At 44.2% G+C, this 117303-nt stretch overlaps 6 protein-coding genes and 1 long non-coding RNA gene across 8 annotated transcripts; 4 read left to right on the top strand and 3 right to left on the bottom strand.

Moving 5' to 3' along the window:
• Positions 1–2253: 2253 nt before the first annotated feature.
• Positions 2254–30421, top strand: PANX1 (pannexin 1). Its single transcript, XM_061457881.1, has 5 exons — positions 2254–2546; positions 15584–15723; positions 26196–26419; positions 27445–28115; positions 30098–30421. The coding sequence occupies exons 1-5, from the start codon at positions 2366–2368 to the stop codon at positions 30181–30183; spliced, it is 1302 nt and encodes a 433-aa protein (XP_061313865.1). The 5' UTR covers positions 2254–2365; the 3' UTR covers positions 30184–30421.
• A 19622-nt stretch (positions 30422–50043) lies between these two features.
• On the bottom strand, positions 50044–53937 carry GPR83 (G protein-coupled receptor 83). The gene is made up of 4 exons (XM_061457880.1): positions 53424–53937; positions 52600–52725; positions 51571–51704; positions 50044–50785 (listed from the first exon to the last, which is right to left on the bottom strand). Exons 1-4 carry the CDS (start codon positions 53808–53810, stop codon positions 50161–50163), a joined length of 1272 nt encoding a protein of 423 aa, XP_061313864.1. The 5' UTR covers positions 53811–53937; the 3' UTR covers positions 50044–50160.
• Positions 53938–57024: 3087 nt separating this feature from the next.
• MRE11 (MRE11 homolog, double strand break repair nuclease) lies at positions 57025–79122 on the bottom strand. Of its 2 annotated transcripts, none has more exons than XM_061457876.1 (20): positions 79104–79122; positions 78528–78642; positions 77927–78059; positions 75300–75460; positions 74593–74680; positions 73722–73863; positions 72279–72393; positions 71089–71274; positions 70441–70612; positions 69642–69722; positions 68976–69102; positions 65427–65527; positions 63602–63775; positions 62378–62440; positions 61234–61486; positions 60214–60297; positions 59145–59197; positions 58486–58553; positions 58011–58089; positions 57025–57406 (listed from the first exon to the last, which is right to left on the bottom strand). In XM_061457876.1, the coding sequence occupies exons 2-20, from the start codon at positions 78566–78568 to the stop codon at positions 57359–57361; spliced, it is 2169 nt and encodes a 722-aa protein (XP_061313860.1). In that variant the 5' UTR covers positions 78569–78642; positions 79104–79122; the 3' UTR covers positions 57025–57358. The 2 variants fall into 2 exon arrangements, with proteins under 2 accessions (XP_061313860.1, XP_061313861.1); XM_061457877.1 differs by having other exon boundaries at positions 75300–75441.
• A 392-nt stretch (positions 79123–79514) lies between these two features.
• Positions 79515–82271, top strand: ANKRD49 (ankyrin repeat domain 49). The gene is made up of 2 exons (XM_061457879.1): positions 79515–80130; positions 81306–82271. The coding sequence occupies exons 1-2, from the start codon at positions 79876–79878 to the stop codon at positions 81762–81764; spliced, it is 714 nt and encodes a 237-aa protein (XP_061313863.1). The 5' UTR covers positions 79515–79875; the 3' UTR covers positions 81765–82271.
• A 2007-nt stretch (positions 82272–84278) lies between these two features.
• Positions 84279–88354, top strand: CUNH11orf97 (chromosome unknown C11orf97 homolog). Its single transcript, XM_061457875.1, has 4 exons — positions 84279–84421; positions 84950–85054; positions 85898–86023; positions 87962–88354. Exons 1-4 carry the CDS (start codon positions 84334–84336, stop codon positions 87967–87969), a joined length of 327 nt encoding a protein of 108 aa, XP_061313859.1. The 5' UTR covers positions 84279–84333; the 3' UTR covers positions 87970–88354.
• An 11683-nt stretch (positions 88355–100037) lies between these two features.
• FUT4 (fucosyltransferase 4) lies at positions 100038–104574 on the top strand. Its single transcript, XM_061457874.1, has one exon. The coding sequence runs from the start codon at positions 100053–100055 to the stop codon at positions 101133–101135; it is 1083 nt and encodes a 360-aa protein (XP_061313858.1). The 5' UTR covers positions 100038–100052; the 3' UTR covers positions 101136–104574.
• A 2420-nt stretch (positions 104575–106994) lies between these two features.
• Positions 106995–114643, bottom strand: LOC133271612 (uncharacterized). The gene is made up of 4 exons (XR_009744199.1): positions 113696–114643; positions 113479–113572; positions 110585–110764; positions 106995–108029 (listed from the first exon to the last, which is right to left on the bottom strand). It is a non-coding gene; the product is annotated as an uncharacterized LOC133271612 (long non-coding RNA).
• Between the last annotated feature and the right edge of the window lie 2660 nt (positions 114644–117303).

Below are 117303 nucleotides of genomic sequence, written 5' to 3'. Positions count from 1 at the left end.
CAGCCAAAGTAAGTACAATGATGATAAAACCACGATCATTTGTATGAGCCTTCTGGCACAACTCGCTTCATCTGACACGTTCTCAGCTGGGTGGTGGCTGTGAAACAAGAATGAAGAGTCCAAAGGTCTTCAGAGCCTTGGGACATCACTGCTGCTTGCCCAGGTGACACAGCATGCCACAGAGTCTGAAGTATCAGGAAAGCATAAAGCATTGAGTTCACCATTGCTTGCCTGGCAATGCTGTGTGGCAATGCTGTGCCAATGCAAGGTGTGTAGCAATGCATGACACCTGCATTGAGGGACAGCATCTGTGTGAGGCTGAAGCACTGGCAGGAACAGAGTAAAGCATCGAAAGAACAAACCAAACAAGTCACCAGGGCAGGCAGTTCTCTGCAGAGTGCTGTAAGCCCTCAAGTATGAAACGTCTGGATTGGAAACTTGGGTTGCAGTTGGAAACTGTCCTAGCACCAAAGGGAAGATGACCAATGCAAGATCAACCTTTAAAAACCTTCCAGAGGAATAAGGAGCCCTGACATCCACACAATGCAAGCTGTCTGAACCCATTCCCCAAAAAAGAACAGGAAAGTGGTCAAAGGAACAAAACAGATCATGGAAGAGTTGATACTTTCAATTTTCTTATAGAGAATTGTGCCTCAGTGAGAGTTTTGAAGGACTAAAGGTATAGGTAAGAAACCTGGATGAATGTAGCCTGCTCACGTTTCATAGAATCATAGAATGGTTTGGGTTGGAGAGCGCCCTAAGATCATCCAGTTCCAACCCCCTGCCATGGGCAAGGGCACATTCCACTAGACCATGTTACCCAAGGCTCTGTCCAACCTGGCCTTGAACACTGCCAAGGATGAAGCATTCACAACTTCTTTGGACAACCTGTTCCAGTGCCTCACCACCCTCAAAGTAAAGAACTTCTTCCTTACATCTAATCTCATCTTCCCCAGTTTAAGTTTAAATCCATTATCCTTTGTCCTATTGCTACAGTACCTTATGAAGAGTCCCCCTCCAACAACCAACACATAAGGAATTTGAGAAAGTCCTTAGTAAAAGCTTCCCAAGGAAATGACATCACCTTGGGATGAGGGAAAGGGTCCATGGAGGTTAAATACCTGGTTAAAGCCAGATTTCACGTTGGTGCTGCACTCATGGGGTGCTGCAAGGACCGTTGCTCTTCACCATTGTCTGTAAGTGGTGTGAAAATGGGTGACCAAGGTGAGTGACAATCACAAGTAAATGTAGCATGAAAAATCAGTCAAAAAATATTAAATTTAGCGGTACTTACTTAAATTTACAGTAGTACTTGTTGAAAGAAACAATCCTGACCCTCTGCATCAAACTGCCTAAGCACCTCGGAAATGGGGATTTATTTCAAATAGTTTAATGACAGTGTTAGCCCCAGTGCTTTTTAGTGGGCAGAAAGACAAGTGAATACTAGGAATCAGTAGGAATTAAGAACAGAACAATCCAGAAAACAGCTTAGTACCATTATATAAATGTCTGGAGCACAACCCCTGGCCCCATCCAGGAGAGACCCAAGAGCAGCACAGAAAGAAGGAAGGGAATCAGGGCAGCAGAACAGTTTCCATATGAGGAATTATTTCCTTGGATTATGGCTTGGAAAAATAGAAATGACAATTGAAAGCAGATAGGATGTAGTTTTATAAAGGGAAAGTTGATTGGAGATGGGAACGATTTCTCCCCTTTGGCAGAGGCAGCATGAGCCAGGAAGTGCTAGATCCAAAGCAGAGCACAGGAGGTGGCGCTTTCCGGGATGGGAAGCCAAAAGCTGCTGGGAGGAGGATGAGGATGCTCCAAGCCTACAGAGGTTCAGAAAACAACTGGAAAAATATAAAGGGGGCAAATGAATTAAGGGTTATCAAAGGTGAAGGCACCCCATAAAAAGCAACTAAAGATGTGGCGGTGGTGAGCGAACACTGTGTGGGGACACATGCGGCAGCACAAGGTGCTAGGTAGGGTGAGGGCTTGGAGCATCTGGCTGAGGAGGGGTTCGCTGGGGGTGCCGGAGCCTGGAGAAGAGGCTGCTCGGGGGGACCTGCCGAGGGTATGCAGCGCAGACGGAGCCTGACTCTTCCCAGCGGTGCCCAGCTGGAGGGCAGGATGCGGTGGGCACAAAGCGCAGCGCGAGAAGCCCCCATCTATTGGGACACAAGGTGCACAAACCCCTCGGCTCCTCCATCCCGTCCCGGTCCAGGCACTGAGGCCCAGCCCCGTGGTACAGCCCCTCCGCCGGGCGGGGCGGAGCCGAGCCAAGCCGAGCCACGCCGGGCGGAGCCGAAGCGTGCCGGGCCGTGCATGGCCGTACCGGGCCGAGGCGACCCGCGCCGTGCCCGCCATGGCCATCGCGCACATCGCCACCGAGTACGTCTTCTCCGACTTCTTGCTGAAGGAGCCGCCGGAGACGCGGTACAAAGGGCTGCGGCTGGAGCTGGCGCTGGATAAGATCGTCACCTGCATCGCCGTGGGGCTGCCGCTGCTCCTCATCTCCCTCGCCTTCGCCCAGGAGATCTCCATCGGTAACCGGCCTCCCCGACAGCCCCTCCGCGGCGGACAAAGGGCCCGGTTGGGCGGTGAGCAGAGCAGCTCTCCGAGGGTGGGTGGGGGGCTGCCGGGGGGCGCTTCCCCTCATGGGTAGGGTGCAAGGCGGCTTTAGGCCGTGGGGAGCGGGCCATGGGCAGAGCAGCCCTCCTGGAGAGCATCCCTGGCAGCGGTGCCTCAACCTCTCCCCGGTACCTGGGCGTCCCGGATGGCTTTTCCCGCCCTTCCCATGCCCTCCTCCTCCTTGGCACATTCCTTTACCGCTGGGATTCCCTCCCGAGTAAGGCTCCCGCGGCGGTGCTGTGCGGGGGGCGATGGAGCCCTGCCGCCCTTTGTTCCCCAGCGCTGCTCAGCCCGGGCTGTGAGCGGCCTCCCGAGCCGTGCCGAGCAGTGCCGTGCCCTGGCTCTGCGCCTGAGCTGCGGTGCTGCGGGATCTCGCCGTCATTCGGCAGCTGTCAGGGACGGGTGCCAAGGAGCAGCGGTCTCGGACCTCGGTGTTTGGAATTCGGGGAGCTCCGCTGTGGACCGAGGCTGCTCCTCGGATCCAGGGCAGGGTGGGCACTGGGAGTGCTCTCCGAGGCTTTCACCTGCTCTGCTGTGCTTCTGCTGCTGTTCCAGCTGTGCTCTGCGGGAGAAGGGACAACTTTCCTCATTATTTTCCTATCTTTCCCCTATCCCGAGTTACAGAAGTGCTTGTGCAGCAGCCAATTAGCCACCCCTTTCCTGAGTGTGATGAGGAGACTTTTAAATCCAAAGGTCAAGCACTTGTAACTTAGAATCATGGAATAGTTTAGGTTGGAAGGGACCTTCGGAGGTCATTTAGTCCAATCCCCCTGCAATGAGCAGGGACGTCTAGATGATCAACTCGATCAGGTTGCTCAGAATCACATCCAGCCTGGCCTTGAATGTCTCCAGGGGTGATGCATCCACCACCGCTCTGGGCAACCTATTCCAGTGTTTTACTACCCTCATTGTAAAGAATTTCTTCCCCACATACAGCCTGAATCTCCCCTCTTTCAGTTAAAAGCCATCACCCCTCCTCCTATCACAACAGGCCCTGCTAAAAATCTCTCCCCATTTTTCTCACAGGACCCTTTTAAGTACTGAAAGGCCACAATAAGGTCTCCCTGGAGTCTTCTTTTGGGTGCTCACTTATAAAATCTATTTGTTTATAAGAGCAGGTCAGCATTTAAATAGCATTATATGAATGAAGATTTTAAAGGTGGATAAGCAGAACTGACCATTTTGATACAGGGTGAATCATAGGTCTTCCACCCTTTCAGAAATAGTTTCATTTACTGCATGTACCTGTTTATTGGCATTCAGGGTTGTGTATCTGAAATACACTATCTGAAAGTTTGAGCCAAGCTAATGTCAAGAGAGTGGAAGCTGGAACGGGACCATGAATTAGTGGTGAATCTGGGCAAAACCATCATGTATAGCATTAATTAGATACCAGGCTGCTTAAGAATAAAGATGCCCCAAACTGCTGTATTTGCATCTAGCTACACACCTGTCACAACAGATGTGGGTATGACCCAAATCACTGTGGCCTGCAATAGCCACGCAGAGGAGTCAAAGACAACCAGGCTGGGAATGTCAAGACCAGACTGTAGCCTCTGGTCAGTCAGAGACAGGATAGATACAGCATTATTTCTGCAATCTAACCTGCTGCTTTTAGTTTTAGATCTGCTACTGATACCTGCACATTTCTTCCTCTTAAAGCATTGAAGTAATGAAAGAGGTTTTTGCATTTCCTTCTACTAGCTTGTGTATGGGCCCCATAGTTCGTCCTCCTGCTTCTCCTTTAAAAGTGCTGGATTCAGGTTAAAACAGTGCCTGTGTATGCAAGGTATCTTTTATGAACTCTACGGAAGTATTTATTTCATTTTCCTTCCTCATGTAAAACTCCAAAATGCAGTTGAATTGCAGTTTGGTGAAGTGGGCCTTTCTTTCAGATGAGTAAAGTTCTCATCTTCACTAGTCAAACATTTGGGCCTCAGTGCATTCTATATATTTCCATATCCAACTAATTCAGTTTGAATCTGTGAAGTGCAGTAGATTCATAAAGCAAGAACTAAAATGTGTGCTACATCTTGCGCGTGCTTTATTTTGCTTATAAGCCTGTGAACCCATTAGGAGGGTTTAAAACTGAGCTCTTCCATTTGAAAGGTAAATATGAAAATAAGGAAATAAGCCAGGCCCACGGCGTCAGTGAAACTGCACCACGTGGTTTCCATACAGAAAGTGATACTATATCAGCTGTGCTGCTATTACGACTGTCGCCTATTTCACACACAGTCCTTGCAGGCTGGCTGCTTATGGGAGATCTCAAAGCTGCTTCCACTAAGGTTTTTTTTGGGGATAGAGAGGTTCTCAGGGCCTGGATATACCTGGTTATGTGATCACTAGTGTTCAACCAGTGATAAAATAGAAAGCAAGGATTGGTTTCAAATGCTTCTGGATGTAATTGCCCTTTGAGAAAGCTCAGGAGTGTTAAACTGAGAGAAAATGTTAGGGTCCATTTTAGGTCAAGGAGAGCAACTCAGAATCCGAGGGGTTGTGAAAGCGGTGAGTGCATGGACGTATTTCTGCCTCCAAGTGCAAAAATTGAACACCCTTTCCAAAAATGAATGTTCAGATCCTATTTCTGTTGGGATAATTGCATTCTTCCCACCTAAAATTCTCCTGGCATCTTGAGCTGTCACCTTCCCTTCCCACTTGATTTCCTGTTTTGTTGTGGTGCTGTGTAAGGCAACTGCAATTTTCCTCCTACATGTGGTTGCTGTTTATTGTGAAGAATGGTTAAAATGTTTAAAAAGCCATGGAGGTTTTCTGAAACCACCAAGTAACTTCTAATTTTGACAGAAGTTTGGGGAAATAAACGAGATTCCAGTTGGGTATCACAGAGGATTTCTTTGCTGGAGGCATGGAAAACCCAACCAGCAAGCACTGCCGAAAGTCCTGGGGTGCCAGCACCATAGAATCACAGAATAGTTTGGGTTGGAAAGGACCTGAAGATCATCTAGTTCCAAACCTCACACTAAATCATGTTGTGCAAGACTCCGTCCAGCCTGGCCTTGAACACTGCCAGGGATGGAGCATTCACAACTTCTTTGGGCAACCCATTCCAGTGCCTCACAGTAAAGAACTTCTTCCTTACATCTAACCTAAACTTCCCCTGTTTAAGTTTGAGCCCATTACCCCTTGTCCTATCACTACAGTCCCTGATGAAGAGTCCCTCCCCTTCAGATACTGGAAGGCTGCTATGAGGTCTCCACGCAGCCTTCTCTTCTCCAGGATGAACAGCCCCAACTTTCTCAGCCTATCTTCATATGGGAGGTGCTCCAGTCCCCTGATCATCCTCATGACCTCTTCTGGACTTGCTCCAATGGCTTCATGTCTTTCTCATGTTGAGGACACCAGAACTGTGCACAGAACCATGCTTCAGTATCCTTCAGGGGCAGGAGGAGAACTAACTTTATTCCTGATTATGTTTTAGAAACCTATGGTCAACTGCAGGCCTGTGATGATTTTAAGCTGGTTCTGGCAGTGTTTAGCTGTGATTGAGCTGTTTTTTGTCAACCCTAGAAAGCTTTGTTGCTTGAAAGCCTGCACCTGTTACCGCTTTACAGGTAGAGCTTGTTTTATACAATTCTATACAATTATGTGTAATTTTATATAATCACATTCTGGGAACTTGAAAATGGGAATAACAATAGTATTGTGAGGGTTGTGTTGTGTATGCTTTTATTCTTTATGTCGTTTATGGCCTTTATATAGCATTATTTCCTTATATTTATATATAAGGAATATATGAGATATATCTATAAGGAATATATAATATTTATATAAGAAATTTATATGATAATGCCTATTTATATGGTATTATTTCCTTATATTATTTGGCAGTCCTTAGGGTGAATATACTACAGATGATCAGTTAGTCTGGTAATAGGAGCCATAGAAATGTGGCTAAACCACCAATCCCTCTTGTAAAGGAAAAAATAAAAAAAGATAAGGGCGCCTTCAGTAATGGATGAGCCACAAATTAATATAATTTTGTCTGTGTAATTTTTCTATGACTCTGATTTTCATAGAACCAGATAATCACAGAATGGTTTGGGTTGGAAAGGACCTTAAAGCTCATCCAGTTCCAACCCCTTGCCACAGGCAGGGACGCCTTCCGCTAGAGCAGGTTGCTCCAAGCCCTGTCCAACCTGGCCTTGAACACTGTCAGGGCTGGGGCAGCCACAGCTTCTCTGGGCACCCTGTGCCAGCGCCTCAGCACCCTCACAGGAAAGAACTTATCTCTAATGTCTTGTCCTGTCACTACATGCCCTTGTAAAAATGGTTTTAATAAGAGCAGCTTTGAACCAGGATCGAGATTCCAGTTTTTAAGCTGTGTGCATATATTGTGGGATGTGCTTTCTTGCTGTCAACAACTTAGCTGAAAACAGAGATCTTTATTACCAAGGCACTGCCTGTAGCAGGATACTGCAACCCTAAGCAGGCACATTCAGTTGAGCAGAGAGGAAATTGAAACAAGCTGCTTAATTTTGGCAGAGGCCTGTTTCCAGGTTAGTTTGGGGAAAAATATTAACGGCTGGCTTGGGCTGCAGCCAAAAGAAAAGCAGATGTGAGAGCTGTCCACTTGGCATCAAATATTTGGCTGAGAAAGTTGGGGCTGTTCAGCCTGGAGAAGAGAAGGCTGCGTGGAGACCTCATAGCAGCCTTCCAGTATCTGAAGGGGGCCTGGAAGGATGCGGTGGAGGGACTCTTGATTAGGGACTGTAGTGATAGGACAAAGGGTAATGGGTTAAAACTTAAACAGGGGAAGTTTAGATTGGATATAAGGAAGAAGTTCTTTACTATTAGGGTGGTGAGGCACTGGAATGGGTTGCCCAGGGAAATTGTGAATGCTCCATCCCTGGCAGTGTTCAAGGCCAGGTTGGACACAGCCTTGGGTGACATGGTTTAGTGTGAGGTTTGGAACTAGATGATCTTCAGGTCTTTTCCAACCCTAACTATTCTATGATTCTGTTTGCATCTTTTCCTGTAAGAAAGCAATTGGGAATTGCTCAGATGTGCTTAAGCCCAGCAGCTGCTTGTCACCAAACAGTGTTGTTTGACCTTCTGCATAAGCAGCCTGTGCTGGCCACATTCCCTGCAGCTTCATGTGGGAGGGGATGGCTGGGAACGGAGATGAGGAAGCAAAGCAAGGGGAAAGCTAGACAGGGGAAAAAAAGGGAATCTTGTGGTGGCCACCACCAGTTCTTACTACATGTTCAGTTTGGGTGTTGGTTGTACATGGCTCATACATAGCTGGTATGAGTAATCCTCTTGGTTTAGCATCTCTGTTTGTTTTAAAATATAAGAAAACCCCTTGGAAGCCTTCCCAGGAAACCATCACGTGTTGTGTAAAAACACTGAAGAAACCTGGGTATAATCAGCATGAAGGCTTGGGTAGTGCTGCTGGCTTGTCAGCTGTGGCAGGACACTGGGTTAGCAAGTACCTGGCCATGGTCCAGCCCACAGCATCTGCAGGAATCAAAATGAACATCTGCTGCACTAAAAAGTTTTATTTCCCTCTGATGTTCTCTGATGCATCTTACCATGTTGGAGGGTACTCAAAAGTGGGAGAGTGGAGTCTTGTCCTGTACTCTACACAGCATGGGGTTAATGTCCCCATCGACCACTTTGGGCTTTCTCAGTGGTGCCAATCCCTGCTTGCCCCACTCAATTTCCACCCAGTTTCTGGGAAGCTTTTTTCCCATTATTTGTTTGATTTCGGTCCCATCCCCCCAGTTGGCTGTTTGTGCGGTTTAAGGTGCTTTGGCCAGCAGAAAACACAGGGTGAGCGTTGTTAGTGATAACTCTGGGTGCTGCATCCCAACAGATTTGGTGAGTGCCATGGGCGCAGCAGCGCCTATCTGCAGCATCCCTTATTGCATGTCCAGCTGAGCCTGTGTCAATATACAGGTTAATCAGCTTTCTCAAATAGTCACAAGAATCAAATGTATAGGAAGTAAAACCCCCAAAGCAACCCAATTGTGAGACTAAATCACAAAAATGCACAAAATAATAGTCCTAACTCTTGCATTATGCTCCTTCCCCCTCCTGCTGCCTCCTTGCTGGCCCTCCCTGCTGGTGTCCCTCTCCCTTCACGTTCACAAGTTGTTTGGGAGGCTTTTGGGTAATAGTCCTATCTTGTGATTCCCGTAAGAACTGGGAGCTGAAGTGAAGTTGAGTGCAATTAGGCCAAAGACTATTACTGTGACAGCTGGTGGCTAAGAGCTTGCAAAACATCTCCCGGTGCTGCTGAAGCAGGCTGTATAGTTGGCATTTGCACCCCTTGCATTTGGTTCAGCAGGATGCTCTGAAGCCTGGGGTATTAATGACAGGACTGAGTCAACAAGTGTGTGAGTAGCATCAGTCTGGGGCTTCCAGACAAACTGAACTCCAAAGCATCTTCCATCAGAGATGCAGAGAACAGCAGCACACACTGTGCTGCTCTTTGGCATACAAGGAGTGCTCGGTAAAGAGCAGAAGTCACCAGCATTAGGGACAGGCCTTCCTGGATGCCAGAAGAAGCTTGTAAAAACATTTACTTTAATGTCAAGTCTGAATTGTCTTTGTGTGAACATGTGCAGCTGTTGGTGAGGAAACTCTTTTCTGTTTAACTTCTACAGAGCCAGGATGTATTCCCAATGGAAGTGATGGTAAGCTGCTTTGGTGCCTGAATTCATTTGGAAAGCATCATGGCCCTCTGGTGTTGCCTGTGATTTGGGGTACCACCAGTGCTGGCAGTGGAACTGGATGGTCATTGTCGCTGTTTTGAGATGTTTCTCCTTCGGAGGAAGGGAATTTTTTGTTTGTTTTCCTTAAATTTCACTGGTGGAAATTTCATGCTCAAGTTTTTTCCCATGAATCAAAAAACCAATCTCTGAGGGCAATGAATTATAAAACCTATTGCTCTGAAGGCAATGCTTGATAAACACCCAGCTCTTTCCCCACTACATGATTTTGAGACTTAGCTGAGGCATAACTTGCAGCCTTATGGAGAGGGAAAGATACTTGTTGGCTCCTCTGACCCCCTCCACTTAAACAATCCATCAGCTGAGCTTTACATTATGCTACTACTCCATTGCCAAAGCAAAGCTAAGGGAACAGGTTCTTTTCCCAAGTGCACCCGTTTGTGTTTCTCCATATTTCCTTTTTAAACATAGTGTCTGTTCTCTTCCACCCAACCTGCCCCTTTGGTCCGTGAGAAGCATCGATAAATCTAATAAAATCATCCCTTCTGGTCTGCTCTTAATGCTTGTGTGTACCCTGGACATACATTTGCTTATTTTTTGGCATGCATTGGTCATCTTCTCTCATATTTTGAAATGGTTTTGATGTTGGGGTGGAGGATGTGTGTTGGATGGTGCCTGGCAGTCTGTGCGTTGTGAATGTGTCCCTTGATTTTCTTGTTTGTGGGTTTTACTTTAGTGGCTGCTAAAGCATGTAATTCTTGCTAGATAACATCAGGTGTTTGGTTATCATGGCTGGTTCATTTTGCCTTGTGGGAAACTGTGGCAGTAATTAATGGCTAGGTTTTCATCCAAGCTTATGCAAATCTTTTCGCAGTGATTGCAGTGTATTAGAAATCAAATCATTACTTAGTGAAGGTTTAATGCCATCAACTACAACAACCTGATCCTGGTTCAGGAAAGGTATTCCAGCATATGATTAACACCGATTCTTGGAAGTACTCTCTGTTAGCTGGAGTTTCTTAATTAGATGCTTAGATCAGAAGGGGGTGTTGAGCCACTGGGGAGGAAACCGGTTCGGCTCGCTGGGCGAAGGATGCAGGCAGAAGATGCTGAGCCCTCTGCAGCCCAGCAAGGCAGTCAGGCATTGAACAGGAACTCTACTTCAGATCTGAGATTTCCCTTGGGATTCTAAGAGTTTCTTTTTGTGGGTATGTTTCTTTTTGGAAAGCACCTACATGGGCATCAGGAATCACAGAAGTGACTGTATCCTGCTCATTGGGCATCGATAGCGGATGGGACTGGGACATCATCAGACACCTTATGACAGATCCTGCCCAAATGAGCTTGCAAGACTTAGGCAAAGGGAATGAAAAGGTTTTACCAGGGCCAGGACCTCTTCTGTAACCCATGCTGGCTTTCACAGTGTGCTGCAGAGGAGCCAGATGCAGAGGAAAAGGGTTCTTCTGGTGCAGACACGGAGGAAATGGATGGTTCTTACTGGAAGATCACCCATGAAGGCATGCCATGGCTGGGTGGGGTGACAGCTTGGCCTTGCTGCCTGCTGGCTGCGGTGACTCAGGCTCGTACTCTGCTCTCTGTTGCATGCCTGCAAGTAATTCCTGCCATCAACGACCAGCTCCATCTGATAATCTCAGCACACTTGTAAAAGTGACATCACACATGGCTGCACACCTCTTGCTGCCTTAAGTTCCCGTAGCTCTTTTGGGTGGTCTCTCTTCAGGGCCACCATAGAAGTGGCATTTTTAAATCTTCCTTTATTTGCAAAAGTATAAATCAAATCCCATCACAGCCTCTCCAAAGCTAATTTAGTACCAGGGAATGCTTACAAAAATAGTGTGTTGCCAAGTGTAATGGTAACTTGGGTGAAGACTGTTGTGGCAACTGCTTAACAATTGCAGTCATTTGTTATCCCTCATCCTTTTCCCTGGACTTTTAATCTCCCTGTTGCTGTTATGGGCTTGTCTGCTGCTTTTCTTTTCGCTCTTCTATTACTTGTGGGAGGGAAGAACAGGGAATGGTTTCATGTCACCAGGAGGCTGTTACTTTGATAGCAGAGGGCTACTAAATGCCTTTCATAAACTAGCCCTGAGCATGTGTGTGCACAGTGGGTCTGTGAATGGTGTTTGGCCCTTTTCCTGATTTCTTCTCTAACACGAACTGCAAGTTTTCACTTCCTCCAGAACAGCCCAACATAAAGTAAATCATCTTTATAGATTTATTGCTATTACTCCTTTGGAGGGGAGAAGGAAGGAAGGAAAAAGATGGGAAATTGTGACCGTTTTTGGAGGCATTTAGTGTTCTGTGTTCTGCCTAGATTATGCACTAGAAACAAACTCTCTGTCTTAACGTTACCACTGTTAATGCAAAGCTGTAATTTACACTAAGTGTTTAGAACCAGGACCGCAATAACTTAATTAAAAGTCAGTGTGGTAACCAGAGTGTCCCCAGCTTCTGCGTGGTGTCGAGCTCTATCTGCTTGGCTCCCAAGCCAAGTTGCCAAAGGTTTCCAGTGTTCCTGCTGAAACCCTGGGGATGGGAAGAGTGAGGCTCACTGCTCTGCTGAGCGCTGGCATCCCTGTAGCTATTGTAGTCTGCAACTGTACACACAGCTCTTTGGAGAAGGAGGCTGGCTGCCTTTTTCCTCACCAATTTAGACACTCCGTCATTTTCAGTGGTTTCCCACCCGCTAACGAGAATGAACACATGGAATGTGTTTCTTGTTGCAGATACAGACATGAATAAGATAAAGCATCTTTCTGGACACTCATTGCTCTCCCTTTGAAAGGGTCACTTGTTTGCTGCTTCACACCGGGCACAACCAGCAGCAGGAGGTTGAAGTGGTGAGAACAGGGCATGAATGGTCCCTATCAGGGGAGAGTAGACACTCCAATTATCATAGACTCCTAGAATGGTTTGGGTTGGAAAAAAACCTTAAAATAATCTAGTTCCAACTCCCCTGCTTCTCTTTTTTCCCCCCTTTGTCTGCAGGGGGGGGAAATTATCATTTCTTGATCTTCCACAGCTAATGGAAATCCTCTGGAAAGCAGAAACTCCCAAAGCTTTGGGAGAGGTCAAGTGCTTGCCTGATGCCAACTAGGCTAAATCACATGAGCCCTGCTCTGATAAACAGTAACTTGTTTTCCATAAGGAAGGCTTGTGACAGGTCAGACCATGTCCTTATGATACTGCAGCCTTAGAAATAATTCTAATAGTGACTCATAAGGAAAGCCTTTTATTCATAATGCTCCTTGACTATACTACATTGTAAAGAGGCTGTACAAGTTACAAGGCGAATGCAGTCAGCTCCTGTTAAGAAGTTCTTACCCTCTAAAAGCCAAACTAGCAAAAAAAGCCCAATGAATGAGATGATCTTACATGATATTCCCATAAAGCACACAGCAATGCCACCAGCACTAACTTTGATGACTATATTAAGGGGAAAAAAAGGAGCAATACTCCCTCCTGTTGGTCTTTTGATACTGATGGTGTGTTGGAGGAAGTGTTTGAGGTTTGTCTTGGAAGGGGGATGTTCATGGAAGAGCCAGTCCAGTTTGTGTAATCAGCTGGTGAAATGGTTATCCTGTTTCAACATTTATGAAAGCCTCCTGGAAATGTGTGCAGTGTTTTTGCTTTCACTGTCAAAACTTCATTAAGAAAATCAGAACCCTCATCCTGTTTTACCAGCTTTATTGGAGGAGCCACTGGTACTCCAGTATCCAATAACCACTCTTCCTCATTGAGATACAGTGTGGGAAGACACAGAGTTTGTCCCTAAGGCTGAGGCTGGCTAAATAGAATCATAAAATGGTTAGGGATGGAAAGGACCTTAAGATCATCTAGTTCCATGGGCAGGGACACCTCACACTAAACCATGCCACCCAAGGCTCTGTCCAACCTGGCCTTGAACACCGCCAGGGATGGAGCATTCACAACTTCGCTGGGCAACCCGTTCCAGTGCCTCACCACCCTTACTAGCTGCTCTTGCTGTCATATTAGTGGCCTGATCTTAATCTGAAGCTCCCAAGCAGCTGGAGAGGCTCTGGGAATGAGTGGGGATAATGATGATAGAATCATAGAGTCATAGAATCGTTAGGGTTGGAAAGGACCTTAAGATCATCCAGTTCCAATCCCTCTGCCATGGGCAGGGACACCTTACGCTAAATCATATCACCCAAGGCCTCGTCCAACCTGGCCTTGAACACTGCCAGGGATGGAGCATTCACTACTTCTTTGGGCAACCCATTCCAGTGCCTCACCACCCTAACAGGAAAGAATTTCCTTCTTATATCCAACCTAAACTTCCCCTATTTAAGTTTTAACCCATTACCCCTTGTCCTATCACTACAGTCCCTAATGAAGAGTCCCTCCCCAGCATCCCTATAGGCCCCCTTCAGATACTGGAAGGCTGCTATGAGGTCTCCACGCAGCCTTCTCTTCTCCAGGCTCAACAGCCCCAACTTTCTCAGCCTGTCTTCATACAGGAGGTGCTCCAGTCCCCTGATCATCCTCGTGGCCCTTCTCTGGACTTGTTCCAACAGTTCCATGTCCTTTTTATGTTGAGGACACCAGAACTGCACACAATACTCCAGGTGAGGTCTCAGGAGAGCAGAGTAGAGGGGCAGGATCACCTCCTTCGACCTGCTGGTCACGCTCCTTTTGATGCAGCCCAGGATACAGTTGGCTTTCTGGGCTGCAAGCACACACTGCTGGCCCATGTTCAAAACCCCCAAGTCCTTCTCCACGGGGCTGCTCTGAATCTCTTCTCTGCCCAGCCTGTAGCTGTGCCTGGGATTGCTCCGACCCAGGTGTAGGACCTTGCACTTGGCTTGGTTAAACTTCATGAGGTTGGCATCATCCCACCTCACAAGCATGTCAAGGTCCCTCTGGATGGCATTCCTTCCCTCCAGGGTATCAACCGAACCACACAGCTTGGTGTCATCAGCAAACTTGCTGAGGGTGCACTCAATCCCACTGTCCATGTCAGCGATGAAGATGTTGAACAAGACCGGTCCCAACACCGATCCCTGAGGGACACCACTCGTTACTGGTCTCCAGCTGGACATTGAGCCATTGACCACAACTCTTTGTGTGCTGCCATCCAGCCGGTTCTTTATCCACCAAGTGGTCCATCCATCAAATTGATGTCTCTCCAATTCAGAGACAAGGATGTCCTGTGGGACAGTGTCGAATGTTTTGCACAAGTCCAGGTAGATGACATCAACTGTTCTACCCCTGTCCATCAGTTCTGTAGACCCATCATAGAAGGCCACCAAATTGGTCAGGCAGGATTTCCCCTTAGTGAAGCCATGCTGGCTGTCACCAAGCACCTCGTTGATTTTCATGTGCCTTAGCACAGCTTCCAGGAGAATCTGCTCCAAGATTTTGCCAGGCACAGAGGTGAGACTGACTGGTCTGTAATTCCCTGGGTCATCCGTTTTCCCCTTCTTGAAAATGGAGGTTATATTTCCCTTTTTCCAGTCATCGGGAACTTCACCTGATGATGATGATGGTGGTTGTGGTGTGCCTGATCCTGGGCACAGCATGTCACTGTGCTGGTGAGGAAGGGTCTGGTGCCCTTTGGAGGTGTCTGGGGCCGCTACTGCTCTGCCAGAAGTTACAAGAGGTTACAAGAGAATCCTTGTTTTCACATGGGTGACTTGAACCCCTCAAAACTCGTGCTGAGCCTCAGAGACAGAAAAAGTGGCAGCAGCCTGAGCTGGACTTGCTCTTGCATCACTGCAGGGGCTGCCAGGCTCTGAGAGTGGTGCTTGAGGTCTTGTTTCAGTAAATGTGTAAGCTGCAGGTTGTGCATTTGGGAAATACAGTGGCATGATGGCATGTGGTGGTTTCCTTGAGAAACCAGCCCTATCTGGTGACACTTCATATCTGCTGGCTCCTCTTTGGTGCACCTGAGTCAAGTGCAAGTGAGCCAGGCCTTGGAGGCCACATTCTCCGCCAAATTTATGAAAACATATCTAAAAGACAAGTGCTTCCAATACGCAGTCTCAAACCTTAGGAGACGTCAGAGAGTCCCTATGGGTGTTTAACCCATTGGGTGCCATGGGAACTTGGTGAATCTCCTTCCTGCGCAGCTGCTGTGTTTCATTCCATCACTGAAGGTAACAGCTTTGCATACCATAAAATCTCCAGTGTGAGATTTTCTTCCTAAATTTGACTTCTTTTTGGTTATATTTTAACCTTCTGAGGCTGTGATGACTTCTGCTTTGTTTTCCCAGGTGCTCAGATAAGCTGCTTTGCACCCAGCTCCTTCTCCTGGCGACAGGCTGCTTATGTGGACTCCTACTGCTGGGCAGCTGTGCAGCAGAAGCAACCATCCCAGAACAACTTAGAAAACATCCCTCTGTGGCTGCATAAAGTATGTACAGATCTCCTTTTCCTGGAAAAGTTGTCCTGCTTAGAAACCTGCCTTTGCCTCACTTCCTCCTCTGCTCTGATACAGTCCTTGGCTTTGACTTCATTTTTAAAGAGAATGTTTTCTTTCCCTTACTTCCAAAGAGGGTAGTGCTAGAGGAGGTATTTTCTGCCTTTAAATAAAGGGTCACCAGTTATCTGACACAAGAGTAATGTGAGTGTTGCTCTGTTGCCCTGGAGCTGAGTTCCTCACCTGGCTTTAAGCATGAGCTGTTTTAAAACCAGGAGAAAGGATGAAACAACTGCCCTAATGCTTTATCAAAAGCTTATTTAGGAAAAGGGGGTAGTAAAAACATACTGTATTTTTATTGTGTTATTCTTGGCCAGTTGTTCATTCAGAGAATGAATTGTTCATTCTCTTTTGGGAGAGATGAAATACATCACTGGTACCAACAGGCTTAACTCCTGTCTTCAGTGTGCTCTTCCTCAGGCTGTTCCCTTGCAAACCATGAGTCTGGCTGCTTTCACTGATCCAGGTGAAGCAGCATCATACTGAATGCACAGTAAGAGGCTTATTTTATGGGTAAAAAGTGCAATAGATATCAAGATACTTGAGTGAGCTCAAAGATGACCTTTGGCAGGAGCTACAAACTGAGTAAGTGCCATGCCAGTGCCTGGAGCTGACTCATTGTAGGAGGCAGCGTCACCCTGCTTGGGCAGTGCTGATGCCAGAGTAAGAAATGCTGTTGGAGCTCTGCAGATGTGGGGTGTTGTGCCTGCCTTCCCCAGCCCTTTTATTACCTGCTCCTTCTATCACCTGGGAGCAGAGGAGAAGTTAGAGGGATCTGAAGCCTGGGACCTGCAGCACCTGTATTTCTGGGTTTTGCTGGTGTATGCTGTACCTCAGCTTATATTATCCAGTCAGCTCTGCTGAAAGACTATTCAGGACTGTATCCAATTCATTTCCTGACTCAAATCACTAACAGTAATGATTCACTACTACCTACTCACAGCCTTGACCCCGTGGTCTTGTGTTTCATGAATGTTAAAGCCAGTCTGTTGGTATCTAGCCTCCTCCAGCGCTCGCTTCAGCCAGAGCTTCTACAGAGGCCAGTTGAAGCTGCTGGGACATGTCACAATGCATGGGTGAAAATTCCACTTGCAAACCTGGATACTTTGCTGCCCCTTTCTCTTGAGGGAATGAGTTCTTGTTACCCCATCTCCTTATCTTGATTTTTATGCCATAGTCACCTGCTGGTAGCTGAAGTCTCCTCATTTGCTGGCCATGACTAATAGCTTAAGCAGTCGGACTTTATTATGCAACCCGTGTTAACTTGCTGACCAGCAAATCTCAGGAACTGATGCAGGGCCCTTCTTCCCACAGTTCCTCCATGATAGCTTAATGGTGTGTGATGTTTCCTTGTAAATACCCTGCAGACTGGCTGCAAGAAGCATGTCTGAGCAGCTGAGTCAGAAGCTGGGTGCCACATCTTAACCTCCTAAACCCATGCTTAGCCACTTATCCCTCTGAGCCGGGCACTGGGAGCTGCAAATGGTGTTTAGTGGCCAGTATTAATTAATATCCTTCTACTGACTGTTCATCAGCTTCCACACAGGAGCAGTGGTACAGCTACTAACACTGATGTTTGGTTCCCACTGTGGTATCTGAAGGAGTTTGGCTGTTGTTTGCCTGCAGGGCCAGCAGCAGCCTGCTGTACTGCTGGGAGGCTGCCATGGGGCTGATAACCCCTGCAGGAAGGCAGGACTGGGGTTGTCTCCCCAGCCTTGCACTGTAAGGGATGCACAAGCTCATTGTTGTGCAGATTTTGGCAGAGCCCATTTGAGGGAGCACAGTGATGTTGGTGGGAAAAAGGAACCTTCCTAAGCTTGGGTGAGAGAAGGCTTGGCTCTGCAGTGCAAGGCAGGGATGCACATACAAGGACAGGGGGATAATTAGGAATTAGGCCCAGTTTTAATTAAGACAGCACCTAAAGCTTTTTTTCTGCTTGCTGGGCAGCAGTGCAAAGCATCTCAGGTTCTTTCCAATACTCTGACTCATTTACCATCTCACTGCATCGGCATGCTGGAAGGCTCCTTAAAAATCCACTTACAGAGGCGTTATATTACAGTCTGGAGGGAATGAGATTGTAGGCCCCAGTGTGATTGAAATGCATCAATTTCCTTCTGGCACACTCTCTGTGCTGTCGGAAGTGCTGTCAAAAGTTTTGTCCTAGAACAGTACTCAGTATAGTACAGAGAGAAAGTAGGACCCTGAGCTCTTTGGTGAAGAAGCTAACTTGCAGCAACTTGCCCTGCTTTTGTTCTAGGCATGTGGTTGCTTTGAAGGATTAACAAAACCAGGCTGCATTACAGAAAACTTTAAACCTTCCCATTTCCTTCCTGTTTCAGAGTAGAAGTTTGCACTGTATTCTTCATCAGTAAAATGTATGCTTCAGTTTGGGGCAATCCCTGAAGCTCGGGTGCCTTTACCTGCTGTCGCTTCTGCTCTGGGAGATCTCTCCCAGCAATTGAATTTATCAGTTTGGAAGCTTGTTTTGGAGCGGAGAGGAGGAGCATACTACAACTTTCTGGCTTACCTGACTCTAGTGCACTCCTCGAGGGTGCCCAGCGCCTCTCTCCTTGGAGAGCAGCAGTTCTGAAATGTCCAGTGATGCTGGAATAACTTCACACTGGACAATCCTTAGCAGGAAGCAAAATGAGTTGGGTACTCAATTGCTGAGTACACAATTGCTGAAACAAACAAGTCTGTTTCCTGGTAGAAACAGACTGTCTACAGGTAAATAAGGGGAAAGAAGAGACTATGGCGTGTCCTTGTCTATATTCTTAGTTTAATGCCAAGGCTTCCTCCTCTTCATCAGTGAGGAAGCCGATATATAATCATTTCTTCTGGGGTTTTCCATTAAGGCTTAATTCCCTCAAGAAGATTCTTGTGTGTATCTAAAGTGTTGGAACAGAGATACTGATTCCTGAACGGGTGGTGAAGAGGGGCAGACAGTGGTGATGTGGCTGGAAGAGCTATGTGTTCGCTCAATCTGTGCAGATCGTTTGCTTTTTGTCTCTAAAGGTGAGTGCTCCACCTGACAGCTGGCTTTGATAAAACTTAGCTTGATCATTAAGTGGAGTGAAGTAAGCTTTTGTCCATCGTGAGAGGGCCATCCCAGTCCTTGCAGTCTAATGGAGGAGGAGACTGCACTGTGCCACCTTTTTAATCCATACATAGTGCACAGAGAAGTTTATACAAACACAAGCAGAAGAACAGTGAGCATCATCTACTGGCTCTTGGTAGCTGCCAGACAAGATAGCAACCAAGCAAGCTGAGGGGTAGCTGGGCATTGAGTGATGGCCTCTCTCTAGCCCTGAAATCTGGATTGCTAGAGTGGAGCTGCCTCTGATCAAGAGATTTCTAGGGATTTTGTTTTAAGTCCTCTATTTCCTAGTATTATTATTAATTGGTGAGAATCAAGGAGGAAGATAAAAGTAAGAAAGGTGAAGGGAGTAGATGGTTCTTCAGAAGAAGGTGGATTCATACCAGTGTGAAACACAGGGAAATGGTTCATGTGACTGACACAAAGAAGAAAAGAAGAGGGCTTTGCACATGGCCCAGCCAGGAGAGGTCAGTTGACTGGCTCAGACCTTTGTAAAAGTGCAGGGCAAGTGCTGCAGGACCTGTTCAAAACACTGCATACAAGGAGTGGGTCTGAAGTCTTTGTATGCATGAAGTGAAACTTATCTTGTTGACAATACTCACTGTTTGTAACAGAAGTAAGATTTAGCATGTGGGTTGTTCTTTGAATTGCTTGTCTGTAAATGCACCAACCCCTGCCTTGCCCATGAGGTTCTCTGTTATGTTGATGTCATGGCTATAATCATAATTGTTATCTGGTTCTTGTTACTCACTTTTTGTGATTTAAACAACTTAGTTTGCTGAGGATTCCTCAGTTTTCTCTTAGAAAACCCATCCTGGAGGGATTAGGGGCTGGCAGATCAAGGAAACCTGAATGCAGATGCATTTGTAAACTGTTCTTAGAGTGTAGCATTAGAGCTACTTCAGTCACATTAGTCTTACTAACTGAAACTGGAGAAATACAGCTTTTAAGCTGCATCAAAACAGAAAGTAAGTAACAGGTGGGGTAAAAATGGTCATGTATGGTTTGAGATCCACTTGAAATTCTGACTGTATCTCAACCAGAATGATGAGTCATTTATAGCTCATGTTTCTGCCCTGAATACCAATGAAACATCTCCCATTGACTCAAACAGGAATGAGGTCATATCCAGAGGGAGCTTAATTCCTTTGCTTCTGGAAACATGTCATTGCTGACATTAGCCTGTTTTGGGGCTGGTGCCTTTGCTTAGGCTCTGTCCGGTGGCAAATAGAAATGTGAAAGTGAAGGAGCAGACACCTCACCAGGATCTTATATTTTAATGAGAAATATTTTCATCTGAAGAGAGTGAGAACAGTTCAGTGCTTCCTTCTTTGTGGAGTACTGCACGCATTTTCTCAAGGCTGTAAGTCAGACCTGTGCAACTTAACAGCTTTGTGCTGTTGGACTTTAAGTTACTGTTTCACCACTATTAGGTATGGTAGAAATCAGAATGCTTGCAGGCACTTTAGTAGTATTTGCCCAGGGGAAATAAGGACTGAAGGTTAGAAAACTGTTGTTTTCTAAATGCCGCTAAAGTGGTTCTCATCTATCAGCCACCTTTATCCAGACCTTGGCAAGCTTTCTGTAGATTAGGTCCTTGAAAACGCCTTTTGCGTCACACCACTCTTAGTAGCTATATGTTCTTTGGGTGATAAAAACATATTTGAGCTTATAAATAAGTTTTTTAAATGCCCTCTTCATCTGCTGTGTATTTACTGTACCTTAGCGCAGTTAAGGCTGGGGATGTTACATATAGACCGTTCTGTGGTTTATTCTTACTTTTCCTTTCACCTTCAGGAAAGTGTGATGGTAATGCTTCCACTGTCTTACGTGCTTATGCAAACAGATTACTCAAACCCTTCTTCTACACACGTGCGTAAGTTCTGGTTGAACAGTTAGCTGAATTCTAACAAATTAAATGGACTGAGGTCTTCAAAGCTTATTTCCCTGGCTTCCCAATCAAAGGTGAAAAAAATCATGTCATGGGAATATCAGAAATTCACTTGTAATATTTGTAATGTTAGCATTGTATGTGCCTTTATCTGTGAAAGGCTGTGAGTGTGTACTGAAATGTAGTGAACATGATTCATGTCTTTCTGAATATTTATCTGAATGTAGATAATTCTGGGAAGACAGAGTTGTTTGGGAAAATATACATTGAGTTTGTGTAGATGATCTTCATGAGAGGAGCTGATGCAGGTGCTTGAATAAATGGTCATGACTTTAGAAGAGTTCAATGTGTTAAATAGGTAAGAGATTTCTAGGGTTCAGACTGCAGGTTATTTTTCTTCTCCATTCATAGTATTTGTTGATGTAAATTTGCACAACCTGTTTATGGTCAGTGATGTGAGGAAACAGCACACATCCATGAAGTGTAAGTGTTTTGATGTGCACAAATTATTTGCTTTGATGATAACCTTTATAGCTGCTTTTGCAAGTGCAGAGAACATGACTGGAAACAATGTGATGTGCTGAGATGGGGGATCAGGGCTCTGCATCATAACACTACTGGAGATCCTATTTCCTGAGCTCTCACTGTCCAGAAAGATCATGCTTTCTCTATTGCAGGGCTTGGTGGAGTGTTGTGGCACAGGCTAACCAGCAGCCAGCATCAGATCTGGTCCTGTTTTTGTCTTTGACTGCCATGTGGGATGTGTTACTCTCAAGAGTACAGCTGTGAGATAGAAAGGCACTAATTCTGCAGCTCCTGTTTCGGTTTCTTGTTGAAAAGCAGTGACACTGAGCACAAACATCTTTAGCCTGGAGGGAGGAATCCTTCTCTGCACAGATTTCTGCTCAGATAAGGCTTGAATTTCAGGGCCTCACCAGTAAACTGGTTTAACACAGGATTCGGGGGTTTCTGGTGTTGAGTTATCAGATGTATCTTGCTGAGGTATGAGGTACTCTTGGCTTTCAGGAGGAGTGAGGGTATAGCCTGTAATGCATCCAGAGCTCAAAGGTTTGTCGAGTGAAATGAACTGCAGCAGTGTAGAATGAGGGCAGTTGGTCTCTTGGCTTCCTATTGCTCTGCTTCCTCGGGAGCTTGCTGTCCCACCCAGTGTGCCATCACACAAAGGGACAAGCAGATCAGGTGAACCTGTTCCCATCACCTTTAGCTTTAAGAAGCTCAGCAGTTCTTAGCAGGAAACATACAGGGGACTCTATTTTGAGTCCCTGGTGCATGTGCTACTTGTTTTGTCTATCTCATGCTGAATACTAATCATAATTGCCCATGCCTAGTACCTTCCAGGAGCTTGGATTAGCCTGGCTGAAACTCTGCTACTCTGTGTTGGAATGCCAAATTCAATGGGCTTTTGCCTGTCCCTTTCTCCTTGCAGCTGGGAGGAAAGGAAGACTCAGTGCAGGTTGGAGCACAGTGTTGTAGCCCTCAATGCACTTTCACGAATGAAGTTCAGAAAGGAGCATTTTGAATTATAGGATGTTTTATCCATTATAACGTTCTTGTTCTAATCTCTTTCAGAGGATCTTTCCTCAGTTGCACAATCTCATACTGTCTTACATCCAACATTGTGAGCTTGCCATTGAAAAGGAACTTGATAACTGGATAGGAAAGGAAAAATTGAGTTGTACTTTTAGGCAAATATCTTTCTATGGCGTATGTTTGACCATACAGTTCTTGAGGTCAGTGACACTTCCCATCTAGCTTAAATACTACAGACGATCCAAAACTGAAGTAGCGTTTCCTCCTTGTGTACCTGGTGCCTTGGATGTAAATGCATAAACCATAAAAGACATATGGCACATGCTCATCTGTGTATGAATACCAGAGAGTCTTCTTCTTAAAAGTGGCAGTCATTATGTGTGACTGTAAAATGTAGTCAGATGAGTTGGATAATCCAGATCTGTTGGTCTGAAGCCTTGGACTCGGGCCAGATGACTCTGCATTTTCACTTCTGCCTGTCGGTCCAAGGCCTTAAATTTTAATGGTTCAAAGCAATTCGCTAGTGATCTAAGCCTGCTGTTAACAAATAGAACAGGCATATCTTTCATTTTTTAACCAGCCAGAGTCCAATAAGGATGTAGTCATGCAGCAAGTGCTGTGGAAGGGCTAACAAACAGGGCCTTTTGTTTCCAAACAAAGTGAGCTGGTCTAATGGTCACACTGCTGCTCTGGTTTTGAGACCATTCAGAAAAGAGCTGCATAGTGTTTCTCATGCTGCCTTAAGCTACAGCTGTGGGAGTGATGAGAGCCCAGTAAACATGTGGCAAATCTGCCTTTGTCCCAGTGGTGTGATGCTACTAGGAGAAGAGGCAGTGGTGAAGGAGTTGGTGAGAGGAGGAAGGGCAAGGGAAGAAGGCATTACACGCAACAGTCTGTAATGAGGCAGACATTGGGGGGCATTGGAGGAGATCTGGGCCAGAGCAACAGGACTGATGCTAATGCACTGCACAAGTGCAGTATGTGCCCACAGAGTCTTTTTCTAGGTATAAAGGAAGAGGTAGGGACTGGGACAATGGAGGTTTTGGGCTGTGACTTCAGTGTGTCAACTGTCTAGTCTCTTGCTGCACATCCTGTAGGCCTCAGGGTAAAGAGATCATAAGGATTAATTGGATACTGCTGGTTGCTTTTCCAGTTTTGGGGGTCAGAAAGGGAATTCATAAACCCCTTGACGCCTGTAAAATTCCAATAGAGGGAGTGCCATTCCAAATGGCACAAAGCAACCTAAGAAGCTTTGGTTGTTCCTTACTAAATCAGATGTTTCTTTATTTATTCTTTCCCCGGCTGGCAGCAGGTGCTGTGTGTGACACAGACGTAAGTAAAGACAAACAGGCCTTGCAGCAATCTTATACAAGCTGGCATTTGTTAAGGGTATGGAAGAGGCATTCCAGCAGCTTAGAGAAGCTTAGATAAATTTAAGCTGTGTTTGTAGATGGATTATTTCTATTTCTACTTCTACATAATACAGAATTTAGAGGACTGAAAGAGCTTGGACATGAAACCATAAAGCTTTGGGTAGACCAAGACATCCAGGGCTTAGACCTGTGAGACCTAGTAGCATTATCCACCATATGCCCTTCCATATGAAGGGCAGAATCTGGAGCTGTTTGTCGGGTTTGAGTTGACAAGATGCCTACAAAAACAAATTGGACATGCCTGAGCTTTACATCTCATTTGGGAAGGATAGACCTGGGAGAAAGCAGACGGTCTGAGGTTATCTGCTGTGTGCAAAGAGGGAAGAGAGGCGTTAGTGAGGGCAGAGCTCCGGAGGGAAGAAATTCCTGGTGATGACCGCCGATAATCCACTTGCGAGCATGGTTGAGTGGTGCAGATGATAGTATGGGTTCAGTGGGAGTGCTGGGCAGATCAGCAGTGCCCTGCAATTCCAGATGTCAGAAGGAACCCTCGAAGTCCCTCTGGCCTGTGAGGTGAGAGGGGACAGACCACAGCCTATGATACAGCAGTACAGGATTCATGCTTGCTCCTTGATGGTGAGGAATAGCTACCTCTAGTGGGACGCACGGCATAATTACAGTCAACACTGCTTGAAGCAACCTTGTTAGTGGGTTACCCCATCCCTGCAGTGTTTCCGCTTCAGTTTTAGAGGTGAGCCTTTCTTGAAGTGTTCTTTCTCAAGGGCTTACCTAGAGACTGAAGAAGCAGTTTTTTTCCAAGTTCAGTTATGTTGCTACTGAGCAGAAACGGTTAAAGTACGACTTTATAGGGTTTGCAAAGGAAAGCTGACCTTTAAATACAGCATCCTCCGTTTTCTGTGGCTATTTTGAGCTTTTCATGGCTTTGTCTTACTGTGTGTCAAAAATTTCCAGTCTGACTCCTGTGGAGAGAATGCACATATCCAGAATGATGGTTCATATTATAAATACAGTCGCTGATGCAGTACCTTTAAGCAGTCAGGTTTTATTTAGGTGCTAATACATCTTATGCATTCCTAGTATTAATAGTAACATAGGATTTTGCTTTAATGGTAGATGATATTAAAAGTATCTTTCCTTGATAACATCAATAATATCAACTATTCAGTAACATCAATATTGTATGTATAATATATATATGATGTTCAATAACATCAAAACGCATACAGAACTTTCAAGTTACCTATTAATCCAAGGTCCAGATTCTCATCTGGATATGAGAACATCTCATATGTTAAATATTTACATATATAAGTAGGGCTGCTCCACTTCAGTCCAAGTTTCCTCTAGAATTCTCCACCGGCTTTTCCAATGTATGTGCGTGTGTGCATGGCCATAACACTTAAGATGCCTTAAATCTGTCTCAAGTTTGTTCACCGTAACTGATTTAAGATTCCTTAGGAACTGATGCTGGGTTTGACTTAAATCTGCTTATCGAAAGTTGAATGGAATAAATTAGAGATTAGCCAAGTTTGCAGTATATTTTGTTAAGTAACTGCTTGTCTAACTAAATCTTACATCATGTCTCTGTAAGGGTAAGCTGTGCATGAATGTACTCCTTAAATATAACATCACAGCAGATAGAAAATAAAACACCATCTATCCAGCAGCTGAAGGGAATTAGAGATTAAATCTCATAGTGGAAAACTCCTACTTGTTGATGACTAGAAGAAAGATGGAAAGACTTCAAGTTGTCTTTTATACCTGCTTCAAGCCCTTCCCTAAGCAATGGGGACTGTGTAAGGGCTGACATCTCAGCGCTGAAATTAGCAGCAGACCATTCTGATGTTGTGTGTTGGTTTCCACTTTGGAGTTACCTAGAAATATTTAAATTCCCTTAAATATTGCAACAGCATTTGCATCCTTTACAGTCACTGTCTGTCATGCACTCTGAACAAACATCTGTGTTTGCAGGCAGATGCAGCACTATAAAGGGCCTGTTCACTAACCTGCTGGCAGCTAATGGAGAGCAGGAGAGATGCTGCTGGTGTCTGGAGCATTTTAATTGCTATGAACAGTGATGATGTGCCTTGTGTGACACTGTCCTCTTCTTTCCGTCAGCCTCTCTGGCAGCTGCCTTTGCTGTTTGTTGTTGCTTAGGTTAATGCTGCCTCTCAATTTCAGGCTCCAGCAATGCAGTTCTGAATAGATAAAGAAAATGTTATCAGGACCATGGTAACTTTATTCTGCCTTTTTCAGCTTTCAGCAAAGCTCTAAGCAGCAACAAGGTTACCGGAGCTCTCTGAAAAGAGATTTTGCTACCCTGCATACCCCAAATAACCACAGAAGTGGGTTTTAATAAAAGCATTTAAATACAATTATAGGGAATTTAATAGACTTACAGGAAATGATGGTGACTGGCCAACTTCTTTTACATCCAGATTGAGCCTAATCTGATGTTTTTTCCTCCCTTCAGTTCTTCCCATACATCCTTCTGCTCGTCGCTATCCTGCTGTATCTCCCATGTTTGTTCTGGCGCTTCACTGCAGCACCTCACCTTTCTTCAGACCTCAAATTCATTATGGAAGAACTTGACAAAGCCTATAACAGGGCAATCAAAGCTGCTAATAGCATCCGCAGCGGAGACCCCAGGGACCCTGCTGACTTGGTTCCAGCTGTTAATGAGAACTTAACACAGAGGTAAGGTGCTGGGGCTTGGCTTCTTTGCTCTTTTCCTTAAGCTTTTAACAGATGCGACACTTGCACTCGCTTAGAAATTTATTGCAGAGGTCTGAATGGTGACCTGACACCCTTTTAATCTTGGTTATAAAAAGGAAGACATCTGAAATCACTGTTTGGGTTGAGCTGGAACGTGCAACTTTCTGTTTTCAAAGGCAGTATTTGACAAGCTCTTCAGATCATGTCCTGATTTCTTCAGCTGTAGTAGGTGTTAATTAGTTTTACCCACCACAGCAGAAGAAAATGGGGATGGCTGCAGTACTCAGTTCTCAGTGATCCTGACAGTTGCTTGCATGCTGTGAGCAAAGCCTGTTATTGTCATCTCCTGTCCTTTCTGAACTAGGTCTGCAAGGCTTCAAAATATAAAGCCCCAAAACCAAACCCAACAAAAGCAAAACCCCCCTCTCTGATCAGACTGGTGCACAGTTCTAACCAGATTCAGTTGCTGCTTCATCCTAGGTCAGGGTACCCATTTCTCTTTGCATGTACAAAGCAGTACAAAGCAGAGGCCCAACCAGTGCAACGGGGACTTAGGTCTGTTCTTTAAAATGTAGAGTTATGTCGTGACAATTAATAAGCCTTCCATCGTGCTATTATCAAGCAAGTGCTTGGGAATTCTGCTTTGCCTCATGGCTTTGCTTTTATACCTCTTTTGTACTGGAAAAGAACAAAAATATTTTTTTGCTTCAAAGCAGTATTTTTTCCCTTCTTCCAGTGTTTTGAGCTCTTTTGTCTCTTAATTGCGCTTTCTTTGAGTGTTGTTTTTCTGTATTAGAGTGCTACTTTTCTGTAGTTAGTGACATTTATCTGCTCTTCTGTTGTTTTTCTATTGACTTCAGTAAGATTACCCTTAATGTACCCCAGTAAGATGTATTCCAATCATGTGTCTGTTTTAGAGTACCAGGTTTCTTGGAAATTTGAGGTAGGTGAATGCTGCAGCATCTGATCTATGTGATTTGGGTTTTTTTCCTTCCTCTCTTTTTCAGTTTGTGGGAAATATCCGAAAGCCACTTTAAATACCCGATTGTGGAGCAGTACCTGAAAACAAAGAAGAATTCCAAATGCTTAATAATTAAATACATTACCTGCCGTTTACTCACGCTAATAATTATCTTCATTGCATGCCTCTACCTGGGCTATTACATTAGCCTGTCCTCTTTGAGTGATGAGTTCCTCTGCACTATCAAAACTGGGATCTTAAAGAATGACACAGCTGTTCCAGACGTGGTTCAGTGCAAGCTTATTGCTGTCGGTGTCTTCAAGGTACTCAGCTATATTAACCTGATAATCTACCTTCTAGTGATGCCACTGGTAGTGTATGCAATGTTTGTTCCGTGGAGGTGGAATTCAGGCATTCTCAAAGTGTATGAAATCCTGCCAACTTTCGATGTTCTGAAGCTGAAGTCAAAGTGTTTCGATGACTTAAGCCTTTACCTCCTCTTTCTTGAGGAGAATGTGAGCGAACTTAAATCATTTAAATGCCTCAAAGTGCTGGAGAACATTGCAGTTTCGGAGAAGTTTGATGTCATGCAACTTTTGGTAAACCTCGGCACTATTAAGACAGATACCATAGATGGGAAGCCAGGGACAGCCGTGTTGGAGAAGCCTGAAGAAACAGCTACAGAAGAGCTGGGAAAAAATGCAACAGAGCTACAAGGTAAGGTGCCCTGCTATTCCTTCAAAAAGAAAAACCAAGGAAAGAAACACCACAAAAGCACCACATCCAAACCTTCTGGATAAGGAATCCAGTAAACCAAATATTCAATCATGCAAAACAAAGCAGGTTTCATCTAGATGGGTATTCCTACCAAAACCATTTTAATATCTTCTGTGAGAAAATGGACCTGCTATGTTGTCTGCAGTGTAACTGCTGCAACTTCATGCATGTGCCAGAAGTCAGGGACACAGGCTAGATGCTGAAGTGTCTGTGAAGTTGGTGGTCCTTGCTGCAGTCTCTCCTCTAGCAGTAAAAGGTTTCAGCTATCTGAACTTGAACTCCTTGAGATCACCTGAACAGTAGAAGAGCTCTACATTTGTCACAGTAGGTTGCACTTGAAGAAGCTCCAGTGGTAGAACTGGTAGTTTCATGGACATTTGTTTTTCAGAGATTAGCTCAAAAGAGCAGTAACTGCTGCTTCTGCTTTTCATTCAGGCTTTGGTAGAAATCTCCGCTGGATATAAAATAAGACTGATGCACAGAAATGCCGCTGAGGGAGGAACAGAAAGTGGCAAAGGAAAGGAAGTGGGACTGTGGCCAATGAACATACACCCGTTCCTTCTTACAAAGATTGACTGTGAACTGGATTTTGCCACAATGGTCTGAGTCAGTCTGGGTTGGTGTTCTCTGAATATTCTCACCAGTTCCCAGACGTGATTGACTCTGAGCAATCTCTATATGAGATGTAGTGTTAGGTATCCTGCTAAAAATGTGGCATACCTTAAATGTGATTCCAGTTCCCCCAAGTGCAGAATTAGAGAAGCCAGATACCCAGGGAGAGGCATAAGGGGATGGTAGAGCCTTCTTCCCATTTGTTGTGAGCATGGGCGCTGTTGTGGCTGTCCCCAAAGAGGCAGCAGGATGCCAGTGCTACATCCCCTGGTGGAAGTAGCTTTGACTCTGTGGGCTGCCTCTTCACAACATCTGTCACTCGCTGAAGATCATAGAAGCATAGAATCACAGAATGGTTTGGGTTGGAAAGGACCTTAAGATCATCTAGTTGCAACCCACGTGCCGTGGGCAGGGACACCTCACACTAAACCATGCCACCCAAAAGATGCTTTAAAACTTCCAGCAGCTGACCTGAGTATGTGAGCGGAGTGCTGAGGGCAAGTTAAGGAGCTGCTTCAAAGACAAGAAACAATTAAAGCTGCTTTCTCTTCAGAAAGCTATGCCTTATGCTTTATAAAAGAAGCAGCAGCAGCGCCCAGAGGGTTACTGTTCCTCCATACTTTGCAGCTCCATACAAGCAGCTCTGGTAGGTGTTTGGAGGAGAAGGCAATTTATAAAACAGGGGAATTCAGGACAAGCTAACAGAATTATTTTCAAGCCAGAAGAAGCACTTCTGGCAACAAGCTTTAGTACAGCAATTTGGAGAAACTGACAGAAAGTGGTTTTCATTCTGAATATGACCCTTTCTGAAATGGCAGATGGGTGGGTTTGGTAGGAGGTTTTAAGAGCTTAAAGTGGACATCTCTGCTCAAGGAGCTGAAAAAGCTCATAGAAAATCTGACTCACTTTTACCTGAAAGCAGAAATTCTGAGACAGTTTTCATCTCACAAAACACTTCAGAAACTTGTTTTCCTTCAGAGCAGGACAAACTCGTATTTGGAGCTTTCCCAAAATGCATTGCAGAAAGAAGCTGCTATTTCATGACCAGCTCTGGCTCTTCCTGCCTGGGTACAGCTGCAGACTTCATCACCCATCAGCATACCTTTGCCTGTGGCTCATTGTCTTTTCTTCTGTCATTAGTGGCATCAGCATGGTTTAATTCATAACTGTGTTAACAAACCAGTGCTCTACAGCTCCAGCGCAGTGCAGGACAGCTCACGACACTGTCCTGGTGATAGTTCCTTTGTAAATGAGGATATGTTGAGTGCTTTGATGGCCCTTTCCCTTCTAAAGGTTCCCTTTCTCTCTAGTTTTGACAGACCATGATGCAAGTGCAAACACCAGTCCCAGGGAAGGTAAAAAGCTTCGCCAAAGACTCTTAGACTCTTCATGCTGACTCTTCCCCACCGCAGCAGGCAGGAGCTCCATGCTGCAGGAGTGCTTGTCCTCCACCTGCGCTGTGCTGAACACAAGGTGCTGCTCTTTGGATGCAGCCCTCTCCATGGCCTCACAGTTCCACAGGGGCCAAACTGGTTTACAGACTACTTACGTAATAATCAGCAATCACGCACCTGAAAAAGCATGGTGTGGACTTTCACTGCTTATTGAAAGAAACCAGCCACGAAACACACAACAAGAAATGTCTGTCATGAGAAACAAGTCACATGCATTGAATGCAATCGAAGCTGGCAGCAGGAAAGAGCTAGCACTATACTGTAAGGGAACAGGGACGCGTAACCCTGTAGGTAACAACATGAGATGGCCACTTTGCCTTCTGAAGTGTTGCTCTGCTGGGAGCGACCATCTCAGTTATGGGGTGTAAGTGAAGCATCTTGAGGCTCCCTGCCCTGGATAAGGGGTTTCTTTGTTGGTTTTTAATGACTATGGTTGACCGGTACCAGGTGGTGGCTGGCCTCTGATACTGGCTCTGTCCTCACAGGAGAAATAGACATAGCTCAGTTCAGTCAGATGTCTTGGTTAGCTCAAGTGATGTGTGGGGCTAATTACTTGGCTCTGATAGGAAAGAAACTACAACCAGGGTTAGTATAAGGGGGCACTGTAAATGTTGGTGATTTTGAATTTTTTATGGATTCGTAAATTAATGATGTCTTAACACTTTAATTTTCACAAAATGGAATGATACTTAAGCTAAATGTTTCATTTCTATTTCTCAATTATTTTGGTCTTAGTGGCTAAAATAATCCGCCTTGGAGTTCAAACTGAAGATCAGTGAAGTTGGTTCCATTTTGTGATGGTTTGCACAAGTTTTGTAGCGTTTGTACCTGTGGAATTTGTTTCCATGTGTTTTTAGTATCAAATGCAATATTAGTTACGCTGTTTTCCAAACCCCACTCAAGAAGACAGTCATTTGTATTACAGTAGCACCCGAGTGCCTCAGCAGAGCCAAAATGAGGTAGATGTAAATATGACAAAAGGGTGTTCTCCCCACACGTCCTGTGACTTGATTTTAATCAAGATGCTGAAGTGGATTGGAATGGACAATAGAATGGGAAGCATTGGAAAACTGTCCTGGTTTGCTGTTGGACAGTTCTGGGAGAGCAGCATTCAGTTTTCATGTCTTCCCTCTGCCCAGGATCTCTACCTTCAGTGAACAGTAAAATGAGCTTTGTCTTGACTTTTGGATACAAAGGTGGGGATGGGGGTTCTGTATTGTCCATGTAATGTTTTACCTGCCACCTCTTCAGAGTTGTCTTTTTAGACACACTAGCCCCTCTTTTATAGCTAGGTAGGAGCTCCATTTTCTGGTTCATCTGTGTCACCTGCTGTTGTGTTCTCAACTGTCAACATCCTCCATATGGCTGAGGATGAGGGGGGGAAAGAAGTAATTGGTGCTACCATCTCTGCACAGAAGTGTTTATGTGCTGCAGCAGATTTCAAAGAGGTAGTGTACCTACTTGGATTTGGCAGCCACTGTTAAAGTGGATCCCAAAGTGCTGTCATACCGTAGCTTCAGTGAGCGTTACAAGAACTCTTCAGTTATTATATGGCTTTCAAATAAGACAAACCTTACTTAAAAGAGAGCCTTAAAAGCCATAGTATTACGCTACCTCTGCACAGGACAGTAGCAGAGCTGCAGTCCTGATGTCTGTTGCATTACCAGCAAGAAACAGGGCTTGTGTTGGACACTGGTGGTCCAAAGGGCTCAATTTTACTGCCATATTTCTCCCAGCAAAGCTTCAACCCCTCTGACCTTTACTAGGTTGTTTCTGCCTGGCTGTGCTGTGATGCTGATGGTCCTCTATATGTGGGTAATGCAGATGCATGTTGTGCACTGTGTGTTTTGAACAAGGAGCTATAGTGCAATACTAGGGGGTTGTGATGTGGATGTGTTAGAAGGGTTTGATGTAAGCAGAGTTCTCAGTCTCTAAACCTCAAAATTCCTGAAGGCAACGTGTTCATCTTTGCTGTTGGATATGAGCCTAACTTTTTACTGATTTCCCTTTTGTATTTAAAGATATGACTTGCTGCAGTGAATCTCTTGTTGTCTTGTAAAGCACTCAATAAAATTTGTATCCATTCTTCTTGGTTATTTAAATAAAGTCAATTTTGTGAACTACAGCAGTGTGACTGAAGGTTACAAGAACAGTTGCAAGTTGCTATCTGAAAACCCATCATGCAATACCTGTGATCTGATGCTAAACCCTGAGCAAGCTTTTTGGACAGTTATAATGTTTTCTTTTAATTTTTGCTCTCATAAAATTGTCAGAGCACCATGAATTGGTTCAAAATCTATTCAGCCTTTAAAAACTGTTGAGAAAACATCAGCATGTGGTAAATAGACCATCCAGTGTGTGAATTACTGTCTATAAATAGGCCACAGTCTCAGCATGATTGAGCTTTTCATCTGTATCTTGGTAGTTTAAGATGTGTTTTCGCACCTGCCCAGCTCAGTTCTACTTAGATTTTAGTGACACTGCTCCCAAACCTAGAGCCCCATTTAATGACCCTGCAAGCAAAGGATGTCCTGGCTGCTCTTTGAGAACATGAAGATAGAGATCAGGTCATGAGTGGTTTTCTGAAGGTGGAGGTGTGTCATGTTAAAAGGGGGCTTCCTCAAACCCTTTTTATTTGATCAGCATGTCAGTGTCCCAGGGAAGACCCTTGTGTCCAACCAGCCTGTGTCCCATTGTGGGAACCCTACTGCACAGCCCACTGTAGCAGAGGGTGATTTGACGAACCCATTCAGCCTGGTGAACCATGGTGTGGTAGCTTCCATGCATGGAGGTACCAACTGCATTTCACACTGAAAAGGTTTCCTTAGTGCTACGACGTCTATTAGGCCCCAGTTTTCTCTAATTTCCCCTTCATCCCCAGTGATCTTCCTGCAGAGGTGGGAAAACTTCCACACTTATGATTCCTTCCCTGCCCAACTTAGACTCCTCAGGCTTCAAAACCTGAATTGTGTAAATCCTTGTAAGGGATCCAAAGGGGCCATGTATCACATATTCTAATGATGCTAAAGAAAACTCTGCACTGTGCATAAAAAACAGATGTCTCCATTGAATGGCTTCTGCTATATGAAATGCACTATATCTGCTACGGTACTGAAGGAAATTAGGAGTAGTTTGGACTTTACATTTTTTCTGCACCAAGGCTTGTACTGTAGACTTGCTTTCAAAGGCTCACAGGAGCAGCCTTGTTTCTAACCTATGGATCAAAGCAGTTATTGTATTTCAAAAAGTGGGTGAAGTGTTCTGTCTTCTTAAGGAAGTTTGCAATTCCACTTTAATGAAGTTTAGACTATCTTCACCTCAGTAAGTGGCTGTCATCACTACACAGGTGTTTTCATGCTGCTGTGACATTGCCCCAAGAGCTGGATCAGTACAAACAGGACAAGAACGGATGAAACAACTCAACAGTGATTACTTCCAATGTCTGTGTTGTGCTTAATGCCTCCAGTAAGGCTCTTACTGATGTGCCTGATGTTTACTCCTAGCATAAAACAGCATGCTAGGAGCACAAGGTAACCCTCACACTGTGAAGTACACCAAAGAATTAGGCTCTGATTCAGGAATACTCTTTGTTCTCAAGAGCTTTGAAAGGGTCTAGGGTTTGTGGGTTTCTTATTGGTGGTACCAAGGAGATGAGGAAACAAAGGAACACAGCTTCCTGCTCAGGACCAAGAAACACTACAGAGGGGACCTGCCAGATGAACACACCAAAACCACTTCTTGCCTTGTAAAAAGACTGTAAAGAATGATCTGTTGGGAGACCTTATGTAGCCTGTTTGGTCAATGGCCCACTCAGGAGACTTCTTGCCTCAGGGTGATGGGGTAGGGTCACCTAAGTGATGAATAAAGCAAAATCCTGGTGGAAATCAGTAGGGCGATGGCTGAAGCAGCAGAAGTGCCCTGGAAAGGACAACACTGGGGCAGAGGGGACAGAGCTTTCGTGGTGGCAGAATGTCCTACATGTGTGCAATTAGCAAAAGTACTGGTCTATCAAATGGCCTAATGTAGAATAAGACATGAAGACGCTGTTGTTCAGAAGTGCAGCCAGCACAAAGTAAATATCCACATTAAAAACAAGGCAAACAACACCTCCATGGTGCTTTTCATTCACCACTAAAGACCCTTTTGTCCACAAACCCCACAGTCTTGCAGAACAGCATACCCTTAACTGAGGCATTTCCAGATGCAATGGGACCTCAGACAGGAGCTACTTCCAGAGGAGTCTCACGTGAGTACTTTTACCAACCACAGTTCCTACAGCACATGTTCCAGCAAACAGGACTTACAGAAGATATCCTAAGGACAGTCAGGTTGACAATCCATCTATCCTGATATCTTGTCTTTCAGCGCGGTCAACAGTAGCTACCTAGGGGACAAGAGTAGGTATAGGTAAAGCAGTGGTAGCTAATGGCCAAGCATATAGCCGTTCTTTCCCAGAATAGTGCCACCACTACTATTAAACTTTCATATATGATAGTTGCTGGTAGGTTTTACTTCCAGAAATTTCACCACTTCCTTTGGGAAACCATGAAAACTTTCAAGACCCATAATTCCTAAAAGCAAGGAACTCCACAGCTTGATTAAATGTCATGCAAAGAACTATTTCCTTGGGTGTTTCCCGATCAGTTAACACCTCGCTGGCCTGAACTAAACTCCATTTCTACCAATTCAAATCAGCAGCACCAAGAAAATCAGCTGAGGTGACCCTTTCCCCATGCTTTAGTGTCCTAGAACACGCTATTCAGATACTGCGGGTACTTTCCACCAGTGAGAGTCTCTTACACCTTTACTAAGCCCACTCAGCACCAATCTGCCGGGTTCTTGCTTTGTGAAGGTTTAATTAAAGCTCACTGGAATGCCCTCAGCAGGAATTTCTAATAACTCAAAGTCAACATTTCTGCAGCGCTGTTACTGAATCTATCAATGGAATTTTATGAAGGATCCACCTGTTTCCAAAGGCTGTTAAATTAAAGCTGAAATTAAAAAGATTGTTTGTCCTTCATTCTAGCCAGCAGGGAAATAGAGTCAGAAATCAGAGCCTTGCAGCGCTCTTTTAGCTTGAAGTCCTGTGAATGCTCACACTGAAGCGCCAGCCTTCCCTGAAAACAATGAGGACTTCATCACTACTTGGAGAGGAGCTCTGCTTCACTGGTACTCTTGTTTTCATTTATTAACTCTTCAGGGCTCCTCAGAACAACTGCCACAGTCAGAGCAGTCTGTCTGAGCCACAAAGAAAGGGGCAAGTTCTGTTCAGACTGAAGTTCCTCTTCCGTACACAGCATCCTCCAGAGACAACTTCCTGAAGAGAGAGATTTCCCTCCTTCCACTGGAGGAAAAGCCTTTCTCTAGGGGAGAGAGAATAAACCCCTGCTTTCATACCCTGGCATTGAGCTGCATCTCAGCATGAATTTCCAGACCCTTGGCTCATGGGAGTGATGAGAAGCTGGAATCCAGGCACAGTAACACCCTCAGGGTTTTGATACTCCCATAGCAGCAGCAACAGTTTTCCAGCTTTAGCTACTTCCTTAGACCCACCACTTCCTGCTGAAGCGTGTTTCCTCACACGCTGTTACTACATACAAAGACAGATGAACTCTTGACATCTCAGAGCTGCTGCCCACATCAGCAGTTCTCACCTCTTCCTCTTCACACATCAGACAGTGAACTGCCACAAAAATGGGCTTCTCCCATTCAAGGGAAGGAGCGCTGCTCCCATATTCTGAATGAAATATCTGTGTCTTTAGAACTGCGTCAAAAGGTGGGGAGAAAGGAAATGTAAAAGGTGTGTGCCAGGGATACTATCTGGCATTGCAACCAAGGTAGCTGTCCTGAGCTACAGCACTATGCTCCTTAGGGTTTAAGCACAGATGAGTTTAAAATTCAAGGATAAGGTATGAGATGTTCTGAAATACCTTCATTGAAATGCCGAGCTGTTTCTTTCCTCCTCCTCTTCCTCCCCATTACACCTTCTCCTCTCCCAAAGCTTGTTGCAGGAGGCTGAGTGGTAGATGGACACTGATGTCCTTCCAGACCTCAGCAGCTTCCCAAGCTTCAGCCATCATCTCTGTGCTTTCAAGACTTCTCAGAGAAGCCAGTAATAAGGCAGCCATGATCTGACAGCACTTGAATTCAGCACTGAGCACCTCAGGGGGTAAGGAAGAGTGCGTTCTCCTGGTTCTCAGATAGTGTAACAGCAAAGCAAGAGGTGGAGGTTGCTGGAGCATTGCTGGTAGCAAGTTTGCTGAAGATAGTGAAGACAAACTCCTCAGAGTTTTCTTCTGGGGGCTTCATAGAATCATAGAATTGTTAGGGTTGGAAAGGACCTTAAGATCATCCAGTTCCAAGCCCCCTGCCGTGGGCAGGGACACCTCATGCTAAATCATATCACCCAGGGCCTCGTCCAACCTGGCCTTGAACACTGCCAGGGATGGAGCATTCACAACCTCCCTGGGCAACCCATTCCAGTGCCTCACCACCCTTACAGTAAAGGATTTCCTCCTTATATCCAACCTAAACTTCCCCTGTTTAAGTTTTAACCCGTTACCCCTTGTCCTATCACTACAATCCCTAATGAAGAGTCCCTCCCCAGCATCCCTATAGGCCCCCTTCAGATACTGGAAGGCTGCTATGAGGTCTCCACGCAGCCTTCTCTTCTCCAGGCTCAACAGCCCCAACTTTCTCAGCCTGTCTTCATACAGGAGGTGCTCCAGTCCCCTGATCATCCTTGTGGCCTCCTCTGGCCTTGTTCCAACAGTTCCATGTCCTTTTTATGTTGAGGACACCAGAACTGCACACAATACTCCAGGTGAGGTCTCACAAGAGCAGAGCAAAGGGGCAGGATCACCTCCTTCGACCTGCTGGTCACGTTCCTTTTGATGCAGCACAGGATACGGTTGGCTTTCTGGGCTGCAAGCACACACTGAAGCCGGCTCATGTTCATTTTCTCATCAACCAGCACCCCCAAGTCCTTCTCCACAGGGCTGCTCTGAATCTCTTCTCTGCCCAACCTGTAGCTGTGCCTGGGATTGCTCCAACCCAGGTGTAGGAGCTTGCACATGGCATGGTTAAACTTCATGAGGTTGGCATCAGCCCACCTCACAAGTGTGTCAAGGTCCCTCTGGATGGCATCCCTTATTCATATGACCTTGCAGTTCACAAATGACATATTTGAAGTGACAGCAGGCCAGAGACAGCAGGATGCCACTAGAAACTCATCTTAATTATTCCACTACAACCTAAAAAGAGCCATGAACTAAAACAATAAGGAGGAGACAGCCTGAGTCAGCAGATCAGGTGGAACCAGCCATCAGTGACTGCTTGACTTCAGCTCTTCTTGTCTGAGTGAGAACAACCTCACTTAGGTTGACTGAGAGGTTGGCTGGGACATCCGGTACAGCAGGGGAGGGACTGACAGCTTACAGACAGGTAAACCCCCCCCAGGGAACGTAGTGCAATTGTCTGTCATTTAGGAGCAGCTGAACATAAAAAGGACATGGAACTGCTGGAACAAGTCCAGAGGAGGGCCCCGAGGATGATCAGGGGACTGGAGCACCTCCTGTATGAAGACAGGCTGAGGAAGTTGAGGTTGTTCAGCCTGGAGAGGAGAAGGCTGCGTGGAGACCTCATAGCAGCCTTCCAGTATCTGAAGGGGGCCTATAGGGATGCTGGAGAGGGACTCTTCATTAGGGACTGTAGTGACAGGACAAGGGGTAACGGGTTAAAACTTAAACAGGGGAAGTTTAGATTGGATATAAGGAGGAAATTCTTTACTGTAAGGGTGCTGAGGCACTGGAATGGGTTGCCCAGGGAGGCTGTGAATGCTCCATCCCTGGCAGTGTTCAAGGCCAGGTTGGACAGAGCCTTGGGTGGCATGGTTTAGTGTGAGGTGTCCCTGCCCATGGCAGGGGGGTTGGAACTTGATGATCTTAAGGTCCTTTCCAACCCTAGCTCTTTTATGATTCTATTCTATGATTCTATGATTAGAAGAGGGGATTATAATGACTCAATGGTTCCAGCCTTTCTCAGCATATATCCAGGCATCAATAAAATGACAAACAAAAGAACTGTTAACTTTTTTCTGTGCCTGGTTTTGACCTGTGTTGCTCTGAGATTCTCAATTCCAGGTATCCTAAATAGAAGATGCTCTTCTCTTTCTGTCTCAGTTCTTGTTTTATACAATAGGGGTGATAACACCACTTCATCAAATGAAGCATCCTGAATAAATGTGAGGTGCCAGAATGGGCAAATGTCTCCTCAATGTCAGTAAGTGCTACAAAAACTACTCTGAATGAAGTGCTCTGAAGAAATGAATTCTTTATTCAGAGAAGGGTTTGAGGACGACACACACCCATGGTCAATAAGGGAAAGAAAATAGTGAATAACTGGTTTTGATCACTATCCTTCTGTAAACTAGATGAGGCAGAGCATCATGGAAAACTAACATGTGATTCCATCCCTGAAAGTTGCGTCATTCATGTGCACAATTAGGAAGCGAAATCAGGAGTGAAACGGTAGTTTCACTCTGCAATATTATTGTTCTTTTAAAAGCTGTGTTCATGATGTTACACAGTGAGGTTCACCAGCCAGCGTGGGCTATGAAGTGCTGCAGACACAGAAAAGCAAACAAAGAGCTTATGAAGTCATTACAGTCAATATTTTACTGATTCTGTTCCCACTGTTTTATGCTACACACACCTTTCTCCAGCTTGTCAGCTTAGAGGTACCAAACTGCATTGATTGGTACCAGCCGCACAAGGCAAGGTTGTGGGTTTGGAGGGGGCAAACACTGTGTATGCACTAGTGGTGACAAGCAGACCCCTTTCCATGCAGTCTGGCTCTCCTGCAGGACAGTTGCCTTGGAAGTCATGGTGCTGAGGCTTTCCAAAGTGAAGGGAAGAAAAGGGCTGGGCGCAGACCATTCAGAACAGTACCTCAGCCCTCCAGATGTGCTTTCCTTCCTGCATCTGGATGCTTCTGGGGAGCACTGGTCTGCTCTAAGCTGCTTAAAATAATACAGTGAAGCATAAAACTCAGTCTGGTTCCTCCGGGAACATCTGCAGCGTCATGGTTTTCACATTGCATGTAAAATCCTGGTGTTTGTTTAACTATTATTTCCTAAGGGATTTCTTGATGTGTTGTGAGGATTGTTATCCTTGCACATAATTCATTTCCTTATTGTTTTATCGTTGCCCTGTGAAGTGACTGGCACTTGGTCACCTCTTGGGAGATTAACTGGTTTGGCAAGTCTGCAGCCGGTAGGGTTATTTGATCCAGGTAGGACAATGAGGAATTACCAAGACTATAGCATCTGGATTTGCAATTGATGGTTATAAAGCTGTCCAAAGAGTAGTTATTTGTCTCAAATTTCCTCTAAAGGGAGATGCTCTTTGCTAAAGAACTGAGCAGGTCTGGGGGTGAAGAAGAATCTGGGAAACAAAATGCACTCTTTAGAGAAATATACAGTGAATATGGTACTAGATAGCTTGAGGAAGCAGATTTTTTTGGACATCATTGCAATTGAAAGGTGGTCACAGTCACCTGGGTGGCTGTGAGACAAGATTGGAATTTGGGTGTTTTTTCCTCATATTTGAATATTGATTATTATTATTATACTAAATTAATAAATTATTATACTAAATTACTATATTATAATATTAAATCATTAGTATCATTTCTAAAAGTAGCAACTCTACTAAACACTAAAAATACGTGTTTCTGAAGTGACACAATGTAATGAAAAGAATAAATCTATTATAGCTTTGGATCATCCAATATTCACACATCCACTCGCTTCAAAACCTTTTCATGTTATCAGCCCTCCCCTGAAGGGCTGTGACACAGAACTCACATTACAGCACTTGTTATAAAACTCTTTGTTTCTTCAGATTTCTGGATGTGCATTGCCTCACCTGTTTACAGACTTTTTATATCATTGAGATTAACCAAACACCTTCATGCAAACAGAATTCCTTGCCTATGGATGAATTCCCACCCAACACAGGTCCCTGCTGGATTACTCCTCTGAAGTCAGAGCCTTGCTTCCACACATAGTCCAGAGAAAGCAGCAGGTGCTTTTGGAGGCATTTGAATGGGTCATCAGTACAGGGATGAAAATCGCCTGAACTCACCGTGTTCATGCTACATTTTTAATGGCTTTGGCTCTTGCACACTTAAAAATTGAAACTCTCTCAACCAGCAACAAAAGAACGGGTTTCTTTTTGTTTCCTTTTCCCTCTTACTTGTTCTAAATTGGGATGAGAGGATTACGTGATGCTGCACAGTTCAGAACAACGCCTCTGTGCTGGGAGTCTGAGATACAGGGTAAGAAACAGACCCAAAGGCTGCTTGTCTGTTTGGCACCTAGGAATGTGCTTGCACTGCCAAACAGGAGTGCCAGGGACCCCACTGAAGGGTTTGGTCCCTGCTCTCCTCTTTGTTCAAATGTTAGCTCATTCTTGAGCCCTGTCTTGAACTTCTGGGAATGGTTGACTTCAAGAGCACTTCCAAAAGGCAGAAGGGATGAGACCATACTGATCTGGTTCCCACCACCCTAGAAGTCCCTCCAACATATCCCATCCAGTTTGGTACCTTCAGAGACCCTGATGGCTTTACGACATCCAATACATGTCCTTAGCTTTGTGTTATTACAAACTATTCTAGTGGCCTCTAGCAAACCCATCACATTTGAGTGCTCTCAACTGAAAAACATCTCCAGAAATGTAATTATGTCTAAATATCCCCATATCCCTGTGACCCTAGGAGCTCAGAGTCAAGGACTGCATACAATGACATAGCTGGTCTGCTCTAGAAAGAGCTACAGACTATGGAAACAAGTGAGTTGACACCTTAGAGCCAGGAATCACTTGTAGACCTTCAGTTATTTAGTTGTATGGGAACACCTGCCTCATCCTAAAACGCCGTGCTTGCTATATAAGATGTGACTCAGAGACTGACCTGAAGGAGGTGGAGATCTCCATGCAATTGTTTTGGAGATAAAGTCAATTTTATTTCTGGACAGGATATTGCGGTGATGACTGGATTCATCCATTTCTAAGTATCATTGAAAGGCTTTGAGCATAAAGGGTGGGAGGTCTGACCCCACTGTGACTCATGGTGGCTCACAGAAATCCCTTCAAGCCAGACTGCTGGAGACATGGTTCCTGGAAGCAGAAAGGATAGGCCAAAGAATTCCCCTCTTTCTGTTTCTCTAATGACAGCCAAAATCTGCTCCCCAGCCTACAGTGCTGACCTGGGGAAGGAGCAGACGTTGCCCTTCTGCTGGGCTGTGCAATGGGGAAAGCAGGGGAGAATCCCATCCTCATCCTTTTTGGTGGTGTAAGGAAGATGAAGGATAAGAAGAGCAAAGCACCGAGCCGTGTACCAGACCCAGAGGCTGCGGAAGGCACGTGCATCCTCACCCAAGCCCCTAAGAGCTGCGTCATGCAGGAGCCTCCGTGGGTGGACAGTCACAACCTGGTGGCTTCAACACAGGGCCATCAGACTGCAGCAGCAGCAGCACAGGCTGCGCTCTCCCACCAGCATCCAAGAGATCTGTGAACAAGGCTGTCATGAATAATAGTTATTCTCAGTCTCCTGGGAAACTGCAATGCTACAGCTCTGCCTCTGGGTCCACACCCAGGTTCTAGGTCAGGGATTTCAAGGCATCTCTGAAGCTCCTGAAACACTTTTCTGCTACCTGACACTTTACAGGAGCTGATCTTTGCTTCTTTTTATGTCCTTGAAGGTCTAATTTTAGTGGGAATACCTGGCCCATGGCCCTTGCATGGCTGTGCTTGCAGCACACAAATACAGACAGCAGAGCTGAGACTCAGCTCTAAGTCTACACAGCTCAGCACTGTGTGAATGAACCTACTCATGTTCAAAAGCTGTGCAGCTTTATCCAAGTGTTGTTGAGCTCAGCGTGAGCTCCCAGATCAGTAGCTTCACTGCACAAATGTAGCCTGCACCCTGGGAAGTCTCTGATTTCACAGAGCAGGTAAGTCTGTAACTGGCAAAGATGTTAGGGTTCCACACAGAGGTCCACTGATGACTTCTATGAAGCACTTAGCCAGGCTGTTTTGATTATGGTCTACCCAGAATGCATCAAAAACCACCTTGAAGTTTCACATTCAGTATGCAAATGTCGAAGACTCAGTAACTGAGTGATGCAGTGAGTAACTGCTCTCTCTTTGTGGCACCAAAATGTGTACAATGGTACCAACCTTTGTCAAGCACTTTGAGCTCCAGAGGAAAACAAAAAAGCCACGTTTGTATTAGCTCATATTTAACTGGTAGTGTCCAGTTAAATAATTCATCGAGGAAATTAGGAGGAGATTTATACTTATCAGAGAACTGTGATTTTGAAATCTCTGGAACCTCACAGTTTTCCCCGTAAGACGTGGAAGTGAGGTTAGTTTGGAGAAGGTGCCTGGTACACTTGGAAAATGCATGTGAGAGAATAGCATTCAAGTTCCTGAAATTGCTTTATTTTTAGTATCCCTCTTCTCAACCCCACCAACTAAGAGGAGAATGTATTCACCTCATGCTGACACGAGAAGGGGTAGGCTCCCTTGTAAGCAGAGACAATACCAGCCAAATCTGAGGTTTATTTCTTCTGTGCAGGAGAAATCTGTCATCCTTTCCTTGGGTCATCATCTCAGCATGCTTCAAGGAGCCTTGGCTTATTTTTACCTATTGTATAGCGGGAGGCTTTAACTATGCTATGCGCTGTCAGTTTATGAAATATCCCTCTAATGGATGCAGGCACAATGCTTCAGCTGTGCATTGCTTTCTGTTGGATGAGGCAGTCTCTGACTTGGCTTACTGCTACTTACGGCAGGCATAACAAAGCATGTGTGAAGAGAAAACCTCCATTTATATCCACTAAGGAGCTGGCCCTGGCCTTTTTTTTGGTCTGCAGCATAAATTCCTCTGTCATGAAAACCCCCATGTAGTGGAATAAAGAAAGTTGTGGAGTTTTCCTGCTGAGCACGACGATGTCTGATGGTCGTGGCAGCTCGTGCTTTACTGCTAAAGACTTTGAGAGTGGCACAGAACTGGCCTGTTTCCCATGTGGCTATTGCTAGTTAAATACTATGATGTTAACTATTAACATCATTAACTAATAGTTAACTATTGCATGCTAAATACTATGATGAAGAGTCTGGAGAAGGTTTGAATGGAAGGGTTTAATTGGCAAGACACTGTGAGTGGGGCCCCGCAGGCTTGCCTCTGCTCACTACTGAACTGACGGCCTATGGAGCACAAGTCATTTGAGAGATGGCCTGAACTCAAATAAGTGAAATTAGATTAAAACAAATGTAAAATAACATCTACACTTAGGAGGGAGAAACTAAATGGTGAATAGTCAGCTGGGCATTAGGAGGAGATTTAAACTCAACAAGTTATCATCTGTGAAACTTCAGCAATAAAACCTCCCAACTCCCCTATCTAAATCCTCCCATCTCTCTGGACTACCACAGGAGGAATACCAGGTGTAAGGCACAGGAGATGGCCCTCCTGTTCCACTTGAGGTGGGTAGGAATTACCTAAAATGCTCTGTTTTCAGCATCATTTTTTCAGGAAAATGAGTGCAGAAAGCAGAATCACAGTATTGTGGAACAGTCTGAGTTGGAATGGACCTTGAAGCTCAACTAGTTCATTTGCAAAAGTGATGATTGAACTTAAATGCTTAGAAAAGGCTTTACTTACAAAGCTGCAAAGCCCTGGGCTAAGACTACATTTTATCTTCACAGCACTGGTCTAGGAAGTGTCACAATGCCAGTAGTGATGCCATGGACCACAGGCCTAGGGGCAAGAGCCTGGAGTGAGTGAATGAGAGATGGAAGTTGAAAACCTCATCTGACATTCACAAGTGCAAGAAAGGCTTCAAGGATTTGTTCTCCCCTGCATGCTATTCAGAATGACACAAGCTGCTGACTACAACCTGTCATAGTCTTTGTTCCCTTCAAGGTATGCTTAATTCTACATGGAGAAAATAAATAAGCCATTAGGACCATTGTTAGAAACACCAAATGTTCATTATTTTCTAGAACTTGGATGTTTATTTTCATGGACCTGTTACAATATTTTCCAAGAGAACAGAAAAATAAGGAACCAGTATTGTCAACACAGATATTTTCACTTTTTGAATAGAAAAACCAGTACTCTTCAAATCATGAAAGCTGCAGAGCCAAACACTCAAGGTTTTGGAGATGCCAGTAGTAACTTCAGCTATGTGACCTTACTTGAGTTCTCTTATTCGTATGCCAGATGATGTATTTCTAAGTGCAATTCATTGTTACACCAAGCTCCTGAGCTCAGGCTTTGTATTCCATCCTTGCAAGCAGCTCAGTACCTGCACACTCTTTGCTATCCAGTAGACATTGCTGTGCTGTGTTCTGCTGCTGGGGCACGTGTGTGAATCCTCCAGAGGAAACAACTGAGACAGGTTTAAAGGAATGCCCTGCACTCATAACAAGGATGTGACCGGTAGCAGTCAAACTGGTGAACCTGGGGAATGCACAACCCCAGGGTAAAGCTGTAAGCAGACCCGTGGTGTGATGACAGGAGGATGGCCGCAAGGTCACAGAACATCATCTGCACCATTGCTATTTCTTCATCCCAACAGGAGGACAGTCTGTATCTATAAAGACACTGAAAATGAGAGGTAAAAAACCCCAGCAGGCCTTGGCTGAGATTTATGGAAGCAGAAGCAGGCAAGATTTTGAGGGAAAATACAACAGTAACTGTTGACTCTAACATATAACATATGTAACACCCATCCAAAATCTAGTTCATTGTTGCCAACAAAAAGGAGCCCAAGAGGCATAAAGAGGAGTCAGTAGCCTGCATCCTTTGGGCTCCTTGTCGCACAGGAGTTAGCCTAGCTGGACACACACACATGGGTCTTGGTGCTTCTGAGGATGTGGGTATGAGGTTGGGAGTGGGGAGAGTCAGATAAAACAAAATAACCCCTTTCATAATACCTCAGATTTATATTCACTATATTCCCAGATGGGAAATAAAATCCTCCCAACAGCATGATCCTTACCATGCTCCAGAGCAACCAGCCCCTTCTCACACCAAAGGCCTCCCCAGGCTTCTTCTTGGAGATCTGTGCTTCTAAGGCTAGCTACTAAATTGACTGTTCCAAAGCACTGCACAAGACCAGAACTCCAAAGGTAGCAAAAAGCCCAGCTGCATTAGGCAAACACACACATAAGGGAAAATGAAAGAAGATGATCTCCACTGGGCACATGTGTCTCATTTTATCATCACTCAGACCATCCCTTCACACTCTCAGAGGTGGCCTCTCATTGCAGTTTATGCTCCATTGCCTGTATTCACATTCTAAAAGGACTCCCTGGTCTGAAACAGAGCTGTGGTATAGTATAGACATACCCATGGCACTGTATGCCCAGTTTAAACTGCCCAGGATGTGTATTTGTGTCATACTGCTCAGTGTGTGCTCAGAGCACACCCCTCACTGATTGCAGCGAATGCAAAATGGTTCTTCAGAATCCCAAATCACATCTGCAGAACATGAAAAATAGCTAATTAGGAAACACTCATCAGACATTGCCCTGTGCCATGGCACGTACTACGGAGCACACTGTATTTCATACAGTTTTCAAGGATGCTCTTTCTAGTGCTTTAACTGTATCCTTCTCCTGCACGCTTCTGTCCTGTTGTCTCTAAAACTTGTATCTCTGCTGGGCACTGGCCACGAGTTCGACCCTGGACAGGCTGTTAAGGCTCATTGTCCAACCTGCCTCTTCTTTTCTTTGTACCAGGTCCATCTCCCCTGTTCTCTATAACTAAATTACAGGCTTCAGCACTTCTTACACCCCCTCTGTGCCTAGGATCAGGGAGAGCCTGCAAGAGGAAGGCTTTCCACCCAGTGCAGGGGTGCAGGATCCAGAGCTGTAACTGCAGGACCCCTGCTCAGACTCACCTGGAGCATTTGATCAGGCATTTGAGGCTTTGGGGGCATTAGAGTTACAGCAAGGTTCTACATACGTAGCTGTTTTAAGGATGGTAACTGTGCCCAAAGATGGAGAATCTTAGGATATTGCCTTTAGCTTCAGAAACATCTTACCTGTAATATATGTATGTCCTTGAAAACATTCACTGAAAGGGAAAAAAACATTCACTAATGTAATATACAGCCCAGTCCAAATGGCTCTGGTTTGCAAATCTGTGTTAAAGCGTTGGGTAGACAGAGCATCACCTCTCGTAAGGCTCACCTCTGCTGTCAGTCTGTCCATCAGCTCCAACTGATCATCAACCTGCAACCTCTGTCACACCAAAAGCTCCCTCAGATGGAACTCCCAGTACCTGCACCCGTCACAGTGATTTTCCAGAATGGTGGGATGATGGCTGATGCATGAGCTGTCGTGGCAACACGTCCTGCTCCAACAGTGAAACTGTTTGCTCCCAAAGTTTTAGGCCCTTCAGTGCCTGATGTCTTGTGCCTGAGGGATTGCAGAGTGCAAGCTCCCACCTGTGTCTGATGATGAGTATCGCAAATCAAAGACACCATTCAGACAAAGCTCTGAAAATGCTCTGAAATCAATGATTTATGGGCAAGAAAGAAACTTTGAACATCTAACACAACTGAGCTGTCAGCAGATGGCAAGCAGAATAATCACAACTGAAGTATTTGTTCTTGAGTCTTCTAAGCTACAGATACACAGGAAAAGAAGAAAAAAAAGGACACAACAGAAAAAGGTAAAGCATTAAACAGAAAAAGATGAACTCGAAATGAAAAGGAATTTTTTTCCCACTTTGAATCATACTTTGAAGATGCCTTGCTTTAGTTTCCTGAGGAGAGTGGCCCAGCTGGCAGGTGATGCTGACAGGACAAAGCCACAGCAGTTCTGGCCTGGCAGAAGCCATGAGAGATGAAGATTTGAAACATTGCATGTCCCGAAAGGGAGACCTCTAGATAAAACCCCAAAACTTGAGTAGACAAAGTTTTTAATTCCTGAAGCCACATGACTCTATAGGTAAATGCAACCATAATGAGGACCATTTGTTTCACTGAGTGAACCAAAGATGCTTTTGGGAAGGGTCTCTTGATCTCTCTTCTCCTTTTGCCTTAGACAGGGAAGCTCTTCTGTTCATTACTAGCTTAAGCTGAGTAAAATCACTCCAGAAATCTCAGTAAAGGATTTATTAATGAATACAAAACACCAAATGTGTAGCCTTCAAAATGGTTTAGTTCAACATTTGCACAACTTGTGATGAAATTAAGGTGGGAAGAAGATGGCATTGGCTTCCTGTACCTCCTTTCCTCATGCTATCCCCTCCCTTTGTGTCTTCTCTCTGAGTCTCTTCTTCCTCCTGCTGTCACCACATGCTTCCTCCCCTCTCAGCTTCTTCCTCACCCCCCTTCTCCCTCCTCTTTGCTACCAGTGGGTGAACACTTGCTGCTAGAAACCACATGTAAATCCAAAGTGTTTTTCTTTTGACTGAGGAAAGCAAATGTAGCATCCAGTTTGTGGCTTTATCCCTTACTCATATGTGCACACACTCGTTTTTCCTCTCCTCAGGAAATGTTTCAGTGTTTAAACAATGTTTTAATATTTAAATAATTAAAAAGAGATAAGGATGACTACAAAGGGTTATGAGGGACTCCGAATTTAAATTGGAACTGTGTGATTACAACGAAGGAAGATGCAAAGGGAAAAATGAAGGAATAATGTCCACTGAACAGACCTTGGGAGAGAAGGGCTAGCTTCCCAAACTCTCATGCAGAGGGTTTTCCAAGACTACCAGACCCCTCTCTCTTGTAGAGCAAAAATAGGCTGAGGTTCCTGGTTCTCTCATATGCTTTGGCGTGTTATCTTATGTATCTTCTCATACAGAACATATAGGTCAGATCTTGTGCAACTGAAATCAGGGAATGGGTCTGATTTAATCTGAATGGGTTCAGAATATGTCCCAGGTTACTGTGGCTCTCAAACCATCCCATCACCACTTCCCTCTTTTAAGTGCACAGTATTAGATTTTTAGGTATTCAGCATTCCTGAAGGTTTATTTGTTGGTAGAGAGTTGAGATCTGCTCTCACTGGACAAGGGCACAGTGCAGAGGCTCTGCATGTTTGAGATCTCTAGTAGAATAGACTAGACTAGGACACTTCAGTTGGAAGGGATCTACATCTGTCCAACTGCCCGACCACTTCAGGGGTGATGTGTTGCAAAGGTTATAGGAGGAAGTGGGACTTTCCTTAGGGGGTCAAAGCAGTATCTGCATATCAGTGATACAAATACTGCGACTTATGAAGCCTTGATAAAGGGTAGTAAACCAGCACTGGATTCAAAGTGAGACACTGTTAACACCTTGTGAAAGAGCAGGCGAGCTACATGGCGAGGTAGTCATTTCAGTCTTTTTACTCAGCTGTGAAAGACCTGCACAAGGCATAGAATTATTTCTAAGTTTATACTAAGACATTGGGAAAAACTGGTTTTCTTTTTCCTCTTTTCCATTTATAAAAGGAACATTTTTCTCGCTTCACAGCTGGCTGCTCCAAGTTGAATATGGAACGAGGCACACTGGTGTGGCATTCAAGCTAATTTCCAAAGCACAAGGAGAGTTATTGCTCTCCTGTGCCATAAAAGGTACAGCTTTTGAAATGCCCTTTTTTTGTGTTGTTTTGTTATTCAAAATCTTTTCCTGCTAAGAACATTAAGTTCTGCAAACTACTCCAGACGGCTGCAGTCACATGAATTTTCTTTGCCACCTCAAGAAGGACACATCTCATTCGTCTTTAAATGCACCAAAATTGTGCAATCACCAGAGGATATCTTACAGAGAAATGTTCCACTTTTATTACTTGCTATCAGAGATATCTGTTCTCCCAAAGCAGTTCATTTATGAACTAATTCCACAGAATGAGCATCTTATCTGGGATGAAATATCCCAAATGACTGATCTGAGAGATATCTGGGTATTTACATGATAAAAGAACAACATTCAAAGGCAAATTTAAAAGCCAAAATGTGGGATCCTTTAGCTGCCATTTGACAATAATGTAAAGGTGCATTGATCATAGTCCAAACTTAGTGTTTAACTACATGTTGTCTAACTGTGGATGGGATGTCCAGCATTCTCCAAAGTGGCTTTTTGGGGCTTAGTTCTCTATATGAGAAAAAGCTCTCTGAATTCTATGTGATATAGCACTGGTGGCAGATGCTGAGCTAACAGGTTGGTGTTTGCTATCTAATTATGCAAAGAACAGGCATCCAGTTTTCTTCAACTTTACCTTAGAAAAAAGCTCCTGTGTATTAAGAAAGTTCTCTATTTAGCAATGTCTACCTTACTCTCCACTTCTCTGAGGGTATCTTCACAAAACCATGGATTTATGAAATACATCTGTTCATTCATTCTGAGCAGATCATGACTTTCCAGACCCCAGTTCAGAAGGGATGCCTTCCTATCCAGCTGTCCTGGTTAAACCACGACGCCAGTTGCATGGATCTAAGCCACCAACATAAAAGTCTACATCTTGACCACTTCCATGTTGCTATGAAGAGACAGAAAAGAAGGAGAAAGGACTGATGTGAATAGACTGTTGCTTTAGTGTTTAAGTACCAGGAGAACACACACACAGCCCCAGTGGTAAAAAGGCGCAGTCACACAGATAACAGTGACATACATGCAGAGAATCCCATCCTGCAAGCCAACCCAAAGTCAACTTGACAAAGAGAGTTCCTTCCTGGGAAGAGTTTGCTTTCTCTCCTTTAGGGGTTTCACACCATGATCATCAGCCTGCACTACCAGAACCTCCTCTGTAGTTTTATCACCTGTGGTTGCACACTCCCTAAGTAGGCCAGGGCTTCACATCTTCCCACCATTTCAGCTCTAGCTATATCTATGTGCCGTGCAGGCTCACTGTTTAACTCACAGCTACAATCGGCTCAACTGCAGAGATGTCTGTCTTTCCTGACTGGATGTTGGAAGCTGACGAAATGACACGGGAGGCCTGCAACCTCTTGAAGTTGCTGTTTTCTGGCCAAGCCAGTCGGTAGGATGGGGCTGTGGAGGGAAGCCTCTGTTCTGCGGGCCTGGGAGGCTTTCTGCACATGCTGAGCAAAGCTTTGAGTTCTGATCGGAAGCTGTCATTGAGCCAGCAGTAGATGAAAGGGTTGTAGCAGGTGCTGCTCATTGCGAACCAGTGAAAGGCAAAGTACAGGGCGTTGTTAGTGTGTATGGTCTGGCTGGAGAGGAGGAGGACGTAGCAATTCAAGGGGAACCAGCAGACTGCGAAGAGGATGACAACAAGCATCAGCATCTTTATGGTCTTCTTATTCTTCTTGCGAAGGGCAAAGTACTGCTCAGTGGTGACATCACCAATGACATTGCGCAGCCAGAGCTTCTTAGCCACTGTCACGTAGGCAGCAGAGATGATCAGAAGGGGCAGGACGTAGAGCAGAATGAAGGTTGTTAAGTCGAGGTACTTCCAAAAGAGGTCAGCAGGCTCAGGAAAATCTGGCAGGCACAGACACCGGGTAACCTCCTCACTGCAAGTGGAGACACCAGACAGGGGTGAGAGCACATACTGCCTGACAACTGTGAGAAGAGTACATCAGAAACAAGGAGGAAGGTAGGAGAAGGCTCCTGCCATAAAGCCTGGAGGCAGACCCTTTGTTTACCCACGTGTCACAGATAAACCAAGCTCTGCTGTCCAGGATTTGAGCCATGGAGTAGCCTGTGAGCAACAAGGTGATAATTTCCCATGGGCATTCATGACCTTATAATTATTTTATGAATTCCATCAATTACAAGATTTCCAGCTGCACAGAAGCAGGTTTTTATTTTCTGTCCTTTGGCAAACAGAAAATCAGTCTCTGCACTTATTAAAAGACCTCATCCTCATTAAAGCCTTTTCCAAATACCAGTGTTCATGACAGCATTTTATGGAGCAGGGAGCTGAGGCAGGTTTTTTGCACTTTCCCAGGGCTGATGAGCAGATTAAAAGCTGTCAGCATTTATTTTTTTCCTCATTTCTGGTCAGATTGGTACATTGTGTAAAACATCAGTGTACAGAGATAAAGGGTGCAGGCCAGATCCTCTAACTTCCTTGCCTATTTCATGTGATTAGTGTGAAAGAATAAAGATAATATGATTAAAAATAGAAACAAAGACAGGACATAAGCCATTGCAAAGGCATCTGATGAAAATTACAGACTAGATATTTGGCTGACCTCAGCATAAGCTCAGGGCTTTCAGTGGAAGATGCCAAAGTACAACCACTGAGAGTTTCGCCTCTTGGGAGACTGTGGAAGAAAGCAAAGCACATCCTTACCTGTACTCAAAGGTGAAGAGTTTTTGGTAGATAGCATGTGGTAGAGAAAAACAGGTTGCCATGATCCAGATTACAGAGATGTAAATAACACCTTTTGCAGTAGATATGCGAGGTTTCAATGGATGCATTATAACCTGTGCAAAATAAACCAGTATTCAGTCTTATGATATTTCAGGAAATAATGACATCAATTTCTCATATGATCTTCTGGCCTTAAATCTATTACTTCGTGTGGAAATGTAGCATGCCAGCAGTACAGTCTTCACCCAGCTCCCATTGATTACAAGCTCTACATGAAAGCCCAAACTTTTCTCCATGGAAATGAATAAAGTCACATCCCAGTCCTGCCCTCACTTTTCAGTATTTGTGCCTAGGTGGGAAAAACTGGGTACCAGGGAGTCTCAACACACGTTTTAAGCAGACCTGCCTGTGGATGCTTCTGAGAGCCAGTGCATTTCCTGGAAACGAGAAGCTTTGTAATAGAAAATGTCAAATGTCAACTTTTTGTGTGGTTGTTGAGTGCTTGCAAACCAATAATGCCTGACTCACCCCAGTTCTGAGCCCATTATCAAAAGCAAGCCACAGCTCTGCTTGTGACAAAGACCAGTGTGCAACAGTCATCTTCTGGTGTTTAGGGTATCTTAAAGGGAGGCAGAACTGTGGAAGCTGTCTCGGATGTCCCTGCATCCATGGTGCTGGACAAACCACCCCAGAAGAGAGCTGCCCACATGAATTCCTGTCAGGCTCTTGGACTTTCTTCTCATTTGAGACCTATTGGATTATCTACTGCAGAAAAGCTCCCATTCCCTAGCTGGAAGTAATTGCAAGGTGATGGACAACTCCCGTCTTCCACCTTGCTGCAGGCTTGAAACTGTTCTATCTGACAGCAAGAACTGCTTCCCCACCCTGTGAGCTCCTCAGGCATCTTAGATTAATCTGGGAGCTGAGAAGGAAAGGCCATGGGAATCCTTTCTCATTTTAAATATGTTTTCCCAAGCTTTCCATCTGTCTGCTTCAGAGAGCTCTCACCTGGTGCCTGTCCACGGCAATGGCTGTGAGGGTCAATGCAGAGACATGGAGAGAGCAGTACTGTGCAAACCTACTGACATGGCACATCCCTTTTCCGAATATCCAGGTACTGTTCACAAAACGAGCCTAAAACCAGAACACCATTAGCTTTGTGCACCCACACACACACCTCCACATGCACCTCTGAGACACCCCTTGCACATCATTCTTTGTGCTATGGAAAATGTATTTTGTAAAACTGCAGGTTCTTTATATAATCATATCATTTTCTGGCTTCTGAAACCTGAAGAGTTCAGTGCTGCTCAGTGGCCCAGCAGTATCCTCCAGGACAATACTGCAGCACAGTACTAAAGATGTTTGTTCTGTTTTATCCACAGTGCAGCCTATTGAATCAATACATTTCCTCCTTTCTGCTTACAGAATAGGGCTGACCTATACATTTTACCTTACTTCAAAGCAAAGCTTTTCAACACAGCTTGTAGAACTAATCTTTTATTTTTCATCAAGAGGTTCATAGTATTACCTTGGAAATACTTCAGAAAAGGGAAGGGGAAATAAGACCAGATACTATAAAGTACTCAGTAATCACTGTGACGTTATTACTGTTCAGGTACTAGCGGGGCCACTTTTAACAAATGGATAATCTCAGAACTTCAACTAGATAACAGGAATTAAGAGAAGAAAAAGACTGATGGAGTTTTCCAAGCATAACTCCAATCACTTTAATTCGAACTGGACAGAACAGCACTGCCTACAGTAGCATAAAGAAGAAAAGGCCACCAAGTACCTGTGATGTCTTTATGGCATCTCTGCCCCAGTCTTACCAGTGTAAAAGGTGTGTTGAGGAGCGTGATCATGATATCAGCTACAGCCAGGTTCACAATGAACAAGCTGGTGGCGGAGCGCATGCGCTTGGTCTTGATGACAACGTGACAGACCAGGACATTGCCGAAGAGGGAGAAGACAATGATGACAGAGTACGCTGCGACGAGCAGGGCTTTCACAGTGATGCTCTGCGACTCCGCTCCATACCGGCTCCTGCCCACAAAGCTCTGCCACTCAGCCAGGCTGTCGTTATCCCAGGAAAAGAAACCCGAGATGTTCTGGATCACGAAAGTCCTCTCCAGGCTCCCATTGGGGGACAACTTTCCTGGGGTTACAAAGCTGTTAACCAGGTGGGGGAGGCAGAGCCAGATGAAACAGGACAACATCTCTGAAACGCAGCTCTGCTCCTCAGAATTGGAGATAGCTCACTTGCAAGACAGCAGAGCTCGCCGGTGTGCCAGCAGAGCTGTCCTCCCCTCGCTCAGCCCAGGCGCGCTCAGCATCAGGAGCAGGATGTTCTGGATTCTCTCCCGCTCAGCTTGCTGCTACTTTTGCTCCTTCAGCCAGCTTTATAGCCCGAGGCGAGCTCCGCGCCGGGATCTAGTGCAGCCATTGGGCTGCATGACATTATTTGCGCTCTGACGCGCTGCTTTTCCATGCAGTCACACTCCCCCAAGCGCTACCCCAAGATAAGCACATCAGAGAGAAAGGCAAATCAACTGTCAGCATCCTTTTTCTCTCCCGGCAGCCAGGCTCACGCAAATCCCGTCCTGCTTATAAACCAGCAGTGCGTGCGGCAGCTCTGCTGTCTTCCAGGACACAATTCCAATTTAAGTTCAGTTTTAAAGGTCTGGAAGGCAGGCTGCAGCTTATTTCACAGCATGACACTCACTAACTAGCATAGAATAAGGGGCAACAGATAAACTGTGAGTAACAAGCCAGCTTACTTTACTCATTTTTCCAAAGATCTTTTTCACCTCAGAGATGGAGAAATACTTAGACTTCCCCTTTGAAGAGATTTCCTCTTGGCTAAGGGAATAAGTTTGATGTGAAACTCTGCTTTCTAGTGTTTATAGAAATACACAGGTAGTTACAAAGTGATAATGTGGGATAGAAGATGGGATGTCCCAGCCCAGTGAATTCAGTATCGAAAGAAACAGGCTGTATACTGGACAAGCATTGAGGAGAGGGCAGCATGCTGTGACAGTGTGCTATCCCCAACCACACCTTCACTTCCCATAACCCTGCTCAAGTGGCAACCAGTCATGGTCCTAATGTTGCATCTGGTGATGACATCTTCATCTAGGTCAACATGGATTGGGGGGAGACAGATAACAACACAATAACCAAGGGCTAACTGGTAAGTGGTTAACTTGCTAAACTTTGGATTCTTAGCTAAGTGATGTAAAGGATTGATTGTGCACATATAATCCTTTAGACATAAAACACTGACCCCATCTGGGACTAAGTCGGGATCCAGCTGCACCTAGACTCCTCTCTGAGTTCAGAGTACAAGAGAGTCCTTTCTGAACCTCATGACTGATAATTTTGTTTGACCCTGTCCTCTATGCAGTAAATGCTCAAGTGCATCTTGTCACCCAGTCTTGTTAACCCACTGTCCCATTCACTAACAGACTTTGTTAAATCACTGGTTTACATCAGTAAACATACTGTTACTTCTTGCTTAGGAGTGAGGTGTGTTATTCCCTGTGCCTTCCCCCCAAAACACAGTAGTAAACCTAAAATCAGCATCAGACCAAATCCCATACAGCACAGAAAGACATGTTTCTTCATGCCTACATGTGTAAGGTGCTGCCCACCTGCTGGGGACAGATCTGCTTGTGTGGTGTCAACTAACCCCAGCCAGGGCAGGCTTTTACATAGGAGGCTTTATTTAACTATCAATTAAAAGACCATTACCTGAAAAGCTTGTATTAAAAGCTGGTCACTCACTGGTGAAAATAACACTTCCAGAAGATGCTTGTGACTCCCCCAGTGACCCACTCAGGCTACTTTCTCCTCAGTACAGCCGGCCCACAGCGCTCCTCTGCAAACTGCTATCAGCATCCATGTCTTCCACAAAATTGTCCAATTTAAGCTCTTTTGGATTTGGTCCATCTTGGAAGGAGCTTTCCAGAGAACCTGCTGGAACTGCTAAGGTAGCAGTCAACTGTGACCTTTCAGAGAGAAGAAATCTGTGTCCAGCCTGGAAGCAGCTGACCAGTGAGGTGCCCCTGATTTGATGCTGCCAGGAAAAACAGTCTCACAATGTAACATAAAAGTTGGGAAAAATGGGAGGAAGTGGGATAGGGCAGTGTTCTGGTGCAGGTTTGGGATGAGAAGAGAGTAGGCAGAGGCACCTGTCTCTTCCCACTGGGCTGCTCCAGCAGCTCCCAGGCCTCTTCCTTTTCAGGGCTCCTGACCAGTGCATAAGGGTATTCCATCCTCTGACATTCAAATTCTACTTGTTACTCTTCCACATCTAATCAGATCCTGCCCCCTGTACTGTAATGCATATACTGGCAAAACCCATTAGTTCTGTGTATTTACTCCCCCAGTCTGATTCTTCGTTTCTAGCAAGATACCCTGGCATATGCAGCCAAAGCCACCGCTGCCTTTGAAGACCAGGTGTGTTCCAGGAGAGCAGGCAACGTTCTCCTCACCTCCTCAGCCAGGCTGCTGGGGAGAGAATGGGAATCTCCTCCCATGAAGCCCAAGCCCATGCTCCTCGGAGCTAGGCTGAGTGTCTTGTGATCCAGAGGAGGTAGGGTCCCACCACACACAGGGCAGGCCCACCTCAAAAACCCCCAAAGGGTCATGGAAAAAAAACAGAGGAAGGTCCCTGGGTTATGTCTCTCCCATGTCACCCATGTGCTCTCACCACCACCATTCTGCTTCTGTTTGTATTTAAACATACCCCAGTATGAACAGGCTGTAATGGATTCGTCAGCTCAGTACCTACTAACTTCACCCTTACTCCACCATTCCCAGCACCCACTGGCAGCAAAGGAAGCAGCTGCATCAGAATGTCAGGATTCGGTAATTGTATCTGGTACTTCTGTAAAAGGTATTTGTGAAATGAGGTAATTTATAAAGTGGAAAGTATTTAGAAAATGTTTGAGATAAAGGTATATGGCTCATGAATTCAGGTCATCAAAAAGTCAAAACCATCCTTGCAATAACACCCTTAACAAAATAACTAGAAAACAGACCTGGTGAAAACAAAGGTGTAAGAAGAATATAAGTCACCCAGACACACTATAAAAATGAAGTCTGAAGCACTGCAACAGGCTGTAATCACAAACAGAGTACCCTTTGATACTTCTTTAATTCTAAAGTAGCATTCATTTCCATATACTGTGACATTTCGCAACAGTGGGCTTGGTTTTCCTCATAGAACTGAAAGTATTAAAATATCTTCCAGCTTCAATACTGAAAACTGTATTTTTAGGTCAAAGTGTTACTCTTCAGAGTTTACAACTCTATGCATAGAAAACTGCAAATAAGTACAAGTTCTCTTGCGCTGACAAAGTCCATGCCCATATCCATACTTGTGTACTACTATAAATTTACTCCTCTGCAAAATTCAAGCCCAAGAGATAGAGTTCTATAGAAAAGATATAATTGTTATTTACAGTATCACCCCAAAAACAAAACAGCCTTTTAGAAGTTTTAGAAAGAACTTGCAGCTTCAGGCAGTACTTCAGATTATCAGACACTTGTGTCTAATGCATTCAGCAGTGCAAAACCCAAACTACACCGAATTTGGTGCCACTGGAAAAAAATCAAAACAGAACAAAACCAAAAACATTTCATAGAAGTGAAAATTGAAGGCATTTACAGAGAAATGTCATAAAGAGAACGCTTTGCAAGCTGCTTTCCATCCTCTTCACTATCTTTCATGGTCTCTCTTGTATAGCAAGCCAGAAATTACTTATTTTCTTCTTGATGTTGCAGTGCTTTGGAATGGATCAAATTCATCCTGCAATTTGTAAACAGATATATGTTACTGAACTAGATGAATTTAGAGCCATAGAAAATACAGTCACTTTTAGATTAAACTAGAAAGTCTGGTCATATTACTCCATGTTTTCTGACCGACCTGGGTTTATTGGTTGTGATATGAAAGAGATTATCTATGGATTTAAAGGCCATCAGTCATTCACAAGTGCAAAAAACCCATATATATATATCTATATAATACTTCCTTTCTATATGAAAAAATTAAACAACAAATAAAAGGACACAGCCAAGCACTAGGAGAGATTTACAATTACTTTCTTCCACAGGCAAAATAACCTATTCCACACATGTCAGGAATGACAATGAACTGATTAAGAACTGAAGGGAAAAATAACTGGATATTTTTCTGAGGTCCCTTCTAGCCTTGTATCTGATGATTCTGTACAGATTCTAAGTAAAGCTCGTTGCAATAATCTAGTTCTGTTAGTGAGGGGGGAAAAAAAACAAACAAACAAAATAACCAAAACTATTTTCCTCTGAAATGCTTTATTTAAGTAGCTTAGAACAGTAAGTTACAGGAACTTACATGAAATAAAGGTAAAAAGACACCTCTATTACCATACCTCATCTGACTCAAAATCAACTCCTCTAGATGTCTGGCTTTGTGAACCGCTTTTACCAAGTGAAGGTGTAGACGACAACCTCGAAGCATACAAAAAGAAAAGGCATCAGCATGTTCTTGATTACCAGATATTTCAATAAATTGCCCTTCATCTTAGATTTGGACCACCAATACAGAGATTAACAACAAAGAGAAGTAACATAAATAGAACAACCCAAATTCCCAAACTCTAAAGCTCTGACCTAGCTTACCTCAAGCAGTAGACCAATTTATTGTTAGAGAAAGATCTACCACATTAATAAAGAATAATTAAAAAATAAATAATAATAATAAAAAAAGAAAATAAATTTTCTAAATAGTGATATGACAGTCTTAAAAATCTGGTTTTCCAGACAGTGGATCAGATCCATGGACCTGATGACTGCCAATCAGAGATATATCAGTTATGGTAGTGATCATGAAGTAAACATACCAACCTTAGATTGACTTTAGAAGAAGAAGCAGTAGAAACTGCTTCTACATCAGAGTCATCATCTATAATATCCTGGAAAAGAAATACCATTTATAAAGCTTTTTCACAGAATTTATTCTTACAGTGATAGAGAGCATAGCATTACAGCATAGAACCTTTGGGGGTTTTCCAACTGTATTCCCACTTTGTTATAATATATATGCATATATATATATATATATATACACACACATACATATATATATACACACACACATATATATATATATACACACACATACATATATATATATATACACACACACATATATATATATATATATATGAGACAGGGCTCCAGGCTAGTACTGGACAATGTACAAATACAGCACAAGTTTTGCTCTTCAGATCTTTGATAGTGCAGAATTCACCAAAATACTCACGTACCTACAGTCTGCATCGTAGGCTATGGTCACAAATAAAAAACCCCTGGTCTTTGTTTTTCTCAGACAAACATGATAGCAAGAAAGGGTGCAAAAGGTCTACAACTGACCATGCAGAAACTTGCTGCTGGAGTTTACAGTTTGGGAACATCTCCTGGTTTAAGGCTAATATTTTGACCATATATTTATTATTCAAATCAAAAGACAGCACAATTTTACTCATGCAAAAGTGAACTCTTACCTCAGAGTAAGATTTAGATGAATTCAAGGGATCTGGTTTCAAAGACCTAAAGGCTAGAATAAAACAAATGTAATATTTTTAAAGTGCTCACACAATTACATGCTGATGTTTTATCATTTGTTTTATTTAAGACCTGCACAGCAGGCATTTCCTCTACAAAACAACCTGTAAAACAAACAAGTAAACCCCCACAAATCCAACCCAAAACATAAATTAAGCCTTTGCTAGAGCACGACATCCCAGGGATCTATCACTGCTGTGCAGCAGCAGGTGCTTCCCAGTTCTGCTGAAAAACCTTCAGTAACTTCAGTTAAGAGGAGAAAAATATTATTGTAACTGATATTCCTGTATGTCTGATAGTTTAGATATTTGCTAACATCGATTTATCTGCAGTATTTTAGGTCATTTGCTGTTCAATTTCAAATCTAGGTAATCTGCTAATTAATTTAAAGCTCTACCTTTAGGCAGTTTGTGAAGTCTCATGTATAGATTTGTGAACAGTATTTTTTTCTTTATTGCTCAAGATTAAATGTGCTGTTTCCTCAGAGCCTCTCCCCTCTGGAGCAAGGAAGGGCTACTCTCACACATGTGGTTTAAATCACAGGTAAGTTTCTCTTCCCCATTAAAATCCAGCATTCCCAAAATTTGCTACAACATAAGACTAAATGGATTTGCATTAAAGCTCACAAATGTGTAAACATCAATCAAGTTTAAACTTTGTATCCACTGAGGAATATTCTACATATAATAGATACTGTTAAGTTGCATTCATTCTATGCTTATTCCTTAAGGCTCTGCATACAGTAAGATGTTCCCTATCTCCATGTCTAGACAGAAGTTCCTGACACATTTCATTTTACTCCATGGCAGCAGGATATCACTATTCTGTTCTTCCCCTCCATTTGTCTTTCTCTCATCATTGGTTCTGTTTCATTAGACCCAAAAGAACCTCTCACAGCTGAATTGGACTAATAGAAATAAAGGCAATCTAGGCACTTCATCGTTAAACAAACATCTTCATTACAATCTGAGAAAGCATATTAGAGCTACGAACAAATCAAAGTCCTACCATCCATAATAGACATATTCTTGGCAGGCACAGATAGAGGCTTGTAGGTTCTGCTGCTAGGAGCTGACTCTTGGCCACTGCTTCCTGTAGGGATAATAAACAAAATGCAAATCTGTTCAGTGGTAATTTTATTTTTCCCTTTAGCCGATCATAACTGAGTGGGAAGTCACTTAAAAACCTATATTGTCTACATTACTCACTCACTTTCTAACTCAAACCAAAGCCCTCCTTATGTGCAGAAGAGCTGCTCCAAGTCAAGTGTCCATTGCTCCATAGACACAGCCTCTTCACACGCATGCCCCTGCTCTGATGTGATCACACCAGTACTGCTGCACATTCTCACAGAGCTCGTCTGAAGGCACTAACCAAATCAGTCCCAAGATAACTGCCTTTGTTTCAACTCATCGTGCTCTTAGACCTTTGGGAGTATTACTGAGACAACTCAAAAGAGTATGTTATTGCAAGGTCCCATCTTTTCTTTATATATAATGGAAGTACAACTATAATGGAAGTACAAATCTAATAGAAGTACTGCTACCACTGTAAAGTGCACAATCACACAAAGCCAAGCAGCTATTTGATGCTTTTTGCTTAGGAAACACTCCCCATTTCCTCAGTCCCTAGAAACAATGAAGTCTCTTGTAAATTGCATTAGAGACAATCTGCACCTCTTCTCTATATTGATAAACCTATAGCAGTAACAAAGATTTAGCCATGCACTTCACTGCACACATCTTCCCAATAATGAACCTTTTAAGAGTCTGTTATGTTTCTATAGCTGGGAAGCAAGAAGCAAGACATTTTTGTTTTAACCACCCCATGAAAAAGTGATAAATTCAGCTTTGTAAGACAGCCAACTCTATGTAAGATGATAATAAAAATATCTGAAACGATTTTCTTTCCCCAGTAGTCCTTAAGCACCAGATTTCCAGTTGATAGAAGATTCAGAAGAGAGTAGCCTTTTAAAGAAATAAAAATGAGTCAATAACTGCAGTACAAAGAATGTGAAGCTTTTCTTACCTCTTCTCCTTTGAGACGAACCTCTTGCTGTTGGATTTTGTCCTCTGGCACCTCTTGCCCTACCTCTTGCTCGACCCCTTCCTCGGGTCAGTGTTGCAGGAAAGCCATCATCTGAATCACCACTGCCTTTCATCCCAGTATCCATGGCTTCTTCATCACTGGAGGCTGCGACAAGAACTGCATCCTCAGATCTGTGGGCTCTAGCCCTGGTCACTGCATCCTCAGATCTGTGGGCTCTAGCCCTGGTCATTGCCTGAAATGGAACAATAAGTGCTATTGAAGAAAGACTCTTAAACAATGAAATGCACCATTGTTAAATCCTTGTTGTGATACATAGTTCTAAACCACTGAAGCTTAGAAGACCCAATGCAGTGTTATGGAAGGCAAGGAGGTTTGTCAAAAAACAGGGACAGGATTTAGCCTATTTTAGATGTGTACATACAAAGTAGCTCTGACAACAGAGTGGAGCTAGTTCATATGATACTTTGTCATCCTATGTCAGCTATGTACATGTGCTCAGAGGAGACCCGATCCTCACTGATGACAGTGGATTCTTAAGACTAGTTCATGTGAAGATTTCTCAGATGAGGAGAACTGGATCTCACCCCAGCTGTACTTCTTCCTCAGAATCTTATTCCAGTCACACAGCTTGCAAAGACAAAAGAGCACCAGTACTATCAGGGGCGGCAATTCTCTTTGGAAAGACATGCAATCTAGGTATCAATTTCTGGAAGATCTAAGACTCCCAGATTGCTGATGAGGATAATAATACCTAAAGGCTTACCAACAGAACCAGTTTGTCCCAGTAATATCACTCCATACAGCCCATCCCCATGTCCACTGGTGATGGGATCACATACAGTTTAAGCTGAAAGATCTCTCAAGGCCACCTGTCTGGTTTCACCTCAGTTTAAAGCAAGAACAAGTGAACATTCACATTCACAAATCTGCACAAAAGAGATCTCAAAAGCTTAGGCACACATGATACTAAGGAAGATTTTAGAAAGACTTGCTAATCTTCCCTAGGCAGACAGGCACTTTTTAGCAAGGACAACGTTGAAGTATTGCTAAAAGACTTCATGTGTATGCAGAAGTCACCATTCTATTCTATTCCTCCTCTGTGTTCAAAATTCAAAGCAGTTACCTCACGAACTTCCTCATCCTCTTCTTCAGCATTCTTTTTTCTACTCTCCCTGAATTTTCTCACCTGAATAAAAAAAGAGTTCCCATCAAAATAACAGTTCATTTCACACAATAATCAAAACACAGAAGTGTTAATGAGCACCGAATTGTTACATCAAACACATTTGAGAGGGGCAGAAGAGCACAGGAATAACTCTAGTTTATTCAGAGCCTTTTCATGCTGTCCTGCAGTTTAAGAAACTCACATTCTATGAATTACTGGAGCTACATCACTGGGGAGAAAAAAAGCTTGGGACATGATGAGAAGTAGAAGATTCTGCGTTCAAGAGAAGTAACAGATTTGACAATAGGGAACAGTGAAATACGAGTAAGTGGACAAGGCGTACAGATGAAGAAGCAAGACAGAGAACAACACTGAGAAGAGACAAACGTTGCAATACATGTACAACTAAGAAAGCTCAACTTGACAAGTATGGAAGAAGATATAATGGGTGGACAGTAAGAAAATATTAGTCCAAAAGACAAACAGCCCCCTCAAATGGCACAGAAAGCCTACAGGCACTGATTTTTTACGGTCTCTTTCAACCCCCCATGATTTAAAGCAATCAATCAACAAGAAAATAGCTAGATGCAACCTTCCGCACCAAATTATTCTTTACACAGTGCACAGTTAACAACTTGTCACACAATGCTTGAATATTACAACTGAACGCATGGGCTCATGTGGTAGCTCAACAAGTAGAGAAGTCTCTTAAAGATTACTTGATACACATAAATCAAGTTTGTCTCTGGCAGACCCTGAGCTTCAAGAAGTTAGAAGCTAGTAGAGTCCCCGAAGGATAGGTTTCCTTTATGTTTGCCCTGTTCTTGTACTCTTCCCTGAACCAATATGAAAAACCTAAGAATACAGCATATCTACCATCTTTCTCACAACAGATATACATACAGATCTATGGAGAGTGACAGATCTTTTCTACATATGTATGTGCCTATAAAGTGGGAATCAGTAAAAGCATAACCAACGCCCTGTGTACTTTTCAATACAAGCATTTACACTATGTATCTGAAACTCCATCACCGTATTTACTAACTCCAGAAAACAACTAGAGGCAAGTCACCGCACATGCTCCTCACACAGGGAAATCTACTAAACCAGGTTTGAACACTGTTTATTTTGCTTTCTGTCCTGACCTCTCCTAAAAGATTAACATTAACAGAATTTTACCTCCTCGTCTATTTTCTCTTCCTCTGCAGCAGTGTGCCGCTCCTTAAGAAACCTCTGTGTTTTTTCCAGCTGAAATTTCACCAGTTCTTCTATGGCATCTTTTTCTTCTTTGTCCACAAACTCCTGCACTGCTTCTCCCATTCCTCTTTCAGTTAGAAGCGAAAGCTGTACTTTCTTTAAAATCGGGGGAAAACATTTTGTTAAGAAGCATCTACCAAAGAACACCAGCAATATTCCTGCTGTTTCACATAAATGTTACATTAAAATGGTTCCAAGAACAATAATATGCATTGAAGACTTCAGAGAAAAGCACAGAAATAAGCAAACGTATTACTTTGTATAATATAGTTACAATCCTCTTGCTAGCAACATGCTGTACCTACTTAAGAGTATTTTCAAGACTCAAAAAGGTTTCAGGAACAGTGAAGAAGCTACAGTGCTAATAATTTCTAAAACAGTTTGTCTGAAATGTGTTACTGAGAGATGGTAACCTGTATTCTTTCTTGGCTCCCCTCCCTTTTTTAACTAAAGATCAACCTGTAGAGACATAAAAATGCTATTAAAAACAGGCCCTGAATTATTGCAGATGCTAAATTTTACTGTAGAATTCTGATATTAAAAAATGGCAGTTACAGCACAGAACAAATCATTGTTATAAAGCATGAAGAGCTATGATGCAGAAGTCCACCCTATTGAATTGCAATCCTGTAAGTACCAACAGTTCTCATGAATCCATCAAGTGAAATGGCCTTTATCAAGATACTCTATTACTAGGGACATTAATTAGTAAAAGTAGTAGATGCTACTCGTGCTGTTTTACAGCTATTCTCTTCTCTACCCTACCTGCTTTCCCAATACAGTATTTTTGGCAAGATGATGTAACTTGGGTACCTTTACCTCAGGAATCCTTGCTCTAATGGCTTCTGAATACTATGCTTGATCAATAGGACAAGGGATAATGGGTTCAAACTTATAGGAAACTCAGGTTAGATATAAGGAAGAAGTTCTTTACTTTGAGGGTGGTGAGGCACTGGAACAGGTTGCCCAGAGAAGTGGTAAATGCTCCATCCCCTGGCAGTGTTCAAGGCCAGGCTGGACAGAGCCATGGCTGACATGGTCTAGTGTGAGGTGTCCCTGCCCAAGGCAGGGGGGTTGGAACTGGATGATCTTAAGGTCCTTTCCAACCCAAACCATTCTGTGATTCTATCATCTGTATCAAATATTTGGGCATCTGACTCACTAATTTATTGTTGTTTTTTTTTTTACCTCTGAGATGTTACTGTTCTGGTATTGAAAAGGGAAATAAATTGGGTTTAATGGAAGGGTAGGGAGATGGCAAGCTACTGGAGGGGGCTCTCTTCTTTCTTCCTCTGCTTTAAATAAAATATAGAATTGAACTATGTCAAAATATATTGCGAAGTAACAGGTTACTCCAAGTCAGCTGGTAATAGTAAATGGTATAGTCTCGCATTGACCCTATAGAAAATTCAGGTAGTTTCTTATTCAGAGTATGCTGCCTCCTATTTTCCTCCTGTAAGAACATAACATGTCATTTAGTACAGGGCAGACGCTGCCAAGTTCACATGAAGTGTTACCATAATGTTCTCAAATCAGCATGTGTTCACATACCCTATACAACCTACACACACAACAGTTGTCAACTCAAGACAAATACTTCATACAGGAACTCACATATGATATAAATCCACTTTTTGGTGAATGTCAGTCTTTTCATGGCACATCATTTCCATTAAGAAAGAAAAAAAAAAAGAAAGAAAAAGATTATACTCCATTAAAAAACAAATCAGAAAAGGTGGACAGATACCTTCTCCGCTGTCTGAAAATACTGCTTCACAAGGTCTTCCACCCTCAGTGTCATCCCATCAGAAGGTCTGCTAACCAGATTCCCAAAATTAAGATCATTGTCTAGAATAGAAAAGCACAGCAGCACTGTCACCCACATTTGTAGCTTTTATCATCCCACTGACAGGAATAGGAAAAAAAGATTAATATAGGCCTCAAGAACTGTGGTCCCTGTTTATGTAAAGGATTTTTGTACTAACTGTGGAGTCTATTTGGAAACACAGGTGAACAGATGCAATAACTGTACAAGACAACTCTATCACTAGCAAAGTGTTCTTCTAACTCCCAAGTGTCTGGAATTACAAATTTAACACTATGTCCTGAAGGTTACTATAACTGTACTCTAGAAGTTCACAAATGGAAGAAAATCAAAGGACCCATAAAATCACAAGGCTTTTTTCATACATGACTCCGTTACTAGGGAAGAAGTTTTCCTCCAAAACACATTGACTGATTTTTAGTGGAAAGTGCTCACGGATCATAATGGCTGTCCCCCATTCTCAGGCAGCAAGGTAGGAATGACAGAAAATAAAGGGGTAATCAAGTGAGATTACCACAAACCATGCAGAGTAATCTGAATTGACTACAGATTGCTTCCAGACATCTGCCATACACAAACCATTGCTTTGTTACATAAGCAGCTACAACAAAAAGCAGCTTGATGAGAAGCTCAACATGACCCAGCAGTGTGCGCTTGCAGCCCAGAAACCAACCATGCCCTGGGCTGCATTAAAAGGAGTGTGACCAGCAGGTCGAGGTGAGCCTGCCCCTCTACTCTGCTCTCGTGAGACCCCACCTGCTGTCCTGCATTCAGCTCTGAGGCCCCAACATAAGAAGGACATGAAGCTATTGGAATGAGTCCAGAGGAAGGCACAAAGACGATCAAAGGGATGGGGCACCTCTGCTATGGAGACAGGCTGAGAGAGCTGGGCTTGCTCAGCTCAGACTGGAGAAGAGAAGGCTCTGGAGAGAAAACCTTAGAGCAGCTTCAAGTACCTAAAGGGGCTGACAAGAAATCTGGAGAGGGCCTTTTGACAAGGGCATGCAGGGATAGGACAAGGGGGAATGGCTTTAAACTGAAAGAGGGGAGATTTACATTAGATATTAGGAAAAAATTCTTCACTATGAGGGTGGTGAGACACTGGCACAGGTTATCCAGAGAAACTGTGGCTGCCCAGTCCCTGGCAGTGCTCAAGGCCAGGTTGGACGGGGCTTGGAGCAACCTGCTCTAAGTGGAAGGTGTTCCTCCCCATGGCAGGGGGTTGGAATGAGATGTTCTCTAAGGTCCCTTCCAACCCAAATTATTCTATGATGCTAAAAGGAACAATAACAACTTCTGAACTCATGAAGTCTTAACATCACCTGTACTGAACCACAGCTTTATGAACACATGTACTGAAAATTCTGACTGATTTATTAGCCACATCCCTTCTAGAGGATGTCTAATAAAACAATGCAAGAACCAAGATAATATTTTTACATTCCCTTCCTGAAGCAGAGATGCACATGCAGTGGAAAGTTAAAGGAATGTTAAAATGCATTGATGAAATGTGATAACAGCAGTACCTACGTTGTATTCTGAAATGTTAATGAGATTACACAACTACTAAATAAACCAAAGCAAAATAAGATCATAAAGTATAATTAAAAAAAAAACACTAAAAGCATTTTTTATTCATGAAACAGGTTTTGAACTCCATAAAAATGACCATGTACGTAAAAACTGTCAATGGAATTGGAGTACTTATAATGTGCTAATGTGAAATATTAACAGTTCTTTAGCACAGTCTGTTCTTGTGCAAGCTGCATCTTCATTAGCAACTATTATAAATCCAGTATTTGGGCAACATCTGTTAGAATCATAGAATCATAGAATAGTTAGGGTTGGAAAGGACCTTAAGATCATCTAGTTCCAAACCCCCTCCCATGGGCAGGGACACCTATCACCCAAGGCTTCCTCCAACCTGGCCTTGAACGCTGCCAGGGATGGAGCATTTGCCACTTCTCTGGGCAACCCATTCCAGTGCCTCACCACCCTTACAGTAAAGAACTTCTTCCTTATATTCAATCTAAACTTCCCCTGTTTAAGTTTTAACCTGTTACCCCTTGTCCTGTCACTACAGTCTCTAATGAAGAGTCCCTCCTCAGCACCCCTATAGGCCCCCTTCAGATACTGGAAGGCTGCTATGAGGTCTCCACGCAGCCTTCTCTTCTCCAGGCTGAACAGCCCCAACTTTCTCAGCCTTTGCCCAATTATCCATTTATGAAAAATTCTAGGCAGTAAGGAATGCTGCAACAGTAACAGCTATTATTTGTTTTGCACAAATGTTTGAATAGAGCCATACCTGGAACAGACAAGCCAAGAACATCTCAGACATGTAATGAAATAGGGCAGACAAAATCCTGTCCTACATTCAGATGTGGGTTTTTCTGAATATACAAACAACTCTCAAGCCCACCCTCTCAATGACTATTTTAGGAATAAACAAATTAATGACTACAGCAATGAAATAAAAGAAAAAACAAAGGGGGAAATGCACAACACCCCTTTCTTTTCCTGCAGTGTCCAAACACAACACTCCTCATTCTGAGAGGTCTCAGGAGCGAGATGTTTAACACCTTTCATGGTAATTACCACAGAATCATGGAGTAACTCAGTCTGGCAGGGGCCTATGTGTGTTACCATAAGCAATACATTATGGTCTAAGGCCAAAGAATTATTTATAAATAGCTATCAGAAGATGCTGTGCTAAATACAAGAATTTTAGACAAACCCAGAAATAGAGCAGAAATACCTGTGCAATATATACTCTTAAATAAGACTCTGCATCCTTATTTCTCCTATAACACACTAGATGGTAGACACCAAGCCTTTGCAAGTGCTGGGTTACAAAATAACATTAGAATGAAAACCTAAGCAACCCAATGATTCCTAACTGTTGTGGTTTAAGCCCAGCCAGTAACTCAGAACCATGCAGCTGCTCACTCACTCTCCCCATCTTGTTCCTCCCCCCTGTCCCGAAGGGATGGGGAGGAGAATCGAAAGAATGCAACTCCCACGGGATGAGATAAGCACAGCCCAGGAACTAAGGTGTAATACAAAACTACTTCTGCTACCACCAATAGTAATGATAAGGGAAATAACAAGGGGAGAGAATACAATTGCTCACCACCTGCCAACCATTACCCAGCCTGACCCAAGCAGCTATCTGGGCCTTACAACTAACTCCCCCCAGTTTATATACTGGGCACAACATGGTGTGGTAGGGAATACCTCTTTGGAAAGTTTGGGTCAGGTGTCCTGTCTCTGCTTCCTCCCAGCTTCCCCTCCTCCCTGGCAGGGCATAAGACTGTGAAAATCCTTGGTCAGAGTAAATATTACTTAGCAAGAACTAAAAACATCGGTGTTATCAGCAGTGTTCCCACGCTGAAAGTCAAAAATCACAGCACCAGCTACTAAGGAGAAAAATGACTGCTACTGCTGAACCCAGGACACTTCCTTTATAATTACCATTTTTTGCTTTCTGTTCACGATGCCTGAAGAAATGTATGATGTCTTTTGGGTTAGCCACCCTATCCATGTACTTCTGGCTAAACCGATGGACATTGAATGGTTCAAAGCCACCTGCATAATCTACCTAAGAGAGAAAAGGAAAAATTTAGATATGAAATTAACAGAAATAGAGAAGCCACACAAGTGTCCCTGGCCATGATCAGGGGGTTAGAACTAGATGATCTTTGAAGTCTTTTCCAACACAAACCATTTTAAGATTGTATGAAGATGGGTTTATTACCCTTCAAAGGAAAAGTGAAAAACAAGCCAACCTAAAATTAATGCTTTACCATACTATGCAGAATAGTTAACGGATAATAACAACAACAATAATAATAATAAAAAACAGTTTCATTTATGGAAACCTTCAGGAAGGCTTCCATAAATTATACCAGCAGTCTAATGCTCAGACCAGCACTGACATACACTTATGACCAGTCTCATCCTTTACCATGGAATACTCGTTGTACCACAGGTAAATGGAGTCATGGTATGAAGATGGTTTATATTTGCCTGTACACAGTAAGACATTTAATATATTATGTGTTTATGCTAGAGCACGACTATGCTTTGAAGCTCAGTGACTTCTCAAACCAAAGCAATCCAGAGTGAAAAATTACTTACACGTAATCGTATGAGAGGCTTCCCTGGCTGGCGTGGATTGCCCAGGCGCTCTCGTTCTGCATTGTCTAGCATCATCTCAACCTGTGAAACAGAATTAGAACTTCAGTTCCCCTTTGTTCTCTTACAGATGTATGAAACCTTCAAACATAGCTTAAAATACATCCACAGCTGCAGGGGAGCTATGAAAATGAAGTGCTATAGGATGTGCTCTCATTCCTGAACAACCCACAGCTGGATTCAACCAAAACCCGTAAGAATGAGTGGAGTCATAATAAAAAGCTTATTTTTCAGCTATAGTGTAGTACAGCAGTACCTACATCAGTAAACACTCAGCATTTTACTTTATAAGCATTATACTTTGCTATATTTCTAGTTCCAGGGAAAAGCAGAAAGGGACTTGTACAAAAGAACTTATATCAATTAATAAACCTGCTTCGTTACTTCTGCCCCTTCAGGCTGCACAGCCCAGCTCCCAGGATTTAGGTGCATGCATTTACGCTGATTCCAAAGTGCACATCCAACAGTGCCCCAGTCTTATGTGGGAGTTTTCATACAAAGATGATATGGAGCCCCATAAAGCAGTTACAGCCTACTTCGATGAGTCATCCCAGCCAAGGAATCTGGAAGCCAAGACTGCAGTGAATGGCATGGAATTAGCTTCCTGTGGAAACACAGCCTAAGTTCTTTTCAAGTAATTGGAGAAAGACACAAGATTCCTCATTTTTAGCTCAAAGCCAGTCACAGATTCCATTCCCTGTCCATACACTGTTGTCCATATACTGTTAGCATTACAAGTTACCTTTTCCATGCAGAATGCTTGTATTGCCTGAGTTACTTTTGGATTGTCAGGATTAAAGAGATCTGGATGATCAGCTAGAACAATATCCTCCATGTAGAAAGTCCGCACTGTCTCCAGAGCAATCTTCTGCATTTTCATTTTTTTCCCTCTAACATGCAGCAAGCCAATGTGTCTAGAAGGAGAAAGGAAGGAAACAAGTAACTTCCTACAAAATTAATATCAGAGATCTATGGATTAAAAAACTGGTTCCAATTTATGTTTACTTTTCAGGGACAAAAGTTAAAAAGCTATAGGAAATTCCTGAATCTCTATTTCAGGGTTGGCCCTGCCAAACTTTAGTTCTATTATATTTAATTATCCTTGCTCCATACACAGCACATGAGCACAGTTCCTTGTATGCCAATTTATCAGGGTGCAACTGCTCAGGTAAATTCCATTTGCTTCAGATGTTAGGCTTAATCCTAAGTAAAGCAAAAGTTATTCTAGGCACTGATTCTATCTACTTAATTTGTTCTATCACACTCTGAAGCTAATCCACATTCTAACACAAATCCTTTCATACTTAATAGAAGTATTTTTCCTTTTTCAAACACAATACATCACAGACATAAGGCAAGGGATAAATAAGAACAAGAAAATATCACACACTTTTTCACAGCTTCTCCAGGGGAAAGAGATGTCACCACTGAACTTCCTGGCTGAGAAACATAGAAATGTTGCTGTTGATTTTGGCATGGAGCTATTTTGCACTCATGTTCATGACCCCACACAACAAGATTAATAAAGTCATCTAAAAACTGCTCTGGGATGTAGTTGGTAGCTCCATGTTTGCTCCTGTTCAAGAAAAGAGAAAAATAATTAGAATGTGCAGCAAGTGAGCAAGGGGGGAGTGAAGCAGGAGACAAACTCAGGGAGATTTAAAGTGATACAGAAACTCCAGCAAAAACACCTGAAGTACATGTCACATCAGTTACTCTCCACATTTATTCCTTACACAATTGTTTAAAGAGTTTAGTTAAAGAGCTCATTGTTTTCTGCTCCCTTTTATTCAGATCTCCCTTTTTTTCTTACTTTACTTGCAAGGCTTTAGGGTTTTTTTTCCCCTACGAATGCTTTTATAGCACCTCATGGTGTTTTTAATGGTGGGGTAAAAAACACTGAATTAAACAGATATGGGAGATACCACCCCCCCATCCCTTTCCAGAAGGCAGAGGAGATGAAAGAGTAGTGAGCTCATTTAACCTACTGGACAGAGATCATTACTCAGGGTTATCTGAACTGTATTTGTTTACTCCTGCCTCTCTGCTACTCTCCCATGAGGAATGCACCCCTTGAGGAAAAACTGTAAGAATGCATTTGGAAAATAACTCTACCTGTTCCTACTACCACTGCTGGAAGTGTGTAAGCAGAAAGAGCACATGCCACCTATCCTGGATTCAAACTGTAAAGTCTAGCAGTGTAAGGGAAGATACAGTAGTCCTCAAATCATAGTCCAAACAAGGACAGAAAACACTATATGAAGTTTAATGCTTTCAGCTCTAAGACAAGACTTTATTATATACATATTACACTACAAACCTTCCACTGCCCCTAACTATAAAAGTTTGGGAAGAGATTTCCCAAAATTCTTAAATTCATTTATTCCAACACTTTTCCTTTCTGATTCTTTTGTAAAGAACTGTAAAACAATGCTTGCATTTGGGAAAATCCAAAGAAACAAGCTACTCACAAGAACCAGCAACTAGTACAGCTGGCCTCCTCACCTATCCTTTTCAAGACAGTTTAATGAAGTAACACAGTAAGTTCAGAAGTCACCCTAATTCATTCAATACTGTTACCTATTTTGATGAATCACAAACAAGTTAAACCAACTATCTTCATCTTCCTTTGGTCTCAGCATGGTTACTTGTTTATTAACAAACATACGATACAACCTCTCATCTGGAATAGCCCCTGGAGTGGACAAAACAAAACACTAAATTATCTTTGTGTGGTAAACTAACTATTTGATAGCACTTTTATTAGTGGCTCAATTAAAAAGAGCATAAAGAACACAACTTTGTGCCAAGATCAGATCTTCATTTTCATGACCATGAGTCTAATTATGAACCTAAACATATCAAAGCATAACTTGGCTATTTTACTAGATAGGCTTCTAAACATTAGACATTTTAACATAAAATACATCTTTAAACAACTGCTAAAAGCAGCTTCATTACCTGCCTCTGGTTTGAGACCTCTTGCCAGCATTCTGTGCCGAACAACTGACTAGGGACAGAATAAAAGTCATACAAGAGGTGTTTTGTTCCTTGTTGACAGAGTAAGAAGTATATTTGGTTGCACAGTGGAGTCCAAAACCACATAATACTGAGCAGAGATGGACTTCCTAAGCATACTTTGAAATTCTCTACTGAACAAGTCATGAATTATGCAAAGTCTGTGCTTTCCCACACAGCAGTATTTCTGAACTGTGTGTGACTGATTAATTCCTTGATGTTTTTAACAAAGAAAAAACAAACCAACCAACCATCCATAACCAGGGTTGATGATGCATCTCAATAAAATACCATATGGAGTTTACATACGTTGTATGAGAACAAGTGCTCTCTAAACCAGAGAAAGTCAAGAGGGTATATAATCCTGGCACAAACTCAAAGGAACATCTCAAGCATTTTCATGCAGCAACACCTGTGCTTTAGAAAGCTTCTGCATTTCCCAGTAATGATTTTGGATATTAAAATTCAAATGCTTTTGAAAACCTTTATATTTTGGTATTAGCACTCTCACTACCAACCCTTAGGACATCCAGCAAACTTTTAGAGCTCAGGCAGTTTATGTTTTTAAATATAACCAAAATGACAGGTGAACACACAGTGCTTACGTTTTACTTAAGCAGGAGGAAGTAAGATTAACGCAACAGTAAGAATTTAAAAGTGTGACTGCCTGACTCAAAACACATGCACTATCTCTGGCTAACTTAAGCATTGTTCATTTAAGATCAATAGAAATACAGAAATAAAGTTACTGATTTATTTTAAATTACATAAAAAAAAAAACAAACAAAAAACAAACCAATGACACAGAGGAAAAAACCTGTCAACAAGTGTCAATGCAGCAGGAGGAGAACCCTAACACTGTCACAGAGCTGATGTTTTCATTTAGTGCTACTTAGACCTTCATGCTTGTTGCAGTGCTGTATGTTTTTTCCAACCTAATTTAGACTTACTGAACTCCAGTGATACATGAACAGTCTGGCCACAGTCTGGCAGGCTGATACTTACCCAAGCCATACAGAGCAATTTTTGTTCTACCCTTACGCAGCAAAATGGGACTAATATCTATTTTCTCCACAGAAGCTGAACGTCCAAAGTGATTCAGCAATCCTGCACAGCTTAAAATATCCAATGCGCACAGTGCATCTGCCTGTAGAAAATATCAAGAAACAATATAAAAGCTTTGAACAGAACACTTAGTCTTCAAAGTCTAAATGAAACAGTCCCAAAAGGGAGAGAGAATATCTTCCCTTAAGTAACTTCTGCAGTTGAAAACCCCACCACATACACTGACTTTTTTTTTAGTACTCACAGATAGAGATGCAAACCCCTTTTCCTTACAAGTCTTACTTAATTAGAACAACTTGAAATTAAACATTAAATCATTAAAAAAAAACAAAACAAAAATCTCCAAACAACTATAGCTCATCCAGTTCTAAGCCCCTGCCCACAGGCAGGGACGCCTTCTACTAGACCAGGTTGCTCCAAGCCCCATCCAACATGGCCTTGAACACTGCCAGGGATGGAACTCATATGGTTCCCTTAACCTCTTTCCATTCTCTTTTTTCATGTCATATTTGAGTTGCATATCTTTAGCAATTCTGTTAATTAGTGACAACATAGTATTTATCTGGAGAGTGGAGCAAATCATAGAATCATAGAATAGTTACGGCTGGAAAGGACCTGAAGATCATCTAGTTCCAACCCTCCTGCCATGGGCAGGGACACCTTACGCTAAATCATATCACCCAAGGCCTCGTCCAACCTGGTCTTGAACACTGCCAGGGATCAGGTGGTTCTCCAAGAACTGTGGTTTTTCACATCTCTATTTCCAGAATATTATTTTTGCAATATAACAGTAGAGTACAATTATAATTACCCCTGTGGGATCATCATGATTGCCATGAATACTAAACACCGGAATAGAAATGTTGAGATTTTGATCCTGATAGTTCACCCATGGAAACCTGCACAAGGAAAAAAAAAAAAAACCAAACTTAAACGCTATCTGCAAATCTGGGGACAGCTCCCAATATTCTCTTCAAACAAACATCATCTCAAATACATCACAACAGAAGCACAAATAAGCACTAAGTGGCTATGAATAAGTTTCAGCTGCACAGTGTAAGAACGTTCTTACTCATGGCCTGGAACAGCACTTCCCACTGGGAACAGTGTAATAAAAGATGCTATTTAGAGCAAGCCTGTGAAAAAAGTTGTACAACATGCAGTGTAGTACATGCAAGAGCAGCAGATTGGGCTGTGCAACCAGTGTTTACACACAAAGAACTCTGCTGATTTACCACAGTGATTCACAGATACTGGTTTACTTGCACTGCACTTGCAGGTCAGAAATGATACATTACACGAATGTAACCAATGTCACAACACGCTCACAGGCTTCTCAAAAAATGGTGTCTGCTCCTTTATAGACTTAGATTACAGAAGATGATAGGTGAAGTCATCCTGTGCACTGTTCCAAACAAACATCACAGTTCCAGACACAGATGATTTAAATCACAAAAAAACCAACATGCCTATGAGGGATGCAAACCAAACCTCACAAAGATTACAAAAGATACTTACATGCTGTTATAAAAATTAACAGCCTGATCACTCAGTATTTCAAACTGAACAGGACGATCCCCCATGCAGTATTTTCTCAGTGACTCCAAACAAGCATGTACTGCTTTCCTGGAAGGTTTGTTGTCATGGAAAAGGTCCCCACCTAATAAAACAAAGTCCACCTGTATGTAACAAAAAGCTTTATTATTTTAATACAACATTTTGTATTGCCTTGGAAGAATTCTAAGCAAGTAGTTTAAGTCATTTTGTCTAAAAAGTTCCACGTATCTCCTCATATCTGGACTTTTAGGTAGAACAAGGTGGTAATTGCAGACACGGTATATCATTTCCTCATGAAACGAACATTAAGTGAAATTACTCATTACATCAAAACAAAACCCAAAGAGACCCATTTATGAAGAGCTACAGGAGAAAACAGCTGACAGTACTAAAACCAAAACGAAAAACCAGTGAAGTGTCTAATACGGGTCTCTGGATTGGCTCCTCAGCATTTGCTTTGACAGGCATGAAGACATACATTATCTTTTCATTGCTGTGGTACCTAGTGGGAAGAAAACAGTAGCTAATCATAGAATAGTTAGGGTTGGAAAAGACCTTAAGATCATCCAGTTCCAACTGGATGTCCTGTCCCACGGAGCAAGGTAGTTTGCTACCCACGGACAGGAACACCTCACACTAAGCCATGTCACCCAAGACTCCATCCAACCTGGCCTTGAACATCGTCAGGGATGGAGCATTCATAACATCCTTGGACAACCCATCCCAGTGCCTCAGCACCCTCACAGTAAAGAACTTCTTCCTTGCATCTAATCTAAACTTCCCCTGTTTAAGTTTGAACCGATTACCCCTTGTCCTATCACTACAGTCCCTAATGAAGAGTCCCTCCCCTTCAGATACTGGAAGGCTGCTATGAGGTCTCCACGCAGCCTTCTCTTCTCCAGGCTGAACAGCCCCAACTTTCTCAGCCTATCTTCATATGGGAGGTGCTCAAGTCCCCTTATCATCCTCAAGGCCCTCCTCTGGACTTGCCACATTACTTTGAGAAGGTACTAGTTGCAGTGACTGCATATATATTTAGCTTTTGAAGAAACATTAGAAAACAAACAAACAAAATCCATTGTCATAAAAATTACAAATACTTTAAGTCAGAAGCACTGAATCCTTTAAAATAGAACCATAGAATCATTTAGGTTGGAAAAAGCTTTAAGATTATCAACTCCAACCATTACCCTAACACTGTCAAGTCCACCCCTAAGTGCCACATCTACATCTGTCTTTTAAATACCTCCAGGGATGGAGACTCAACCACTCCCCTGGGGAGCCTGTTCCAATGCCTGACAACCCTTCCAGTCAAGAAATTCTTCCTAATATCTAAACTAAGCCTCTCCTGGTGCAACTTGAGATCACTTCCTCTTGTCCTATCATTTGTTACTTGAGAGACTGACACCTCACTACAACCCCCTTTCAGGTACTTGTAGAGAGTGGTGAGGTCTCCCCTAAGCCTCCTTTTCTCCAGTTTCCAAAGAACTGGGGTGAGTGAGCAACTGGGACTTCTGTTCTTGTCAGGAGGAAGTCTCCTGTGACAATGACCCATCTTTTTTTTTTGTGGAAGCAGTTTTGATGCAGGGTGGAAGTCGGCTTAAACTTGGTGACACCTCCAAGCCAGAGGAACCATCGTCCTTTCTGAACATCGTCATTACTGTTGCATACCACTTGCAGAGCCTCACACCTATTGTGGAAAAGCACTCACAGGAAGTTGGGGTAGGCACAAAATATGCGACGGCTGTGCATGTCACATGGGTGACATGGTTTAGTGTAGGTGTCCCTGCCCATGGCAGGGGGGTTGAAACTAGATGATCTTAAGGTCCTTTCCAACCCTAACTATTCTATGATTCTATGTTGCTATTGCCCTAATTGCTATTGTCACTATGTTCAGAAGACAGGAGGAGAGAGGACAGGGAATCCTCCATGTCATGTGTCCTGTCTGCCTGTCAGGCCTGTCTCAGGGCAGGCCAGGGTGTGATTCCAGCAGTCTGTCCCACCCTCACATTCCCTAATACTCCTCACTCTACTCAGCTCCTCCCAGAGCTCTCTCTGTCCCTAAGCAGAGGGGTTCCTCTCCATGGGCACACCCCCAACAGCTCTGCTCACTGCTGCCATCCCACACTGGCACAAGAGCAGGGCACAGCCTGCAGCCAGACACCTGGGTGGCAGCCTGTTCCCACCAGAGCTGTCTGTGCAGCTGCATCAGTCACGGTGTGTGCAAAGCTTGGAGAGACCATGGCTTTCTGCCAGCTGAACACCATCACCCTCTGGTGAAGCTACAGAGCTTCAGCCCCTTCTTGCATGAACTGCTGCATCACACCCTGTTTGCCCACCCTACTGGTGGCACTCCTGGTTGCTAGCATTCCCCAGGGCAATCTGAAAACACTGGGTTATAATTCATTAAGAAAGCTCTCACACAGGAATAGGCACTCCTTATACTACAACTGAAAGTAAGTGGTTGCAATCAATAGCAAATTAAATTACAAAAGTCTTACTAAAGATCACACACCAGGCTGAAACTTTATAGCTTCTGGCAGATTGGAACATGCTTTCTACTGTCTCACTATCAAAGCAGTACTCACTTCATTTTTTTGAGCATGGTCCAGAATTTCATTAAAAGTCACAAACGTGTCATTTCCACGCACTGGGTCCTTCTCCATATAGCCAAGATGGATATCAGTAGCAATAAGTATTTTAAAGGTATCTTCATCATCCCTGAGTAAGACAAGAAAATTTGTGTTAGAAAGCAATATACTTATTAATTTCAACCCAGATTTTAGTAACAGAAGTTGTTCTGCTTAAAATCATTAAGTACACAATTTTTTGATAAAACTCTATCAAAATAAATCCTGTAATATTCTCAAAACATTTCACTACTTTCATTGCAAACAACACTTCACCAAACCAACCAAATTCAGTTATTCCAATCATCACACTTTAACAAAGGGCTGCAACCATCTCTCTGAAGTGTCTAACAAAGCCTAAGGAATCATTTGCATGTTTTCTGCCCTTAAAAAGACTCAGTGAACAAACATTCAGTTTCTCTCTTTGCACTAGCAATCTACCTTTATATGAAAGCAAATATGATGACCATAAGGACCTGGATGAAAACACAAATCTCATTCCAAATATACAGAAAACTTTCTATTTTATATGTCAGAGCTGCAGACAACAGGAGCTTACTGTGAGTTGATGGTACTCATCTTCGTACCAAGACTCTTCATGAAAAGGCTCAGGACAGTGCTTAGTAAGTCAGGTCAGAAAGCAAGCTTCCATCTTCATAGATGCTAGAAAGAGCCTAAGAGACAAAAAAGGGAGGGCATGATGAGCCGAGCGCTCAGTTACCCAGTCTTTGACTGGGAATTACCGTTGCAAAAGAACTCAAGGTAAAGGAGGCCCGTGCTTGGTTTAGCCGTTCCCTACCGCACAAGACACATGGTACTCGCGGGGTGCCACCAGCACTCTCACACCGGCCACCCGGTCGTGGCGCGCTACTCCTCACACTGCCCCGAGTAGAAAGGCCGCCCGGAAACATGCAAGGAACGGGCAACTTCCCGAGAACGGCCGCAAAGCCGTGACTGGGCAGGGGGCAGGGCGGGAGCGCACCGGTTCGAGCACGACCGCCATCGGGTTCGGCACCGACGCAGGCAGGGACGGCGGCCCAGGAGCGCAGGGCAGAAACCAGTGCAGGAACCGCAGCGGAGCACTGCCCGCAATCCCTCCGCCAGAAACCGGGGCCCGACCTGGCCCATCCCTCACCTCCGGGCCTAGCACGGCCATCGGCCGCCCAGCACGGTTTCCATGGCGCCCCGCCCGAAGCGCACACACACACCCGTACCTCCCTCCTCTCGCGCGCCGCCACCACGAAGGCCAATCCCGGCACCAGTTGGCGATACGTCACGTCCGGTGGTGTCTAGGCCGCCAGCCGGCACGGCCCGGAAGAACTCGTGGGGCTGGCGGTGGCCCCGCCCCCGGAGCGCAGTGGCAGAGGCGGCCGCAGGTGCGTTAGCCCAGGCGGTGGGCCGCGATCGAAGCTAAGCAGGGCCGGGAGCGGGGCGAGCGTGGATGGGACACGGGAGATACGTACGGCATGTGTGGGGCTTGGGTCGCGGGGGGCCGGGCTCGGGCCCAGCCTCGGGGAGGGCTTATGGTGGACGCAGGGTTGGGCGTTGAGGCCCTGCTGGGGTGGCCTGACCACCGCGGCGGGGCCGGGAGGGCAGTGAGGGCCGCTGGGCAGGAGGAGCGGAAGCCCGCTGTGAAGCCTGGCCTGTTCTCCCCACTTCTGTGTATGAGTTCGGAGTGACTGGAGTGTGTCTGAATGTGGGGTCGTTTGTCGGTGAGGTGGTGGCGTTCTCTATCCTGGATGCGGGTGAGCAGAGGAGCTGATCCTGCTCCTGAGCTTTGCTGGTGGTGGCGTTGCTCATCTCTGCATCGTCCATCAGGTGTTTGAGTCGACAACCAGCGCTGAGATAACAGGAGGAGTTGTTACAAATACCGCTGGATGTCGGCTGCTTGCAGACACTAAGTGAAAATGAACAAAGAGAGACAAATCGAAGATGATGATGACAGTGATGAGTTCGAAGCCTTTATGGAGAATTTTAACCAGCTCGAGCTGCTGGAGACACACAGGCATTTGATTCCTGTAGGAACTCAGAGCTGTTGGTCAGGACAGTCGGATGATGATGATGATGAGCAAGAAAGAAGTGAGGAATGGTACGAAATGCAGGAAAAAAAGATGGAAAAGCATCCAGAGAAATTGCTACTCTGGGCAGCTGAAAACAATCGGGTAAGGTATTTATTCGGTTCGTATGAACCCCTGACAAGAATGTTATTTTGAGTATATTTGCAGTTTCATCCACAAACAAAAGTGCACCTACACTTTCTTTTATTCCTTTGAACTATTTAGATACAGTTTTGCAAGCCATTCTATGTAAAACATCTCCCTTTGTAGCCCCCACACAATAAAACATGTCTGGATCAAAAGCTTTGGGAACAAAAGCTTTGACTGCTGTTCAGAGTGAAAGCAGTAGCACTTTTCTTAAGCTTCTGTATACTGAAAGCATGCGAGGCTCTTCATGGCAAGTCAGCCTTTTGCTGGGGTGGAGAGGATGTCTCTGAACTTTCAGTTTCTAAAATCCATATGGACATAATGGGTGACTGTTTTCCTATATTTTTACGGAAAATAAAGCTTTTTACTCTTGGGAGTGAGGGAGAAATGCCCAAGATTCCTGTTAGGTTATTATGCCTTTATGTACATTTATGTTTATTCGTTGTCTTTTTTACATGCACGCAAGCTCTGTCTACATTTCTGTGGAGGTACTTACGTTCTCAGAGTAAATGGGGAGAAGGTGTAAGTTAAAGGTACCCTTAAGGCATCACAACTAATGCTCATGTTGCATATCTTAAAACAACAAAAAAAAACCCACTCGAAACTCAAAACTAACAAAAAAACAGCAACAATAACTGGTTTCATTTTTAGATTTCTTAACATAGGGCCGTAGAACGTTTTGGGTTGGAAGGGACCTTAAAGCTCATCCAGTTCCAAACCCCTGCCATGGCAGAGACATCTTCTACTAGAGCAGGTTACTCCAAGCCCCATCCAACCTGGTCTTGAACAGTGCCAGGGATGGGGCAGCCACAGCTTCTCTGGGCAACCTGTGCCAGTGTCTTACCACCCTCACTGAAGAATTTCTTCCTAATAGCTAATCTAAATCTACCTTCTTTTGGCTAAAAGCCATTCTCCCTTGTCCTGTCACTAAGAAAGAAAGCTCCTCTCCAGATTTCTTACAGGCCCCTTTAGGTATTGGAATACTGCTCTCAGGTCTCCCCAGAACCTCCTCACTGCACTTTAAGACTTTTTGAGACTGACAGAAATTGCTTTTCTGTAAAACTTTGGCACAGTAAAAGCTGTGCATCTTGCTGGCAGAGTTTCATACTAATTTGCCTGTTTTTTTCAAACAGCTGAGCACAGTGAAGAGGCTCCTTACGGAAAAGCTGGCTCCAGTCAACGCTCGTGATGAAGACCAGTACACTCCTCTCCATCGTGCTGCCTACAGCGGGCACCTGGATGTGGCTCATGAGCTGGTGGCACAAGGGGCAGACGTTCATGCACAGACAGTGGATGGCTGGACACCCCTGCACAGCGCCTGTAAGTGGAACAACACCAGTGTGGCCGCATTCTTACTTCAGCAGGGTGCGGACATCAACGCCCAGACAAATGGCTTGCTGACACCATTGCACATTGCTGCAGGAAACAAGAACAGCAGGGAAACCCTTCAACTCCTGCTGATGAATCGCTATGTGAAGCCAGACCTGAAGAACAACTTGGATGAAACAGCTCTTGACATTGCCAGGAGGACTGATATATATCACTATCTTTTTGAAATAGTAGAAGACTGCATAAATGCTGTGTGCCCTTAAAAGTTGTGGTGACGCTTGTGAAAATGGGATGTTTGCTGCCTTCTGTTTGTGTCCTGCATGCTCATCCCTGATGGTCTGTACCTTTGCAACGAGATTTTCATTCAGCATACTTTAGTATTCTTCTCAGACAAAATGTCACTTCTTGCAGCTCTGCTCAGTGGTCTCACTCATACTTGGAAGCGTTTCTACTGTCACACGAGGAATTCAGAAAGTCTTGGTAATTCCAGTGAGTTTCCATTTAATTAGTGCATATTGGGAGGGGCCTTTGTAATTGATCTGTACTATTAAAGCAGGAGAGGAAACTGGAATGTTTACTTGATGTGAAAGAATTCTGGCTTGGTAATGCAGAGTTTGGCACAGCTCAACTTGAAAATTATTTTTTTGAGAAATTTAACTTTTTTAGACCTGCATGAAAGCTCAGAATGAATGTAACTTATTTGGGTGATACACAAAATGTTCGGTGATCCTGGTGTAAGGCTTCGTATAAAATAAAATATTTAATCCTAAGGAGTTTGTTGTCATATTTTTAACTGAAAGCACAGTTATCAACGCCATTGCCTGTTCATAAAATCATTAATCATAGGATGACAAAGGAATTTTGTTGGTTCTTTTTTCCTGGTGCTTTCCAAGGAAGTGACTTTCTATGAAGATCCTGTTTATTTTTTGTTTGTGAATTAGATTGAGAAGTTTCAATGTCATGATTATGCCATAAATTAGAACAAATCAACTTCAGCTTTTTACAGGTAAACAGCCAACATACTGTTGTGTCTGACTGGTTACAGCTAATTTAGTGCAGGACGTATTTCATAGAATCAGCTAGGTTGGAAAATACCTTCAAGACCATGGAGCCCAACCTTTACCCCAGGGTTGTCAAGCCCACCACTAAACTATGTCACTAAGGGCAAAGTGATCTCCGTGCCTGCCACTCACTGTCGCCAGTCACAGCCACCCCTCATCTGTCTCCTCAGCTGTTGCCTCTAACCCTCGTGGCCATCCCTCACAGCCCATAGCTATTCCTGCTTTCACCTCATGTTCTTCTCTCACAGCCACCCCACCTCTCCTCTCGTGATCCTCCCTCATGGCCACCCCTGCTCTCCCATCACAATCTCAACTCCCCCCCACCTCCGCCATGGTCGTCCCTCCTGTGTCCTCACGACCACCCCTCCTGTCTCTCCATGACACCTCTCACAGTTTCCTCTCATGGCCACCCCTCCTGTCCCCTCAAGATTTCCCCTCATGGCCTTTCACAAATGCTCCACCTCTCCCTTTACAACTTCCCCCCATGGCTGCCCCTCCCAGCCCATCATGCTGCCCCACGGGCTGCCCCACCTTTCCCCTCATGATCTTCCCTCATGGCTGCCCCTGCTCTCCCCTCACAGTCTCCACCTCATCCCTCACGGCCACCTCTCTTGTCTCCTTATGATCTCTCCGCATGCCTCATGACTGCCTCACCTCTCCCCTCATAATCTTCCCTCACTCCTCATGGCCATCCATCTCCACTTTCGAATCCCTCATCCCAGCTCAAATATTTATAAATATTAAAAAACCTTACTGATATTTCTCCCCAGAATTCCTTAATTTCCAGACTATTTTCTTATTTGACACTTTAACTTTCTGATCGCTTGTATTTCTCTTCCAAGGCATTCACATCCGTGTTGGGCTTCCAGAAGTCCCGACTGATTTGGCTGCTGTCACTTAACCACACTCAAGGTGACGGGGGTGGGTTTGTGTCTTAGGACTTGGTTTATATCTCATAAACTCTCACTGCTGTATGCAAAGTCTTGGTTTCAAGGAAGCTTCTGCAGGGCCAAGATTCCAGCGCAGCGAGCAGGACAGCTTCTCTGGCAGCAGTACTGGTTGACTAAGTGCCAGCTGCTTTTCTTTCTCAGAACAGCCTGCAAAACAAGGAGTCAAATCTACTTCAGGCTTATAAACAGTATCTCAAACTGTTTAATAACGCTTTCATTTTGTGAAAAGCGTTATTAAAACCAAGCTAGTACTTTTGAGTAGATCTGCATCCTCCTCCCAGTTAAACTGGGCTATACGGTCTTTATTTCCCTCAATCCACCATTGCCTCAGGTGAGGACAAACACCGCTTTAGAATGCAGGCCCGTGGTGACCCCCCACAGGGTACAAAGTGTTTGTGATGCCTGTGCCCACTCTGAGCGCGTTCTGACTGACTCAACCGAGGCGCTTCGGGTGCTGCCTAGAGCTGTCACTCACCCTGTGCCCCCAGCGGGCCGGCTGTCCCCTGGGGATGGTGACTGGCCGTCCCCCTTGTTAACCGCCTGTGGACGGGATAAACCAGCCCCGCTCGGCCGGGAGAACAGCGAACCTGCCTCCCAGCACCAGGCTGTGCCAAGAACCGGGTTCCGACCCCCGGGCAAACCCACCCAGGCCCAGCCCCAACATGGGGGTGAGCGGCACCGCCCCGCCGGGCGCGGCTCCACCCTCCGCTCCAGCTGCGCTCGCTCCAGCCCGCAGAGAGGCCGGAGCCGGGGTGCCGGTGCCCGTGCTGCTGTGGTAACGGGGTCGCCCGACTTCTCCCTGCCCCGCCGCGGCGGCGGCCATGAGGGCGGCGACGAGGGAGCTGCCGGCGGCGGCCGAGGAGACGGGCAGCGATGTCCGCGGGCAGGCAGCGGGAGGCAGGCAGGCGTGTGAGCGCGGCGGGGCCCCGGCCTGGCGGCGGGGTTCGCCTCCCCTACCGACCATCCGTCCGTCCAATGCGGCCTTCCCCCCGCATCCCCGGCTTGTCCCTGCTGGGGAGCCGAGCCTTTACCCCCGCAGCTCCCCACTGATCCCCCGTGGCCACCTTGCGCGATGGTCCCTCGCCTCCCCGGGCACCGTGCACCCTGCCACGGCAGTGCCCTGCCGGCATGAGGAGCCCTAGTCCATCTATAGCTCCATGGAGATCTCTTTGAGCAGGACATCTCCATGAAGACCTCTGTGCTTGGCCGTGCTTTGGGCTGTTCGCCATGGGCAGGCACAGTGGCCATGTCTCCCTTGGAGATCCACCTCACCCGCTGCTAGTTCTACCCGCCACCACCGTGCATTTTGTAAACAACTTGTCTTAAAAGTGTATTAAAGACAGAAGTAAAGCAGCAAAAAAATGGCATTCAACAAAGCATGTCAGCATTCAGGGGATTTAAAATAACTGGTTCTTTTGTCATATGTTTTGCTAACAGGGAAGAAATCTGTGTATGTTGAACCATCTAGGAGAGTTAAGGAACTACTCGAAGAAGAGCTTTATATTCAGAAAGAAGCATGCTATGTTAAACATCCAGTGGCAGGTAATCCTCCTTATCAGCAAATGGCATAGCTGGATGCCACAATGTATGGTCTCACGGATGTTACAAAGGCTTAAAGTACTAAAGATAATATAGAAACACTATAGAAAAATATAACAGGAATGTATGATCTGAATGTATAACAAGCTCAGTATATAAATGGTATTTATAGCATAATCTCATATGCACAGCATAACAATGCTATGTATAATCAGATCAAATAGATGCTGGTGTACAGATTATTCAGCAAATTCCTTTTAATCTATATACATCTGGAGAATTAGAGATGCTACCGAAGTGGCCTGGGCTCAGATAAACAGCAGGTGTCAGGTTGGATGGTTACTTATTTACACAGTTTAGATCATTAGTAAGTTTATTTTTTTTACCCAAATTAGATGGTTAGTGAATTGTAACCTTTCCACAAAATAAATTAGCTTTTCTGTTTCATTTTATTGGTGTTTGGTTTGTTTTGAGGGGTTTTTGTTAGTTTTCTTTGAGGGGTGAGTGGTTGTTTTGTTGAGGGCATTTGGTATTCCAGTTTGACCAGTGAATCATACTGGATGCGTCAATTGTATTACTGCTTTTTTATTATAGATCAGCTGCATCCTGCTTCAGTTGGGAGTTTAGTAGTCTTAAGATGTTCTACAGACAGTAGAGAGCATCATACACCTTCAGCAATCTGAATTGCTCTCTGAAGGTGTCAATCTCTTTTTGTTAACTGTGGAGGAAGATTATAGTGTTCTGCTTAACTGCTTCTCATTACTGTATAGACCAAAGGTTACATTAATTCTAGAACAAGTTGAAGTAATCAGTTATACCATTATTATTGTGACAAATTATTAACAGAGGCTCTGGAAGGAATTTGGAACATGAAAAAGAATTTTTCCATTGGAAGCCTGAATCCAGTGCCACAGAACAGAAACAGTCTACTTTTACAGCCTCAATTCTACTCAAGACATACAGGAGTGAAAAGTAAGAGTCAACAATAAGAAACTTTCACTATAAAACCTTAATTTAAAATTGCAGGGTAGTATTATTTTATAATTCATGGACATCTCACAGGACTGCAGTTATATGGTCTTATAGTAATCACCTCTGGGCACCTTTCTGCAGAGCTAACCCACCTCTTTGTTTAGTAACTAGCTAACAGTCTTTAAATCTTTGCTTAAGAAACATGTTTAGGAGTGCTAGGTGTTGAGCCATGTTCATATTCTGAAACATTTTGTAAATGTCTAGAATAATCACTTGTTTCCTACTGGCAGGTGGTAAGTGTTGGTTTCATGTACATAATGAACCTAACATGCCTTTCCTAACATCCAACCTTAATAAATTCAAATGTTTGGAAAAGCCCTTCTCCAACACACCTACTGAAAAGAGGTTGTTCTAGGCACCATTTCAGGCATTCTAGCATTTGCCTGCAATGGTCAGCTGGTGCTCTGGAGCATCTATTTCTTTTTTTACAGTCTCTGGAGTGTGGCTTTTGTGGAGCAGACCTGTTCCTTATGAGCTGGCAGATTTTAGCAGTCTCAGTGTGCCTGCCTTCTCTCTTCTAGTGGAATGTATTGACTTTGTAGCGGAAGGTGAAAGCTTCCAGTGCTAAGGAAACAAGAGCTCATTAGCTCTGTAAGAGGAATATCATTACTGCCATGAGCTTGCAGAATATATGAACTAGCCTATTTTGCCATTAAATTAAGCTTCTTCCTATGTTCTCAAAGGATAGTTGTTTAAACATACAGCTAGCTGTATCACTAGCACCTCTTTCTCACTACCTTGGTCTTGTGAGCTCTGGCGGAAGTGCATCTTAGTTAACAACAGCAGCATGAATTAAGTTACTGCTAGTACAAGAAGTGTTTTACCAGCACAGCCTTCTGCCATGCTGCCTTTACTGTAGAGTTACTACTTGCAGGAATAGTTTGGTTATAGAGCAGGCTTAATCAGTGCCAGGTATGAACTGCAGTCACTCCTGGTATGTACTTAAACAGAGAAAATTTTAGCTACACCACAGAAAATAGAACTACAGAATGCCTCAGAGTTGTGAGATGCTGGCATGATTTTAAAATTTATGTACCCAAGGCTTCTGGTGGAAGCGCATGGAATTTTCAAAGATCCTGATTTCCACCACTTTGTTAAATTCCATGGAGAAAGAACAGCTTTAAACCAAAGCAGTTTATTCAAATTGATTTAGGCGCTGAAATGTATCGGATCTGTTGGTTTTCCTTTGTGAATTTAAATGTCCCTTCATTTCCAGCAACTGCTGCTGGACAAGTGGTGCTCTTCTCACTGCTGTACTGCCTGTTTTGCAGCAGAATAAGCAGGTATCGTGAGAGAAGGGGAGGCAGAAAAGATACAAGACAGGAGAAAACCAGGGAGCAATCTGGCTTCAGCTCCTATATTCATCAGACCATTTCCATTCACACACCCTCTTCTGTGTAAGGAATAATGTGGTAGGATACTAACTGGGAGATGGAGTAGGTATAGGCTATATAAATGGGCAAAAAAAGAGTGGTTTCTGGAGAAATGAGCCTACAGTGGTTAGTGCCAGAAGGAAAGGCATCAAAAACATGAAAAGGAAGAAGCACAGACAGACACAGGGAATGAAAAAGGAGGCATATAATAGCAGCTTAGGAATTCCTGAAGGGAACTGGAGATAGGAGAGCACAGTTCAGCAACACAGAGATAGAAACTGTAAGAAATGAAGGAAAAAGATGTAGGAGAAATAAGTAGAAGAGCAAAAGAGGAAAAAAAAAAAAAAGAATAAAATATATATACCTATGTTGCTGAATTTACTGAAGTTAATGTGTTGATTTTTGCTTCTCCCTTTTACTGACTTTCCCTAAAAGTGAGCAGTGGTTGAGGGGCTCACTGTGTGGTGTCTCATCCATCCTTAGAGCAGATCTTGTTTTTTTACAGATTACTGAACTTTAGTGCTGTGAAGACCTGAGCCTGTGTGTCAAATCAAACATCAAAATGACTAACTGCCTTTGGAAGTGTAGATCTCTATTTTTAAGATTTTGAAGAAAGTTCTGCTTGGAAAGGGAGGTATTTTTTCTTTGTTATTGTTTTATTCATATCTTCACACTGTTTTAATATGATATTGTAGGGGCCAAATGTCATCCATATTTCAGCCAGTGATGAAGATGTCACAACAAAATGTTCTTACTGCTGTAGAACTGAAAGTTTTCATTGGCTTCTCTGTTGCAAAGTCATTGTAAATTCCAGCAGAAAATTGTAATGTCATTGAAGAGATGCCTTAAAGTGCCTTATGCTGAGTCCATTCATTAAACTGAGCAGTTTGGAAGCCAAGAGTTTGTGATTCAATATCTAGCTTGATTTAATACAAGTTTGACATAAATAAACCTCTCTATGTGTGTCTATGTATGTAAGAGTTACCACAGTGTTGAAGAACCACAGGCAGCATGGGATCTGAAGTAACCCGTCAGTTAACTCTCACTCTTAATCAATACTACTGCGGAGTAATACTGAACAATTATCACAGTATCACACAGTATCACAGTATGTTAGAGATTGGAAGGGACCTCGAAAGATCATCTAGTCCAATCCCCCTGCCGGAGCAGGAACACCTAGATAATGTTACACAGGAATGCGTCCAGGCGGGTTTTGAATGTCTCCAGGGAAGGAGACTCCACAACCTCCCTGGGCAGCCTGTTCCAGTGTTCCGTCACCCTCACTGAGAAGAAGTTTCTTCTCAAGTTTAAGTGGAACCTCTTGTGTTCCAGTTTGTACCCATTACCCCTTGTCCTATCATTGTTTGCCACTGAGTAGAGCCTGGCTCCGTCCTCGTGACACTCCCCCTTTATATATTTATAGACACTGATAAGGTCACCCCTCAGTCTCCTCTTCTCCAAACTATAGAGACCCAGCTCCCTCAGTCTTTCCTCATAAGGGAGATGTTCCACTCCCTTAATCATCTTTGTTGCCCTGCGCTGGACTCTCTCCAGCAGCTCCCTGTCCTTCTTGAACTGAGGGGCCCAGAACTGGACACAATATTCCAGATGCGGTCTCACCAGGGCAGAGTAGAGGGGAAGGAGGACCTCTCTCGACCTACTAACCACCGCCCTTCTAATACACCCCAGGATGCCATTGGCCTTCTTAGCCACAAGGGCACAGTGTTGGCTCATGGTCATCCTGTCGTCCACTAGTACCCCCAGGTCCCTCTCCCCTACACTGCTCTCTAACAGGTCATTCCCCAACCTATACTGGAACCTGGGGTTGTTCCTGCCCAGATGCAGGACTCTACACTTTCCCTTGTTATATTTCATCAAGTTACTCCCTGCCCAACTCTCCAGCCTATCCAGGTCTCGCTGGATGGCAGCACAGTCTTCTGGCGTATCAGCCACTCCTCCCAGCTTAGTGTCATCAGCAAACTTGCTGATAGTACACTCAATTCCCTCATCTAAATCATTGATGAATATATTAAATAATACCGGTCCCAGTACTGACCCTTGAGGCACTCCACTAGTTACAGGCCTCCAACTAGACTCAGCCCCATAGACTACAACTCTCTGGCTTCTCTCCTTCAGCCAGTTCGCAGTCCACCTCACTACCTGATCATCCAGTCCACACTTCCTCATTTTAGCCGCGAGGATGCTGTGGGAGACCGTGTCAAATGCTTTGCTGAGGTCAAGGTAGACCACATCCACCGCTCTGCCATCATCCATCCACCGTGTTATTTCCTCATAAAAGGCTAAGAGATTGGTCAAACATGATTTCCCCCTGGTGAAGCCATGTTGACTGCCCCTCATAACCTTCTTATCCTTGATATGCCTTAAGATGGTACCAAGGATAAGGTGTTCCATCACTTTCCCAGGGATGGAGGTGAGGCTGACCGGTCTGTAGTTACCCGGGTCCTCCTTCTTGCCCTTTTTGAAGACTGGAGTGACATTTGCTTTCCTCCAGTCCTCAGGCACCTCTCCCGTTTCCCAAGACTTGGTAAAGATGATGGAGAGTGGTCTAGCAATGACTTCCGCCAGTTCCCTCAGCACCCGCGGGTGCATCCCATCTGGACCCATGGATTTATGGATGTCCAGATTGCTCAACTGGTCTCTAACCCATTCCTCATCGACTAAGGCAAACCGCTCCGTCGACCTGACTTCATCTAAGGTCTCAGGGGTACAGGGCTCTTCAGGACTGCCCGCAGCAGAGTAGACAGAGACAAAGAAGGCATTCAGTAACTCTGCCATCTCTTTATCTTCTGTCACCAGGGCACCCATCCCATTCATCAGTGGGCCTACATTGCCTCTGGTGTTAGTTTTGTCTGCCATGTATTTAAAAAAGCTCTTTTTGCTGTCCTTGACCCTTCTCGCCAGTTTTAATTCTAAGGATGCCTTAGTCCTCCTAGCTGCCTTCCTACATCCTCTAGCAGCAGCCTTATATTCCTCCCAAGTGGCCAGCCCCTCCTTCCATGACCTGTAAACTCTCCTCTTCCACTTGAGCATACCCAGCAATTCCCTGTTTAGCCACGCAGGTCTCTTGGCCCTCTTCCTTGACTTCCTACGTGTCGGGATGCTCCGATCTTGAGCACGGAAAAAGCAGTCCTTGAATGTCAACCAACTATCTTGGGCCCCTTTACCTTCAAGCAGCCTTGCCCATGGGATTTCCCCTAGCAATTGCTTGAAAAGGCCAAAGTTTGCCCTGCTAAAGTCCAGGGTTGCAATTCTACTTGGTATTCTACTAGTCCTGCCACACAAGATCCTGAACTCCACCATCTCGTGGTCGCTGCAACCAAGGCAGCCCTCAACCCTTACTGCTTCGACCAGATCCTCCTTGTTAGTGAGGATGAGATCCAGCAGCGCTCCTCTCCTGGTCGGCTCATCCACCATTTGCAGGAGGAAGTTATCATCCATACACTGGAGGAACCTCCTGGACTGTGGCTGGGTTGCCGAGTGGTCCTTCCAGCAAACATCAGGGAAGTTAAAATCCCCCACGACGACCACGGCCTGTGACTGTGAGGCCGCTCTCAGCTGCCTGTAGAAGGCCTCGTCAACTTCCTCACCCTGATCCGGTGGTCTGTAACAGACACCTACAACAGTATCCCCCCTGCCAGCCTGCCCCTTAATTCTCACCCACAGACTCTCAACTCGCTCATCATCTGTCCCTGGACAGAACTCGGTGCACTGTAGTTCCTCCCGCACATAAAGTGCAACCCCACCACCCCGCCTGGCTGGCCTGTCTTTCCTGAAAAGGACATAGCCTTCCATGACTATATTCCAGTCATGTGAGCTGTCCCACCACGTCTCTGTAATTGCCACCAGATCATAATCTCCTGACTTAACACAGGTTTCCAACTCCTCCTGCTTATTTCCCATGCTGCGCGCATTGGTGTACAGGCATTTCAGGGAGGGAGCTGAGCACACCGATTTCACCCTAGGATTGTAGGAGGCCTCCCAGTCTTCATTAATTCTGGAGCGCTGCCCCACTGGGGCAAGCCCAGCTACAAGCCCATCCCCCTTCGAATCTAGTTTAAAGCTCTCCAAATGAGCCCTGCTAATTCGTGCCCCAGCATCCTTTTCCCTCTGTGAGACAAACCTTTCTCACTTGTCATTGTCCAGACTGGTGCCCTATAAAACCAGCCGTTATCAAAGAATCCAAAGCCCTGCCTGTAGCACCAGTCTCGAAGCCAATTGTTCATGAACTGAATCTTCCCATTCCTTCCCACATCATCAGTGGAAGATGGAAGGAGTGAGGAGAAGATCACTTGAGCCCCAGACTCTTTCACCATCCGCCCCAAGGCCCTGTAGTCTTTCTTCATCCCCCTCAGACTGCGGGAAGCAGCTTCCTCCCCACCTGTCTGGAAGACCAGCAGCGGGTAATAGTCTGTCGGGTGCACCAGGTTGGGGAGCGCCCTGGTGATATCCCTGATCCGGGCTCCAGACAGACTACACACTTCCCTATGATGAGGGTCAACTCTGCATATCGGGCCCTCTGTTCCTCTCAGAAGGGAATCCCCTACTACAATGACCCTTCTTTCTTTCTTAAGAGAGGCAGTCTTGAGGTGCAAAGTCGACTCCCTTTTCCTATGTGGCCTTGTGGGCTGGCCTTGCCCCACATTCTCACCTACCTCTCCTTCAAGATCCAGGGCCTCGAACCTATTACGGAGGGACACCTGGGGAAGCAGGGCAGGAAGGGGGGAGGGTTTCCCACGACGTCGAACTGGAACTCGCTTCCAACCCTCGCCGTCTTTTTGGTCCCCTACCTCTGCGCAACAGCTACAGGGCAGGGGCTGCCTCAGGCCATCCCCCTCTGTGTGAGAAGGCAGGGGGTCCTTCCCCTTTTGGGGGGTATCTCCCTGGAACCGTTTCGACTGGCCCGCCAGGGAGTTACTCCACCAGTCGATCTCCCTTTCACACTCCCTGATGGTCCTCAGCGTCTCAACCTCCTCCTTAAGTCTTGCCACCAGGCTAAGCAGATCTTCTACCTGCTCACACCTCCCGCAGGTGGAATGCTGTCCTCCCTCCCCCGGCAGCAGCAGGCTCTGGCACTCCCTGCACCCAGAGACCTGAACAGCCACGGTCTGGGACGGGGTCTCTGTCTGAGTTGCTGTAGTCACCTTACTGCAAGCTCTCTTTCTGGAGGCAACCATATTGGTGCGCAGTCTGGGACACCAGCAACACGACCTGCTTGTCCCTCCCTGTGCCTGGTGGGCAGCGACCGGTCGCCGCCCTCTCAAAGGCTTTTTCAAGGCAAGCAGCAGGGGAGTGGTCGCCGTCACCGTGGGAACGCCCCCCGCTACGTCAGCCTCTCTCTCGCAAGGGCTGCTGGGGCTTCGGGGATCGGGAGATGTCGGGAATCGCGATGTCTCTGCGCTGTCCCCTCTGATTTTCCTAATCTCCGTTGACCCTCGCGTCGCTGAAGCGTGCCGGCTGTGGCTCTAGCTAGGCTAGCTCCGATCAGCTGACTGAATGTTTTTCATTGTGTTTTCATCTGACTGGTGTTTTTCATTGCCTGGAACTCTTTGACAAGAAGCTCCAATTTCCTACCCCAGTGTGGTGCCTGGGGAGGTTTTTTGGGGGGAGTGGAGATCTGGGACCATGTAGAAAGCATGCTGAGTCTTGAATGAGTCTCAGACTTTTACTCCCTGTTGCTCTTCCATGTGCTCACCAAGGATAATGCTAGGGGACACATGGAGTGTATCAAGCATGACTACATCGCTGTAGGGCAAGTCAAGGACATAGGTGCCCAGGGGTTTCTTCTCAATCCTACTGGCTAGGGGGTATGGCTGGAGGAAAGGATGGATCCTGTAGGTCAACTATTGTTTGCACAGCTGGTGCTGAAAATGGGGGGTTGGCTTTTATGACTGTGGGATGTCCCCTCTTTGAGGATTAAAAACAGATTGAAAGAGGTGAGATTCACCTCAACAAGTGGGGAAAAAGTTCTGTTTGTTTTGATCTAGAAGGATCCATGATTGTTTCCTAAGTGCTGTGATAACCTGAGAAATACCTAATAGTGATCTTTGCCAGGCCAACCTGGGGAGGAGAACTATCAGTAGAAGTGACAGGGAGGTGGTGGACCAGGTTGGTAGGCAGGATATTTCCTGTCCTTATGTTTAATGATCAGTTTGGCCATGATGATTAGTTTTTCATGCTTAGCATTACCCTGTGGTTTCCATTGTCAGAATTCTTCCCAGACATCCCTCCAACATGTTCATGGGATAAACAAGTGCTGCTGTCTTTTTTGAAAGAGGGAATTGTATTGTACAATGAAAAAATAATGAGCATTGATGGAAAAATTAAAAGTAGAGTTGAAGAGCTCCTTATTCCCAGTTCTACTTCAGACTGATAATTCACATCTTTTGGAAGGTGCAATCCTAAAAGGTGGAGGTGGGATTTGCTTCAGAGGCTCTCAGATCCTAAGGAGGTATCTAAACCATGCTGAATATTATTATAAAGCAGGAGTGTCAGTGACAATTTTGTGAAGCTGAGCTTTGTTTCCCTTTGTTTTGTTTTTTACCAATTATCTGTGAATGAAATGGGGTGTTTTTCATTGCCTGGAACTCTTTGACAAGAAAAGTTTGGATTTATTTTTGCATAAGTGAGAAGAGAAAAAACAGCCCCTAACCCTTAGCTGGTTCCAGGCCAGCTCTTTCAGCATTTCCATTTGACTTGGAAAAACACAGATAATTGCACCTGAGGCACTGGAGAAATAGCTGCTGTTGAAAGCATTATTCTCACTTTACAGATGCAAATTTGATCATGAATCACACAGTAATGTGGGAAAAAGACTGGGTTTTCAGATAGAGGCTTTGATTATGCTTGTTACATCTCACTTGTGCTCCTTGCTTTCTCATTCTTAGCTTGTGGTTTATTTTTCATTATCTTGTTTTCAGTTTTTCCTAATGAAAAGACTTTCTGGGTCTTTCCTGGCTTCCTGCACTAGCCCAGTTTTGCTGCAACAAAGGCAGATTTGTGAATGTCATTTGCTCCTTTGCTCCCTCTTCCTTTTTGTGCAGCTTTGTACAATGGAGAAATGTCTTTTAGGTCTTTTCTACTGAATATTTTATTTCAGTTATGAGGCTTGGGTAATTCTCAGTCTGATACATTCATGTTTGTGACCTTTTGTGTGTCTCATCTTTGAATAAGCAAAGTGATTTGTTTAAATATAATACCATTGTCTAATAGTATATTAATGTTATTAATATTACTAAAGTATTTATAATATAATATTTCATTAAATAGGGGTCAGGTAATTTAACTGTATTCACATTTTATCATAGTTACTTTTTACTTCTAATTGTTCAGCTACCCTTTTCTCTTAGTTTTTTTTATATTCTTTCATTTCCAAACTGAGCTCTTCTGTTTTGAAAGACAAATGTTCCCATTGCTTCCATGCAGTAATAACAGTGTTCAAACACTGACATCTTTCAAAAGCTACATCTATCAAGCAATGAAGCACGATAGGAGGGTGTCAAGTTATTAAAGCAGTTGGTATTGAGAGCCCCGTAGGGCTATATGTGGTTGAGATTTACTTCAAACTAGAGCTAGTCTTTTCTCCTGGACTGAAGTGTCACCTTCATGCTTAAGCCTCAAAAATGTTTGAAGAAAAGCTTTACTATAAACCTCTGGCCTGGAGGGTGCCCAGTGGGTAAAATGAAAGTGTCAGCACTGGTTGCACTGCCACTGTTGCTGTGTAAGATGCAGTCTGGTGCTCAGACTGAAATTCATTATAACTGCTAACAAACCTCCACAGAGCCAAATTCTGTGTCTGAGGATCGTGTGGTTTTGATGGAAAATTTTCTCTTCTGGTATTGCCTCTAGTCTACACTGTGAACAACAGAGATGTGTACTGCAGTGGAAGGTCGAAGAGCGTTCTGGGACAGGATACTTCATCCACAGCATGCATAGCACATTTATTCATGACTGTGCCTTGACCTGGAAATGTCAGCTTTACATACTTTTAATGAAACCCTGCTTACAGTCAGAAGTGGAACTGTAGCCAGGCAGAGTATTTTAACATCGCATTTGCTGCATGTGCAGTAACGTGGGCTTGTGTGTCCAGAAGCTGTCGTCCAACGTGGTAGGCCTCCACTTTCAACTGAATCTTTTCTCTCTGGTCATATATAAGAATTTTAAACTTCCAAGCAGAAAGATCACAAACCCGATTATGAAACACCAGATAATCAAATTATAGGCAGTTAAACCTTATGCTAAAATACAGTGTGCAATTTATAAAGGACAGAACTTTTATCACTCTTTTTCATACAAGATTTAGGTTCCTTCTAGGTAAAAACTTGCATTGAAACCATGGGAACTATTTATGAACCAGAGATATCAAAGTGATTCTTAGTGTCATTTTGCTACCAGACAGCATCCTCCTACTCTTTGAAGCTGATCACGTTTTCTTAGGATAAAAAACTTCACAAGGTTTCCCTGGTTGACAGAATGTCTGGCTTGATAGCTGTGGCTGAAAACACAACCACATCTTGCAGTACCTTTTAAACTGTGTTTGCAAGAGTTGACAAATAATATCAAGGACGTTTTTTTAGGCTTTAATACTTTTCAAGCATGACAAAACAGAGTGAGTCAGAGTAGAAGAGGAAGCCAGCTGGGAAGTGCTAGGAGAAAACATTTATTGCTGTTAGAAACAGCAAACACTTAACCTTCAAATAAGCCAAATATTTTCTATTTTGCAACAGATTCAGTATTTTATTTTAAATCTCTGGCTATAAGCACCACTGGAGCTTACTGAGGTTTCCACAGAGCAGTTAAACCACAGTTCCCCAATTTGTATGTACAGTACCAAGGAGTCTGTGTGGTTCTTAGTCCACAGAGCTATCTCCTGGGCTGGCTTACCTCCAGAGCAGACAAAACCAGGTGTGTTCCCTCTGGAAGGTTTGCAGGCATCTGGTAATGCTACTGAGCCTTCACCATGTTGCACTTTGTGGAGTTTTTCTTGAGTCAGAGTGAACAAAACTGCTTGACAAAGCATCACCAGTGCAGAGTAGCTGATGGTGATCATGCCATGAACGTGTGGTGTCTTACAGAAAAAATCAGGCAAACTGGAGGTGATGTGGTTACTGCCAGGCTGGTATTTCTTCCCTAGGAGAGAAATAAGAATTAAAAGGAGAAAGAACTAGTCACCCACACACAGGTCTGAGGACACCTCACTTCTAACCTTGGTCATGATGGTGAGGTCACTCCCTGTATTCCTCACTCTACAGCAACACATCACCTCTTGCTTGTAAGTTTAGTACACCAACATTTCTAGGGGCTGCTGGATTTAGAGGAAGGCACACCTATCATTACTTTCTATAGGGACTATGATGAATATCTAACAAATACATTGCTGTGCTGTCATCTCCCACGTTTTGAGGATGTTGAAGGCAGACAGCAATAGCAAAACAATTGGATCTGTAATTTGTAAAAATTACAGAATATAAGAATAGTTTTCATCATGTTCTAGATAGAAGTTCTATAAAAACTTCTGAACTAGTGGACTATACACAACATGTAAATGTGAACATGTATTTAGTCTCTGCAGAAGTGGGTATAACATGAAAGTGAACTTATGGTGACAGTATTACTAGGAACATTTTGGGCTCCTGTCCTCTCATCTTGAAATGATCTCTTATTTGCCATAATAAAACACATAGGAAATGTTACAGTACTGGGTTTCCATGCTGTATATACCATCACAACTTACTGTGGCTTTCAGTAGTAGCTTTGTTCAGTGTGCAGTGTAATGCATTAGCTGATAATGTGTTGATGAATACAGAAAGCCTTGTTCTGATCTCGTGCTAAATAATTCAGCACGTTTGTTCCCCTATGACAATAACCCTAAAAGAGGGGCCACTGCAATGCAGCTGAACATGAAACACTGAAGTTTCACTGTGAGACTGCAAACAAAGCAGAACTAGCCAACTCCTGCTATTAATCCTTCACAAGGAAAGCATATATATTCATTTTTCCATATTTGTCACCACTTGGCTTGTAAAGACTTCCATGTTGAGTTGTCCTGAGACATTTCACAGACCGCCTGGAGCCCTCCATCTAATTGGCTAAGCTCTGGAATTGGAATAGCTTAGCATTAAATCTTCAAGAAATGCAAATGTAAACTTGATCAGAAAAGACTCCTCCAAAGTCATCTATCAGTGCTGAAATGTAAGTTCCTGAAGGAAAACCAGAACTGCCATTGCAGCTGATACAATCAAATTTATTGAGTGAATCAGAATTCCACAGAAGTCGCTTGAGTTCTTCCACTGACTTTCATGGGTGCCAGATTTCTCACATTATCTGCAAAAATGTCTAAATAAACAAAATTACTAACAGGAGAGCATTTGGACAACTTTGAATCTTTAATTAAGGCAGACTAGGGATTGTGCTCATTTTAGGTAGCGTTCACTGTGTCGGGTGGGCCCTGGACTGAATCTTGGTGCAGATCGTGGCCTCAGAGGATTTGACTCTCCCTTAGCTTCTACATTCGTTTGCAGTTTTCTACACTGGCAAAATAATTTTCCCAGATTCCCATTATTTGACTGAAATCACTGTTACTTGTCAAGACAAGTGCTATGTTCATTGCACTAAGAGGTTTTTTTTTGCTGCTATTGGCTATCACACGCATGCAGACAATGGTAAATTAGAAAGTAGGGTTGACATCTTGGCTTGTAGAACTTGAGTACAGAGAAAGTTTGATAAACTTGGAGTTCAGCAAGAAGAAATAACATACAAACCCATACGGTTACCAGAAAATCACATTGTCCAGCTCTGTTTCACAGAGCTGCTCTGTAAGAGTGTATCAGATAGGCTTGAAACTTTTTTCCGCCAGGTCATTCGCTTCAGTGAACTAAGCGATTCACAGAGTTCAGAGACTGTTTGCAGAGACATGGAGAGCTTCTAGCTCTGACACTGTGCATTTTCATATCCAACAGCAGAGATCCATGGTCCTCTCATACAGGCAGCAATGTTACGGCAGCCATAAATTCTTGCTGACCATTTGGATTGCAGCACAGGTTTTACATACCCACATAGATCAAGGCCCTGTGACTTACCTCTGTAGTAGTGAAAAAAGTGATTCAAGCCTGTTTACCCCTGAAAAATAAACACTTCCGTGTGATGTTGGTGTTAGTTTAGTAACTGGGTTGTGTGCTTCCATAAATTTATTAATTGTACACAAAAACACTCGCAGGCTTCCGTTGTCTGTGCATTAAGCACTCATAAAACATAAGAAATGCCAACAGCTGTGGTTATAGTCAGTGTCTTACTGCCCCTGCTCCAAGACACATCATTGCTTGTAAGTGATCTCTGGGGGTCACTAATCCACCCTCCAACTCAGAAGAGCATCATTACCAGCACTAAACAAGGTGCTCACCAAGGTGCTGGCTGGACTAGCACCAAGATGTTGAAAATATTCAAGGATAGAGACTGCACACCACCTCTGGCAGCCTGTCCCAGTGCTGTGCCACCCTCTTGGAGAAGAAGCTTTTCGTAATGTCTAACCCTGAACCTTGCAACTCGGAATTTGTGGTGGTTGTTTCTTGTAGTGGCTCCATTACTTTCATAACTCACCTTCCGGTATTTGCTGGCTCCCATTAAATCATCCCATCACCTCCTCTTCACATGGCTACACAAAACTACCTCTCTCAACCTCTCCTCTTAGCTTTTATGCTCTAGGGTCTCTCATAATCTCAGTAGCCTTCCACTGGACCATATTCTCAACATCCTTCTTGAACTGGGAAGCTGCACTGGAGACAGTATTCCAGGAAGTGCTCCACCAGCGGGGAAATAATTACTTATCTGTCTGATGGATATCTTGCCCAGCAGGTGACTTGCTTTACTTTCATCTCGGTTCATTCATGGCTTTTTATCAGCCAGAATGTTCCCAACCTATCCTAGTGCATGGGCATTCTCTGGTCCACATGCTTGCTCTTTCTGCAGCTGAGGAGGGCAGTGACAGAGCAGCTTTGGCGGGCACCTGGACTCCAGCCAGGGTCAACCCACCACAGCTCACTGAAGCCCCCTGTGCACCATCCCCTGACCCCTTCTTCTGCTGGGCTGGGCTCTGCCCGAGTGCTGAGACACAAATTCCTTCTGTAGCCCCGAAACGGGGTGAGCAACGCGGGGCCGTGGAGCAAGGCAGTGACCATCACCTCAGTAACCGCCAGGTCTCCATGGCCCGCAGCGGCCCGCGGGCACCTCCTCGATCCCCGGCGCTGCCACGGCGGCACTGCCTCACGGTGCGGGCTGCGGCCCCGCAGGGCGCTGGGGACCGCTGTCCCCCGCGGGAGGGGCAGGGCGGCAGCCGGGGCGGGGCGCGGCGGAGGGCGGTAGGCGGCGGGGATGCGGCCGGCAGCGGAGGACGGCCCGGCATGGCCGGGAGGTGGGGTGGCACCGGCTGCGGCACCTCCCCGCCGCCGGGGCAAGGGGTGGGCGCGGAGAGGCGGCGGTGGCAGCAGCCCCGGGCGCAGCCCCAGCCGCAGCATGCGCTGCCCGGCCCCAAGCCTGCCCCGCGGCGGCCGCGAAGGGCAGAGCGGCGGCAGCGGGCGGCCTGCATGGAGCCGGCCCCGCGCCGCCGCCCCGCCGGCCAGCCCGGTTGCCCGCGGCGCTGCCGCGGGCGGCGGTGGGCGCTGGCGGCCGGTGTGCTGGGCGCCGCCGCCGCCCTCGCCCTGTACGCCCGCCTGCCGGAGCCGGGGCCGCCGCAGGCGGCGAGGGGAGCGCAGGCCGGCGGCGAGGTGACCGTGCTGCTGTGGTGGGAGCCCTTCGGCCGCCCGCGGCGCATGGCCGACTGCCACCGGCGCTACAACATCACGGGCTGCCGGCTCAGCGCCGACCGCAGCAGCTACGGCGAGGCGCAGGCGGTGCTCTTCCACCACCGCGACCTGGCGCTGCACGGGGCAGAGGGGCTCCCCCGAGGGCCCCCGCCGCGGCCGCCGCGGCAGCTCTGGGTGTGGATGAACTTCGAGTCGCCGTCGCACTCGCCCGGCCTGCGAGGACTGGCCGGTCTCTTCAACTGGACCATGTCCTACCGGCGGGACTCGGATGTATTCGTGCCCTATGGGTACCTCTACACCCCGCCCGCGCCCCGGCCCTTCGTCCTGCCCCGCAAGACGCGGCTGGTGGCCTGGGTCATTAGCAACTGGAACGAGGAGCACGCCCGCGTGCGCTACTACCGCCAGCTGAAGGAGTACCTCGCCATTGATGTATATGGGGCAAGGGGGCTGACGCTGTCCGAGGGCGGCGTGGTGGAGACCGTCTCAGCCTACAAGTTCTACCTGGCCTTCGAGAACTCCCAGCACACCGACTACATCACTGAGAAGCTCTGGAGAAACGCCTTTGCCGCCAGCGCCGTGCCCGTCGTCCTCGGACCCCGCAGGGCTAACTACGAGCGCTTCATCCCCCGCGACTCCTTCATCCACGTCGATGACTTCCCCAGCCCCCGGCTGCTGGCCACCTACCTGAAGTTCCTTGATAAAAACAAGCCCAACTACAGGAAGTATTTTGCCTGGAGGAAGAAGTACGAAGTCCACGTCACCTCCTTCTGGGATGAGCATCTCTGCAAGGTTTGCAAGGCCGTGAAGACAGCCGGGAATCAAATCAAGACTGTACGAAACCTGGCCAGCTGGTTTGAAAGCTGACGTTCCTGGAGGATGAGGTTTGCCTGGGCAGCCTGTGCCGGCAGTGGGCTGCACCAAGGCGTAGGGAAGGATGGTTCTCAGAGATCGTTAACTGAGGTAGTGCACAGAAGTTGTCATCAGCAAGAGAAGCTACAGGTAAACAAGCTGTGAAAAGCCTGCAAAAGGAAGATCTTTATTAAAGTGCAAAATTATGGAAGGACAAAGAAACATCGGGCAAGATGATTCTTCAAGAGCAAAGCTGAATCTCCAGAGGTAGTACAGATCTGAAGCCTTTACATTTGTGCGCAGCTTGACGTAACTGACTGATGCCAAATTCTTCAGCTGTACATCTGCAACCAATTTCGTCGGCTGTGACAGCTTCCTGGACCATTTCTTCTGCTTACAGAGGATACGTGATCAGCGCTGGCCTTCTGTATTCCAAGGACAAAAGTGAATATTTTTAACCAGTGATGCACGTTATGCACGTGAAAGCTGTTTGCAGACAAATTCTGAGCCACAAGTGTTGAATGTAAGAATGTAATGATACAGTAGCACTTTTAAGCAATGTTTGAAATTGCAGCAGCCAACTAATAATGCTTTGAGCCAAATAATAATTCCATTTAGGAAAAAGTGCATGGGGAGGGTGGATCCGAGTGGAACAAACAGCTCAGATGATGTAGAGTGTTTCTTCCACTGCCTACCCAAAACATGGTCACATTTATCCTGTATGAAGGTGGAGAAGAACCTTAAGTACAGGAAATGATAGACTATAGAAAGAGTCGGAACATTTCCAACCATTCCTTTATTCAGGAATTAGAAAATGTTTACAGGAATCTGCATTTTTCCCTGCAAAATTACTGCCATATAGGAAAAAGCAGGGAAAGGCTCAGAACCATGGGAGTTTTAGTACTATACTGAGTATGTGTACAGAAAGGCTAACTCATTTCTCCAGTATCAGTAGACAGTCCTGGTGTGTTGCGAGTGTTTTGGTTGATGGCACGCATTTGTAGCAATTCTGCCAGGTGACAGACTACTCAGAGCGCTTCTTTGCTGTTTGTACAATAATAGTTACCAAACCCTCCCCAAAATCCTCCAGTCCCAAATCACTGCCTTTTGAAAAGAAAATTACTGTAGAGAATAATATCTAGACTGTTGGTATAATACAGATTGTGTGAGGAAAGAGTATCCAAAGGGAACGATTCACTACTTGTTTTCCTTTGGTTTTGAGTTTTTTTTTCTGGCTCAGTTTTTTTAATTAATAAATAGGTTCCTTAGGCAAAACTTCCTTCTGTCAATACCTACAGGGAACATTGATGGTGATTATTCCCTTTCAGACTCTGACATTTTGCTGGAGTCTTCCTGGTAGTAGGTGTATGGTTACTTTTTGGTTATATATAATCTTGCTTGATGACATCCAGAGAGAAACTTCAGTTGCGATTACAGTTCCTCAGGAAGCTTAGCCTTCCCTGCCCATCGCAATTGTAATGTTTGGTGACAAAAAATGATAGCCCACAAAAGTCCTGCACAAAGGACTATGGGATTTGTCCAGCTCCTATTTAAGGAGCTGGATAACCCATGGAGTTATCCAGAGACTTCACTCAGAGTAAAATCATGGGCACAGAACAGGTGGGAAAAGAAGGTTGGTTACAAGCACAAGGTGTGCATCAGAACAGGTGAGTTTACTGGCATTTGTGAGTCATATTTAAGTTAGAACAGGATTACATTTGCCTTAAGCAGTAAGAGATGTTGGATAGGTGCTTTTATGAGATAGCAGCTTACTGTAATTCATTTTAAATTAGATGTTCCCCTTGAGTAGGTAAGCATGGAACCAAGGATTACTGAAAAGAAAAAAAACCCCAAACCTATCAAAGCCTCAAGCCCCCTAATAATAATGAAGTTCATTAATAATTTGCACAGATTTACCAGATCAGATCTCGCTGGCTTCTATGCTTATTCCATCTGCCTTTGCTGAAGGAAGGATGGCTGAAAGTACTTTGTGAACCTTTCTGTTGTTAATGGCAGATTCACTGTAGAAATTTGATTGGGATAGAAGTAAGACAGCATGATGTGGAGTGTAGCAGGGATGGTCCCTGGTGCTGCATTTTCACTTGAACAGGTCTTAAGTGATTAAAGCAAAAGCATATTCTTCATTGCATGCTCATCTGTTTCTCTAACAATGGTTACTACTCCCATAAGATTGGTTCTGATAATATAAAAAGTGTGATTTAAGTGTAGCGTCAACAGTAATAGCTGAGTGTTGGGATCAGAGAATCTGTCTGCGTTTGATTTACCCTGTTATACTGTTCAGTTTTTATCACAGTTTATAGAATTATAGAATGGTTTGGGTTGGAAAGGACCTTGAAATCATCCAGTTCCACACCCCTGCCATGGGCAGTTCACATAAATGTATACAAAACCCAGGTTTTAAAAGTGAGCTGATACTGAAGATCACACTACTTTGCACCAGTCTGCTGAAACTAGTGCATTTTTTCCAGTCCTCCTAAATCTTTAAGCATTTTCTGAAAGTTTCCAGGCACACAGTTCTGTGTAATCATTAGTAATGCCTCAGGCAGGAGAGCGAGCTCCAGGAGCATGGGAATTTCCAGAGATCACAACCCATGCTTTTTTCCTCCTCCTAAGAAAAACATTTGAAATCTTTGATGAACTCGAGGTTTGTAACATTCAGAAAAGACCTATGCAATAATTAAAGCATCGTGTTTGAATAAGGTGATCTCAACTGTGCTGTATTTGTATGTGCTGCATTGAGTAATTTCAGGAATTGTATAATGAAGACTGCAGTCCTGTAATAATTATTGCAGAGCACTTGTGCTGGGAGAGAAGAAACCTCTTGTTTCATCAGCCTTGTGTGACCGTTGCACATTTTTCCCTTTAGACTGGGGAGAAAATTCAGCCCTTGCAGCTTCTTATAAGTCAGTAATACAGCATCTCTATAAATCTACTTTGGTTTCTGGCTCACCCACTCCACTGGCTAATAGTGTACTCATAAACTAAGGGCTGGCTTTTGTCATTTACTTTATATTGCTCAAGTACAGTGATGAATAAAAAGTTTGCCTGAGCAAATTGGATTGTAGATAAGGTACCAGTCTCCACAAGGTATTGAAGGTGATATATATAATCCGTCTGTAAAAATTAAGTAAAGGGATTTTATGTTTTAAGTAAAAAAACCATTTTGAATACATTTTTAAAAAGTGGGTGTTTTTCCATGCCTTAAAGTATTGTGGTGGAGGGAGAGAAAGGAAGATGATCACCTTCTGGTTTTTATAAGGTGAAGAAATGGTATTCCTTTTTGATTGTGGTGGAAGTGGAATAGAGAAGCACATGATCCTTTAAGTTACATGTTGTATCTCAGGGAATTTTATACTGTAATGTCTCTTAATCTTCATAGAATGAAGTAACTTTGTATTAATTATTCAGTTTGACACTCAATAAAATTCAAGGAAGCAGCTCAAAATGACCTTATTTTGTTTTCTGTGTTGCAAAAGCTGTAGAAAGCTGCTTTTGAAAGAGAATGAATTTCTTTTCATGTTTGTTTGATCAGTAGAAGTGGCTGATTGTTCTCAAAGTATCGAGACCATCTGAGGTTAGGAATGAAACCTGGTTGTGCCAGGAGAAAAATATTTTCATAGGAGAGGCTGCGCTGAGGTATTTTCCGTATGAAAAGGAGCATTTATTGAAGTTGGATGTCTGCTGGAAAAACGTCATTTCGAACCAAACCCAAAACCACACTGTCTCTTGACCTACAGAGAGTCTGGCTGTGGTTGCATTTATTTTTGCCATCCTTAAATTTCATAATGGAATTGAGATTGTGTTTATATTGATGTTCAGCAGGTAGGGCCCAAAGCTTCTTTTCCCTTAGCTTTAGTTAACACCGCTTGCAGCATGGGTGATTGTGTACCTCTTTCTTTACTCATCTTCTGCACTGCTTGGTGCATAGTACTGAGAAATTCCAGCAGTCCTGAAATTTCCTGCCCAGCCAGGATCATAGAACCATAGAATCAGCTCGGTTGGAAAAGACCTTTAAGATCATCAAGTCCAACCTTTACCCCAGGACTGACAAGTCCACCACTAAACCATGTCACTAAGGGCCTCATCTACATGTTATGGATTGGGTAAGTGCTACAGTCCTCTCTTCCCCCCCCCTCAGGTGATTGATGTTGTATCCCCATCGTGTTTAGCTTTTGTGAGTGGAGCTTAACCTGACTGCTTGCTTACTCATGCCTGAATGGGGGAACAGCTTTTTTCCGTTTTTCCAGATGTGATTGAACTCGGATATGGGAAACTGGTGCCAAGCACTGGGTGCCATTTGTTCAAGCTTCTTTGGTGACCTTAAAAAGTGAGTTACACCTGGTTGAACTCACTTGCACAGGCGCTCTTTCCAACAGTCATACAGAATGTACTTGTTTTAAGAGTGTAAACAGTTCTGTTTAGGGAGCATAGAGCTGGCTCAGTCTAAAACCTGTTGATGAGAACACAGTGAGTTAACATGGATTTAGGTGCTGTTTAACTGAAGATAAATCAGGATCCAAATAGAAAAGCCTATTTGTAATTACTAAAAAAGGTAATTATTTGAATAACTCAGGTGTAGCTTGTAGCCAACTTGGTTTAACAATTATGATCTGTATAACTATATTTTCTTCTGTATGGTCAGTTTAAAACCAATACTTAGGGCCAGAGTGCCTATGTGTGTTCTGCATTCTGCAGCTGTTTTGCTTTTCTCTTGAGCTAATTACTTAAGCCTAAATTTGGCACAGTAGCAGTTATTCCTGAGACTCTCACCCCAAAGAATATGTGAGGGGAGAAAACAAAGCCTATTTTTGAGGAGTGCTTTGAGAACTGCAGGGGTTTTGCACTGTTGGTGGTAAGGTGCTCAATGTGTTCAGGAAGCATCCTGAAGCTGTTGAGTCCTTTTGGATTGGAAAAATTTTCCCTTAAGGAGTAAATACTTCTCTAAAGTCCTTCAGTGATTTTAGGTCCTTGGAATTACAACTGCATGGGTTTAAATTTTGCAAACAGGGTTAAAATGGAGCTTTATTTCTGTAGTGCTCAATATTTTAATAGTATCTTTTTAATAACTATCACAAGATGGTTCAAAATTTGAAATTTGGTTTTCTCTCTATTTATTAAACCGTCTTCTGAACATAATCAGCCCACGGGTTGGTTACATGCATTATGGAAGACAATTCTGCATTTGCATCCTCAAATGTGTGGAAGATGCTGTAGCTATTTTGGATAACGGGAAGCTCAGTCCAGGAAGAAACAGAGCACTATCAATGCCCATGCTGTGGGATATTCTGGCTCTGAGACCCTCATCACAGGAGTGCCTATGACTGGAAATTGGCCGTGTTGTTTGTGAGCAGAAGGCAGAAACATGATTGCAAATGGAGAGTGTAGATTATCAGATTGTGAATATAATCAGATTTGGTGCATTTGTAATGCTGCCAAATAACCTACTTAGTGTAGTATTAAAGCTGATCAATTTGTTGAAGCAAGCACAACAGGACTGCATGAGATACAGAAAAATAATTGTCCTATAGATGAAGTTGGATTTAAAATGCAAAAATGATGCCAAAATAAAAGTAATAAGAGAAAAAGGCTTGCAATTGCAGGAAAGTATGGATTTCCATTTTTAATGCTTAACTGTGAACAAAGAGAACTTTCTTGGAAATTCTGACTCCAGTCCGAAGTAAAACGAGAGAACATAGGCTCAGAATCATGCTTGTGCTCATGCTTCCATCTGTTTCTGAATAGGAATGCCCTCTTGAGATTAAGGCAGAGCTCTGAACATGTTTATTTCCTTTCCAGCCCCAAACCTACATTTTGCTTGGCTTATTGCTAATTTCACTTCCCTGTCATTCACATGTTGCTCCTCAAACGTGCACAGCCCAGTGGCTCTCATGGCTTTCCACTCTGGAGAGAAGAGCTTCTCACTTTGGAGAAGCAGAGCTAAGAAGGGAAAAGTGAATATATGGATGTTTGCTGAGAATTTTGATCATATTTTGCAGTAGTTGGGATAAATGCAAGTAGAGGCTGAAGGGAAACTAGAGAAGAATGTTTTATAGTAATACTTTGTCTGAGACGCCATCCTGCAGTGAAACTTCTCATCAGATTTTAAAGCTGAGACTTTATGCTGTGAGTTTTCTATTTATTGGTGAAGACTATTTTATCAGGTATCCCAGAAGATTCCCACTGCTATATTATCTCACAATGATAGAATCCTAGAGATGGAATATGAACACAAAGACTTCATTCAGTGTGTGTGTTGCAGTGAAAAAAATGAGTTAACGTTAATCAAAGCAGAATTCGTGCTGGGCTCAGGCTCTGATAAAGCACCATCAGGCTTTACACATCATGGCTTTAGTGAAAAAACCCCATAGGTTCTCCACCCTGTCTGTTACAGTAGTTGTGATGAGGAATGTTTTCTGCAGTGAACCTTTGGAGGCAAGCTAAAGCCTGAATTACCCTTCTTCAGAGTAGCATTTTATTCCGTTGTGCTGCCACTGTGTCAAACCCAGATTGTATTGTTAAATGCAGGTATTAAATGTAATCTGCCATTTTACAAAAGTACTTTATAATAAAGACAAGAGTTTAAAAAATACATTTCACTGGTGTAACTGGGAAAAGGAAGTTTGTGGATTTATAGCACTGAGCTAAGGACCAGACGGTTTTTGTTGTGGAAGTTTCCTCTGTAGGTGTGAACAAGTTATTTGTGATTATAGGGCTGGTCTGAAGCATTGGGACTTGGTTTCTGCAAGGCTTCACTTCAGGTCCTCTGGGACTCATCCTCACTTTTGCAAGAGCACATCTGTTTTGCAGAGATACTCCAGGCAGACACAGCTGCAATCAGCTGCGTGCATCCTGGGTTTATCTGTTGTTTCTACCTCTGCCCCTGCATGACTGAAAGAGAACAAGGTTACCACCAGCTCCTCTGTCTCTTCTCTTGCAATCTTCTGTCCCTTTCTTATCCTCATTCTGGATGATGCTGTTAGTGCTGAAGGAAGGGGAAGATCTGTGAGAGCCAGCATGAGAGCTCAGGAGAGAGCTTAGGTGTGGAGTGGGTTAATGAAGGGAAAGGGAAGGAGGAAGAGAGATCTTCCTAATCATGCTTCCCAACATACACCTTTCTTAAACCTTAGGAAGAAAGATGACTGAAGGCAAGGGAAGGCACAGGCTGGTTTCAGTCCTTTTTCACACCTATAATTGCTAGTTTATCTGGGATCATTGACACTTAACGTCAGTAGGAGTTTTGGCACTGCTGTCATTGGGAACGGGGTTTCACTCAGCTTTTATCTGCCTTTAGTAATGGATAAAATTAACCACTAAAATTCATGCTTTGTTCAGAATTTGAAAAGTGAGTGTTCTGCTGAGTCCCTGTCAAGTTATTAACAGAATCCTACAAATTATGTCTTTATTCTTGTCCTTGTGCTGAATATTCAGCTTTCAATCAAATACCCATTATATCTTGTAATGACAGCTAGCGGAAGACAAGGATGGCCATGCTCAGCACAGGAAGGTGCAGGTTGCACAGCAGCAGCAGAAGAAAGGAGTCAATTACATCAATAATATCAGAAAAGGAGAAGATAACCAGGGCGGGGATAGCAACTGAAATGTTCACTTGCAGAGCCCAATTAATATGAAAAAACTCCCCAAAGAGTCTGTTTTGTTTCTTTTGTTCTATCTCCATAGTAACCCTAGCAGGAAAGACACTTCCTGGAACTTCACTGATTCCACAGCAGTCCCTTTGTGAGTAACCTCTCCTGTCAGAGGTATCTTTCTGCTTTGGAGTTAATGAATAACTAGAGATACAAGGTCAGGCTCTCAAGTGATGGAAACCAGCATGCCCACCTTTACCTCCTGAGGTGCTTCATTTCATGCTTGGAACATTATGTACTGATAACTTACGTCTTCAGAAAGCCACACTAAAGAAATAACTAGGTTTATAGAACTAACCATTCCTTTGGTATTTAATTTTCCCTTCAGACTCTTTGCCTGAAGTTGCATTGTAGTTTGTCATTACAGTGCAGTCGTTTCTGTTTCTCATAATTAGGAAATTAATGAAGTGAGGAATAATCCACAGGAGCTGGTGAGTTTGTAGTAAACAGATTGTTTTGTTGCATCTGCTGATGCAGAGGAGAGGAAATCTGGCCTCCTGCTCACAGACAAGGAGTGCGGAGGACCCATGTTCTTACAGCTCTGCTTCACGGTGGGTTGCAGATCACTGAGAAACAATACTGGGGTACCATTAACGACTGGTGTTTGTCAGGAGTGGTCCAAAGTCTAATGCACACCACAATACTCTGTCGTCTTACCCCATTCAGTCCTGCCCAGCCCTTGCAGCATACATTGTACAGGGCTTCACAGATGTACCCTGTGCCTGTTCTTTGCTGGAGGGCAGCACCAGGACAGGTAGACAGGGTAATGGGAGGATTCTGGTCCCTATTTCTATCCACACAGTGCATGGGCAGATGCTGAAGCTTGGGACATCTTTGATCCCTTCTGGGCCACTGGCTTAGGTCATCCTTGAGCAGCTTGCAAGGGTACCATCACTGCAGGTAGCATGAATGAGTGGCAGACCTGGGTTTGACTCCATGTGTGAGATGGAGAAGATAAATGTCACCACCAAAGGTATTTTTCTTTAAGCTGTTGAAGTACTCTTTTGAACACCATTGCCTAAAGAATCTGACGAATGCAAAGAACTTCACAACAAAACACAAGAGGAGACCCTTTTGATCACAGGTGCAGACTTTTTCATGGCATCAGAATGTTCCCATGCCTCAAACCTGCAGAAACAAGCTGAAAAAGCCCCATAAGCTTTTTTCCATATGCAGCAGCTGGAAGAGAGCAGGACAAAGCAAGGACGTCACCAAGGCTGGAAAAGATATGTGTTAGATGCAAAGCTTGCAGGAGCCTGGGAAGCTGACAAGCAGCCCTGGTGACCTGACCAGGTCAGGGCCTGGGAGGGAAATTCCTTTTGGATCTCACATCTGGGAGTAATTTTATCCTGAGCATGCAAGCAAGATGTGTGATCCACTCAGCCATGAGATTGGGTATCATCAGGGCACGAACAGCAAGTTAAGGTTCATCTCAAGTATGTCAGAAGAAAGATGAATCTTGCTCCTCCCTTTTATGGATGCACAAGGCACAGGCTTCTTTCCTTGCACTGATTACTGACTTGTGACATACTGTGGGAAAAATCCTCTTCCCAATATGCCTCAAGGGCAGAAGTGAGTTTAACCAACCTTTTTGTATAGCAAATGGTCTTTTAATTCTACAAGCTCTCAACAACTGTCAAACCTCTCTAGCTGGCTAAGGTATGGACTCTTTAAGCAGTGTCTGCTGGCTGTGGGGCAGCTAGACATGTTATTTAAGCTTTTAGATAGACTTCATGCGGTTTGAAATGTTTTGTCTCTTCCTATTGCTCTAGTGATTGATGTGTCTCCCTTTGCACTTACCCGTTACAGTTCTGCTGTGGGCCATCTTCCCCATCTTGCTCTCATTTACCTCTTACCAGCTCAGCTGCTTGGGCAGGTTAGTCTGGTCTGGCAGGTTGGGATATTCAACGGAGTATGTGCTCCTCTGTTTCCGTGTCCTTTTGGGATTGTGGATAGCCAGGCTGGGGAGTTACCAAGTGACTGGAAACAGAAGGAATGTGAGATGAAAAGTTAGATGAGTAGTGTATCTCCTTGCCTTAACCAAAGCTAATCGCACCCGAAGAGTTGAGGCGCTTCTAGAAGGCAGGTGTTCCTAAATGGCAGATTGAAGAAACTGCATATTTGCTCTATAATGTTCCCATAATATACTGTATAATGTGACAGTAGCAGGAATGGAGATGGAGAGATCTCAGCTCCTTTTTTTTCTGAACACCTGCATCTGCACTAATTTAGGTTTGATCCTTGACTGCCTCTTCCCATAACTTATTCACCTGCTTGATCCTGCTTAACTGCAAAAGGATCTGGACTGTTATAATCTGTTATAATCACTTTCCTCTGGCAGATGCATAATGCCCAGAGGGTGCAGTGAGCTCTGTGTGGGAGTGCTGATGGCTCAGATCTCATGCTCACATCTACCTAGAGGATGCAGAGATGGACCTGACTGTACTGTTCAGCTCCGTGAGGTGCTTGCTCCTTCTGGGCATCCTTATGCTCTTACGTCTTGCAGCCTGTCTGAATACTTGTGGGTATGCTGGCTGTGCGCAGAAAAGTGGTGGGTACAATGGCAGATCATATCTTGGCCCCACAAACCAAACATTAGCATGAGTATCTCTAGATACATCCTTTATGAGGCATGAAATACCTCAGGAAGACTATCATTTAGGCTGTCTCCTGTCTGCTTGCTCATGAGTGACCTCATTTATCTTAGGCTACTTTCAGGAGGCAGAGTGTTTAGAGCACATTAAAGCCTTCTATATTGATCCTTCTGAAAAGCTACTGATGGATCAAAGGAAAAGTATCCATTTGTTTTAGTGGCATCTTGCCTGTCTGGTTTTACTGGAGCAGGATAAGAAACACCAGCGAGGCAGTCTATTTAATTTCCAGGGCTGTCAATCATCTGATTTTACATATATTTCTCTATTCTACTAAAAGAAAGTAAGTTCAGTTACATCTCAGGTTACTTGGTGTGTGTGATGAAAACTCAGCATTAGCATTAAGCTAAAAGAATGTATGGCTTTAGTGAAAATGTCACAGCAAGTTGTCTATGCTTCAGCCTCCACGAAGTCTAATATAAAACATGGGAGAGCTACCTGAGGGGTTTCAAAGTCCCGTGACCAGCCATGGCATCTTTCCTGACCTTGACTCTTGGGACAGTATTCTAGATATTTCTCTAGATATTCATTGTCTCCTCAAAAGGCAACTTGTGCTATGTGCTTGTTGTTGAATTCGTTTTCTTCAAGCCATGAGAGTGTATGGACATACATTCTACATGGAAATGCTGCAGAAGAATCATAGAAGCAACCAGGTTGGAAAAGACCTTCAAGATCATCGAGGCCAACCATGCCAAGTCCACCACTAAACCATGTCACTAAGGGCCACAGAAATCATCTTGGTGGACCCAGCAATAGGACTGTGCCAAGTCTAACTAACTAGAGGGACCACACCGATGTGCTGTTTGTTCTGAAAGCAGCAGAAAGTGAATTAAGTCAAACTGTTCTTTCCAATCACACAGTTTACATTGTATTATGCAGTAATATGTTTAGGTACTCCCAGTGCTTTGCATCCCTTTGATCTGTGCAAGTAACAACACAAACAGAGCAGGGGCTGCAGGAAATAATACTGCCTTGTGTGCCATTGTTTGCAGTGAGCGTGACCTCATGGATGGCATTTCAGATGGGTCTGCAATACAAGGACCTTGGCTGTGTCAAGAAACAGGTACTGCAGAATGCAAATAGTAAAACCACTTGTTCTGCTGTTTTCCGGTGGGATGACGTACAGAGGACAAGGTGTTTTGGGTAAACTTTGAATCAAATGAAAAATGTAATCAAAGTACTTAACATCACAAGTACAACCCTGTGGGACTCTGGGCTGTAAAGTAAGCTAAAGGGCAGCTTTTCTTTCAATACCTCAAGCTGATTCTTAACTGAAGTAACACGTGTCAGCATAGGTTATCAGCAGAATTTTAGGGAATTTTCCTTCAAACTAATGAAGCAAAAAAAGCTCAAAGTGCCAGAGAAGTCCATAGTCCCCGGCTTCTATTCCTCGCCACTTAGGCACACCCTGCATGAACAAGAGGTGTCAGTTGGTCATGTCTCATTGTGTTCTGATTTTCAGGGGATGCACCAGCATTTTCAATGACCTGATGATCTGCTCATCATCTGCTATGTTTCCTTTGCCACCCAGGGACACACTCTGGCAATGGAGAATGTGTCTGTGTCAGCACATGGAAAAGCACGTATGATCTTCTTGACCATGGGGAAGAGGAGGTGGATCTGAACAGTGGACCATTGCTTCTTGGAGCAAGCGGTGATGCAGCGAGCTGCTCAGTGATGGTGGGAGCCATCATCACACATTCTTGGCCAGACTACTATGTATTTTGGGTGAAACGAAGTGATTTTATTGATCTCTGAAGATGCTGCTTCTATTATTTTCAAGTTTAATAGGGAATTAATTTGCTCTCCAATAGATGAGTATCCAGAGTAAAACCTCAAAATAATGGGTTAAAGTGAAAAGAAGAAACTTGACAAAGTAAATAACAACTTTCTCTAATCCTTAGCCCAGCTTTAGAGATAAAACTGCCCTGAAGAGTAATTCATGTACATAGCTAGAAATGTTCTTTTATAGGAAGGGTGGTCTTCTAGCTCAAAAGTTACTACTGCTACTTAAATAAGACAGCATTAAACAAGAAGACTCACAGGCTCTTTGGTAGCTCATACCAGGTCCCAAAGACATATTGAATTGAAATCAGCATCTTGGATTTTATCCATGACTTGAAACGGTCGGTGTCTCCTGGAACAGAGGGGTCGAAGACACACTTGCAATTCAATTACAGAAGTGAAATTCAGACCCATGGGGTCAGCTTGGGAAAAGGTCGGAGACCACCCCAGATCTCAGTTGACTCGGTTTTCATACCATTGTCCTTATTTGAGATCAGTTTTCTAGCCTGGCTGTGTATTACCTTCTGTTGCTGTGATCCAGTCCTAATGTAAGATAAACACAGATAACGGAGACAAAGCCTGCATAGAAAAAGGCATGTTTGGACGAATGCCCAGGTACACCCAACACTCCTCTTTCTCCGTGAGCAGGTCAGGCTATCGTAATACTTCTGGTTTGTTATGTACTTCTATTACAGGTGGCAGCTGAATCCTGTCAGTTGGGTACATGGATAAACTGTCACTTTTGGTTCTGGTTCCTTTCCAGGGATGAGGTAGGTTGTTACCTCAGTCCTCACTGCACCGAGGCATTGCCAGGTGGCTCTCACCCAAGACCAGGGCTCACCTGAAAACTGGGTCCTTTGTTCCAGTGCCCTTCCTGGAGTCAGACAAGGAACAAATAATCAGATTGTTGCTCACTGACAGCCTGTTTTCCTTAGAACACACCCAAAGAGACCGAGATCAAAAGGTTTGACAACTGGGTTTTGTTTTTTCCAGATCTCCATCTAGCCTCCAATATTTTTGGTGTAATTAAATTGCTGTGCTCCTAAATGGAGACAACCACATATGCAGTTAACTGCATGAGTGTTTTACTCTAAATGGGATGTATGTCCATGAATGGATACATAGAAATATTGATTTCCTTTGTTTGGGAAACGCTTTGCTTGTGGGCTAGCAGCCAAATTGCTCTGTCACACCAGTGAGGAGAGCTGGAGTGTACAGGCTCTTGAAAACTGAGTGGTTCCTGTTAAAGCCAGACAACGTGGTTCGTTTGCTCTGTGGGTATCGATCAATGCACTTCACTTGTTCATCAGTTCTCTAACAGTGTAGCTGTGCTGTGGTTTAGCCCAGCAGGCAGCTGAACCCCACACAGCTGTGTGATGGGGGAAGAGGATCAGAAAAAAAGGAAAACTCATGGGTTGAGATAACAACAGTTTAATGGCACAGGACAGGAAGGGAAATAATGATAATAATATAGATATAATAATAAGAATAATAATGATACAAGAATATGCATCATGACACCATATGGTGTGGAGCATCCCTTTGGTCAGTGAGGGTCAGATGTCCCGGCTGTGTCCCCTCTAAGCTCCATGTGCACCCCCAGCCCCCTCACTAGTGGGGTGGTGTGAGGAGCAGAAAAGGCTTTGGCTTTGTGTAAGTGGTGCTCAGCAGTAACTAAAACATCCCTGTGATATCAGCATTATTCTCATCCTAAATCCAAGACACAGCACTGTACCAGCTACTCGGAATAACACTAACTCTATCCGAACTGAAACCAGGGCAAGCTGGTGTCTTCTATTCTGAAGCTCTTCATGATAACTGCATTAAGGGTAACAAAAAGAATGAAGGGCTCATCTAGGGCTGCCTGTGTCTCACCTCCATTAAAACATGATGATTTCATGTGTCAAACAAGAACCCATCCAGGCTTCCTGAAACCTAAAATATGAAAGAAAGTGTGTTATCAACAGCAGCCTTTCTTTACCAAACTCAGCTTGTTCAGTTGTCCTTAAAGTTCAGTGGCAGAGATTAACACAATGGCAGGCTGTGGATGTTGTCAGATTTGAGTGATTCTGGTTTCAGGAGGTAAGGAACAGACTTCCAATGTCAGATTGTAAAATCCACTCTGCTGGCACCGGCCAGAGATGCTGGTGAGCGTGATCCATCCTGTAACTGTACCAAGACAGCTCAGAGATCTGATTTCAGGCATTTTGGATTCAGTAGAAAACAGCTCACTCAGTGCTCTAACCTGCACACTGTTATTACAGAGCATGGGTTCCTGGGGTTTTATGCAGCACAATGATGCTGCACATTCCTGTGGTCCAGTCTGGTGTCTTGAGTGCCTACAAGCGCATCCACAGGAGCCCGTGGAGGCATTCACCAGGCTTCAGGTAGCAGCATGCTAATATTGCTACCTATAATGAAGCCCATAATGTCTTGGGTACAAGGAGTGGGTGGGATTAGGTAAGGGCATCGGGTTCAGCAGGCTATTACAAGTGCAGAAGGGAAAGTGCAATGAATTTGCATCCTGAGGTAGTAATTAATGTCTGTACATGGCCGAGGACAGGCAGGTGGAGAGGTTTTATCTTTTTTCCTCTCTTTACTGATTTCCCCTCTACAATCTTGATGGTTTAGCCGAAGCATTGTGTATTGAGCATCTGTTTTGTTGCCTATTTCATGTCACTGCTTTTACACTGTCTTGGCTTTGGGGCATTAAAGCTTTCAATGAAGAGGAAGGTAAAGCTGGGCTTTGATGTTCTCTTTGCACATTGTTTCCTTAGTGTCCTTTATCTATAGCTAGAGATTGAAGTCCAGATGGGAGGATGGAATCTATGCTCACCTGTATTAGCAGAAGGTGACAGCAGACCCAGCCCTGCTCCCCTGCTTCTCCCTGCTACAGCCGAAGCCAGATTCAGACAGCTAAAGCAAGAACAATATGAATTAGGATGGTGCTAATATGTAAAAATGACAGTCCTAATTCCCTCCCTTGCATTAGACACTGACATTAGGGAAAGGCCCACTCTACATTCCCCTAACTGCAAAGCATATTAATTTGGGGGGGACTCTCTTTTATTGTACCTCTTGAAGGAAATGACTGTACTGAATATACAATCAATGTTGTGTCGTGTCTGTGCTGCACAATAATGTAGATGAAGAATGAATATGCCTAAGCCTTTAGCATAATTTATCCATGCTTCTAGCCAGTTATTTTTAGGATGAGATGAATCATAGCCTGTTTCTGCCCACTGACTATAAAAGGAGCCTAAAATGCCCATCTCAGATGCCAGTGTTTTTTGTAACTGTTTTTGTTGCACTACTTTTCCTTAATACAGTTTCACATTTATGCTTGTTTAGAACAAGCTGTTTGTAAACCAGGAGGCATCAGATCTCTTATGCTGAAACTAAACACAGAATTAGTTTATTTTATATAATAAAACATGATCTGGAGAGGGAAAAAAAATGTGTAGGTGATAGAGCAATCCACTCAAAGGTCTCCAGAGTTGTGGCTTCCTGAGGTGGGTGCTCTGGCAGCTCTTGTGTGCAGGTACTAGGGCTCTCCCTGCCCATCTTCTTGCCAGTGGTGACCCTTTCCAACTCTCCAGGCATTTCCCAACCCCTGTTCTTCTGACCCATTGTGCTGAAGTGAGCTGAAGTTACTTGGAGGGCTTGTTTCCATCCCTCTGGGCTCCACTCACAGCAGGGAACCACCACAGAGGTGAGGTGCCTGCAGTATCAGCATCCCTCTGGGGCTTGATGGACCTGGTCAGAGGGTGCATGAGGCAGGAGGCTGCAGCAAGGCTGCATCCTGCAGGAGCTCACATGGGGAAATCACGAGGTAGGATGGTGCTGGCAGAAGGGCACACACTGAACAGCACAGATGTGGCCAGCTGTTGTTGCTTCATGGGTGGTTTAACAGCATCTGGCAAGGTCACTGCAGATGTGCTGGACCAGTGGCTCCACAGCCTGAGGAAGGAGTTTCCTCCAGGGCTGATCCCAGGGGAGGATCAAACCGGGCTCAACATGAGTGTGCAGCCAACCACCCTTCTCTGCCTAAGCAAATCAATGGTAAACAACATTAGAAGCTCA

The sequence above is a fragment of the Pezoporus flaviventris genome, unplaced genomic scaffold, assembly GCF_033815535.1.
Source record: "Pezoporus flaviventris isolate CSIRO_AGI_PZ_B2104156 unplaced genomic scaffold, CSIRO_AGI_Pfla_v1 ptg000025l, whole genome shotgun sequence".
NCBI classification, from domain to species: Eukaryota; Metazoa; Chordata; class Aves; order Psittaciformes; family Psittacidae; genus Pezoporus; species Pezoporus flaviventris.
The sequence above is the reverse complement of the archived record's forward strand: the minus strand, read 5'-3'. Positions and strand labels throughout refer to the sequence as shown.

Coding starts and splice junctions, on each gene's coding strand:
- ANKRD49 (XM_061457879.1), top strand. CDS start 79,876: ATGAACAAAGAGAGACAAATCGAAGATGATGATGACAGTGATGAGTTC. Junction 80,131..81,305: donor GGGCAGCTGAAAACAATCGG/GTAAGGTATTTA, acceptor TTTTTCAAACAG/CTGAGCACAGTGAAGAGGCT.
- CUNH11orf97 (XM_061457875.1), top strand. CDS start 84,334: ATGAGGGCGGCGACGAGGGAGCTGCCGGCGGCGGCCGAGGAGACGGGC. Junction 84,422..84,949: donor AGCGGGAGGCAGGCAGGCGT/GTGAGCGCGGCG, acceptor TTTTGCTAACAG/GGAAGAAATCTGTGTATGTT. Junction 85,055..85,897: donor TGTTAAACATCCAGTGGCAG/GTAATCCTCCTT, acceptor AATTATTAACAG/AGGCTCTGGAAGGAATTTGG.
- MRE11 (XM_061457876.1), bottom strand. CDS start 78,568: ATGAAGAGTCTTGGTACGAAGATGAGTACCATCAACTCACA. Junction 65,528..68,975: donor TGAACAGAAAGCAAAAAATG/GTAATTATAAAG, acceptor TTTCTATTCTAG/ACAATGATCTTAATTTTGGG. Junction 57,407..58,010: donor TTGATTTTGAGTCAGATGAG/GTATGGTAATAG, acceptor TACAAATTGCAG/GATGAATTTGATCCATTCCA.
- GPR83 (XM_061457880.1), bottom strand. CDS start 53,810: ATGTTGTCCTGTTTCATCTGGCTCTGCCTCCCCCACCTGGTTAACAGC. Junction 51,705..52,599: donor TTGCCGTGGACAGGCACCAG/GTGAGAGCTCTC, acceptor TATTTTGCACAG/GTTATAATGCATCCATTGAA. Junction 50,786..51,570: donor CTCTTCACCTTTGAGTACAG/GTAAGGATGTGC, acceptor CTCCACTTGCAG/TGAGGAGGTTACCCGGTGTC.
- PANX1 (XM_061457881.1), top strand. CDS start 2,366: ATGGCCATCGCGCACATCGCCACCGAGTACGTCTTCTCCGACTTCTTG. Junction 2,547..15,583: donor CGCCCAGGAGATCTCCATCG/GTAACCGGCCTC, acceptor TTGTTTTCCCAG/GTGCTCAGATAAGCTGCTTT. Junction 26,420..27,444: donor AATGAGAACTTAACACAGAG/GTAAGGTGCTGG, acceptor TCTCTTTTTCAG/TTTGTGGGAAATATCCGAAA.
- FUT4 (XM_061457874.1), top strand. CDS start 100,053: ATGGAGCCGGCCCCGCGCCGCCGCCCCGCCGGCCAGCCCGGTTGCCCG.